At 36.7% G+C, this 144179-nt stretch overlaps 7 protein-coding genes across 11 annotated transcripts; 4 read left to right on the forward strand and 3 right to left on the reverse strand.

Annotated features, from left to right (window-relative positions):
* Positions 1–5092: 5092 nt before the first annotated feature.
* Positions 5093–21473, reverse strand: pdcd6 (programmed cell death 6). 2 transcript variants are annotated; one of them, XM_081351995.1, is made up of 6 exons: positions 21199–21473; positions 18341–18402; positions 11639–11683; positions 9529–9687; positions 9184–9293; positions 5093–7766 (listed from the first exon to the last, which is right to left on the reverse strand). In XM_081351995.1, the coding sequence occupies exons 1-6, from the start codon at positions 21279–21281 to the stop codon at positions 7668–7670; spliced, it is 558 nt and encodes a 185-aa protein (XP_081208121.1). In that variant the 5' UTR covers positions 21282–21473; the 3' UTR covers positions 5093–7667. The 2 variants fall into 2 exon arrangements, with proteins under 2 accessions (XP_081208121.1, XP_081208122.1); XM_081351996.1 differs by lacking the exon at positions 18341–18402 and having other exon boundaries at positions 6286–7766; positions 21199–21417.
* A 452-nt stretch (positions 21474–21925) lies between these two features.
* Positions 21926–38929, forward strand: rec8b (REC8 meiotic recombination protein b). The gene is made up of 18 exons (XM_081352475.1): positions 21926–22234; positions 22572–22640; positions 22780–22922; positions 27363–27438; positions 27578–27698; positions 27926–27983; positions 28076–28143; positions 28446–28527; positions 32084–32165; positions 32813–32969; positions 33136–33276; positions 33912–33984; positions 35014–35171; positions 37068–37116; positions 37478–37553; positions 37739–37855; positions 37938–38044; positions 38124–38929. The coding sequence occupies exons 1-18, from the start codon at positions 22179–22181 to the stop codon at positions 38198–38200; spliced, it is 1710 nt and encodes a 569-aa protein (XP_081208601.1). The 5' UTR covers positions 21926–22178; the 3' UTR covers positions 38201–38929.
* A 10906-nt stretch (positions 38930–49835) lies between these two features.
* On the forward strand, positions 49836–52576 carry LOC308682822 (uncharacterized protein; the record flags this gene model as incomplete). Its single annotated transcript, XM_081352765.1, has 3 exons — positions 49836–50131; positions 50220–50452; positions 52221–52576. The coding sequence occupies 3 exons, from the start codon at positions 49836–49838 to the stop codon at positions 52331–52333; spliced, it is 642 nt and encodes a 213-aa protein (XP_081208891.1). The 3' UTR covers positions 52334–52576.
* Positions 52577–52986: 410 nt separating this feature from the next.
* ipo4 (importin 4) lies at positions 52987–71222 on the reverse strand. Its single transcript, XM_081353171.1, has 30 exons — positions 70872–71222; positions 70554–70640; positions 70385–70464; positions 70253–70294; positions 69923–70052; positions 67838–68017; positions 67667–67732; positions 67351–67452; positions 67191–67274; positions 66862–67011; positions 65765–65818; positions 65545–65654; positions 65321–65429; positions 65085–65214; positions 64771–64884; positions 64577–64690; positions 64343–64466; positions 63683–63794; positions 63487–63608; positions 63327–63404; positions 60342–60399; positions 60140–60245; positions 58761–58954; positions 56734–56784; positions 56493–56618; positions 55035–55261; positions 54820–54952; positions 53966–54070; positions 53799–53868; positions 52987–53700 (listed from the first exon to the last, which is right to left on the reverse strand). Exons 1-30 carry the CDS (start codon positions 70938–70940, stop codon positions 53570–53572), a joined length of 3258 nt encoding a protein of 1085 aa, XP_081209297.1. The 5' UTR covers positions 70941–71222; the 3' UTR covers positions 52987–53569.
* Positions 71223–73187: 1965 nt separating this feature from the next.
* Positions 73188–76657, forward strand: nanog (nanog homeobox). Of its 2 annotated transcripts, XM_081352444.1 has the most exons (5): positions 73330–73850; positions 74251–74612; positions 74712–74831; positions 75528–75578; positions 75660–76519. In XM_081352444.1, the coding sequence occupies exons 1-5, from the start codon at positions 73493–73495 to the stop codon at positions 75843–75845; spliced, it is 1077 nt and encodes a 358-aa protein (XP_081208570.1). In that variant the 5' UTR covers positions 73330–73492; the 3' UTR covers positions 75846–76519. The 2 variants fall into 2 exon arrangements, with proteins under 2 accessions (XP_081208569.1, XP_081208570.1); XM_081352443.1 differs by having other exon boundaries at positions 73188–73850; positions 75528–76657.
* Positions 76658–77566: 909 nt separating this feature from the next.
* tm9sf1 (transmembrane 9 superfamily member 1) lies at positions 77567–90134 on the reverse strand. Of its 3 annotated transcripts, XM_081352505.1 has the most exons (10): positions 90011–90134; positions 89657–89852; positions 88071–88291; positions 87812–87943; positions 86414–86536; positions 85312–85664; positions 82717–82871; positions 80212–80397; positions 79634–79907; positions 77567–78726 (listed from the first exon to the last, which is right to left on the reverse strand). In XM_081352505.1, exons 3-10 carry the CDS (start codon positions 88281–88283, stop codon positions 78333–78335), a joined length of 1830 nt encoding a protein of 609 aa, XP_081208631.1. In that variant the 5' UTR covers positions 88284–88291; positions 89657–89852; positions 90011–90134; the 3' UTR covers positions 77567–78332. The 3 variants fall into 3 exon arrangements, with proteins under 3 accessions (XP_081208631.1, XP_081208632.1, XP_081208630.1); XM_081352506.1 differs by lacking the exon at positions 89657–89852 and having other exon boundaries at positions 90011–90128; XM_081352504.1 differs by having other exon boundaries at positions 89657–90060.
* On the forward strand, positions 89937–103209 carry fen1 (flap structure-specific endonuclease 1). The gene is made up of 12 exons (XM_081352508.1): positions 89937–90268; positions 90513–90622; positions 90717–90819; positions 92847–92949; positions 93450–93513; positions 93592–93701; positions 93816–93952; positions 94051–94117; positions 94207–94338; positions 96032–96183; positions 102345–102459; positions 102647–103209. Exons 2-12 carry the CDS (start codon positions 90541–90543, stop codon positions 102719–102721), a joined length of 1140 nt encoding a protein of 379 aa, XP_081208634.1. The 5' UTR covers positions 89937–90268; positions 90513–90540; the 3' UTR covers positions 102722–103209.
* The last annotated feature ends 40970 nt before the right edge of the window (positions 103210–144179 follow it).

The following is a 144179-nucleotide window of genomic DNA, read 5'->3' on the forward strand; positions in this document are numbered from 1 at the left end:
GATGCTTTAGAAATATGGTATAAGTGTACATGAAAATACTGTTTGGAGAAATGTGTAATTATCCTTACACAATTTCTATTGTGATTGTGAAAATGGTCATGCCTTTCAGGGCTTGATTAGTTATAGTTAACTTAACTGTCTAAATAGGCCCATTTAAAATAATTATGTATCCTATATTCTGAAAATGCATTGTTCAACATGTATTTTCACATTAAAAACGGCTTTTTACAACCTTAATCTAATTAGGTTCTGTGTGTTTGAGCAAGAGCACCAAACCAGTAGGTGGTGCTAATGTCTAATAATTTACGTGTTAACACGCAAATTACGCGTAAACACGTCATTTACGCGTTAACACGTAATGACGTGTTAACACGTAAATTGCGTGTTTACGCTATGGAACGCCGTTGGGGACAATACTTATTATATACTTCCATAGTAATTTGCGTGTTAACACGTAATTACGTGTTTACACGACAGTTTCACACGTTTTGGCCCTTTTGGCCTTCCATAGTGGCGGGCCGTGTGGGCTGTGCTTGCGCGCCGATAGCTAACAACACACAGACATTTGAAGCAGACAAGCAGTTTTACTCACCGCCCGGTTCCAACGCACGACCGTGAACCTTTATCATTGGGACTGCTCCATCCTTAAGTATTAGACGATCTGCAAATCCGGCGTCGAACTGGGCTTTGTTTATAAAACAATCATCGTCGAAATGCAGGGAACAAACAGTCTTGCACAACTCCGTTGATGCTCTGGAAAAACAAACTCCATCCACTGGTCCCTTAACGCCGGGTTCTTTGGGAATCTGTGCAGGGATGTCTTGCCCTGGCAACTAAAAACCCACTTCTTTGGTGACACTGACTTCCCTAAAGCCGAGCACAGCGCTGTGATGATGGGCGAACTGCTTTCCGCTCTCTTGCTCTGGTCTACGGTTGCGCGCGCGCCCGCGCTCTTCCAATAGAAGTGCCCTTAGGACCCATATAAGGAAATTCCGCTACATCTGACGTCACACATGCCCATACTCGAAAAAAACTTTCCGAAACTTGTGACAAACCGGAAGGAGCACTTTTGGCGCAGAAATACTCCTTCAAACTTACAATTTAATTTTTGAAACTTTGTCCATGTTTAGCATGGGAATCCAACTCTTTAACAGTGTAAAAAACTCAGTATGCATGAAATAGCATTTCACCCCCCCTTTAAGTAAATAAACTGGACAAAGTTGTCAAGTTCACATAGCTTTTTTTTTTTTTTTCAATTAAGCATTAGCCTAAGTTTATTACTTAATAATTTTAAGTTAAGTCAACTGATCACTTTTTACATTGAAGTTTTTTTAATTTGCCTTTTCTTGTGTAATTGAAGCCAAAGGCAAGAATAATGTCCTTGAGCAATGCAGTAAACAGAAAAATTAAGAGGGTGTGTCTAGCATTAATTGGACATGGTGCATTTTGAATATTAGGACTGGCAGTTGACTGGCCACCCTGCTAATGCGAGGCAGCAGCTCAATCAGAGATCTTCTCCTTGGTCTGTTCTCTATTGAGACAACCATTGTGTTATTGGTGAATGTGTGTGTGCACATTTAATACTCTTCATTATGTCTGTAATCGCTTTAACGGTGTGACCAAACGATGATGAATCCATTCATCTGCCTGTCCACTTGAGGTCATTTTAACTCTCCATTCTGCCACCTGTCAATCACCAGTGACATTTTTTGAGAGATGCTAAAGATTCCATAACTTAAAGATTTTCAACAACATTGTCTGCTCTTATAAAGCCATTATTATTGAATTTAAATGTGTTTTAGGAGTTTTAGAATGAAATGGCATATCATGCACAATAAAAAGAATGCAGATCTTAATTTTATCCATTTTGGATTGTGAAAAGTCAGCATTGCATGCAGGAATGGTGATGGATCTGAATGTGATTTACTTAACTGCAGCACAGCCTTGAATATGTCATTATGCCATATTGAATTTTATGCAGACGAAAATGAGGCTGTGAGGGATAGACAGATTTACAATGCTATGCACTGTATAATGATCACGTCATTTTCAAAACTCAAATTTTCAAAACTGTTTTATGAATGTTTTCTTTTGAAAGTATTTTGGAAAGCTGTTTTGTCAGCTGAACAGTTGTCACTAGTTTCATGTTATGCCAGCTTTAAAAACTTTATTACTATTATTCTGATATTTCATATATTCAAACATATTAGTGTTAACAATAATTTTCAATGGTAACATTTTATTTTGATGGTCCACTTTAGACCTTTTACAAACTATAAGTAACTTTGCAACTATGTCAACTAACTCTTATTAGAGTATTAGTAGACTGTCTGCTTAATATCTGCTAACTCTTTATTTTGATGCTCCCCAACAGACATTCAACTGACTATAAGTACCTATGCAACTACTTGTTTTGACTTTCAATTTGATAGACGCTTTTGCATTTGTAACATAGTCAAACTAGACATAGAACATTTGATTTCAGGTTGTTTGCCACTTCACTTAGGCTTTTCTGAATAGCAGTGCTGGTGAACTTTGACCCAGAAGGCCATCTCAATAACAAAGCAAAATCTTAAATGTCAGACTTTCAAAATTCAGGAGGAAAAGAAACAAAGTAACACAACTTGGATTTACAGTTGTGAGAAATCATTCAAGACAAAAAGTGGCCAAGGTGAAAACTGAAAACAATGCCATCTAGTGGGCATTAGGTTTCAACTCAACAACAATGGTCTCCCTTTAAAACATTAGTAAACGCCATAAATGGATCTTAACCTGTTTATGGTAACAGCAATTTTCATAATGTATTCAGCTACTATGTTTACTTAGATGTAAATTTGTACAACAACAGTAATACTATAAACCACACTAAATGAAGATGTAATAACAAAAAAGTTTCTATAGCACATTTAAAAAAAACAGAAGTTGACCAAAGTGCTTCACACAAAAAAAATACAAAATTACACACACATACATAAAAAACAAAACACATCACTATTCAAAAATGCATCTACACTCTCAGAAAAAAAGGTACAAAAGCTGTCACTGGGGCAGTATCTTTTTTAAAATGTACACTTTTGTTTCATTTAGGTATTGACATGTTACTAATCTTTAATGTACTAATATGCACCCTTTAGGCACGGAAGTGAACCTTTTGAAAAGGTACCACCCAAGTAACAGCTTTTGTACCTTTTTTTCTATGAGTGTAAGGACAGTTGAATGCAACAGAGTAGAGATATGTCTTCAACATGTTTTAACTCCATTGAGAATTTGAGACCATCTTGGGTCTAGCAGTATGAAGATGCTGTAACAGGCCAGAATACTCTGGATCAAGTCTATGTAATCTTATTATAATTTGATAATTTGATGTATGAGTGCATAATCACATTATATATCTTAACTGTAAATTCTCAGGCAGATTATGAGGCTCCATGAGTTATGTCAGTGTATCTATGGCTGCCTAAATTCTAGTACTGAAATGGAACATAACCTTTTTTTCATAATTCACAGAATCGTATGTTTACATTGATCTATCAGAGTGTAATCTTCCAGTCAGTCCCTTATTTTCTTCCTGAGCTCTTCTCTTAAGATCCTCAAGTTTGTGAACTTCCTTCGCTTTCTCAATCATAAAGTTCAGATAAAAAATGCGGTAGCCTACTCTGGGTTCGGGCCAAATTTCGAGCTCTAAGCCCTCCCCTCGGACTCTAATTATATGTACTGTACGTGTGAACTAGTGAAAGGTTTTTTGGGTTCATCCCATTCAGGTAATCAAAGAACTGCTCAAAGCTTATTACTCCACGATCCCAAGATGCTTTGTACTCTCTCTGCCTTCCTCATCGAAGCTCTCACTCTGACAGTTGTTACATTTGAAATAAACAGGCTGATCATCCATTTATTTTGCACATGCAATTTTGGATGTTTTGATCGGGAGCATGTCTATGTTCCCACAGCCCTATGTTCCCACAAATGGCCTATCCCTGACCCCACCCCTAAACCTACCCGTAACTGGGGTTTAGACAATATTCCCACAAATGGCCTACCCCTGACCCCACCCCTAAACCTACCCGTAACTGGGGTTTAGACAATTCCCACAAATGGCCTACCCCTGACCCCACCCCTAAACCTACCCGTAACTGGGGTTTAGACAATTCCCACAAATGGCCTACCCCTGACCCCACCCCTAAACCTACCCGTAACTGGTGTTTAGACAATGTTCCCACAAATGGCCTACCCCTGACCCCACCCCTAAACCTACCCGTACCTGGGGTTTAGACAAATCGTAAAAAAAAAAAAATTCTTAGAAATGTGGGAACATAGGGCCGTGGGAACATAGGGCTGTGGGAACATAGGGCTGACCCCATTTTGGGAAAATTAAGGGCTACCACAATGTTGTTTTCTATATCCTTTCCAAATAATTAAAGAATTTCATCCTTAATATACAGCTGTCTGTCATGGAGATGTTTTTCAGTTGCCTTCAGCATTAGCTAACTGCTGTAGAGTTTCCAGAATGAGGTTGTCTTTATCCAGGTGTTTCAATAACACTGAGAAAGAATGGACAATGCACCCTAAACCTCAGTGCACACCTCATAAACAGTCACTTTTTCTGTGTGTATGTGTGTGGTAACAATGCTTTGGCTTTGTGTACATGACAACCTGTTTTTATTAAAGTCTGCGTGAACCGGAAGTTGCAAACGACTTTTCTCCAGTGTTGTGACGCATTTCCCAGTGAAACGGAATATTGAACAGAGGGCAGGGTTTTACTCTAGCGCTCCTCCTCTCCATCTCTGCTCATAACAGACTAACGGTTTGAGGGGAGTGGTTAAGCGTTGCCCAAACCAATTCCTCAAACCTACGTCATCAGGGAAGGTCCTCCAATGCAGAGGGGAGGGGCATTTTCAGATTTTGATTAAAGATTACGAAGACAAAAAATGTTTTTGTGTGGATTGACTTGCATGGATGAATTGTTCACCACAAAACGCTCAATTTAGGCAAACAAAGTAAATAAGGTCAATTTTGATTTCATGTGGACTTTAAATCCAATTTGGATACATTATTATGAGAGCACGGGCAACAATAACATAGCATACAGCATAAGGAGTGAGAATCCAAACGCAGTTTATAATCCAAGGTCATGGTCCATACCAGGCAGAGGGTCAATTTAATCAGTGCAAACACACAAAGTACAACCCATGAAGGGCAGACAGGAACAAAGAATCCAAGAGTCTGGCAGAGATAAAACATAAGGAACACAAGAACTGCTTGAGAATGTGAATCAAAGCAAACAAGACTTCATAATGAATGCAGGGCAAAAGGCATTTAAATAAACAGGGTAATGAACTAAGAAAACAAGACAGCTGAAACAGGTTAACTAATAATGAGCAGAGGGTTCTGGGAAATGAAGTCCGGGAATAACAGAGTCTTTGGAAACAGTGAGGAACGAGGCTTCCATCTGCTGGTACTTAAGGGTACCGCAACCGACAGATTTAGGCTTTGTTCCTTCATCTCTTAAATCTTCTATCATTTCTCTCATACTTAAGAACACAGGGGCTGATTCATCCAATTTTGATAACTTTTGTCCAATTTCAAATTTCCCATTTATTTAATTTAAACAATTTCAACCGGGCTTCCGTCCCCAGCATAGCACAGAGACTGTTCTGGTTAAAATCACTAACAGCCTGTTACTGGCAGCTGACACTGAATCCTTCGATTTCGTCTTGCACAAGATACTCCTTGACAGGTTAGCTTCTTTTGGGATTACTAACACCCAAGTCTTGTTTTAGATCATTTCTCTCTGGTCGCACTCAGTACGTCCAACTTAAATATTTCAAAATCATCCAGTGATTACCTCTGGTGTTCCTCAGGGTTCTGTTTTGGGCCCTCTTTTATTCATTATCTACTTACTTTCTCTCAGTCATATTTTTTGGAAATATGGTATCCATTTTCATTGTTGCGCTGATGACGACCAGCTCTATCTGTCTTGCAAGGGTTCCTCTCCTTCACCAATCTCTGTCCAGTTGTTTGGCTGAAATTAAAGATTGGCTTTCAGCTACATTTCTAAAACTCAATAGCGGTAAAACTGAAGTCCTCCTTCCCAGCCAACATGTGTATATGGGACCCATATGGGTATGAAATGAGAACCATCTCGGTCCCAGCTTTTGTAAGCACAAAATCTATTCTGAAAAAATCTGCTTGTTTTTCTGTAGCAAAGAGGAGAAATGTGAAGCGTATCTTATATGTATATATAAAAAAAAACACTAACATTTGTTCTTGTTAACTTTCTTTTTATTTCAGCTGAAGAGTTGCTCAACTCCTTTTACGCCTATTTTAAGGTTTTAGGCGTCATGGAAACAAAGTTGTAAAACTGGATATAACTTGCTTCTGGATATACCTGGACATAACTTGCATTTTTGCGTACTGTATTCCTGTCACATAAGGGTTCAGTCACTTTCACTGAGTTATGGCAAATGTAGATGGCTGCCCCTGGAGTGCATGCAGGCCTTATGGGCCCAGAACTGACTCTTCACACTTCTTCCAGCCATGTGTTTCCAGTGTTCCACGCACACAATGCAGAGACATTTTAATGAACTGTTACAACCATCCCCCCACTAAGCAGCCATAACACAACTGTTTTAGCTTGTGTGGGTTTTAAGTTAGCATGACAAACACTTACACCGTGTTACACTCCCCGGTCTCCCCTACGATTAAAGTGGTGCACACACATAAGTAAAGAGGAGGCGGAAATCCTCAATAAATGAATATTCGTTGCTGTTTAGGGGCAGGCAATTATTTTACTGTTTTAATGGATTATTATTATAATTGCTAAGCCAGAAATATATTTAGCATGCCCAAGCATGTATTAAACAAAATTATACACTAGGGGGTAGAATTGTGCTTTATATAAAGAGAACCATCCAATCTAACCTAAAAAAAAATATTTATTGATCATATTTGACAGTAATGACACTCATTTTTATCTTTTGTGTGCTGTCAGACTCTTGGTAAATAATGTAAAATTGCTTAAATAGCTCATGAGTAACATTCATGAAAAGATGCACATACAAATGAAAGACTTATTTTCAAACATGTTCCAGTTTTTAATAAAACAGTTTTTTTTTGTTTTGTTATTTTAACAGTTGTAAGGCATCATGCATGAAAAAGGCATACAAAAGCATATGTACCTCCTTCCTAAAATAAAAGGTTGAATTACATTATTGTGCAGATTAAAAATATAATTCTTTACAAATATATGGAAGAGCTGACAGTCAATCCAAATAAAAGGATCTTTTCATGGCAAACACAACCTGCACTCACAGTATTTCATTGTAAACATGAATTCAGCCAAAGAAAGAAACATTAATTCATGCTTTGACATTAAGAAGGTTTATCAGAAAGCATGCAACTGAGTCTTAATATGATTTTCACAATGTCAACATTCATTAAACACAGAGAGAGAGAGTGATATTCCATAATTCTTTCAATAATAATGGTTAAGAAATATGGCGATATGGCTACTAACAGACGAACAAACAGACAGACGGAATGAAGAGTCATAAAAATCCCGTCCCCGTGTCGTCCGGTAGAGGGTAGTATTGGCTAGTCTCTGTCTCAGACCGCATGGGGAGGGACATTTGGCGTTTGGCACAGGAGAGTGCAGGCGTGCTCGTGTTGTGCTATACCACGTTGAAGACCATTGACAGATACTGCTCGTACGACACCTGGATCCAGCCGTCCTGATCTGTGTCATATCGCCGGAACACGTCAGTTAACCTCTGTTGAAATAAAAAAACACCCAATCAGTTTTAGGTGTATATCACTGCATTATGGCGAACCGTCCCAAACCCGTTTGACTTTTGTTCTTCTGCTGAACACAAAACAAGACTGTGCTTTTCTATATAATTATAATGAATAGGGACTCAATTGTTCAAGCTTCAAAAAGGACACAAAAGCACGTTTTATAAAAGTGGTCTATATAAGTCAAGAGCTATGAATTGAAAGTCTTCTGAAGTTAAACGATAGCTTTATGTTAGGATTAGGAACAGACCAAAATGTAAGTTTAATCACTGATAATCTTCTCCTCCCATACACTGAACCACTGGAATACTGAATCAGTGCATTGAACTCAAGAACCAGATCAGACTGATTCATTAATAAATGTGACCAAATATCTGAGTTAGTTTGACACCAAAACACTTTTTGAGTTAAAGGGGCTATATATAAAATTTAGAAACCCTTGTCATTAGCGACACCGATGGAAGATGGAAACACTTTTGCAGCGATTTACTGTTAACGAACATCCCGACGGCCGTTCACGTAGCAGAAAGAGCAGCGGAAGAGAGGCTCTCGGGAGTGTGCGTAAACGTCACATCCTTTTGATTTTTACAGCAAAAACAACCCGAGTCCTTCACATAAAAATCAGTCTACACTACAGGCTTTCATAGGCAACCTAGCTGTTCATAAATTGGCAATAAAAAAGCAATTAATAAATGAAAATTCTTAAGCCCATTTAAGATAAAAAAAAAAAAAATCCAGTTTGCAGTAGAACTATACTACTACTAATAATAATACTATCAAAACCTCACAACACCCGCCCCTGTCGGTGATTGGCTGGAACACTATTTATTTTGGTTTTGAGTGATGTTGATACCAACTGTTTTTGAGTGCAGATCTCAGAGCCTAGGCTGCCTAGAGAGACGCGTTTTTTTGACAGCATGCTTATGGGGCGGGCAGCTAGCGGATCGTTAGGAAATATTAGATGAATGTGATCATTTATGTTTGGGCCTGAAATCGCTGATACAACCTTTAAGAAAAATTAATTCACGAAACAAATATTCATCTATCATGAACTCTTCATTGATAGATGATTCAATGGCAAATGTCAAGAATGTCCGCAAATAACAAAAATTCAGTTTTTTGCTCACACAAAGCTATCAAATGATAGCTTGCATGAATTACTTTTATATGTTTAAGGTTCTTTTGCCATTTTGGAGCTTGACAGTCCAAGTACCCATTTACTTTCATTATTTGAAAAAGAATGGACAGGATATTCTTCAAACATTCCCCTTTTGTGTTCCACAGAAGAAAGAAAACAACATGAGGGTGTTAAAAAACTGACAGCATTTTCATTTATGGATGAATTATCCTTATAAAGTGCAAATTGCAAATGTTGCATACAACACAGATCATTACCTGTAGTACAATACAGCACTGAATGAAGTCATCAAAAGCCACTTGTCCCCTCTTCTGACGGTCAAATTTCTCTATCAGTGTGTTGTAGAACTGATCTGAGAGACGATAACCTGTGTAAAAAGAGAAGTATTTGAAATTAGTTCAGAATTGGCGTTGACAGGTTGACATTAATCATTTTTCATCAGTTGTTCCATCAGTTTATTTGTCCTTCCTTTTATTGGTCTTGTGAATCAATGCCCTTGCCTCTCATTCCTACAGGATTTTCTTTTAAACACCTCACTGAATGCATCCATCACCTCCGACTTTCCATTAATAGCAGTCAATAAGTAAGCATTACGAACTCACCAAAGCCGGTGAGAGCCTGTTTGAGCTCGGTCTTGTCGATAAACCCTGAGTTGTCCCTGTCGTAGGTGCGGAAGATGTTCTGCCAGTCTGTGATGTACTTCCAAACGCCGGCAAACTCATTGAAATTGACCCCGCCTTTGTTCTCCCGGTCAAACATAGCTAAAAAAAGAGAAAAGAAAGCATTTAAGGAATGTTTGGTCACATTTAATCCTCAAATTTGATGATTTATTGCATTACTTCACTTTTGAGGTAACATGACTGGTGATTTTCTGTCAAAACCATTTACTATGTTTACAAAGTATGGCCATAGGATGCGTTCATAACATTTTGCCTACCATTACTAGACAAAACTGTCTGAGATGGATGAAACAGATGGAAATGTATCCGTGAAAGATCATAACTGAGCTGTTACGATGCCCATGTGTATTAACTTTAAAGGAACACGCCGACTTTTTTGGGACTTTAGCTTATTCACTGCATCCCCCAGAGTTAGATAAGTCCATACATACCCTTTTCATCTCCGTGCGTGCCGTAACTCTGTCCGACGCACCTACCGCTAGCCTAGCTTAGCACAAAGACTGGAGGTAAATGGCTCCAGCTAGCATACTGTTCCCATTAAGTGACAAAATAACGCCAACATTTTCCTATTTACATGTTGTGATTTGTATAGTCACAGAGTATACAAATAACATGGCGAAGCACTGCTACTTCTGCGGAGTGATTTACTCCAACTCTGAGCGAACTCTCTGCTCTCCACCACGGGGCTTCTCAAGTGCTGCGAGCAAATCACTCCGCCCAAGTAGCAGTGCTTCGCCTTCTGAGAATATAGTTCCCAGTATGTATACGGTTAGAAGATGGCTGTGTCTCATGTGACCTTGTTATTTGTAAACGCTGTGACTATACAAATCACATTTGTGATTATTTTGTCACTTATTGGGAGCAGTATGCTAGCTGGAGCCGTTTACCTCCAGTCTTTGTGCTAAGCTAGGCTAGCGGTGGATGCGTCAGACAGCACGCACGGAGATGAAAAAGGTATGTATGGACTTATCTAACTCTGGGGGATACGGTGAATAAGCTAAAGTCCCAAAAAGTTGGCGTGTTCCTTTAAATGAGCTGAAAGAGATCAACTTGTCCTGGAGTGAAGAGTCATTAAACACAGTCAATTATTATTGACTAACTTTCTCAAAAGAAGCTCTGCAGATTTCTGTTGCTTAAGACAAAATATTTCCATTTTCTGAGTAACTTTCAAGGCATATGACAGCTACATGCTTTCAGTTTGAGCTGAAACAACTCAACCTTTATAAGCTAAATGTGCTAATAGGAAACAACCTAGGTTGTCATGGAGCTCACAAACAAACAGAGGATTATGGGACAAAGAAGAAAAAGACAGAATGACTGTTTCTAAATTCTCGTGGAGACCGGTCTTGCTAGGCTACTTTAAAAGAACAAACTCAGAAGGACACGAGGACACAGAACACATCCATGTGAGAATTGATATGTTGCTCAACTGACCGTTCAGCACATACTGTATTAGGCAGTGGGACAGCAGCAATCAATGCACAATAAATAAAACATAACATCACAGATGTCATAACCTATTAAAATACTGACTTACATTATTGTTATTATTGATATCTTTTTATTTTACATGAATATCTATATTTATTATTTAACGTTTACTTGTATATGTAATGCTTTGTCAACTTTAGGATTCTTTTAAAGGCATTCTTCAGGTATTAACTTCATTACAATTATGCCAAACAAACAACAAATGTTTACTTTCGCAAACCATCAAGTACTTGTGAGCTTTCAGCGGGAATCTCTTGAGTGAGAACAGAGAAGTTTAAAGCTTAGTATGTCGTCCGCCTGATATGACTTCTGGGATTTTTTACGTTTTGATCCTCTCAAGTCTGCACTCAATGCATCCTCGATATCAAGAACACATCCGGGTATTTTCATGCATTATCTGTACTTGCGTTCTGGAGTATTGGAACTGAACTTTGGCGGTTGATGATGACGTTGTAAGAGAACACAAGATCACTAAAGAACGCATATCGAGAAACGGCCAATGTATATGGCTTTGTGAATACAAGACAGTGATAATACTCACATATAATTGATCTGACGGTCACAGGGTTGAACGGTGTCCATGTGCCTGCAGATGAAACAAAACAAATAATCAGATTCCATTTAAAACGAAATTATTAAAGCAACAAAAGGAAGCTTGAATCAATATGCCAGTCATTCCTGTAAGCAAAATGTTGATAAATGTTGTCGTGCACTGTTTTTATCATATTTAAGTAGAATATAAATAGAATATTCAGATAAATATTATTTTTTTAATGTTTGAATCATTAAAAGTAAATATTCTGCTTATATTTCATTATATTGAGTAGATGGTTTGCCAATGCCCGATTATTTTCTGGAAGGCTCTTAAACCTGTAAAACAGACATTTCTGCACATTCTGAGGGAATGACATATTAATAAAAGTCAAGATTATGAAAACAAACTTTTTTTCAACCTTACACACAGATAGTAAAACCAGGAACACTTATTCAATAGATTTCATATCATTTTTAAGACAGCCAGCGGTCACAACACAGCTGTATAGTTTCTATTTTAAACTGATTTGTAATGCCAATGGTGAGATCACTAGGGAGTGGCATTTTGGTCATAACATGAATGTGGAGAAAAAAAAAACATTTCAGGTACGGTTCAGTAGGCAGCCTTTACTGACCTTGAGGAACACATTTTATAGTCTATATAGGTCAGTCCCTGATCCCAGCTCAGTGAACTCTCCCTTTCTGCTTTGGCTGAAATAACACTATCATTTGTTTGAGCGTGCTTATCTTAGCACACCTACAGCACACAGTGGGCGGCGTGCTCCGCGTAACAACGCCAGAAGACACAGGAATGAAACGTACAGCTGTAAAATAAAGCCATTCTTCTTCGCAATGCTGAGTCATGGCCTCACGCACACTGAAAGAGCCTCTACGAGAGAGAGGAAGGACTTGCACTGGGTGAACAATCAGGGAATAATCAGGATGCTCCTCTAGTTAGTGGGATGGGAACAGATGTGAATAGCCCCGGGACACAGGAAGAACAGAACGGAAAAAATAACCTTTGTAATGAAAGGCCAAGCAAAAGAAAAACATTTTTATATATATGTATATATATTTTTTTTTTTTGAGCCACCAAGGTCACCCTGGCCATATTAGGTAGGCTGTTAGAAATAGTGTGAATAGCGTGGTGCCATCTCAGAGGGAGAATGGCTGCTAGTGGCAAGGACTGGAGAGGAGGCGGGTCTGAATTGAGGCACAAAGACGCCCCTATGTGCTGCACACTGGCTCCAGTCACAGCAATGCCCACTCCGGGAGGAATCATGGAAAAACAGCAACATTCACATCACTCACTAGACAAGCACACAGCCTTCAGCCGCATACAACAACACTGCATATGCTAAAACAAGGACTTCTTTTTAAATCATATTCAAGAGACAAACACAGCTGATAAAACACATTTTAGAGACTGGGCTTAGAAATGGATGGTATACTAACATAAAGGGTCAAAGAATTGCTTTTTACTACACCTTTCAGAGGTGAGTGAATTAAGACATTTACTGGATGTACATATTCATCTTTTTATAGAACTTTTTTATTATTAAAAAACAAAATATATTTTTGTCCTTATGACGATAGAATTATGGCTTTTTTTTTCCTCTTGAGTATTTGTGAAACGGTGCACGCAGGCATATACAAACCTGTCTATGCAATTAAAATTGACCAAACGCGACAGTGAAGATTTTTACATGATTACAGACTAATATTTCAAACAAATGTTGTTCTTTTGAACTTTCTATTCAAAAAAGAATCCTGAAAAAAAAAGTATCATGGTTTTCACAAAAAATATTAAGCAGCACAACTGTTTTCAAAATGAATAATAAGAAATATTTCTTGAGCACCAAATCATCATATTAGAAGGATTTCTGAAGGATCATGTGACACTGAAGACTAGAGTAAAAGAAAATAGCTTTGCCATCACAAGAATAAAAAAAATGTTTTTACTGTATTTTTAATCAAGTCTGGTTTTACATCTCTGAATCTGACCACACCACAAGCAAACAACCCTAAAAACTCAACAACAAAAAAAGAGATAAATGAGAGCCAGGCAGTCAGTCACTATAGGCCTATAAAACAGTCAACCACAGCTAAACAGTCCTAACGGCAGATTTGAATGTTTTCATTTCCATTTAGACTTTGTGAGTAAAATTCATTATGCTCTGGTCACAGGAGTGAAATTATAAAGCAACACGGCTGGAGTCAGTGAACTGGACGGTTGTGACATAGTAAATCACAGCTGCCCACTGCCACGGCTTCACTTCCCTTACAGCAATGACTTCTGATATAAATCTACATGAACAGCAGCACTACAGCAAACGCCTAGAGCAGCATTGGAGAAATTCAGGAGTGTTTAAATGTGTTGAGCCAGCTAAACGACAGAGCTGAGAGGAAACAACTTTTAATGTAAGATAATAAAATAATTCAGACACCCTGAAAAACAACAGATGAAAGAGGGGTAGGGAACAATAGAATTTTTTGAATAACAGTGACAATACAGAAGTGTTAGTTCAACATAATGGTAAAGATAAAGCTATTTCAGAGGAAATTCATTAATATCAGAATATAAAGCTGGAAAATATTCTCTTAAAAATAAAGAAAGGAGGTTTAGGCAGCGATTTAGAACCCCCCCCCCCCCCCCCCCAAAAAAAAAATTAACGTTTTAAAGTCCCCCTGTAGTTAATAATTTTATCCTTTAAAACTCATCTTTGATCACCAAAATTACATATTTAAAAGTTTTTTCATTGAAAACAATTCTTCATGCCTTAAAATAGCTTGAATGTAACACGACACCCTTTCCTCATTTAGTATACCGGTACGCGGTTCTATGAATATGCAAATTAGCCCCGCCTCCACTCACTCACACCAGCTCAGAGATCCACTTGTTGACGATCACACGTTGACCTGATTGGTTACAAGGTAATTTATGACGTCAGAAACACCAGCGATTTCAAACCGTGATTTTTGAGACTGTCTTTGGTTCACTGCAGTTTTAAAGAGAAAATACTCAGCAATGCTGTTGACTTATGAATTTGTACATGGTTAGTCTTAAAGCATATTAAAAACACCACATAGACAAATAAACAACATTAAAAGTTTGATTTTCACCACAAGGGGACTCAAAAATAACTATTTTTTCCTATTGTAAAGCACACTTAAGTCATTTGTTTCCCCTAAAGACCATTTTGTGCAATGAAAAGGTTCCATGGATGTTAAAGTTCTTCATGAAGCCATCGATATCTATAAAGAACCTTTATTTTTAAGAGTGTATACTGCAGAGTGCAGACATATATAGACATTTTCAGCATCAAGTGTTGAGGTTAGACCCCTGGTGCGACTGCTGTGTCCCTGAGGTGCTTTCAGAGACTCAGAGAACAGAGTAATGGACTTTAGCAGTGCTGAAAGGCTTGACCTGACCACAAAAACACTAATCTATGAACAGGAACGCAGGAAGGCTCCAGCCATACACTACATAACACGTGGCATGTGATGACCTTTACAAAAGCACACTATGGCATACCTCTTCATAATATCGCAGGGTTACTACAATGTTACACAATTCTATCCTTCATGACGAACTCAGTGTTGCTGAAATGTATAGAGTGTGACAATGGGCTATGTGCTATAACAACACACTGCAGCAGTGCTGACAGGAACCAGCGCTGGGATCATTGAACCGTTCAGCTTAAACTCACACAGCCAACTCTCAAGAATGATAACAGAGTTTCCTGCTAATTCTGCACCTCGTTGAGACGAGCACTTCATCAACCTTTACTGCTCAGAGCAGATAACAGCTTCTGGCAGGAGGGAAAGAACTCTGACCCACTTTGGCAGCAAAGCCATATGCTCATGAAGCAGAATAGGGTAAGGAGATATTTCAGATATAAGGCGCAATCCATGAGTAAGGTAAACTTTGGTGTCCTATAACTTTTTTTAAACATTAGAGCTGGGGTGTAACAATATATCGTGTCACAATATATCGCAATACAAAAATGTATCATGGATAGTGACAATATGTATTGTGGATAGTTCACCCAAAATAAAAATTACTGTGTGAGAAAAATTTCAAGTTTACAGAGTTTTAGTGTCAGTCTTACATTAAACCACTATATGTAATGTTAAATATAATGTATAATAATGCAATTGGGGAATATTTGTGGGTCCTGATAATGCCAAATGTCTTATGTTACCAGTAAAAAGTGGCCGACAATATTTTAAATATATCTAGCCAGTGACAGAGTGAAAGCATATTCATCTGAAATAATTCTGCATTTTCAGCTTCAGAATCATGAATATTTTTATTCTGGTGTCACCATTGTCCTGTGCATTTGGACAAGTCCAAGCCTATTTATTTACACCCACAATGTAACACCAAATTTAGCATTTTAATCAACAGTACATTTTTTGTTAGCCTTTTATCATGCGTCTTGGAGAATCACAATAATATCGTATCGTGAGTTCAGTATCACGATATGTATCGAATCGTGACATTAGGGTATCGTTACACCCCTAATTAGAGCACAAAAACTATGGAAGCCTTGTTTCTGCCACATAATAAAACGTGATTGCGACTTTATGTTAGGGCTGCAACAAACAATTATTTTAATAATCTATTAATCTAATAATGACTATTGGAATGATTAATCGACTAATCGATTATTTCACTGATTAATCAGTAGGCTTTGATGAATTATTTTAGCTTTTGAAATTAGTTAAAATATTGAGTTATACCAACTCTAACTGATAAATAAGACAAGGAAATCAGCCTACTGAATAGATCAATCTCCTACAGGTTTTCTGTCCTCCTTAAGCGTGGTTTATACTCGCCGTATCAGCATGAGCGCAAAGGTGCGTGCGGTAAAAAAGACGTCATCGTGGTGTGAGCGGTTGTGCTCGTTGAGTGCACAAGACCTTGTTTGTTTTTTCTTACACTTCACCGAACCCACGATACAAAAGAACCAAAGAATCGTGTAAAATACAGTAAACCTTGAGATTATTACTTGTGACATTAGATCAAAATATATGGATATGAGAACTTATGTATAAAACTAAATTAAACAACAATCTCTTAAATATTTTTTAATTTCATGAACATTTTCAGTAAAACATGGACCTTTATTTTCATTAAAAAGGCTTATATATGCAGATATGTAGGCACATTTCATAAATGTAAGCAAATAATTTAGACAAGTGCATACTGGGTGGCTCACATGGTACAGGCGTACCAGAATTGCCTCGAAGTCGTGTATCTTAGGAAGCGGAGCCACACACAAAGTTAGAAAAAATAACAAGGCTTCAGAAGTCACCAACAGTGACTGGTACTGTGTTTTTATGAGGCTGGAAATCGACACAAATTGCGCATTTGATTTTTATTCATAAGCTTGCGATTCTATTCAGATTTAGATTCAACTCGATTCATTTGGATATGAATCAGGTACAGTACATGAAGAGTTCAGATGCAAAAGCCTCTAGTCTGAAATTTTCTTCTAGATGATTTTTATCAAACTCGTATATTTAAATTGGCAATGAAAATTACCTATTAATTGTCATTTAAGTGAAATTACTGAACTTAAATAGATGAGCTTGATAAAAATGATAATTCTAGAAGAAAAATTCAGATGGCACTTAGAGGCTTTTGCATCTGAACTCTTCACATGTTCATTTTTCTCAAGTAAAAAAAATAATTCACAAAAAAATGCTGTAAAATATACAAGTAACCCAGTCAGCTGGTGCATTGATATAATATTAAAGGTTAAAATTAACTAATTTGTAATTGCATATAATGCAGTTCTTATAAAAATAACAATATATGTTTTTAATAAGAGTAAAAATATCGTGGTATATATGGCAATTTTTCTTAAAAAACAAATAATTTTTCTAGCTAACTATCAAATTTATGGTCTATCAAATTACTTTCTTCTGCTGAACACAAAAGAAGCTATTTTGAAGAATGTTGGTAACCAGACAGGACATAGAGACAAATACTATGGAAGTCAATGTGGCCCATCAACTGTTTGGTTACCAACATTCTTCAAAATACATTCTTTTGTGTTCAACAGAAGAAAGAAATTCATACAGGTTTGGAATAACTTGAGGGTGAGTAAACGATGACAGATTTTTCATTTTCAACCCTCTTATGCAAGTTATTATAAGAAAAAAAAAATTCAACAAATATTTCTGAGAAATATAAAAGCTTACCAATAACAACAAACACATGGTATTTAGTTTGACCAGATGCGGTCAATCAACATTTTCTGAACATTTCCTTTCACTGGTCATTTGTTGAGAAAAGGACCCATTGTGTACCCTATTCATAGGAAGCGCACAGAATCTCCAAAAGTTGCCCTCAAACTTGGTATAATAGTTAATGCATAAACAAGAACTTAATTTAGCAACCAAAGTTACTGTGGACATCTTCATTTAGCAAAGAATATTTCCATATGGAAATATCAGCGTTGACAAAACAATCAGAAGAGTGTTGTCATAAAGCATTTACTGTGTACAAGAAACACTTTTCTGATGTAAAGGAAAACCTGGTTCCTTTTATTAACAGTGATATTCTCTGAAATAAAAGCTAGTGAATGGAAAACTCACAGCAAATGTACACTTGAGGGCCTTTGCTGAATATGTATCTTTTAATCTTTCAACTAAAAAGTAAGAAAAAAGGAAAAAAAATGGGAAAAAATAAACATACCATTTGATAATGCCTGCTGAAGCTCTGTGTCTGATATTGCCCCGCTCCTGTCTTTATCTACCCTGGAGGAAACAGAAACATTTTTGATCATTGGCTAGCCAAAAATAAAGGAATTCATGTTAAAAACTTCCCTTACAGTGAACAGCTTGAAATACAGTGAGTTCTAGAACTGTAATGGGACAAATAGGAAACAACTCAGGATGTGAGCCAGCTCAAATGAAACTGAAAGTAAAAGCTTACGTGGAGAACGATTCAGAGTGAAAATCATTTTATTTCCAATCATTTACATCTAAAAACACTTTCATTTCCTTTGAGTTTACATATGGGACATTTTAGAAAAGTGTGTCTTGGGAAGCCAGTTGATATGATCATTGCTCAACATTCTTTCATTGATGTTGTGAAGGCGCAGCCACATGCTGATCTTTTTAAGATTAATTTCAGTCAAGGCATGTCAGCAATGACTGTAAAGGAGGGAAAGTCTGTCTCACGCAGAGCGGTTCGACTATTTCTGCTGTTGGGAGTGTCTTTTCCATTACACATATGCCATAAATCGTAAAAAGGACACGTTTCCATTACAAGCCTTCTGAGCTGAATTTAAGGGAATGGTGCTCCATCCATGTGGAAATTACATGTATTAGCCTATTTGGTCTGTTTTGTAATAAAGAGCTTACAGAAAAGGATTGGGTTTCACAAAATCCTGTGCTACAGTATTATGAAATATACACCATAGCCTTAGCACACCAACAAAACCCCAGTATTTAGACAGCTGAGGAAAAAAAAACATAGAAAAACAGAAGAGACGGACTAGAGAGAGGCCTCCTAAATAATTCGGAAAGCTAAAACCTTGAAAGAGAGTTCAGTCTGCGCCGTAACCACAGTAAACCGTGAAAGGAATGTCTTGTTGGCTTGTTTATCCTGCCCAACCAGGCAATATTTGAACTCGTGACTCTAATTCACACAAGGAATTCAGAAACAACTATCAACTTCAGTCACTCTTTATGTACCAGTCAATTCTGATAAGAAGTGGTTTGGGAATCACTAGGTTTCATTACTAACTGGTCTGACTAAATGAGAACTTCCATTCAAGGAAAGTATGAACAGGGACATCTGGATCATTACTTGCTTTTACCTAAATGGAAAGTGGAAAAAACTCGAACTACGTCGACAGCTTAGTGAGTGAGGGGATTTGGTTTTCCCGGTGTTTCAGTAGGCTTTCCAACTGAACTTTTTCCACTCACTTCCCAATAACATCACAGCGACCATCCTCACTATAAGTCCAGGGGCTTTAAAACTGGGGTCCAGGGACCCCCGGGAGCAACAAAAGGAAAATCGGGTTTAGAGTCGATGTAAAAATAAGATTAATGTGATAACATTTTTATTTTAATAAATAAATAAATACATCTAACATACTCTAAAAAAATGCTGGGTTGTTTCAACCAAAGTGTGGGTCAAATATGTACAAACCCAACCTTTAGTTTACATTTTTTAATGACATTTTTAACCCAACGGTTGGGTTTGTCCATATTTGACCCACACTTTGGTTGAAACAACCCAGCATTTTTTATATTTTTAACATAATAGCAACTAAATATTTTCCAAATAACATTTTACACATATATATATAATTTGGGCATTTATATCTGTCTTTTACATATTTTCCTTCACACGAGGATGATAATAATTGTGGGTGTGTGGCTTCTCAAAGATTGAAAACCCGTGCAACCACATACACAACCAGGTCATATACATCTAAAGCGATCATAATCCAACCATAATATGACACAATTCACCTCGCAGCTCAATATAGTCATGGAAACTCATTTGACTCATATGTAAGATAAACACTGGTGACTCACAACACCTTTAGACATTCCCGAGTCATATGACCAGGGAACAATCATTTTGTTTTCATGTGATATTATATTAGTTCATCATGAATGTTGCTAGGTTACATCGACTGAGTTGCGTCTGTTCCAGCGTTTTGGCGGCAGGGAAATGTTCTAAAGGAACGTTTATATGCGTTCTTGAGTTCAAAACGAAAGTTGAAGTACTTTTAACTTGGCAAGGCATCGCAACGGTTGACAACATACAGACTCGAAGGCCAGATACGTGTGTACATAAACCACTGATCTATATAAATAATGTATAGAGATTAGTGACATAAACTAACAATATAAAATAGCGCAACTGGAACGAAAGAAGAACGCGTCCCGTGTGAACGGCCCTTTAGACTCAATCCTCTGCAGCATTACATAACGTTAATTCAGTACTATAGAGACGAGCAACTTTGTTTAAACAAAAACAACTCAAACTCCACTCACTTATATGCGTGTGTATTTGAGTAAAATGACACACATACACACATACACACACACACACACACACACACACACACACACACATCTCTCTCTCTCTCTCTCTCTCTCTCTCTCTCTCTCTCTCTCTCTCTCTCTCTCTCTCTATATATATATATATATATATATATATATATACATATACACACGCGCGCGCAATCTTATGGTATTCAAAACTGCTAAAAGCTACGCAAAAGGCGTAACGTTAACGTTATTCGATTATTCTCGGTTGCAATAGAAACTGAGTAACTGTGTTGAATGGTTTGATAATGAAAGTCAGACGAAAAGAGTCTGCTATCCGCTGAAAAGCAATCGAAATGCGGCGGAAGTAACTACAAAAAATGACAGACATTTGCTTTTGCGAGCTATACAACCCTCTCTACTAGTTGCCTATTGCATTTCGTATCTTCTTGTACGTGACTTGCAAGAACATGCTCTTTCCTGCTGCGCTTGTCAAATCGACAGGCGTTCAAATGCGGAATCGCTGCTCGTGTTTTCACTCACCTCTGAAATATATTCCATAAAAAGCTCTGGTCCGGCGGCGCGTTGTTATATTGAGGTGGTCTATACTGGTTCTGGTAGGCCATGTCCACGGCTTGCCCCGCTAGACGATCAAATGTGCTCTATGAGCAGCTAGATTCAACTTGCTTAAATCTGACTAAAGAATTCTTCACGCAGAGGCGTGGCGTGAAACTCCCCACTTCCCATTAAAAATTAGCTGACGTCACACGGGACAGCCCCCTTCGAATTCTGCCGGGGCTTTCTGCTGTTCTGATTGGATCTTCACATGTCAGCGTGGAGTGTTTGCGCTAAATGGGCGGGGCAAACAGTCTGACTAATGGAAAATATGAACTGTTCCTAAATGAAATATTCCTGTTTACTTCAGACTGACAGATTTCGACAGGATAAAGATATTTTTTTCCACAAAATCCAAGTGTACACAAGGCCATAGTGATAAATGTGTTATTGTTTTTAGGGTAGCATAATTTATTAGACAATCTTACAGTGAATAAATTGTCACATAAATAAATAATTTGTCACTGCTGTCACCTTTTTAAACTATACGTTTAGAAAATGTAAATTTTATCAGAGTGTTATAGTCATTTTTATGTCATTAATGCAACATAAATATTAAAAATGTTGAAAATTATTAACAATCCCTCAGACCATCGGATGTGTGTCAAAAGCTAGCGGGCTGCCTACATAGACAGCATTTTGAGCCTCGAACAGAGACGAGATGGTGTCTACGTAGGCAGCTCACTATGCTTTGAGACGCAGCCTTCGTCGCAGCTGTCAATCAATCCTCACAGAACTAACTGAAGAAAAAACATCTCTGTATTGATTTAGCGCGTATCTGAGGAAATTCACATTATCTCCGCGTGTTTTGGCTGAAGTAAAGTGTGACCAAAGGTTATCAGATTAGATTTTTAAATTAGATATCGATTGTGTTCAGATTTGTGAACTGAACCGAACTCTGAGGTAAAATGTTTTATTATCCAAACGTGCTTCAGCGTCACACTGGCTGCTTCTCTACTATCTGGTATGTACACTTCATTATAAACACGATTACGAATTTAATAAATAATAATAACAATACCAACATTCATTTATTGGCTGTTAGTTTCAAAAGGTAACTTACGCTGAGGTAACGTTAGCGTTTAGAAACTTTTTAAAACTTTTTAGAAACTCGCTAACCTCACAAAATATGTACTCAAAATATGTACAGTTGAACCTACAGAGACACTATAATTTGAGTCAACAGGACGTTTATGAACAGAGGAATATGTCAAAACATTGAATGAAGTTTTGTTTGTTGAAATTAAGAACAGTGGACTATGTCAAAACATTGAATAAAGGTTTGTTTGTTTTGTTTTCAGGCTGGCAGCCACTAAAGGCATCAGGATTTCCAGAAGAGAGTACCTCAAGGTCAATGTCATGCGCACTTGGTTAGAGAAATCTTTGTTTCTTCTTCAAAATATCACCATATTAATGTGAGGTGAAAATGTATCATGCTCTTTCTTTCAGGTTAATTTGTCATATTTTTTAAATGTTAATCAGTACGTTGTGTTTGTGTCTATATTATAGTGAGGACATTGTGGATTACGTGATGGTCCAGGTTCCTCCAAGCCATCCTAGTCTTCCCCGGCCCCGTTTCTCTCTTTACCTGTCCTCTCAGCTTCAGTATGGCGTAGTCATCGTCTACCATCGCCAGTGTGCTCTTCTGCTGGGTGAGATAGTCCTCATCTACTGTAGAAGCATTGACTGCTAGTGTAGATTGTACCGTTTTGCTTAACATTTATTCTACAAAACACCATTAAAAGACTGCAGTCCTACCAAAACTGATCAAAGCAACACACACCAACAGTATACTATCCCTTGAGAAAAAGAAGTACACGTTAGTATACTTTTAAAAGGTAGGGTACAACGGGGCTAAAGGCACAGTGGCACACCATAAGAAAAATTAAATCATAAAAGTGTTTTTTTTGTTTAAAAATCTTATGAATGAATAAGGTGGCAAGGTGGGTCTTTTAACCAACACACAGGGTAAAAGGCACAGAGTATTTACACAAATACTTTAGCAATAGTAATATGTTTTTAATATTGTCTAAGTTAATAATTGTTCAAAACAATCACTTAAGCAAAGTTTGGACTATTTTCTGTTTATTTTGATCAATGAAAGAATTGATTTTTGTTCAATAAATATTCATTAAATTAGTTAATTAATAATTCATTAAAATATGTTCATTTTAAAAATACAGAAACAAAATTATTTAAAGCATTGAATGAGATCCCATAATAATTCAATATAGATTTACAGTTGTAACAATAAATATGATATTTTATTATATGATATGATAAAATTATTTTTTTTTTAAATATGATGGTTTCATCATAAATATGATGATTATCTCTAAGCTGGACACCCAACTTAATATATGATATTTACCATCTGAATCTAACCATGTCATGTCAACAAATGGAAGTCAGACAGATATTTATTATCATGTTAATTATTGTGCCTTTCGCCCCAACAGCATTTTACCCCAAATACCATACTTATACATATTCTTCCGTTATTGAAAATCTGTTGCTTTAATTACCTTGAACAAAACTGAAAAACATTAGCAGGACATTTATCTCAAAATACAGTCAAAAATTTTATGGATTCTCATTTGCTACATTTGAAAATCATATTTCATATGTTACAAGAACAGCCTTTTTCCACCTTAGAAACATTGCTAAGTTACGTAATATGCTATCAGTTTCTGATGCAGAAAAGTTAGTTCATGCATTCATGACCTCGAGACTAGATTACTGTAATGCGTTATTAGCCGGTTGTCCTGCATCCTCAATAAACAAGCTACAGTTAGTCCAAAATGCCGCCGCTAGAGTTCTTACTAGATCAAGAAAGTTTGACCATATAACACCAATTTTATCATCACTACATTGGTTACCTATAAAGTTCCGTATTATTTACAAGGTATTGCTACTGACTTATAAAGCCCTAAACGGCTTAGCTCCAGTTTATTTAACGGATCTTCTATCGCCCTATAATCCATCGCGCTCTTTAAGATCACTAAATTCGAGGCGTTTGGTCATACCTAGGATATCCAGATCCACCAAAGGAGGGAGAGCATTTTCACATTTAGCTCCAAAACTCTGGAATAGCCTTCCTGATACTGTTCGTTGCTCAGACTCGCTCTCCCAGTTTAAAACCAGATTAAAGACGCATCTCTTCAGCCAGGCATTTATATAATACTTTTAATCTTACAGTTTAATCCGGTCTCTACTTCATAAACGCCAGAGGAGAACTGGCCCCCGACTGAGCCTGGGTTCTCCCAAGGTTTTTTTTTTTTCTCCATTAGGTCACCTGATGGAGTTTTTCGGTTCCTTGCCACTGTTGCCTTTGGCTTGCTCAGTTGGGGATACTTAATTTGATTAATCGATTCAACAGTGCTATTGATCAGCATTACCAAACGTGGATGTTTTACACCAGAAACACACACTGATGTACTATTTTATTTAATACTGTGAAGCTGCTTTGATACAATCTGTATTGTGAAAAGCGCTATATAAATAAAGTTGACTTGACTTGACTTGACTACATAAATCTACATTTTAAAAAACATTAAATATTAGATCAAATTAGCGCAGAATCAACTTTGCGTTGCTATCCGCAATCGCGTCAAGGATCAGACAAATTTCCAAGTGCACCATCAAAAGCGGTTGTTAAAGAGGTCCTATTGTGCAATTTTATGAAGTCTTCAATTTTTTTGCAGTGTACTAAAATGTTTTCATGCTTCACGCATTATTTTTCCACATACTTAACATTATTATAGCACCTCTTTCCCCAGTTTGGCTCAAACATGCCGATTTCGATAAAGCCCCTCCTTCCAAAATACAAAATGTGCTGTGATTGGCTAGCTGGCCCAGTTCGTTGTGATTGGAAGAAAACACTGTCTTTCTCGAATGCAGCTCAGCCGGGCCTCGCCAACTTTCTTGCGAATTCCTTGGGCGGGGATTATTTAAATGAGTAACATTGTGACTTCACAAGATATGGAAAAATCGCGTTGTAGTCCAAAAGTGCTGCTGAATGTAATCAGTTCATCACATTTAATTGCATGTTATTTGCAATTAAATAAAAAGGTACGGTTTGAATTTTGTATAGATGCAGTTTAGCTGAATTCTTTTTTGACCCACCCAAGTAAGACCTAAGTAAATTTTTATGTAAATTCATATTTACTTATATTGTCTTTTGTCTATTTCACACAGCAATCCCGGTAAATTATCGTAAAATTGCCAGAACGACTTTACCGGTAAATTAAAAAATGTGCTGTTCACACAAGCAACAGTGTTCTGGCTTTTTACCGGTGACAGACCATTCACACATCAGTTCCAAAATACCGGTAAACTCTGTGATGATGTCATTAACCGGATGTGACCTCTAAAGTTGTTAACAAATCTCTTCATCCGCCCAGACTAGGAGAAGCGCTTTCGTTTCCGTATCACTTCAATTTGAAGACATTTGTAAACAGTGCTGAGTAAACGCGTCATCTGCGTCATAATTTTATGAATGGCCTAGAGCCGTTTCTCTTTCAACGGCTTCTGATTGGCCCAAATCACTTCTTACGTCAGCGCGTTCTGACCCCGTGCGTACAAAATAACGGTAATCTTCATTCCGCGTTCACACAGCGCATATACCGGTAATTTACTGGGAATGTTACAACTTCCCTTACTGGTAAATTGCCAGAACCAATTTAAACTTCAGTTTATTTGTATTTTTTTTCACTTTTTAAAAGTGTACGTCAGCATGTTAAAGGGATAGAAACATAGTCATGAAAGTGTACTCTCTTTAAGTACACTTAAGTGGCCTTTTATTTCATATTTATTTTTGTGTCATTTTTAAAAATGATACTTTTAAGATTTGAAGTACGCCATAGGTGCACATTCAATACAATAAAGCACACTTCTTTTTCCACAAAGGATGTGCAATACAGGACCAACAAAACATACATGCAAGTACTTGATGTGACTCTTGTGCTCTCAGCTGGTCCAAATGAGTCTGAGATCTGTCTTCACGTGACCATGTGAGGGAAGCCCATATGGTCAAATAGCACACAACATTATCTTGTATTGATCAGCTGAATCAGCAGAATAGAGATTTGGCTGCTTCAGTTATTAAAATTTAAAACACTGTTTGCCCTCATGAACAGATGAATGCTGTTGTGAGATCTTCTGTCTGTAGTATAACTATAAAACACTGTCATGTATTGAGTGCGTTTAGAGATTTGAACGGAACCGATAAGCAAGGGAACAATTCAAATAAGCTGAGATTGAAGTCATTCATCAAAATGACACAGAGATTTCAGAGAATAGCAGACGCGCGTACGTAAAGATGTGCAAACAGATGCACTCGCTTAAATATGGAAGTGTCTCAAAGTGGACAACCTGAACAAACAGCTTAATAATCTATGGAGGTATTGAATTTATGAGCAGGAGAAAATCAAACAGAATTAATTTGAATATCAAATGACCTTAAAGTGATGTATGGAAGATTATATTTCCCACTATCTAGACAAACTTCAGCTCCCTTATCAGTCAAACCCAAATCATTTATAAAAAATAAAAGCTGCAAAAACAGACAAGAAATCATCAGGGTTATGATATCAAAACAAGTGCATTTACAAATCATCGCCTATTTAATATTCTGTTAAGTATACCACCTTGATAATAATAATAAATATGCCAGTACACATAGGTTACCTAATCATTACAGAGGACATCTAGATTCAGTATAAAAGTCTTAAAGGTACAGTAGCAAAACCAGCTAGGTTTATTTTGAATTTATTTGTATTTGTTGTTCATTTATAGTCATTTTTTTATTTTAATATTTTTTATTTTATTCAAGGATCAGAGAGTTAAATAACTATTGTAAATAGTTATTTAAAATAAAATTACAACTAAATAAAAAAATGTTGGTGCAAGAAACCTTGACACATTATAAAAAGACATTTAAATTAAAACATTAAATGTTTTAAAGAATATAGTGAATGCATTTTCCTTTTGTAACAAATGAATGCAGGCATAGTATTCCATTACATTGTCTGGCAATGTGTTTTTATTATATTGAAATGGAGTGAATGGTTTTCTGTTTGATTTCCCCACAGAGGAGGTCCAGCAGACCATCGAGCGCTTGCTTCGCTCAAAGAGACACTTGAACATTGACATGCCGGACACTGACAGGTCAGATTCAGGGTTGTCACTGTCATGTTGTCTCACTAATGTTATTCATTCTGACACAGACGTCATATTATTCTTGATACACCCGTGACAGCTGTTTATATCACTACTGTTGCTGTTCTGGGATTGTGTTTCCCTCTAGGTTGGTGCTGAATGTCCCTGACTCTCTGTTCCAGCTAGAGGAGGCTGAATGGGCACTGGAACCGTTTTTTGGAGTGATGGGGATTGATTGTGATCTGCCTAGATCTTCCTTGTCATCTCAGGTGATAAACTGAAGCATATACATACGGTTTGCATGAATTATTCATTGGAGCTATATCTAGTAGAGACCAGAATATCGTAGAGAATTGGATCCACTAGCAATATTCAAAAAACCTCACTTCCAAACTGAAGAGTTCATTAAAGTGAATTTAACGCAAACACATCACATTAGTCTAATCTCGACCTTTTCTAGGCAGTTCAGCCAATAATTTATTGTTTATTGTCACAGGAATTTATGGAGGCCTCACCTTCTCTGGTGGTCAGAAAGGAAATTACATTACCTAAAGGTGAGATTTTGAAATATCGCAAAAACTGATGTGGGTCAAAGAGTTTATCTTTATGGTTTTCACCTAATCTTTCCTTCTCTTTCCCTTTCAAGACCTCAATGCTTCTCCTGAATCAATCACCATCAAAGATGCAGAGCTGGTGCCTGTGCTCGGCACGGAGGTGATTTTCACTCTACATGCATCTCACTCCTCCATACTGGCAATAAAAAACACACAGAGATCTATATTTGAGTCTGTGTCCGCAGCCTTTGCTCAAACCAAATGCATGACGGCACTTCTGTACCATTTGCCCCCACAAAATTCATACGGCTCTTTGTGAAGTTTTAGATGAGATCATCTACCCACATGAGGCTTAGTCACGAATAACACCAGATGATATTATTCATTCCTTTTTATCTTCGTTTATTGTACCACACACTTCATATGCTGTTTCCCAATCTCATGTTTCTGATCATTTTCCAGTTTGGTGGGGCAGAGTTACCTGAAGCCACGGCTCATGAGATTGACATGCTCATGGAACAGCAAGATCTTTTCCATCTTGGTGGTGAGATTGATAGATACATGGATGCACTGAATGATTGACACATATAAATACTAATCTCAATTAACATTTGTCATTATTAGCCATTCACAGGCCCACAGAGAATCTTTGCCCACTAGAAATGCGTGGATCAGCTCTAACTTCAACCGAATCCATTTTTTTAAAATAAATAACCCACCCGCAACCCACCCAAACTATGATTTTCTCTGATTTTGATATTCGCACCCGATCCGCACTTTATCGTCACATTACAATTACTCAGATTCTCAGTGTTAAAGGTGCTCTAGGCGATGTCACATGTTTTTTAGGCTGAAACATTTTTTTGTCACATACAGCAAACATCTCCTCACTATCCGCTAGCTGCCTGTCCCCTGAACACACTGTAAAAAAACGTGGTCTCTGTAGACAGCCCAGGCTCCACAAATGGCAACAAAAACAAACTGGCCCAGCCTGGACCACGAAACATAACAAACAGTGTTCCAGCCAATAACCGACAAGAATGATTTGGGGGTGGGGGTTGGGGGGTTAGTGCACGTGCACATGAAGGGGGGTGTGGGGAGTGGAGGAGAGAGAAGCATGAAGAGGGAAGTTAGAGGAGAGATGTCCTAGACAACGGCTAACGTTAGAATTAAATTTTGACATGGCCAACACACAACCAAAGAGACGACGTTCCGATGAACAAATAGCAAAGAAGAGGGAAAAGGAGAAGGAATGCGTGAAGTCCCGAATTTACATCGGAAAAGCCTTTGAAAGGTGGCGAGAATTCCACCGGCAGAAGGGCTTCCAATCCGACATTCAGGTGGCTCTGTTTTTGCTGGACAGGTGGGTAAATCCAGTCTGGCGTTCATGACTGTTTCAGGAAGCACGGAAGGGAGGGGACGGGATGAGGAGGAGGGAGGGTCGAGCTAGCCTCTGTTTTGTTTGACAATACTTCGAAAGTCAACAAGAAGTGACGTCACCCAACATCGCTTAGAGCACCTTTAAACGTGATGATATGGTATTCTATTACACTGAAGTAGGCTGCTTTTAAATGAATGTTTGTTTAAAGTAAAAGTTCTTCTTTGGCAAAATTACATTTCCTTAATAGCCTAAACACAGGCTTTACTCCCTTCAAATATAAATTGTCACTGTTTCTGTCACTGAAACTTCCCAGAACACACACACACACAAGAAAATAAATATCAGCCCAAGCAAAGGTTGGAACCATTTGCAGTAGCGAACCGTGACTCTTGAACCTTTGCCCTCTCACCCCCCCTTCCCTTATTGGGTAAAGAGTAAACTGAGCCTAAAATTAGCCTAGCTTACCGTGTCCTCTTCTATATAATACTGCATAAGTTGCCTTTGACAAGAAATGTAACAAGCAATCAGCACAGTGAGTTTGAGAGTCATCACAACAAAATGTAAGAAATCCTCATTATCCTCAAATCAACTGGCCGGGTTGCAAAACGCATGACACGCAAAACCAATAAAGTTTTATGTAAGCTGACACAGAATGACAGCACCAAGATCAAAGCTAATTAGCGACAGATACTTCTGCATCATAGACAGTGAACAGCGATCCTGGCATTTTCAGAGCACCTTATTAAATGAATTACAGCAAATGTGCATAATGGTCGCTGAGTTGGTAAATTTACAGATTGATCAGTAATTCTGCAAAATGACTGTTTTCTCAAATAAAGCTTAACGTATATAAAACGGTGGCAGCGACGGCCAGAATAAAATCTGTTGGCACGTGACTTATTACATTTTAAATAACTTACCCAAACAGCAAACAATTCAAGCGGTAAAGCTTTAGCTTGTTGGTTGATGCTGTCATCCAGAGGTATCGCTTATAATTACTGGGTTTGAAATGTTTTCAAAAGCTTTGGCTTTCTGCACCAAATTAAGCTCTGGTGTCGGTCTTCCTTTGCCAATTAATTACAGCTTTTCTTTTAAAGTTAATCTTAAAAACAGTGTGGATAATAAATTAGAAACAATGTCCTCCTCACTAACATTACTTGCGTTTACCATAGCGAATACCGCTAGCTATTTTATCAGCGTTTTCCCCCATGTTTATTGTCATATACATACAGCGCTTCACAGCCATTACATATCACATACCCAGCACTTGATTCGTCCTGGTTAACTATTTCAGTAAAATGCTCCCACACTGATCCGTTTTGCTTCCATTGCTCATTAAACCCTGCAACTGCGTAGTCTGCAAATTAGTGCCTGACGAAAAAAAAAAAACATTTTAACACGTGATATGTTTTAAAACTTTTTTAATAATGATTTCCATCATTATGTTGAAAAACACTCATTATTTTTTTCTTTTGTGTTTTATATAGTGAGCACTACGAATTGCTCTAGGCATATGATTGTATTTCCCTGAAGAGATATTTGTTGTTTTTGAAAACAAAAGTAAAGGAGTGATACACGTTCGTTGCATTTTACCGTAAAAAGAGAGTTCCATTTATCTCTCATCAACCCGCATTTAATTTGAATGTTATTTTTTATTACTTGGCCCGCTTGACCCTCGGATTATACGTAGCATCCATCGCGATCCGCGGATCATTACTGCCCACTGAAGTCTGCAGAACGCTTTGAACGAACTAACTGTGGTACTGACGAACTAACACGTCCCCTGTACATTTGTTTATTAAATATTACACATTTTACCTTTACCATCCATTGCAATATTGGGAAATATGAAAATATATTATCAATATAAATTGCAACGTATGTTTATGTAACATTTGACTTATTTCTTATCTTTTTTTATCTATATATATTCCTAACCCAAAATATACAATTTTCTTGCTCCTTGGTGTACATTTTGTAATATATTAAGGCATTTGGAAGTTTAAATGAAATTTATTTTGAATTTAAAATACATGTTTATTAAAGCAAGTTAAGTTATAACATATATTTAGCATATTAACTATCATTCAAAAGTTTAGGGTCTGTAAGATTTTGCTTTTGAAAGAAATTTGATCAAAAACACAGTAAACCAATAATATTGTGAAATATTATTAGATTTTAAAATAACTGTTTTCTACGGAGCCCCTAAAGGGACCTTTGCAAAAATAAAAATATACAGGCTTTCACGTGCTCACGAGAAATCACGATAGTTTTCTCGTGTGCACGCAAAAGTTTCTCGTGACGTGAGCATAGAAAGTCTGTATATTTTTATGTTTGCAAAGGTCCCTTTAGGGGCTCCGTAGTTTTCCATTTTAATATATTTTAAAATGTAATATATTCCTGTGATGCAAAGCTGAATCAGCAGCCATTACTCAAGTTGTGCTGCTTAATATTTTTGCGGAGATTTACTTTTGATCAATTTAATGCATCCTTGCTGAATAAAAGTAAAAATTTCTTTAAAAAGAAAATCCTTTTTACCCAAAAGATTTGAATGGTAGTGTATTAGAAATATATTGGTTCTGCAGATTTACCCTAAAACTCAGCACAGAAAATGCCAAAAAGATACGGATTACTTAGGTGACTGTAATTGCCAGCAACAAACACGTTTTTATAAAGATATGATTCTAAAAGTCACATGTTTTCCTCTATGCTCCTTCAGATGAGGAAGATAAGGAGAGAGAGAGGGTGACAGAAGGGGAGAAATCAGGATATATGGATCCAGCTATGGTCTCTATAGAACAGTGAGTAGCATAAAGATGAGATAAAGGACATAAAGATGAAATGGATGAAGGAAGTACTGCTGTTGATTCAAATTTGGTTAGTCACACTGCACCCAATTCAGATTTTCTTGTCTTTAGGACTGACTGTCTGCACTGAAATTAAGCAAGACCTGCTTGTTCAGACAATGTAGTCAATATTTTTAAGCTTCAGCACAATGGCAAGAGTTTCTACAACAACTGAGAGTGTCATTGTGGAAATGACAACATAAGCTTGGAGGCATTACTGTAGTTTATAGATGAATGCACAAGTTGTGTCTGAAACCATGCACTTATTCACTTATTAAAATCATCGATTTGAAACCACATGTGAATGTGGTTTTCGTTGTGCTTCATCAAAAATATATTTACATGTGTTTCATGTTTTTCTTTCACCAAAAATCTGTTCTTCGCTGCCTGTCTGAACAAAGCTGTTGGGTTTTTTCTATATAAACATCAGTTTAGACAGACAATGATAGTTGTTGGGCCAAATGTCCTTGACCTAGATAAAAAGAAATAAAGAATCCCTTGACTGCACAGTTTAATGGAGCCCATAATGTTTGCCCGAACTGGCCACTAGAGTTGAATGGCGTTCTCCTTGTGTTGAACCATGACTGAATGTGTGTTTGCAGACTGAAGAACAGTGAGTGCATCGTGGATGAGAGGAATGGGCGTCTTACGGAGGTCACCTTAGATCGGGTCGCTCTGGAGATGACCCCTCCCCCCATCACCATGCCACCAACCACTGAGGCCAGTGAGAGAGACGTCGAGATGGAGCGCTCCAGTGAGGTTTGTGTGTGAAGCCATGTCCACATTACCTTGCCCATTATGCTCTGGTGTTACATAATCCATATGTGTTCTGAAGCGTGAACGCCTTTGTAGCAAAGACAGTTACATAGTCCACTACAATGTGTTTAAAAACCTCTCACTCTTCCATTTTGTCCCTCTTTTTCAGAAACTCTTAGTTGAGAAATCTGTGCATCCAAAGAGGCGAGGTCGCAACCGGCAACTGATCTTCGCCGACCAAAACACACAGATTACCCAGGATGCAATGCGACAACAAATCAACAACCCTCTGATTGAAACCCAATCTCTGGTGGGAACTTTGTGAAAGATAACTAATCTAATCAGTAGTGCTAGAAATCTTTAGGCAAGTCAGGATTTAATTTGATGGAGTTTGAGGAAGCAGTGGTGTAATTACAGGAACGATTCTTGATGCATCTAAATTTTTCAGTAACAGCATATGAGTGCAAATCTTTAAAGTGGCTCTCTTGCTTCCTTATAAAAGCCATACTAAAACATGTTCTTACTGCAAATAGAAATTATATTTTGGCAACCTTTGGTAATATACCTTTTTTTATAAAATTGTCTGAAAACAGTATAAAGGATATTTTCATGATCCTTCAGAAATCATTGTAATATGCTGATTTCTTATTATGATCAATGTAGCTTAATAATGGCTTAATGCCTTAATAATGCATCCTTGCTGAATAAAACTATATATATTTTTTAAATCTTACTGACCCCAAACTTTTAAACGGTAGTGAATGTAATATTTTAATCATATTTAATATTTAAATCTTTTGAAAAAAATTGCATCTATGTTTGCAGTGCATCTACTTTGGTGGTGAATCTATTTTTTTCCCCCAACCCTGTTAATCATAAATGATTTGCTAATGTGATTCTCTTTCTGTCCATCTGTCTCCATTTTTCTTTCTCTTTTTTCCATAGTCTGATGCACTCCTAAGTATTTCTTCCTCTCGGAAAGCATCAGCCTCAGTTCTGCTCAGCACACCGTGTAACAGTACGTTATAACACCAGCACCTCTCATAAATTATATGCTTGCTCATATATAAACTTGTTTTAATATCATCATGCATAAAGTCATCAACAGCTCTAGAAAGCACTTTTTTTTTATTCCAACACTTAAACAGCACAAATACTTCTCAACTAAACAGAGAAACTACTGCATCAGCTCCTTTATCACACACTGGACAGTTTAATAGATCTTAATAATGAAACCATTGGACCATCAAAAGGCTCAGCAGTTTTATCAGGAGTCAGGAAGCACCTTAAGGCCCGATCACATCAAGGACGATGAGTGTAACGATAAAGATATAGTTCGAATAACTATATCTAACTATCTAGTCCACAACACAACCTCACTGATAACGGCACAGAGAAGCGACATCGTTGGAATCACTTTCAGGATTTTTTTCAGCTGATGAGCGATAAAAACATTGACAGCCAATCAGAATCCATCCTGTTTTAAAAAGCTGGAGCATTTAAAGTGGCATGCGACATAACCGCAGCGCATGCTTAGAATAAACAGAATGATATGTGACCCTGGACCACAAAACCAGTCGCTTGTGTCCATTTTTTTTAAATTTTGATTTATACATCACCTGAAAGCTGAATAAATAAGATTTCCATTGATGTATGGTTTGTTAGGGTATGACCATATTTGATACAACTATTTGAAAATCTGGAATCTGAGGGTGAAAAAAAAATCGAAACATTGAGAAAATCGCCTTTAAAGTTGTCATTTATGTGCGCGATTGTGCTGCATTCACTCACAAAAATAAATGTTTTATATATTTATGATAGGAAATTTACTAAATATCTTCATGGACCATGATCTTTACTTAATACCCCAATGATTTTTGGCATAAAAGAAAAATCTATAATGTTGACCCATACAATGTATTGTCGGCTATTGCCACAAATATACCCGTGTGACTTGTGACTGGTGTTGTGATCCAGGGTCACATATTGTGAGTTGATGTGGACACTAATACACTCCACTCTTATAACGATTGACCTTTCATTGCAGTGCTCATCCACCCTGATCTCCAGAAGCTATGGAAATCCTCCAGCGTTTCTTCCACCCTCCCCCGTCCCTCCAGGAAACGGCGGACGCAGGAGGAGGGTGAGCAGTTGGACATGGAGAGAGTAAGAGGAACGGAGAGGAGTCGGGAGTCTAGCAGAGAGGTGAAGAAGTCATAGGTTGCTTATCTGGTCATGTCAGAGACTTGATTTATTAATCTTTCAGAGTTCAAGGTTATTTTCAGGCACACACATTTTATAAGCATGTTCACTATTGATGTTTAAAGGGTTAGTTCAAACAAAAATGAGAATCTCACTATCTTCTCATGTGATAAATGAAAATGTATGATAGAACGATAAAAGATGACAGAACCTTCATTTTTGGGTGAACTATCCTTTTAAACACTACGTTAACCGGAAGTTGAATGAGAAAAAATAGAGGACGTGGCTTGTTTTCTGCTGGGAAATGATTGGATCTAGAAAAGTAGGCTACCCAAGCCGTCAAACTGACGTCATCAGAGACGGACGGCCATTCCTGATGGGAAGTACATTTTCAGATTTTGGTTAAAGATGACGAAGACAAAAAAAAATTGTGGATTAACTTGCACAGATTAATTGTTACTTAGTAACTAATAGTTACTTACTTTGCGCTAACAAAGTAAATAGGGTCCATTGAGTTTGTGCTAGCCACTTCAAAAAAAGGAGTGCACTTAATTTTATTGAATGTGCTTTTCAACTCTTAAAAGTATATATTTTTAAAACTGTTCAGATATTATATTAATAAAAATAAAATGCCACTTAAGTGTACTAAAAGACAGAACACTTTCATGACTGTTTCTTAACACACTGAAGTACACTTTTAAAAAGAGCACTTTGTAATAATGTCTAATTAAAAGTTTCACTTTAAAATATATTTTAAAACATTGTTTTAATAATCTTTTGTCGCACTTTGAAGAAGTTCACTGAAAGCACATGTAAAGTACTTGATTTGTTATAATATTAACTGTGTTATTCAATATTACATTTAAAGTTAATATATTTGAAATGTACTGAATTGCAACATCATCATAACAAATGTGTAATTACAAATGTATGACATACAAGTTTACATAGTTTACCAAAAATGCTTCTCAGTACATTCGGCAGTGCACTTTACCATATTTCAAAGTAGAAATATTTATAAAATTACATAAGATAACATTACGCAAGTCCTACTTGTGTGGGTAACAAAATCTGAGGTTCAGCTAACTGCATTTAATTTAAGTGTCAAAAAACATTACATTGTCTGCACTTAAAGGGTTAGTTCACCCAAAAATGAAAATTCTGTCAGTAATTTCTCACCCTCATGTTGTTCCAACCCCGTAAGACTTTCGTTCATCTTCGGAACACAAATTAAGATATTTTTGATTAAATCTGAGAGCTGGCTCACTCCTCCATAGGCTTCTAAGGCATTATAACTTGCTGGCCCAGAAAAGTTATTAAAGACATCGTTAATATAGTCCAAGTGACTCCAGTGGCTCAATCTTAAGTTTATAAAGTAGGCCAATAGTGAGCCAACGTGGTGACGTGCAACACAGACGCGCTACGCTTAAACACTACGTGAAAAGACTCGAGGCCCAGAGAGACGGAAATGAAAAGTGGAATAAAGTCGTTATTTTTGTTTGTTTTTGCGCACAAAAAGTATTCTCGTCGCTTTATAAACTTAAGATTGAGCCACTGGAGTCACTTGGACTATATTAACGATCTCTTTAATAACTTTTCTGGGCCAGCAAGTTATAGTGTCGTAGAAGTCTATGGAGGAGTGAAACAGCGCTCAGATTTAATCAAAAATATCTTAATTTGTGTTCCCAAGATGAACGAAAGTCTTACGGGGTTGGAACAACATGAGGGTGAGTAATTACTGACAGAATTTTCATTTTTGGGTGAACTAACCCTTTAAGAATACTTTTTTAAAGTACATTATTTCCGTAATAAATGCTGTATTTAAAAGTATGCTTAAGAGTACTTTTTCACAAGATTGTCTCTAACTCGCTTTCCTTTCTGTGTTTTGTGAATGTTTAGGTGGTCAGGGAGTCTGATGAGGCGGCTCTGCTTCTGTCTGAACTCTCAGGTGACAAACATAATAAAATCAATGTGATTTCAGTGTGATGTATAAGACACACTGTCTTAGCACTTTTAGCCTCTATGCTCAAAATGTCAATCAAACTACAGGTCAGGTATCAAATATCCCCACAAGGAAAGTAAAATATGTTTTTTTTTACCTTTTTTTTTTTGGTCCCCATGAAGAAAACAGCTTATAAATCAGACTAAATTATGTTTGTTTGTTTATTGAAAATGTAAAATGCAGAGAGTTTTCTGTGGGGGTTGTGTTTAGGGATAGGGTTAGGGTTGGTGGAGAGAATATACAGTTTATACAGTATAAAAATCAGTGTCTATGGACAGACATTAAAATCCAGTGTGTTTTTGTCCAGCTGGTTCTGACGTGCTGCTGGATGTGTCTAAAGGAGACAAGTCTCAGAGTGACCACATCACTCCCACCAACAGATGGTGAGAAATTGCTAAAGGAAAAACAAAATGCATCAAAATAGACACAGTTAATAAACACTAAATGTCAGAACATGCATCATGTTCAGGACTGCAGTTGTACGTCATGTGGTCTTATGGCACATGCACACATTGTGAAAAGAACTGTTGGTGCATGAAATCCTGTGAAATAAACATTATGTGTGCAGGTCTCCTATAGAAGAGGCTCCTGTGTCCATGGAGGTGATATTAGAGGAACATGTTGAACTGCCACAGGGAGAGACGGAGCCCGGGATGAGTGACATCACCACCGCTGACCTGCTCAGGTTCGAAGAGGCACTTAGTAGCTGAACATGTCTTTGTGTGTGTATGATTAGATTTTTTTTCAGTCGTTCTTTCTGTCTTCAGATTGATCATTGGCTACATCAAGCGCTTTGAGAAGGTCTCCTTCCACTCACTGCTGCCCCCAGAGGCCGAGCGCAGCACTACAGCTCATCTGTTCTACAAAATACTGGGTAAGACATGAGACAGGTTGGTGTTTGCTTTATACTGTCTCTCAGTATGTATGTGACATGTGATCTGTTTGTTCTACAGAGGTGCTCGGTGCTCTGAAGTTAAGTGTGTGTCAGACTGAACCGTTTGGAGTCATCACCATTACCATGAACCGTTGAACACACACACCATGTGCAAACATACATGCTCTCAAGAACTTTGAAGCTGTTAGATTGGTTTAACTGAGCACGATGTTATGCTGAAATATATTAAGCCAGTTCAGAGGCTAGTTTTTATATTCATAACTGAGCAGTACAGAAAAACTTGTACATAATATTTGATGATTATGAATAATTGGTTACTGCAATTATTATTTTAATGTAAATAATCTCGCATAGCAGTTGCATGGTCTTAGAGCGATAAAGAGTGTTCTTTTTAAATGGTTTTTTATATTTTTTTAAATGGTTTTTTATATTTTTTAAAATTTATATTGTACATTTTTTTATGAATTTTTATGATGTTTTTAACTTTATGAAGTTTAATCTTTTCATTTGTGTGTATATATATATATGAACTTGTTATAACTTTTAATCTTTTTAATCACTTAAGAAATGGTTTGTAATAGGCTTCTGAAGTTTTTAGCTGTTCTCAAGTTATGGAAGATATGTTGAATGATTTTTATAGAATTTGTCTCAATGCTAATTTTAATATAATAAATTTATATTTAAAAAACTGACAAAAGTTATTTTTGAATATTTGCTGTTAAAAAAATAAGCATTTGTTGTCAGCTGTTGAAATTATGCTCTACATTGATTCATCTGTCACATACAAATTATTGTTCTTAAAGCCCTATTAATATAGTCAAGTCACCTTTATATACACTGCTCAAAAAAATAAAGGGAACACTTAAACAACACAATGTAACTCCAAGTCAATCACACTTCTGTGAAATCAAACTGTCCACTTAGGAAGCAACACTGATTGACAATCAATTTCAAATGCTGTTGTGCAATTGGGAATAGACAACAGGTTGAAATTATAGGCAATTAGCAAGACACCCCCAATAAAGGAGTGGTTCTGCAGGTGGTGACCACAGACCACTTCTCGGTTCCTATGATTCCTGGCTGATGTTTTGGTCACTTTTGAATGCTGGCGGTGCTTTCACTCTAGTGGTAGCATGAGACGGAGTCTACAACCCACACAAGTGGCTCAGGTAGTGCAGCTCATCCAGGATGGCACATCAATGCGAGCTGTGGCAAGAAGGTTTGCTGTGTCTGTCAGCGTAGTGTCCAGAGCATGGAGGCGCTACCAGGAGACAGGCCAGTATATCAGGAGACGTGGAGGAGGCCGTAGGAGGGCAACAACTCAGCAGCAGGACCGCTACCTCCGCCTTTGTGCAAGGAGGAGCAGGAGGAGCACTGCCAGAGCCCTGCAAAATGACCTCCAGCAGGCCAAAAATGTGCATGTGTCTGCTCAAACGGTCAGAAACAGACTCCATGAGGGTGGTATGAGGGCCCGACGTCCACAGGTGGGGGTTGTGCTTACAGCCCAACACCGTGCAGGACGTTTGGCATTTGCCAGAGAACACCAAGATTGGCAAAATCGCCACTGGCGCCCTGTGCTCTTCACAGATGTTGCAGGCAGCAGAACGTTCTCCATGGCATCTCCAGACTCTGTCACATGTGATCAGTGTGAACCTGCTTTCATCTGTGAAGAGCACAGGGCGTCGCGTCTGAGCGCGTTGTTGTCTTTGGAGCTCCATCGATTGATTTATAATTCTTGATTTCTCTTTAAACTCACTTACAACGAACATTTTCTACTTTTCCTCACCTCATAGCTATAACGCGGATTGTTGAGCAGACGCGTCTCAAGCCTTGTGATCCAACGCTGGATACTCTTATAGGTTACGTCCGTGGATCACGGCTGAACGCGTCTTCTCCGCACTCATTTAAGTTACAAACAAACAATTTTCACCTATCGTGCGTCTACTCTACACCCGTACCACTGAAAAGACGGATTATATCCAAGACTTAAGCCATAAATTAGTATTAATATTGATAGCACCACTGGTAGCGTCGTTGCTAACTTAACTTACTGTCCATCTGTTAAAATGGCGAATATATCAAATGTAAGTAGTCTACCTTTTGGTGCAGGTGAGGACACATTTGAGCTGCACGCGGTGCAGTCTGAGCTGGAAGCTGTTGAGAAACAGATCCACGACCTTTTAGTAAGAAAAGCCGAGCTGATAGACCGGCGTTTGGCTCTCGAAACATCGCGCGCCGAGGCACACAAATCAGAGATTAATGTTACTAACCCGCTGACTCCGACCTCGTCTACTCCGTGCGTTCCTCAACATCGGTCCCGAACGTCGAGGTCGCGATCAGCCATGGTCTCGTTCACTCCGGCTCCAACATGCCATCACGAAGCCTGGATTTTTCCGCAGCGGAAGTCGCGAGTCAGGTCTAGACCAAGAAAACTCTCTCCGACCCTCCCGGTTTTCGAGATATCCACACAAAACCGCTTCTCCCCTCTTCGCGAAACAGAACGCGATGCTGTGATCATCGGCGATTCCATCGTTCGACACGTACACGTTACGTTAAATAAAAGTAAGGTGCATAGTCACTGCTTTCCTGGTGCTCGTGTTTCTGAAATCGCTGCTCACGTTCCCGAGATTCTGAACGAGCGCGTCGGAACCGTTGTCCTGCACGCGGGAGGGGCCGACATCAGACTGCGCCAGACGGAAGTTTTGAAGAAAGACTTCAGGAATCTGATCGATACGGTACGCAGCACATCGCCTGATATAACGATTATTGTGTCAGGACCGCTTCCCACGTACCGACTAGGTCATGAAAAGTTTAGTAGATTATTTGCGCTTAATGAATGGTTAATGTCATGGTGCAATGAGCAGAAACTTCTCTTTGTAAATAATTGGAATCTGTTTTGGGAGCGTCCTAGGCTTTACCGTGCTGATGGCTTACACCCAAACAGATTCGGATCGGATCTTCTGTCAGATAACATCTCCAAAATGTTAAATACCTTTTGACTAGTAAACAAAAGTCCAAATCATAGTCTCTGCTGCACCAATTTAACTGATATAAATAGTGTAGAACATTGCATAGAAACTGTGTCTATTCCTCGTTTAGTGAGATCAAATCATAAATCTACTGCAGGATCTAGAAAAAATCTAATTGTTATTAAACCAGAAAATGTTGCTATTGGTAATCAAAAACAATTTTTAAAGCTAGGTCTTCTAAACATTAGATCACTCACACCTAAGGCAGTTATTGTAAATGAAATAGTCACAGATAATAGCTTCGATGTACTTTGCCTTACTGAAACCTGGCTTAAACCAAATGATTATTTTGGTTTAAATGATACCCCTTTTCCACCAACAAGAACCGGGTGCTGGTTCAGAGCCAGAGCCACAGCTGGTTCAGAGTTGGTTCGACTGACGAGCTTACTAGAACCGGTTTGCCTTTCCACCGGCTAGAGAGCCACAACAGAGCCAGATCTTACGTCACTGTATACGTCTCATGTTGCCCAGCAACCGCTAGTGCGGTAGCGCCAAACACAAACACGCCAGGCTTGTTCGAGATGCATCGGCTTCTCGCAGATCGATCGCCGCGTGACATCAAAGCACTGCGATAGCGATCTAAAAGCACAAGGAGTCGTGTGCTCTTCAAACACCCTGCAACTCCGATCGGTCCCTGCCGCTCCGATGCATCTCGAACAAGCCATCAACAATAACGGACGTTGTAATACTATGGATGCTCATGGATTTGCAAAAATACATCGGAATCCAACGCGTTCGTGCAGCTCGCCGTAACTTACATAGACGGATATTATAATCGAGCTGCTATTAGCTCGACTAGCTGCTATTTAAAAATGGCGGTCACAAGTTTCTATTCGTCTTGTTGGTCACGGTAACCCCGCCCCCAGCCCCTGACGCAAGCGGTTCTTTCTTGGCTCCGTTTTAGACCCTGCAATGATTTGGTGCTACTTAAGAACCAGTTTTACTGGTTCGGAGCTGGTGCTTTGGCGGTGGAAAAACAAAGAACCGATTTGAAACTAGGCTCTGGCTCCGAACCAGCACCAGCTCTGCCTTGGTGGAAAAGGGGTATGAGTCTACTCCTCCTGGATACTTCTATAAGCATGAGCCCCGTCTGAATGGTCGTGGCGGCGGTGTTGCAACAATCTATAGAGATTTTCTCAATGTTACTCAGAAAACGGGTTATAAGTTTATTTCATTTGAAGTACTTGTACTAAATGTTACGCTCTTAGATGATAGAAAAACATCCCTATTATCTCTAGCCTTGGCTACCGTATATAGACCGCCTGGGCCTTACGCTGATTTCCTAAAAGAGTTTGCAGATTTTCTCTCAGACCTATTAGTTAACTTCGATAAAGCATTAATTGTTGGAGACTTTAATATCCATGTAGATAATCAAAATGATGCGTTAGGGGCTGCGTTTACTGATTTATTAAACTCCTTTGGGGTCAAGCAAAACATTACCGGACCGACTCATCGATTTAATCATACACTCGATTTAATTATATCACATGGAACCGATCCAACCGATATAGATATCATTCCACAAAGTGACGATGTCACTGACCATTACATGGTAACTTGCATATTACGTACTCCTGTAATATATCATGCTGCGCCGCGTTATCGATTAGGCAGAACAATCCTTCCATCCACCATAGATAATTTTTCAAACAGCTTATCGGATCTGTCTCAGCTGCTCAGTGAACCCAAACAAACAGATGAACTTGAGGAATTAACTAGCACTATGAGCACCATTCTCTCTGGATCATTGGATATTGTTGCGCCCATTAGATTAAAAAAGGTCAGAGAGAAAAGTAAAGCACCATGGTACAACAGTACTACGCGTGTTCTAAAGAGAGAAACCCGTAATTTAGAGCGTAAATGGAAACAAACCAACTTAGAGGTCTTTAGAATCGCATGGAAAGACAGTATGTCACGTTATAAAAAGGCCCTAAAAGCGGCCAGGGCTGAGCATCTACGCAAACTAATAGAAAACAACCATAACAATCCTAAGTTCTTATTTAACACCGTGGCGAGACTAACAAATAAACAGATGTCTCCTGAACAAAGTATTCCATTACAGTTTAGTAGTAATGATTTCATGAACTTCTTCACTGAGAAAATAGAAAACATCAGAACCACAATTGTAAACGTTCAATCCTCAATCGCGCCTTATAATTCAGCCTCAATTATCACGCCGCAAGAACAATTACAGTGCTTTTCAACTATAGAACAAAAAGAGTTAAATAAATTTATCATTTCCTCTAAAACAACAACATGTTTATTAGATCCCATACCAACTAAACTATTGAAAGAAGTGTTACCTGTAGTGGAAGAGCCTCTCCTCAATATTATTAACTCGTCTTTATCTTTAGGTCATGTTCCAAGAACATTTAAATTGGCAGTTATAAAACCTCTCATTAAGAAACCACAATTAGATCCGAATAATCTAATAAATTATAGACCCATTTCAAATCTACCTTTTATGTCTAAAATACTAGAAAAAGTTGTGTCCGCTCAACTGGGCTCTTTCTTACAAGAAAATGACACCTATGAAAAGTTTCAGTCTGGGTTCAGGCCGCAAATAAAATCACAAATGATTTACTTTTAGCTTCTGACCAAGGCTGTATCTCAATATTAGTTTTACTTGATCTTAGTGCTGCGTTCGATACTATAGATCATACAATACTCTTAGATCGACTACAAAATTATACTGGTGTTCAAGGACAAGCATTAAGCTGGTTTAGATCGTATTTATCTGACCGCTACCATTTTGTTTATTTAAATGGAGAAAAATCTATCATAACTCCAGTAAACTATGGAGTGCCGCAGGGATCTGTGTTAGGCCCTCTATTATTCTCAATATATATGCTGCCACTTGGAAATATTATAAGGAAACATGGAATTAGTTTCCATTGTTATGCTGATGACACTCAAATCTATATTTCATCACGGCCAGATGAAAACGCTAAATTATCCAAATTGACAGAGTGTGTTAAAGATATAAAAGATTGGATGACGCATAATTTTCTTTTATTAAATCCAGACAAGACAGAGGTACTACTTATCGGTTCAAAAAACCACCCACAAAACCTCTCACAATACAACTTTAACATAGTAGGATGTCCTGTTACTTCATCCTCTACAGTAAAAGACCTGGGTGTTATATTAGACTGCAACCTGTCTTTTGAAAATCATATTTCATATGTTACAAGAACAGCCTTTTTCCACCTTAGAAACATTGCTAAGCTAAGTAATATGCTATCAGTTTCTGACGCAGAAAAGTTAGTTCATGCATTCATGACCTCGAGACTAGATTACTGTAATGCGTTATTAGCCGGTTGTCCTGCATCCTTAATAAACAAGCTACAGTTAGTCCAAAATGCCGCCGCTAGAGTTCTAACTAGATCAAGAAAATATGATCATATAACACCGATTTTATCATCACTACATTGGTTACCTATAAAGTCCCGTATTAATTACAAGGTATTGCTACTGACTTATAAAGCCCTAAACGGCTTAGCTCCAGTCTATTTAACCGATCTTCTATCGCCCTATAATCCATCGCGCTCTTTAAGATCACTAAATTCGAGGCTTTTGGTCATACCTAGGATATCCAGATCCACCAAAGGAGGGAGAGCATTTTCACATTTAGCACCAAAACTCTGGAATAGTCTTCCGGATACTGTTCGTTGCTCAGACTCACTCTCCCAGTTTAAAACTAGATTAAAGACGCATCTCTTCAGCCAGGCATTCATATAATACTTTTAATCCTACAGTTAAATCCGACCTCTAGTTCATAAACGCCAGAGGAGAACTGGCCCCCGACTGAGCCCGGGTTCTCCCAAGGTTTTTTTTTTCTCCATTAGGTCACCTGATGGAGTTTTTCGGTTCCTTGCCACTGTTGCCTTTGGCTTGCTCAGTTGGGGATATTTGGGGATATTTAATTGAATTAATCAATCAACGATACTATTGATCAGCATTACCGAACGTAGACGTTCCACTAGAAACAAACATTGATGTATTGTTCTAATTTATTACTGTGAAGCTGCTTTGATACAACCTGTGTTGTGAAAAGCGCTATATAAATAAACTTGACTTGACTTGACTTGACAGGGCCCCAGTGGCGAATTTGCCAATCTTGGTGTTCTCTGGCAAATGCCAAACGTCCTGCACGGTGTTGGGCTGTAAGCACAACCCCCACCTGTGGACGTCGGGCCCTCATACCACCCTCATGGAGTCTGTTTCTGACCGTTTGAGCAGACACATGCACATTTTTGGCCTGCTGGAGGTCATTTTGCAGGGCTCTGGCAGTGCTCCTCCTGCTCCTCCTTGCACAAAGGCGGAGGTAGCGGTCCTGCTGCTGGGTTGTTGCCCTCCTACGGCCTCCTCCACGTCTCCTGATATACTGGCCTGTCTCCTGGTAGCGCCTCCATGCTCTGGACACTACGCTGACAGACACAGCAAACCTTCTTGCCACAGCTCGCATTGATGTGCCATCCTGGATGAGCTGCACTACCTGAGCCACTTGTGTGGGTTGTAGACTCCGTCTCATGCTACCACTAGAGTGAAAGCACCGCCAGCATTCAAAAGTGACCAAAACATCAGCCAGGAAGCATAGGAACCGAGAAGTGGTCTGTGGTCACCACCTGCAGAACCACTCCTTTATTGGGGGTGTCTTGCTAATTGCCTATAATTTCAACCTGTTGTCTATTCCCATTTGCACAACAGCATGTGAAATTGATTGTCAATCAGTGTTGCTTCCTATATAGCACTCGAGGCAAATTTATGGTGAAATGATTGTCTTTCCACTTCCGTATTATGGCCCCAAAAGTGCTCACTGGACCATTCAGAAGCTTAGAATGGAGCCTATAACCAATGCCATCATGTTTTGCAACAATTAGGTTGCGAAGGTCTTGAGACAGCTCTTTGCTTTTACCCATCATCATGAGATGTGTCTTGTGTGACACCTTGGCAATGAGACCTTTTTGTAGGCCATCATTTGGGACTGAAATAGCTGTTATTAATTTCCACTGACAGGGGGCTGGATTGCTTTTTAATTACTGTAAGTTTTCAGCAGTTGTCTTGGCTTTCCATGCCTTTTTGCGCCTCCCTTTCTTCATGTGTTCAATACTTTTCCCTGTGTCATTTCACATTATTACACACAACTTAATTTCTGAACTTATTTTTGTTTGTTTCTTTGTATGTATGGCTTACTTGGGTTGTTACCAACATCTGGTGAAAATTTCATGTCAATAGCACCTTTGGAAATATATTTACTGAGAAAAATGATGACACGTTCAATACTTATTTCCCCCGCTGTACATATGGTTGAATAACACGCATTTGCAAAATAGGGTGAATTTCCATTACATGATGACGACTTTAAAGTGTTGGGGAAGTGAAATTCAATTACCCCTTAGTCCACAGGGGGCAGTGCAGGACCAGTGTATCCATTAACCCTCCCAGCAGAAATCCCTTTGTTGACAGTGATCTCAGAGTTCATGATCTCATGCCTGCCTGACCTCACACTGTTAAACTAGAGTCATGAAGCAGTTCTCACAAATGTAACACCAGCCAGAAACAACGACAGACAGAATAAATAAATAACAATAAAACCCATGCCAACCTTTCTGTTGCGCTGATTATGAAATGCGTAGATTGACGTATGCAGAACAGACATATATGGTAAAGCAGTAGTTAGCATACAGATGAAGAGTCAAGGAAAAACTATGAACGGTAAACAACGACTTCACACTGTCCTCAGGCAACCGCTATCCCACCCCATAGCACAGATGCTCTGAATTTCAAAAGGGCTGAGGGGAAATATTTCATATCTGGCCCGCTCATGCTCAAGGGAACTCCAATCAGATGTTTACATTAACAAGTGACTATATAGACATTAAGAATATGACATCACAAGTAAGAACATAATCATAATGTACGTAAAAGGGTGTAAAATTCTCATTGCCTAGACAATGAAGTTAAATTTAGGGCAGTATATACTATTGTAGCACAGCATACTGGAATGTTGATTATCCTGATCAGCTTGTATAGGTATATTACTGGGGGAAAAAAGGACAGAAGTTCATAGGCCAAGCTGAAGGATCCTGCATTACTGCGACGCGTGCCACACGATCATGAACATGCAGAGTTATGAGGTGACATGTTTTCTCAAGGCATTAAAATGTGGCACTTTGCTGTAAGGACACAGTAAATCGCTCAGTTCTAGTAATCACCTGTCAGACAGGAATACAAAACTGCACTGCATGCTTAGAATGTAGTTGTGTTATAGGATCACTTATGTTATGTTAATTACTTTTTCAATTCCATAAGATAGCCTTCCATAAGATCAACTTAAAAGAATGATTCTCCAGCAGCATTAAGTACCTGTACCTGAAAACATTGACATCTTTACACATTGCTGTGCCATTAAACAAGCTTTCTAACATATCTGTGACTTAATTTAGTTCATTTGTAATGGTGCAAATTATAATGCAGTGAGTTTGGTTGGTTAGTTTTAGTGTTTAGTCTAAATTGTCGTAAAGCAAAGGCTCCACTAAGATAGGTTGGTTAGTTTTTGTGAGTTTAAATAAAGTTAATCCCCACTAATTTAGTTATCTAACTAACCAACCAACTATTAATATTTGGTGAAAGAGCGAGTAAGTGAATTAGTCTGTTGGTAGGTTATATTTAGTGCACATGTTAATATAGAGAACCCCCAGTGTGTTGTTAAGTAGTTAGTTACTTAGTTTTAGTTAGTTAGATTTGGTGAAAAATTTAATGGGAAACCCCACAAATTTAGTTGGTTTGTTCACAATATAATCTATATAATATACCTATCAACAACCTACACATCCCAGCATAAATGCTTGTGTTATTAATATATATGAAGCCCCAATGTGTTATCAAGCTAGTTTTAGTTAGTTTGTTACTTTGTTGGAAGTTATCATTAATATCAATGATGTTTTTAAAATTAATATTGGATAGGCAACAACATTGAATGGGAAACCCCAAAAATGTAGTTGTTCAAATATAATAAAGTGAAGCCCCAATTGTGTCAAACTGCTCTGAAACACAAAGATTGAGGAATCAGTTTATTTGAGTAATCCAGAATCGTAATCAAACACAGGCAAAGGGTCAGGCACAGGATGGCAGTGCAAACAAACAAACAAACAAACAAACAAACAAACAAACAAACAAACAAGGGTCAGAGGCAAAAAGGAATCCAAGAAACAAGAGACAATGAAACCAGGGAGAATGCTCAGAAATGTATAAACACTAAACAAGACTTTGCAGGGAATGAATGAGTGTACGTGGTTTAAATAGGCTGAGACTGACAAGGTAATGAGACACAGGTGGATGCAATCAGGGATGATGAGACCGGGCAGTGAGTTATGGGAAATGTAGTTTATGAGGGAATGACAATAGTCTGTAGTGCAATAGTGCCCTCTGGTGGCTCAAGGGCACTCCAGCTGGTGGCCATTACACCAATGTGTTACCAAGCTAGTTTTTGTTAGTTACTTATGGCGCTTTTCCACTGCATGATGCGGTACGGCTCTGTTTAAATGGTACCACCTCTGTTGAGGTTCCAAACGTACCATATACTGATCCTAAAATGTGACGTGAAAACACTGCAGATCACTGATTGGTCAGATAGAATCGTCACTGCCAGCGTCATTGTATTTGCGACATGAGACACCAAACCCGCTAGATTTAAATAGCCAGTAACAGCCACCGCTGTAGCACCTGTTTTTAAACTACTTGCTTGACTTCCTAAAAAATAAAAAAAACGTTAAAAAAAGATTTTCGTTCTTGTCGTTGGTTGCCGCAACTATAACGATCAGTCTATAATCCCACCCACTTTGAAGTGGTACTAACTGCAGTGGAAAAACAAACCGAGCTAAAGTGAACCGAGCCAAGCCAAGTTGTACCACGCAGTGGAAAAGCGAAGCGAGCCGAACCGTGCCGCGCCAAACCGTACTATGCAGTTGAAAAGCGCCATTAGTTAGATAATATCATTAGTATCAATGTTCTTTTTTAAAATTAATATTTGTTGCAACACTGAATGGGAAGCCAATTTATATTGAGCACAATCACCAAATATGTTTATCAGTTTATGACGCGAGTATTCGCGAGCGATTAGAATTCAGTCAGAATTCAGATTAAATCACTAATTTATTACTAATCAGGCCATTAGCCATTGCATTCATAAGCTCAATTGAGTCGTGTGTGATGCGCAACGCTAAAAAACGTGTATAAAGTATGATGCAACATGAGCAGATTTTAATTTAATGCCGCAATTGACACTTTTCGTTTAATTTTAATTTTCACTTTATTACTAGATTTAGTTTAAATGTGCAGGTGCATTTTTGGCCAAAGCCCCCATTTCACACGCTCCACCTATGCAGAGCTAGTTAGATGCTAGTTAGTTTGTTCACAGATTACTTGCACACTGGGAAGGGGAAAGATGATTTAATAATATAAACAACTCTCCATACTGTAATTCGTCAGCCTATGACAGACTAATAAAGCTCACAAGTCAGCGCCACATTACACACATTCGCACAGACCGTTTAAATCTCCACTGGACTTCAGTGTTCTCAGAGTGTCACGCATTCTCAACCCAACAGCAGAGAGAGAAGCACCTGGGAAGACTTGTCTACATCAGGCTTTATTGGATCTCAAATTTGGAAAATCAGCTGATTTGAGGAGATCAGGGTTATCATTTCAATCACAGAGGAATCAAAGGAATCAACTCAATGATTATCATAGACGAAAGGAAAGAAAACAAAGAGGAGCAACAGCTTCCAGTTAAAGACACCAGTGTCAAGCTGGCAGGCCAAGAAAAAAATCCAGAGGTTCAGAATGGGGTCCAGCACCGGGAGAAGCAGGTGAATGGTGACGGCCCCTTAGACTCCCCCACCAATGACAAAACGGTGCGAGCCGAGCTGGACTGGACGGTGCCCATGTGTGTGCACCTGCCCATTGAAATTCTGAACCCTGACCAGCTATTTCCATTCCTGAACACTACACTGGCTGACCTGGGCATTGAAGAGTGAGTCTAAATTTACAGATGCAGTTGTATCTATTTCGTTTTGGGTGAAATGTTCTGTTGATATCTTGATTTCTCTATGTGTACCCAGATCAGCGGTGAAGGAGCGTGTGGTGTGGGTGGACACTAAGCGCACACGGGTGAAGGGGAAGTCAGGGAAGCTGAAGAAGGAGAAGGAAGTGACCGTTCTGGAGGTTCGTGTGAAAGCGCAGCATCCTGGAGAGCGTCAGAGTCAGGAGGTTCTCTACAGCACCGAGTCCCACACCGACCGCTCCTTCTGCAGAAGCGGGGTGGACATCCTCCCGTGGAGACACACACAACCAGGTGAGACATGGAGGAGCTAAACCAGTTTTAACTGGCAAACCACATTTCATTTGACACTTTTGTTGGATCAAAGGAGAGGATCAAGTTAATATTCCCAGGCAGGGTAATTATAATTAACTAAAACTAAGGGTACATTTACAAGACAACGGTGTATTAAAAGCGGAAATGTTTTTTCTTCACGATTTTCGTGTACAGACGACAGCGTTGTCAAAATGATCCCCATTCAAATGGATTCTCGAAAATGTCTAAAAACACTGTATTCTGCTGCCAGGCCAGTAGTTGGCGATGTCACTTTGTAAAGAAACGCTATGCGCCTATAGACAACAAGTAGCATGCATGCACATGATGTCACTGTTTTCACAAACTAGCGTTTTTGTAGTTTACATGGAGAAGATAATGCTATCGTTTTCAAGAACTTGCACTTTGTTTTCAAAAGTTTGCATTTCCAGGCCCCCAAAACACTGTTGCCATTAACATTACATTAGCACAGCAGGAACAATTTAAACAACTATAGCCGCGTTTCCAACGAAATTACACGGAACAATTTTCCTCCAGACATGTTGCGTTCTGCGCTTCCACCGCGGTTTGGAAAGATTAGGCAAATTAGTCCGGTGACGTAGGACTGCACGCAACGCAACAGATTTGTAAAAATGGTTTTAAAAAAAGTTTTAAAAAAATGCTGCTTAACATGTTCTGAATCGATTTCTAAAGTTCATTGAACTTCATATTCAGTAAAGCAATGGTGTTACAGTTACCTAAAATTAAACAATTGAAAATAATTTTTATTCATTGAAATAAAGCTGAAATATAAAAATTAAACAAAAACAAAATAAATATGAAATAAAGAAATCCTTGGGGAAAAAAACACATGAAAATCAGAAATGTCACATTGACAACTAACTAAAATAGGTTAGATAAAAATAAAAATAAAAAAAGACAAAAGCACCTAACAAAAAAAAAAGAAGAAAAAAAAAAACTAAAATTAAAATAAACACTGAAAATATATAAAAAATAAAGGCTAATACAAATTATAGTATAATAATATACACTATAATAGTATAAAATGCTAAAAAACCTTCAGTAAGGTTGCTGTATTTTACTGCAGTGTTTCAGTTGAAATCTCATTAAGATGATGATTTTTCCAATGGCATTTGGCTGCACAGATTGATTTGTTCTGGCAAGTGGGTAATAGTTTCATTAAGTAAATTCTTCTAAGAAATTACTTTAAGTAATAGGCTTCAGGCACACATGAAACACCAACATGCACCCAAAAATCAATATTAACACTGCATAGTCAAAGAGGAGCCATGTTAAATGCAACCAAACAGATTGCATTGTATTGTGTTATTGCCGACTTCTATTGCACAAAAATCTCCACACTTAATTACAACTAGTATTACTACAATCCAGCTGAAGTGAATTTCGTCAGCATTTTTTCAGTCTGTCGGTTTCCATTAGGCTGCAGTGTCAGGGCTTGCAGTAATATAACGCTTCATTCCTGAACGTTAGCTAACAGATGACATCTGCAGATCAGTGAGGTGAGCTAACATAACGCTCGTGGCTGCTGAGTAAGTGTGTTTGGTATTCGCACGCTCAGCACACTCTCCTGCGTGTTTGTTGAACCATTGATATTCGCTTTCTCCCTCGACATACCTATTTCCCAACCTCAAAGTCTTCTGGGTTTGTGTGTAGAATTTGTCTGACGCACATTAAAATAACCTACTGTATAAACATGGCAATGAATATTCTTGTGTCTCCCCCCTACCAGCGGAAAATGATCTCCAGCCGGTGGAAATGACTCTGGCCTTGGACACAGTGTCACAGTCCAAGTCCAAATGGCAGAAGACAGAAGAAAAACGAGACTTGCCAAGCGAGGAGTGATTGGAAGACATTTGACAGCTAGGCTAAAGCAATCTAACCCCTTACACGATACAGAAGACTATTTCCATTTCAGGTTCTGGACGTTTTAAACTTGTGCAAGACAGTCTAAATTGTATGTGCTTTGCTGCAAGTGAAGGATTCTTCATTTTATTTTTATTAGGTGGCAGTATAACTAAAGTTTTGTGGGTAATATTCTACAAAAAAAGGTTTCAATCTCTTCCTATTTTTGTATTTTAGAATAATCAGCAGAAGAAGAAATGTATACTTTTAAGCAGCAAAGAATAATTAAATTAATCAAAAGATAATGTAACAAAAGATGTATATTTTAACAAATGCTGTTCTTTTAAACGTTCTATATAAAGAATTTTGAAAAAAAAAAAATGTATCATGGTTTCTATAAAAATATTAAGCAGTACAACTGTTTCAACATTAATAATAATAAATGATTATTGAGCAGCAAATCAGCATATTAGAATGAATTTTGAAGGATCATGACACTGAAAATTCAGCTTTACCATGACATGAATAAATTACATTTAAAATGTATTAAAATAGAAACAGTTATTTTAAATTCTAATAATATTTCACAATTTTTTATCAAATAAATGCAGCCTTTAAAACCATTTTAAAAATTGTACCGACCCCAAACTTTTAAATGGTAGTGTATCTGTGTTGGTTTAATTTGCTGATGCATAAAAGGATATTACTGATGCAATAGAGTTAAAATGATACAGAATAATCGATAATCTAATTCTGGATAACAAGTTCAACATATTCATGGAATATTCCCAGGACACGCATACCAGAAATAAAGAAACTACAGTGAACAATTCATAGAAATATATTTCTTTCACTGCAAGGGCAATTCAAAGCTTCACACTCAAATAAGCCAGAATTTCATGGAATATTCAATATAGATGGGAAAGCAGCAGATTCATTGAGACAGAGAAAAATAATAAATGAAACACCAACAACAACTCTTAGTAAAACTAAATAAAAGTGACAAGAAGTGAACTTTGACATAAGTGAACTTTGAAATAAATTAAGAGGAAATAGTCTCAATGCCTCTGCTGCAATACAGAAAGCAGAGTACGCCAGTGAGCGCATGTTCTGCTAACTGTCTCAGCCCATTTCTAATGTAATAGAAAAAATCTATTTTCAGTTTGGCTGGCTTTCACAAGAGTGGAAGGCCTTCTGGAAGGGGAGGGGATAGATACTTTGAATATGGGACAGGTGTTATGATTGAGTGACAGCAATGGTCATTTTGTTTCTCTGTTCATCAGGAAGTGACATTACCGCACTTTCAAATTCCTGAGTGTGTTGCTGGGCTAGACCTCGGAGCAGCATGAGCAGGCTGTTTTGTGTTTCTAAAAGAATAAATATGAGTTAAAATAAAAATGATGAATTCTGAATGTCATTCATAATATAAAATTTTAATATTCCAATTGTATAAACAATTTCTTACCATTATCAACATCCTTCATGCCCAACAGATGAGCGGCAGCAGATATTATTGGCCTGAGCTGACTAACAACCTGGAGTGAGAAATAAAATACAATCAGTCCATTGACAGGACAAGATTCAATAAGGAGCTGTGAGCCGAGCATGCTGGGAGTGAAAATGAGATTTTACCAGCACAGGGTTGTGAGAGTAGAGGAAGGTCAGGCAGCTGTAGATGGTCTTGTTCTCCTCCATGTCCTCTTTCAGAGGGAGACGAGCCACCAGAGCAGGAAAGACCTGCGAGAAAAGGGTAAAATGGGTATTATAATCATAGATATTTTTGTTGCATCACGCAAAACTCCGACCAGGGCTCGACATAGCCTTTTCATGTGCTTAAGTAAATTGGTCATTCACTTGTTCGAGTAAAAAAATTGCTTGTCCAGGAAAAAATATGATTTTTTGTGTGTGTTGTAATTATAATTTATTCTGAAGCAATATTCTCATCAGTTTTCAGCCAGCTTTGACATATTAAACTCTGCCTATTTATATGATATTTTAACCTTCATAAACACAACCTTTTTTTAAACACAAAACTAAACCAGCAGTAGGTGGCGGCAGGTGACCATCTTAATGAGTGAGTCATTGAGTTATTTGTTCAAATGGCTGATTCGTTCAGGAATGAGGCAGTTGTTTATGAATGGTCATTGAATCCTTGACTCAACTGATTCGTTTAAAACGCGGAATCATTCAGTAATGAAAACGCGGTTAAGTCTTCCTGTGAGCTGCATTATGGTTCTGCATAAACCATGAGAGTAAACCTCATTGGTTCTTGCTGAAGCTCAAACGTGCTGCGTAACACGAGAATGAACCTCATTGGTTCTCCTGCATCACGCGAACATGCTTGAGCTTCTGTTTATCTTCATTTGTGTTTCGAAGATGAACCAAAGTGTAAGGAACAACATGGAAGGGAGTAAGTGAATTAAAATTTTTATGCTAACTAACTATCCCTTTAATAATATAGATACTAAAATGAAGACAGAAGTGACCTGCTCGAGTGGGACCCCCTCCACGTGGCTCATGATCATCCTGCACAGGGCAGCACACAGGTTGTCAATCACTCTCAGGTCAGACTCTTTACAGAGTAGGTTGGAGAAGAGGGAGAGCATCATGGGGTAATCACTGAAGCACCGGGGTTAAGGTTAACAGAGCCATGGAGATCTGAGAACGGGTACACATGCACAAAGGGATCTGCGAAGGATACGAAGCAACGATGGGTCCGGCGGCCTGTGCGAGAGCTCCCAGTGCATACACACTGTTGTTGCGCACTTCTGCATCACTGTCCCTCACTCCAGCCACAAGCAACGGCAGCAGCCGATTGGACAGCCGGCCAGCAACCGCCCTGCCTCCAGCCACACCCGCCAATGAGTGCAGGGTTTCTCCAATCGTACCAACAGAGAAGGAACGGTCTGCCTCCGTGCATGAGGATTTCTATAAAAAAAAGCAACAACAAAAAACAGCACAGAGTAAAAAAGGGTGATGCTAGAAAAGCTCAAGAAATCGGCGCATTTAAGGATTTAATTAACCATTTAATTTTGTTAAATAAATTACTTTAACAATGAATTAATAATGTTAGATTAATAAAATAAATTATGTTCTTTTGAACTTTCTATTAATCAAAGAATCAATGAAAAAGGTATCACAGATTCCACAAAAATATTAAGCAGCACAAATGTTTTTAACATTGATAATAACAAGAAACGTTTCTTAAGAAGCAAATTAGCATATTAGAATGATTTCTGAAGGATCATGTGACACTGATCACTGGTAATGACTGCTGAAAATTTAGCTTTTCTGCCACAGGAATAAATTACATTTAAAGAAAATGGTCCCCCTGTGGTGAAAATCAAGCTTTTAATGTTGTTTATATGTCTATGTTGTGTTTTTAATATGCTTTAAAACAAACCATGTGCAAAATCATAAATCTACAGCATTGCTGAGTATTTTCTCCTTCAAACCGCAGTGAACCAATGACAGTCAAAACGCGGTTTGAAATCGCTGGTGTTTTTGACGTCACAAACTACCATGTAACCAATCACGTCAATTTGTGATTGTCAATGAGTGGATCTCTGCGTTGGTGTGGAGGCGGGGCTAATTTGCATATTCATAGAACCTCGTATACTAAAAGTCAAGAGTGTATAGTTACATTCAAGCTATTTTAAGGCATGAAGAATTTTTTTTCGAGGAAAAACTGTTTAAATATATAATTTTGGTGAACAAATATGAGTTTTAAGGGATACAATTATTGAATACAGGGGGACTCATGCATTTAATAATATTTCACCAAATAAATGCAGCTTTGGTGAGCATAAAATACCCAAAACTTCTGAATGCAAATATATATTTCACATATTTTGGTAGTTTTGTTTATTATATATATATATATATATATATATATATATATATATATATATATATATATATATATATATATATATACCTTAATTTAATTCAGTCATTCATTCCAGGAGAGCAACAACATATCTGGTACATTTCTGCAATGCATTGCATTGCTTTAAAGTAAAACATTTAATTCATTCTCAAATGCAAGTCGCATCACGCTCCATCTAAGAGACTGCCAACTGATGATGCTCTTGATTTGAATAGGCCTTAAAATATGACCTTCATCTGTGAATGCAGAATGAGAGAATTAGAGACTCACTGCTTTGCTCATGATGAGGGGCAGCAGGTCATTGAGGTGAGGGTAGAACGTCTCAGCCGGTACAGCCGAGGCTAAAACAGGAATCCCTTCACCGGCAAACTCCTGCAGCATGGCATCATACTCCGCCTGAGACACAAACACTCAATTATTCCACTCTGTCACAGTCCTTTTAGGTTAATTGTATCATTGCTGACAGTGAACTGTGACTAAATGATAAAAACTGAAATGCTCAAATAAACACCTGCTGCTCGTCATCATCTGCTTCATCCCCACCTACATCCTGACACACGGTCTGAGCAAGACAGAAAGAGAAAATGAGATCACAAGCATAAGAAATAACCAGCCACCCCCTTATGACTGCAGACTTATGTAACACCTTGAAGAAGTGAGAATAAGCTGCTGTTTGAAGCCAGTTTGTGTCAGTGCTATAATTCATTTAATTATTCGAATCCAATTTTTTTGACAGTATAAGCCTTTTTCTTGGCTTAAAATAATTACAGAGGATGAGTATATACAGTTTTTCTACTGCCTCATACACATTCCTTTTTGGTTCTCACAACACACAAGCTACGCTCAGACTGCAGGTAAATATGGCCCAAATCCGATTTTTTGCTCATATGTGACTCAGATCTGTTTTTTGTCATGACAGTGTGAACAGCACAAACCATATGGAATCTGATCTTTCAATTCTGATTTGTGCCACTTCCATATGTGGTACTAAATCTGATACAGGTCAGATGTATTGCAATGCTTCTAAAAGTCTAAACAGTCAATCATAACGGAATTCATGCGACTTTTACGTCACTAGATCAACATTCATCACAATTCTGCACTCATGGGAGTCACTTCAAAGATTTTACATATCCAAAGTTATCAAGACAGTTGCGAAAGGTTTCAGAACCAATAAGTATTTCAGTGACAACTCTATTCACCTTATTTTCGAACAAGAAGTAAACATGGGTCCAGTTTCCGGTTTTTGTGCGGCACTTCCGTTTCCTCGCTTCTCTGGGCTAACTAACGATATCGATTGCGAAGGATTATGCAGAGTTGACTGAAAAATGTTACACATGGCTTAGCAGATGAATACAACAAAGAACTAAAGCCCCGCCGCACACAGTTCGGGTACCGGACCTAGTTGAAAACACGCATGCATCTAGCTGGCAGATTGCCAAAACTTCGCAGGCGCGAGCCAATGCTGGACTAATATATCTATGGAGGTAGGCTATTTTGTCATGTCAAATGTATTAATAATGCCATCAGAATGCAACCAAAGCCCATGATAGCAATAAGTAGACGGCTATAAATAATTATAAATCATACAAAATAAATGCCATGATCATGCCATGATGACTAGATTTTATACAGTGGTTACTATATTGATTTTGTTTCTCCTTGGAATTTTTATTCAGACTTCGTAGCCCAGCCACTTTTCTGGTATCGGGTGGTCTTCTGAAGGCCTTGTGTTCACGAAATGAAAAGAACAAACATAGGCTACGGTCGTTTCTTCATTAAGAATAGGCCTTCCAAAACTCTCTCCCCAAATGTCGAATATACCACCAATGAGGCTTATCATGTCACCTAGCAGCAGCAACGAATCGAAACGAGTCAGACACGCTTCTGGTGTGCAAAGACATAGAAAACGCCACGCAGCCAGTGTGTCGCCGGTCGTAGGGCGCCTGATTATTAAAATGTCAATGATTTCGATTATTAAAACACTACTGCTCCAAGTAAATCTTTTTTTTTTGTGCCAGTTATTATGACAGCCTCTAACTGCACAAACAATCCCGGTCTTCCTCGAAGCCATAACGATGAGTTAGTTGTTACGAACAACGCTCGCCAGTGACCGGAAGTGCCTGACCGGAAGTCTTGCACAAAAAAACGTCAACTGGCTGCATCCGTATTTCCGTTAAAAATAAGGTGAATATAAAAGCAAAACTCTTTTTTCGTAAATAAAAAATACGTATCTGAGCAGTAAGGCTTGTTGTTTAATATGTCTGCCCCCATATGTTATTTGTCAAATTAATGCTAATCATGTTGTTATGCATCTACATGAAAAAAAATTATCCCAATGTCACAATTACTTGCTAAATCATGTTTACATCTTAATGTCGAGAAAACAGTTTGTATGTTCTTTACCAAAAGGGCATATCCTGATGTTAAAGCTGAAGAGTTTTTCCAGGGACAGAATTTATCACATTATATCTGATCAGATAACAGCATTCATTTCAGGGCTTGATACCCAAAGAGGTCTTAAAATTAAATCCTGACCTTTTTCTTCAGTACGTCTTTGATTGCGTTACTTATTTCAGCCAGTCTCCCTGGAGCCTGCAGTGCCTCCCCCTGGCAGGATTTAATCACAGCATTCATGGACTCCAGTACAGCCATCACCACCTGTCTCTCTCTATCTTGTCTCACCGCCTCCAGAAAACAAGGCAACACCACCTGCAACAGCTTATGCAGAGCTGGAGAGATATAAAGAGAGATATGCAAGAGTTGATCAAAGGATTCAGGGTAATTGAAAACTACATTGACTGCAGCTCATTTAATGAAGAAGTGGGTGGAAAAGAAACGATAAGAAGTGAATGAATGGTCAGAGTAAAAAGTTAATCCTCTTGACAAGTGGCACTCCTAATTCTTTCTGAGACATAATTAATGAGACAGACACAGAACAGATGAAAGGAAGCAGAGAGAGCATGATGTGAATATAAAAGAGTGCAAATGAAAAATCAGAGACATGTAGATGTGAGTACCGGAGGTGGGAGGTTTGAGCTAAATCTTCTAATGGTAACAGTATACATCAAAAAAAGTATTTTTTTTTTTCTGGAAATTCAACTCGAAAATGTTTCATTCATAAAAATAATGAATGATGACGCTTTGGATAAAAGCGTTAGCTAAATGAATAAATGTAAATAAGCATTACTATATAGTTACGTAAATAATCTAGTAAATCCATCTTATTTTATCAAGTTATTTAACTTGATTGACAGAAACCAAAGGATATTACTTCATTCAAATGATAGTCAAACATAATTTATTACATACTTCAAGATAAATGAATTGGTATTTACTGAAGAAATGGCAATAACTGTATTCTTTATTTATTAACAGTAAGATTTAATTATACTAGACAACCTAAATTTACCAGAATATAGTAGAAACATTTTTTATATATATATGTGTGTGTGTGTGTGTGTGTGTGTGTGTGTGTGTGTGTGTGTGTAGAGTTCAGATGCAAAAGCCTCTAAGTGCCATCTAAAATGTAATCGTTTTTATCAAATTTTTATATTTAAATTCAGTAATTTCACTTAAATGGAAATGAAAATAACCTATTAATTGTCATTTAAGTGAAATTACTGAACTTAGATATACGAGCTTGATAAAAATGATCATTCTAGAAGAAAATTTCAGATGGCACTTAGAGGCTTTTGCATCTGAACTCTTCTTATATATATATATATATATATATATATATATATATAGACACACACACACACACACACACACACATTTTAATATTACAAATAAAACATTACCATACAGAAGGTTGTGGTAAGATTTTTTTTTTACCAACTGACACACTGCTACCATCCCACACTAAATGTGGCCATACTGCCCAGACCTATTGTGTACAGTTGGTTTTAACATACCCTGGTGGTTAGCCTCCGTTGGGTTTTCCTTCCACACTTTGTGCTGAGCTCGGCAGAACTGGCCCATGGCACCAAAGGCAGCTCTCCTCACATCCTCATGTGGGAACTAATGGATGCACAAGCACAAAAGAGCACAAACATCAGTAACTCAGCATTATGTGCAAGCACTCATGAAACCACAAGCACGGCACCAGTCACTCACATCACTGAGCTCAAAGACCTGCTGGAAGCTGGACTCCAGGAAGGGCTGGAACGCCACTCTGAGAGACAGAAAAATATGCCAAATATTGTTTTGTACCAAAACGAAACATTTAGTATACTAACCAAAGCCACAAATTTGAGGGAGATTAGTATCAAGAACTACTTTCGTGATACAATAAAGCCCAGCCCAACATTATATCCTGCTCAGAAATACACTACTGTGGAAGTGTAGTTTGTTGTGAATGCCAGATCCAGGAGAAATTGAGCATTACATACAATTCAAACGTTCAGTGGCAGTTTTAATGTATTTGAAACAATTCTCTTATGCTCACTAAAGCTGCATTTATTTGATTGATGCAATTTAAAATAACTTTCTATTTATATATATATTTTAAAATGTAATTTATTCCTGTGGAGTAATGATGCCGAAAATTCAGGTTTGCCATCAGTCTTCAGTGTAGGGGTTGCACGACTACTGATTTCAGCTAGTCGATTTCTTATCAAAACAATACTCGAGTTACTCGACTACTCGTGTTTCATGCTACTGTAAATGAAAAGACATGAAATAGCTAGATCTTATCAATAAACATTATTAATTCATAGCCTAATGCAACAATTACATAAGTAAACTCTCAAAACATTATAATTATGACATTTCATTTTAAAATTTTCATGTAACAGTCTAAAGCCAAATAAATAGCCGTTCTTGCCTTTCATTTCAGACGGGGCCGTTCACATATCGCGTCTTTTCCACGCTCAAGGTCGACATTTCAAATGTAGGCGCGCAGCGAGCGCGCTCATAATGGAAGCAACGTGGTGCGCTAGTTTTTCCAGGCGGGTTTTTCCTTCTCATCTCCAGAAATATATCTAGTAGTAAAGCTAATGCAAGGGCTAGAAATCAATTAATCCTTTGCTGATACTTCTTCGTCGTCATCATGGAGAGCGCAGTTCATGGTTGATTGCATAGCAACGTCAGACGCAATGGGAGCGCAAGCGCTTGTAGGAGACAGCGGCAGGGCCGCGCTTTCCGCACGTTTTTAGACGCAATATGTGAACGGCCTCTTGCAGAGTTGGCCAATTACTATATTTTTGTCATGCTTGATGAAATACTTCCACACATCTGACGTGTGGTGTCTGTTGGTGATGTTCGCCATTTTTAATTCATTTATGGTTAATGGACGCTCGAGTAGTCGATTGTTTCCGACAGCGTCGACTAGTGGTTGAAGTAGTCGATCTATCGACTACTCGACTAGTCTATGCAAGCCCTACTTCAGTGTCACATGATCCTTCAGAAATCATTCAAATATGCTGATTTGCAGCTCAAGAAACATTTTGATCAATCGAATCAATGTTGAAAACAGTTGTGCTGCTTAACTCTTCGGAGTCTTGGGCTATTTTGGCCGTTTTTGAGTACTTTTTATTTTTTTTATTTTGCGACATAAACAAATGTTTACCATACCAATGTTTGGTATTGTTTTTTTCAGCACAACATCACCTATATGAACAGACAATTATTTTTTCACTTTTATGTACTGTATCAACATACTGGACCCAAAATCACACAAAAAACACAAAATCCGAATAGAAAAATTCTAGTTTTTTTACTACAAAAAACACAAACATGCTCAATGAAGCATTTTAAAAGGTTTAAAATGTAAACACAAGTTGTAAATGTCAACATATACAGGTAAAATTCAGATATAATCAAGCTATATACAAAAAAAATATGATTTACAAAAAAAAAAGCGAGTGTAGCCATAGGCTTTTTTTCTCTTTTTAGCTTTGCCACTTTTTAAAAGTTTATGCACACAATTATTCAGAGAGCTATATTTAAGGCCTTGCATTCCCAGAGTATGAGGGTTCCCAAATAGTGCAAATACAACATAAAAAAGGTAAAATTGAGATAAAATCTAACTATATACAGCAAAAAGCAGGTGTGGCAATAGGCGTTTTTTTCTTTTCTTTTTTGCTTAGAAACTCTACAAAACACTTCATGTACAATTACTTACTCCTTGAGTAAGAGGGGTTCCTAAAAAGTGCAAATATACTATACAAAAGGTAAAATGAACACAAAATCAAACTATATATACAACTATTTACAACGAATATCAGGTGAGTTTTTATTTATTTATCTGTGCCACTCCTCAAAACAGTTTCTGTCAACAATGAGACCAAAGACATTCGCTTCATTTTCCTTCCACAAAAAACTACCTAAACTACCTAAACTATCTACACTACTCCTAAACTACTCTCAAAATCAATTCAAACTTTTCCAAAAACTAGCAATAATATATCTCTCTCTCTCTCTTTCTATATATATGTCTCTCTGTCTACTCCGTCAATCTCCCGACTCCCGCGGGCGCCTTTCAATTTCACTTCTTTGCTCAGTTGGCTCCTCCTCCACTCCCTAAAATGTGCAGCCTGAAGAGCAGAGTCAGCAGATTCACACATTTTTCTCCGTTTTGTTTTATGACAAAAACCGACGAAGTTATGAGAATAAATGCAACGCCTGTCGCATCCCATCTTGCGTTCCTTTACGAACGCGTCAATATTTTCAATTTTTTTTTATATAAAGTTTAAATTATCATATCTCCGTTTTTACTTGGTCTATCAACACAAAACAAAAAGTAAAATAGAGTTTCAAGCCAGCACTTTCGACAGAAGTGGACAGCAGCGCTCAACGTGACTTTGTTTTTATGCTTCGACGTCTTAATCTGGTCATGTGATTTGATCACGCCGGCGTGATCGGCGACTCGGAAGAGTTAATATGCGTAACTGGAGAACAGCATTTATTTGAAATAGAAACCTTTTTTGATCAATTTAATGCATCCTTGCTAAATAAAAGTATTAATTTGTTCCAAAGATAAATTCTTAATGGCCCCAGACTTTTGAATGGTAGTGCATATGCACCAAATATAAGCCTCTTGTTTGTTAATGCAAATGCATGACATTTTTTATGTGCATTATGTAAAACATGCCTCATTACCCTGTGTTGAAGGCGATTTCACCCAAAGCATCACAAGCATCTTCTTTCTCATCTATGTAAGCATTTTCCACGCTGAATCTGTGAGAACGGAGGGAATCCTGATTAATGCTCTTACATAAGAGAACACTAAAGAGACAGAATGAGAGAGACAGAGACATACCCTGCAACATCACTGTCATCAATCTCAGTTTCTTCCTCTTCATCTAAAATGACATCACCCTCTTCACCTTCATCATCGTCATCATCCAGGAGCACAAACTGTTTGTCTTCCTCCAAATGAGTCTGTGAAGTGGATAGGAATATTATAATACTTATAATGTACAGAAGATGATCTGAGAAAAAAGTCCAACACTGACCGTCACACCCTCTGTGGATCTGAGTGACAGCAGCATCACCGTGGTGATGGAAGTTAGATGAGGGGTTAGACAGTCAGGACTCATTTCAGATACAGCAGAGAATAAGCTATACCTGGAGAGAAAGGCAGAGAGGGAGAGAGGGAGGGAGGGAGGGAGGGAGGGAGAGAGAGATTCTGAATGTAATCTGCTTAAAATTCAGCCTCAATCTTCCAAAAACTGACAACAACGTTATCAATTTAAACTCAAATCATGCTTTGAAAAATAAAACAAAACGTATATAAAACCTAAATAAAAACAGAACAATAAATAAATAAACCGAACATAAATAACAAATCTGACAACAATTGTCTCAGTTTAAATGAACCATGCTTTAAAAAATTAAAAATAAAAAAAATAAATATAAAAAAAAATACCTATAACAAATAAATATAAATAAAACAAACAAATAAAACAGATAAATAAATATTTATTTAAGTTGGTCCAAACAAACAAGTAAAGTTGGAGTAAACAAACTGGTGACACCCCTTCGAAAAAAAAAGGCTTTTTTAAAATGAAATGTGGAACAGGATTTTTCCATTACTTTTCCTATGAATCTTCCCTTTATAGTGTCTATAAATACACATAATTTTCAGAGCAGACAGAGGATTCCAGAAGTCATACGTGCAACGGCGCAGGTCTGGATCATCCACTGCGTCTGTGAGGTTCAGACCTAACTGCACACACTCCGCTGCCAATGGACTAAACGCATCCTTACCAACAGTGCGGGCCAACACGGAAAGTGTGTCTATGAAAGATATACAGAGAAAAAGGAGTTATGAAAGATTAGGCTAGGCTGCGTGCCTCCTTATGCATGATGCTTATGAAATATGGAAGGTGTTGGATCATTGTTTTTACCTAGTGCCTGTGTCTGCAGAGCCCTCATCTCCTCTCTTGTGTCCGTCAGAAATCCCTTCAGACTCTCAATAATTGGAGGAAAGTAAGGCAATAGCATCTCCTTGGCTGCGTTAGCTGAGAAAGCAAGAGATCTCATAAGTCTGGACATTACTATAACAGCATAAAATTATGTGATAATGGAAGGATGAAGTTACCGATTGCTCCGATTGCACTGACAGCTAGCTCTTTCAGTTTAAAGTTTTCTGCATTGTTAAGGGCTGACAACATGGTTTCCATTAGAGTGGGCAGATAGGGCTGAATTTCTTGACCTGATCATGAGAGAAATGAAAAGGAATAAGAGAGAAGGGTAGGCAAGGGTGAAGGGCAAGAAAGAAAGAAACAAGATCATTTAATACAATATTAAATCAAACAAATAAATAAAGTATATTATTTTGATAAAGAATTCATAATTATACAAATCTACAAAAAAATTTGAAAGGTACATATTTAATTGTGTCTGCATTCTAACCTAAGTTCTCTAAGAAGTTTTCTAAGGCATAGAAGGCCTTCGTCATGTGTCCGATTTTGGTCTGATTCACCGCCGACAAGTATCCATGCAACAACGGCATCAGTTCAGCATGGAATTTACTCACATCTGGCTGTGAAAGACAAATTAACTCTCTTTAAACTCAAACCAAGCAAATGAATAAACATAAAAGGCATAACGTATTGATAAAAAAAAATGTCTTGACGTTTCAGTCTGACCTGCAAGTGTTCAGAAAACTGGCCAAGGGCAAAGAGCGCTGCACTGCGGACCACCTGGTTATTGTCCGATAGACTGCTACACACTGTTTGAAGCATGGATGACAACATCCTAACACATACACAAAGAAAAAAATACATTAAGCTGACTGCTTTTTTGTGCATTTGGAAATTCTGTGCTGTGAATTTGGGTAGAAATCTATGTATAATTGTAAAGTACAGCCTACTTGGTGCGGATGTGATCTGCACAGCCCTCGGCCAGCACAGCCATACACATGAGACCCCCCTTACGCTCATACGGGTTCTCACTTGACAAGCAAGCCTGAGTGAAAGGCATCTGCAGGACACAAAAAACACAAATACAATTTAATAAAATCACTGGAAGGTATTGAGTCTACTTTTTTCTATTATGGCCAATCTTTACAATAAGTGTTTTTGTTTACTAACCAGCTGGTTGAAGAGTTTTTCTGGTGGCATGTGAAGAGCCATTGTGTCAATAACCTTCAGGGGAACACATATGCAAGATAGTCATTTGAACACATGCGAGAGAGTGACATAGATACAGTATATAGGGCAGTGTTTCTCAACCGGTGTGTAGTAAAACAAACAACAACAACAAAAAAAATCATTCTCATCTTTTACTGATGTAAGACTTTTATTTTGAAAGACGAGTTTGAAAGCTGTTCACTTTTCTGTCAGACGCAGTTTAAGTACAGTGCCTGAGAAAATGGAGTTGCCCTGATTCAGTATCTGGGGCCCGTTTCAATAAGGAGGTTCAACCAACTCTGAGTTAAAACTTGAACTCTGAGTTGACTTACCCTGAGATGGTAAACTTTCGGTTTCAGAACAGCTGAATTAAGTAAGTTCAATTAACTCTGTGCAGGTCGACTCTGAGTTAAGCGCACGCACCATGACTAAGAAAAGCCATGATCAATGGAGCTCTGAAAGTACGATTTACCATGTCAACAGCACACGACAAAAAGCTCAGCATACTTCCGAGTCAATATTTACGTTTAATTCTTAATCACGGTTATAATATCAGAGGTGAAAACTTACTAACTGTAATTTATTAACAAAAACTAGTTTGGGACTGCTATTTAACAGCCTTACCTTATACTGTTTATTCATCAGTGTCCTGATGGTTGAGCACTTTAAAGATGGACGGTACTTGTGTGTGTCAACCATTTTTGAGAAATAAATACTTGATTCATGCCTGGTTTCACAGACAAGGCTTAAGCCTAGTCAGAGTAAAATGCATGTTTAATCTGTCTTAACTGAAAGCAGCTTACACTGGCATATCTTAAAATATATCAGCGCCATTGTTTTGTCTCAAGATACACACCAGTGATGTCTTTTAACTAAGACACATTTATAAAAGCCACTTAAATGTCCTAATTGAACGAAGGCCTAATCCTGGCTTAATCTTGGCTTAATCTAAACCCTTTCTGTGAAACCAGGTCTCAAATTCCTAAAAAAATGGGTTGTGGCTTAATGACAATGGGAAAATATTGAGTAAGAGAGATAAAGCATGTGAAGACACCCACCTGAACAGCAAAGTGTTTGGGATTCTCACTGTCGCCCTCAGTATCACTTTCCTCATCCTCTGGGTCCTCTTCTCCAGGAGGCGGCGCTGCACTCAAGATTGGAAACACTACTTGCAGGATTGGCTGCAAGAGTTTATGTTTTAATACAGCCTAGAGAACAGATAAAAAAATCAGAAGAGCTTATTACAAGTAATAATTTAAATTACTCATCCATTCGTGCTTGAGTATACTTTGAAAGCTGTGTGGACACGACTGTGTTTGAGACAGCGGAAAATTAAGTATACCCCGGGCCCTTAGTAGGAAAAGCAAAGGCAAGAAGTGAGAGTTACCTTGTTTTTAAGTCTGATGAGACCAGCGATACACGACAGGGCTTTTACACGCAAAGAATCACTAAGGGAGACGTCTGCACTGATCTAGAAGAAAGAACATAAACTTTCTTACCCAATGGCTCCAAATCAACATAATCCCTTTGAAGAAGTGTGGACAAACCTCAAGGCAAAACTGGACAATTTCAGCAATGTGTGGGACAATGATGGAAACCTCGCTTTCCATCAGCTCATCTAAAACTTCCATTGCTTCGCTGGCCTGGTCCTTAAAAGAACAAAAAAACAAACTTATGAGAAAAAAATTTAAGTCTTAAGGATGCTCAAAGCCATTGGGCCACTTAAAGGCTCATAAAGGCAAACTGATCAATCAAGTGGCGCAACTCACACGGTGTTTAGCACATCATTGAGTAACATAATGAAAACAGTGATTGGAGCATTACCATACGAACACAGCAAGAGTGTTATCAAAGTGTCCTCACCTGGTCTGCTTGAATGAGGTGTTTAAGAGCAATGAGCAGTTTGGGGATCAGAGATCGCACCAGGTTCTGAAAGAGAGAAAAACAACATGCTTGAACATGCTGAATGTAGTATTAAACACTAATTCTTATATCCAAGGGCAAATTACGGCAGTCAAAGGAAGCAGAACAGACCATCTCCTCTGTGCCGGTGTAGGTTGTGATGGAGGTAAGGGTGAGAATGCAGTAGTAGAGAGCTGTGGGATTGTTCAGGTCTTGGAGAATAGTCCCAAACAGCTGGAGAAGTTCCTTGTAGTGGGGTTTAAAGGGCTCTGGGTTTGATCCCACCACCTTACTGAACAATAAAAGACCCACCTGAACAGAACAATGAATTTATTCAAAGTCTCTTTTTGGTGTTTTGTATGACAGGAATGGTACATCAGTGAAAAATAAAGGGAATTTTTTTTATGAATCTCCAATTCCAACTAACTCAAATGGACAGAGAATCAAGCAAACAAAAGATAAATAAATAATTTTAAAAATACAGCATATTGCTTTAAAGGATAGCTTAAAAATGTAAATGATGACAGAATTTTTTGGTGAACTATCCCTTTCACACAAATTCAATTCATCTCCATCATGTGCTGATGACAAAATGACTAATATAATACAAATATAATAATAACAAGTTTATTTTAATAATAATAAAGTCATATTCATTAATAAATATATAAATGTAATAGCCTATATTACGATATATATATATATATATATATATATATATATATATATATATATATATATATATATATATATATATATATATATATATATATATATATATAGGGCTGTCAAAAGATTAATTGCGATTACATACCAAAAATAACATCCAAAATAAAAGTTTGTGTTTAAATAATATATGTGTGTGTGTACTGTACATAATTAATTTTGTATATATAAATACACACACATGCTTGTATATATTTAAGAAAAATTTGTAATTTATATATAAAAAGTTTATATTTATATATAATATAAATTATATATAAATATATACAGTATATGTATGCAAATATTTCTGAAATATATACATGCATGTGTGTGTATTTATATACACAAAATAATTACACACAGTACACACACATATATTATGTAAACGCAAACTTTTATTTTTGATGCGATTAATCGCAATTAATATTTTGACAGCCCTAATATATATATATATATATATATATATATATATATATATATATATATATATATATATATATATATATATACACAAATATATATATATATATATACACAAATATATATATATATATATATATACACAAATATATATATATATATATACACAAATATATATATATATATATATATATATATATATATATATATATATATATATATATATATATATATATATACACATACATATACACACAGTACTGTGCTAAATCCAGAAGAACTGTAGGAACGTCTCCAAGATGCTTGAAGAAACCTTCCTGCAAACTACAGTACTGTGAAAAGTACTGGCACTTGTGTTAAAATGCTGTAAAGTGAGAATGCTTTCAAAAAATAAAATCACATTCACAAATTGAATTTATTTATGATTTAACTTCTATTAACTAATTCAAATCAATATATGGTGTAACGACCCTTTGCGTTTAAAACCGCTTTTGTCCAGGTACACTTGTGCATAGTTTTTCAGGTAGCTTTGCAGGAAGGTTTCTTCAAGCATCTTGGAGACGTTCCCGCAGTTCTTCTGGATTTAGTCTGTCTCAGTTTTTTCTGTTTCTTCATGTAATCACCGACGGACTCGATGATGGTGAGATCAGATCACTGTCAGACTCCTTGTGCATACACAAATCTCACTGGATTATTACAATTAATGGCAAAAAGAATGTTTGGAAATGTAAACTGATATTTCCTTGATATTTTTTTTTGGGGGGGGGGGGATTAACATGCCTAAGACTTTTGCACAGTACTGTAAAATATATATATGTACACACACACACACATATATAAAACAAATGTATTTCTTCTTCGATCTTAATAAAAACATTGTGATTTACAATTGAAATAATTATTAAAAATTAATACATATTATTAGAGTCTTTGCAGTCGAGAATTTACTAAAAAGTACCACGTTTTTGAACATTGTACTTCAAATAATACCATGAAAAACCATAGTATATGAATTTGATAAAGATCTAATATCATAATGTACCATGGTAGTGGCACAGTACTTTTTTTTAACAAGTTAAATGGGGCTACCTGTCTATCCTGTGGGTTATTGCTTTTAGTAGACTGGTTTAATAGGGTGAGGAGAGCGGGCCAGCGGTCTGGGGTCTCGTGTTTCACCAGGACAGCGCTCAGCTGAGAGAGAGAGTGACGAACTGTGTGTCTGTGGAATGGAAATAATAAAAGAAAAATTAACACCTGCATGAAAAATGAAGCAAAATGTATTCACCCTGGTTTATTAGTAATAGATGTTCCTTAAAGCTGACTATGTTAATACCATACTATACTACATAGTACAGTGTTAACTTAGTTATCGTTAACAATCTAGTTTACATTATTACATCATGGCACCACCAGACTCACTCTGTTTCTTGCTGTAAAGCCTGCAGCACCACTGCCTTCAGACTGAGGGAGCAGGATGAAAACATGAATCACAAATCAGAAAACATCCATCAAAATAGATGAAATTATAGAAGTGAAAATTATATCCAAAACCTTTCTCTATGGTCTGGACTGATTTTCTTCCAATGTTTTCTAACTCTCATCCTGAGCATCACTGCAGCCGACTGACGGACCTGAAGCAAGAATGATAGCATTAAAGCAAGTCTTCGAGTAGGACTATGAAAACTTGACATAAAGAATTAAATGAATAACAGTAACTTACCTGTGGGTTCTGAGATCCAGTCATGACAGCACACAAAGCAGGAATGATAGCTGGGTCTTTAAATGCCTGTTTCAACTCAGCTGTGGCCTGATAAAGAAAATTACTCTCCTTTAACATCATCATATTATGGGCTTAACTTAGAAAGTCCATGTAGAACAGTTAGTAAACCCCACAGAACATTAAAAGACAAGTATTAATTGCACTATTCTTTACAATTACACGCTGAAACTACCATTAATTCATTATAATCAATATTAAATTAATAAAATATACCATAAGGGGTATTTTGGCACAGTATGACAGTTTCATAATATTTACCTGCTGAATAACAGCGTTGTCCGGTTCTGTCAGCCGCACCAGGACGCGCTCGAGCTCTTCTGACATCATTTCACCGTTTAACGTTCAACCGTTATTTATTCAAAATTACCAAATAATCTACACCGACCACCAGACCAAATCAGATGACAATATGACAATATTCACACAATATTTGGGTCAGATGACACTCGTAAGAATATTAGATACCTATGTTAGTATCACATAAATAAACTGTCATGTGGAAATATTATTTAACTGCACGAGCGCTTATGTACGGAGTTCCCAAAGTTACCACGCTGGACAGAAGGAGAAAACGCCGCATGAGTTGGACGTTAAAGGGGCCACAGCCCTGAAAACCATGTGATTCAGACAGACATTTGACGGCAATATAACAACAGCGCCTGCTGTAGTAATGGAGGTCGAAATTCACCGTGCAAAGAAATCACTTTCTGAAAGAAAGATAAAAACTGTGGTTGAACCATATGAAACTGTTGTGTGTGTGTGTATGTCATTCATGCAACAAAGTCTCTAAAGTTCTTCATATTTTGCTTCTGTTTGTTTTTAAGTGGATTATGTTTAGGCGGCGGAAGCTTGCTAGAGATGGTGAAGCGCTAATGGGTTATTTGCATTTGAATCTCCGTCAGAAAGAGCAGCAATGAACAGATGACAAACAACGATTATCATCACTGAGAAAACTGCAGTACAGAAAACAAGTCGAAAAATCTGAAACCAATAAACAGTACAAATCAGTGAGGAGGATTGCATTAAATTGATAAATGTATACAAACAAAGCCACAAAATAAATAATTAAATAAATACACGAATGGTATATTCGCAATAATAATACTAATCTGACAACAATGGTATCAATTTAAACTCAAATCTTGATATATATATATATATATAGATAGATAGATAGATAGATAGATAGATAGATAGATAGATAGATAGATAGATAGATAGATAGATAGATAGATAGATAGATAGATAGATAGATAGATAGATAGATAGATAGATAAAACAAATACATACAACATAACTACAACAAATAATCAAATAAATCATCTGACAACAATATATCATAATTTAAACTCCAATCATTTTCTAAAACAACAACAACAACAAACGTTTAAAAACCCAAATAGAACATAAATAAATAAACAGAACATAAATAAAATGGTCTCATAATTTAAACAAATCATGCTTAAAAAAAAACAGAAAAAAGCAAATAAATAAATAAATGTCATTGAAGTTTAACTCAAACACCACATACACATCTAGAATATGTAAACATTGACCGTACTTGTTTAAAATGTCTAAATTATTTTGTCTGATTTGCTGAATTGGTAAACAAGTGCAAAAGGCAATGCATTGCTGCCACTGTTACACCTCCCCACCCTTTCACACCTCTTTTACCATAAACAGATCTGTGGTCTCTCTAATCACCCCATGATTAGCTCATATTTTCACCTCATACAGAAATATTTCCATTCTAATGCAGTAGCCTAGAAATGGGTGGACTACAAACACACCTATTCAGGTGGTAATTTTAATGCAAACCTGCTTAAGGCATTCAAAAAATCCAGACAGTACATTCCATAGTACACACATTTTCAAAGTTAAATAGCTCTAGATTGGTGCACTTTTAGGGTAACTTGTTCACATGAGGCTTTGTAATGTTTTATAGGATTAATCATGCTAATCTGAAGAAATTATTGGTAGGATTTACTCTGAAAGTAACTGTGGTAAACATGTTAAAACAGACAATAGATTAGAGATTAGAGGGATGAGAGGGAACTGCACTAATTAAATGTGAAAATGTAGGTTTAATTTTTTTTTTTTCATTTTTAGGTTTAAAATACTGATAATCCTTCTATAATCATGTAGGCCTACATGACAAAATCATGGGTGTTGCATACATCACAAGTAGCCTAATAATTTTATTTAGGCTTATTAAATATTTCTCACTTTTTTAATGTGTGTTAAAAATAGTAATAATAGTTTTTAAATGCATTTTTTTAATGATGCATTTTTAAAATTAATAGTTCTCTGTTTTAATAGTTTTATGGAGTTAAATAAATAAATAAATAAATAAATAAATAAATAAATAAATAAATAAATAAATAAATAAATAAATAAATAAATAAATAAATCGAAGTTTCAAAATAATTTGAGTCAAACGTTTTTAATTTCAATTTCGTTTTCAGTGTAATTTTTATAAAAAGCCTACTTGTGTAATTTAAAAATGTAAATCCTAAAACGCTAAATGAAAATATGCAAATATATCATGTAAATGTGAGCGTACCTGGCTCAGCTGATGTGGGATGAGGGTGTGGTTTCCAGCTCTCAGAAGCTGCACCTGATTGGTCCGCGCATCTCTTCGCAAATCCGCCCCGCCCACATCCACTCACCTGGCCTTATAAATCACCTTCTCCACGCGTTTTTTTTTTATCAGGTCATGTCAAGGGTTCTTTTTGCGTGACTATGAGGAGGAGAGCTATTATCGGCATCTGTTTTCAAGGGTAGTCGAACCCTTTGGATTTTTGTAGTCACAGGTTCAATTAGTAGGCCCATCTCTCTCTGCACATTTGTTTTTTTCTCTGCGTTCATCCGACGAGGGAATGGCGGATTGGAAGATACCAGTGAGTTACAACTTCAACCCATCTTATCATGCGTATGCGTACGGGCTCATGTACCCGCAGGTGTCTGAGCACGGCCACCCGAATCTGAACTGGGCCGAGGCCGCGTACGCTCAGTCCGGCGGGGTCACCGCGAGCTATTATTCCGCTCAAACCACACAGCAGTCGCCACCCTGGAGCCCGGAGAACGGCAATGCGAGCAACTACGGCAACTACCCGAGCCACACGCAGAACGGACGGCTCTTCATCTCATATAATAAGACCGAGCCCGATCCAAAGGCCAAAGATGCAGAGCAGGCCAGCAGCGATACACCCAGTGACTCAGAGGCTCATACTCCAGGTAACCCTCCTCTGATCAAGCCTCACGAAATGGTTGCAAAACCAATGTAATCCTAATTCCTTAATGAAGTAATAACTTACCGTTTCAACGTAACGTTGTAAATTGTAAATAATTCAAAGGTTATTGGAGTACATTTTAGAATATGTCTCAACGTTTTACTCTAATTTATGGCAACTTAAATTATTTCAGTTCAAGGCAACATCTTAATATGTTTGGTTTTCCATCTAATTTATGTTTTACGTGTTGTGTGTTTTTTTTTTTAAGAACACTGCTATGTATAAACCATGCTTTCAGGAAATGCAAGCAAATTTATAAACTCATTTTAAAGGTTTATCAAATTCTATGTACCAAATGGAATATTCCATGAAGTAAAGTTTTTATTTTCCCCCCGTCTGTATAGATTCCTGGAGCTCAGGGAGCAGTCGTGAGGGGGGTGCTCTGACCGACCTCAATCACCCGTCCTGGAAAGATCGGGACTATGAAACGGATAGTGGCAGTCCTGACAGCGGAGAACCGATCTCAAACTCCGTCTCTGCTGAGGGAGAGGAGCCGGTGAGTCAGAATTTGGGGGTGGATGCCTTGCCGCCTCTGCCCACGCTGACCACATCTCCAGCCCGGCGTCCAGCCCAGCCTCGCAAGACCCGTGCTGCGTTTTCTGAGGAGCAGATGAACGCTCTTATCCACCGGTTTAATGTCCAGAGATACCTCACGCCTGCAGAGATGAAGACACTGGCTGGAGGGACGGGACTAACGTACAAACAGGTTAGTGATCTAAAGAGACTGAAGACCATTGAAAGAACTAAAGCTTTAATGGACTGCCGTCAGTGTCATGATGATGAATAACGCTTTTTCTTTCCAAAGGTGAAAACGTGGTTTCAAAACCGTAGGATGAAACTCAAGAGGCATCAAAGAGATAGTAGTTGGATGACCGAGAGATACGTCGTTAATGCCGTACCAAACACATCAGCTGCTCATTCTCAGGTGAGCGCGGTTTCATGCCAAACCATGTCATTCCAAACATGCATCTTTCTTCCTGAGGAACACAAAAGATATTAATGGTTGAACCATTTTTGTCCATGCAATTTAAGTTTAAGTCCAAAAGATCCCACTTTTTTTGTTTTTTTCTCCCAAAGAAAGTGACACAAAGTTTCTCTGTTGTGGTGTTGTTGGTAGAGGAACTGTAGATCATTACATCAGTGTAGATGGAGCAAATTATCATTCACGAAGGCATTTCAATAGTTTTGATTGTGTCTTAAAGGCACAATGATACAAATTACCCATAAGCTTAAATGAATAAATAAACAAATAATTATAGTTGGTTTTCTGTGGAACACAAAAGCAGATATATTGAAGAATGTTCAAAGTGATTATCCATGCAATGAAAGTCAATGGGGTCCAAAACAACATGGGATCCCATTGACTTTCATTGTATGGGGATATTTTTTTCAAAATCATCTTTGTTCCACAGAATAAAGTCATACTGGTTTAAAATGACGTCTACACTGTTGCTTGTTCTGTCTTGTTGGTAGCAGAACTGATCAGTGTGGACGTAGAGAAAGTTATCATCTACAAAGGAGGCATTTCAGTAGTTTGGATAATGTCTTAAAGGCACGATGATACAAATGACCCATTATTAGTTTTAATTTACTAAAAATGTGCTTTTTTTTTTTGTTTAAGTTTCAGACTGAAACCGCTCGAGCGAACCAAGATCACTACAGTAACCCTCAGGTGAGAGAGCCTCTGTTCAAGAGGAGTCCTCAACAAACGCCCTTCTACCCCAGCTACCCACAGCCACGCTCTCCTTCTCAGGCCACTGCGAGACCCCCGGGAAACTGGCCTCTTCCCCCAGCTGTGACGCACTACGACTTCCCCAACCCTACTAGCTACATGCAAGCCCGTGCTGGTGGCAATGCAGTGAACAAAGGAAGTAGCCCTACTCAAATGGCATCCATGCCTAATGCCCAGTGGTCAACAAAAGGAATGACTTTGCTGTGAGTGCGGCTGCTTGTTGTATATATCCATTGCTTTCAGCCCCGCAGCCTCGGGTGCTCCCCGTATCTGTAAATAGAATTTTTTTTGGCAACAAACTGTTGGATATTTTTAGGCGCTGATGTCATGGGTTGCCAATTGGGGCCAAGTGAGACATGTCTCAAGATTTTTTTGAATCTGTAAAGTTTGCTTTTTTTAAACTCAGCGCGTTTTATACCGAGATCTATTTTTATAACTTCATTGTACCTTTTCAGAGTATTTAATATCTTGATCCCTCTGCTCTTCCCAGGTGCTCCGTTTTCCTTTTTAGATTTAGCCCGGACAAGTCGATTTTCTTAAATGAGTTCAATGAATTTGAATGCAAGGCACTGCTCTACATCTGTGTACAAGAAAAGGTGGTCTGCACTGTTTTTGTTCTGTGTATCAATTGCCCTGCGTTTTACTGCATCTGTATGTGATCTGTTACATTTGTGCATTTATGAAATTCTTGCTCGCCTGTATCTGGTCTTTTGTAATTGACACTTAAGCTTTGTGCTTGCAAAGTACTCCTGCCCACACAAAAACAGTTTGACTTTGACCCAGTTGAGCAATAAATGTTTTATCTGTTCCTAAATTTGTGGCTTTTTTTCCCCAGCATGTAGTTCTGTATTCAAGTGTTATTTGCCATTATATGCCTGCTCAATACTTAAACTGCTTTTAATGTATCCTTTTATACAAGTAACTGTTTCATCAGGAACTGGTCATAACTGCAGCTTGGTAGCGGTGTCTTGTGAGGGTGCGTTTACATGACAACGATGTACAAAACTTCACATTTATGCATTTGGCAGACGCTTTTATCCAAAGCAACTTACATTGCATTTCAAGCAAAACATTTACCTTCTTATCAGTTCTTGCTTTCCCTGGGAATAAAACCCATGACCATGGCGTTGCAAGTGCCAACGCTCTACTGTTTGAGCTATAGAAAGGCTACTTGAGCAGATGACAATATTGCTCACACAGATCCTTGAAAATGACAAAACACTGTTTTATACATGCCATAATGCACGCATTCCTATAGACTGAACATGCATGATGTCCCCGTTTTTGTAGTTTACACAGACTGTTAGTTTTCAAAAACTTGCACTTTTGAAACCTGGTTTTATTTAAGTCTGCGTTTCAGACCCTTAAAAGATGTCATTTAAAAGATGTCATGTAAATGAATGGCCAAAACAAAGTTTTTAGTTGAAAATAGTGTCATGTAAATGTCCCCAAAGGGTATGTTTACACAATGTACTAAAAATGTAAGTTTTACATGTACAGACAGCGTTGTCAAAATGATCCCGTTCACAAGGATCTGTGAAAACGACTAAGGCGGCTGCCAGGCTAGTAGTTGGCAATGTTACTATGTAAAGAACTACACGCCTATAGACTGAACAAGTAATATGCATGTGATCACCTTACCTTTTTCACATTTTTTTTTTTTGTTTTGTTTACAGGGGGATTACTAAGTTCTTCCACAAAATACATGCATTAACTGCAAAGGGCTAAAAGTTTTTACAATATTACCTTTTTTTTTTTTTAAATCAAATGCAGCATTGGTTATTTTAAGAGACTTTTTTTCTAAAAATCTTACTGACCCCAAACTTTTGAGAGTTAGAAAAGATCATAAGGGCAAACCATATCTGACGGTGAGCTTTAAATCCTTTCATCTTTTCAATTTACATTTTATATGATAGACACCACAATCATTGCGTTTCACCCACATTTATTTCTCTGTAATAAAACTGACTTTATTGAAAACACCATATATTTACATTTCAGCAGATCACAGTTGATGGCGACTTCAGACAATGGTATTGCTTCCATAATCTATTTCTTCAGCTTGCTTGTTAAACCTTCCTTACAAAACTCAAAATGCGCATATTGCACCATGTACACAATATGGCACGCCTCTTTTCCTCAAAGATGATAATATCCTTCCATATAACCACACATCCACCTTTAATCTTTAAGTAAACTCACCTACAATACATATAAGTGCTTTTTCTTCTCAATGGTCTTCTGAAACAAAGTATAAAGGCCTCTTATTCTTGTCCCCTTATGTCTTGAAACTGACATTTAATCATTGTAGTCATATTCACTACATTAACAAAATCCAAAACAGACTTTCAACTTTCAAGTCTTGGATACATGGTAAGCAACATTTTGAAGTATGAAAATCTGACCCATTCAGCAGCACAAACAATCCAGCTGACTCTCAAATACTTCAGTATTTGATGTGCAGATAATCTAGCAACTATATATCTATGTGAATTTTAAGTATCAGGGTGTTGGTGAGCAAAATGGAATATTAAATTAGTCTTTAGTCGCTTTGTCTGTTCCCTATTCCTTTTTAGATTGGCATTGATAGTTTAATATACTTCAGCAACACAAAACCTGCTCATGCAGGGATCCATGAGGAACTGGTCCATGAGTCTCTTTCCCCGTTTGAGGGGGGGAAGGGGGAAAGGCCCATCAGTCCATCTTAAGGCTACGGTAGATGTAACGAATAAAAGCCAGAGAAGCCCAGAAGGAGACTGTTCCCAGCATGAGCGAGAAAACAAACGCAGTGAGCAAAGAATATCCGAAGAATTCCACGCTCTGTACAAGGCCGCTCATGTTGGAGCGATTGTGGTAGTAGAAGAGAGAGTAAAGAAATATAAAGATGCCAGTGGAGCCGGTGCTAAGAACACTTCTCCACCACCAGCGGTAGTCCTCGCCTGAGAGCAGGAAGTAGGTGAGGGCCACAGAGATGCAGGCGCCCACCGAGAGCAGGATAGCAAACACACACAACAGGATGCCGTAGAGTGTGTAGTGTTCACGACCCCAAGCAGTGGCAAAGATGTAGTACAGTTCTACTGAGATGGCACTGCAAAGTCAAGAGGAGAAAAACAGATGTAGAAGGAGATAAAGATATAGAGTGAGATATAATATTAAAACATGCATATAAAAATATAAAAGTAATTTAATTATATTATCTTATGTTAAAATGTTTTCTATATGATTAAAAAAAACAATAATAATAAATTATTTTTTCATTATTTCTTTGAATATATTATATTAGCAAGATTTCATAAATACTTTTTTCCCCCTTTTAATAACATTTTCAAATATTATATTAAAATTATGTCTTATTTATACAACACTATTTTTTTAAATGTTTTTAAATACTATATTTTATCATATATAAAATGCTTTTTAAATATTATGTTAACATATTTTTAAATAAAAATTATATATTTTTAACATATATATATATATATATATATATATAATAACGTTTTCTTATATAATATATATTATATATTATGTTTTCTAATGGGATACTATGTTACATATATATATATATATATATATATATATATATATATATATATATATATATATATTATATTATGCAAGAAAATATTAATATTAATAGAAATATTAGTAGTTAATAATTAATATTAATAGAAAATAATATTATGTATTATATATAAAATATTTATAAATATTGTATTATATTCAAAATGCTACCTTATATACAGTAGTGGTCAAAAGTAAAATTTGTATTCAAATATTTCCATTAAAATATTATAAAAAAATTGTCAAAATTTTGTAGGCATATTGCGTGGTTGTTCTTGGAGTTTATCTGTGATAATAATGAAATGAAACATGCCAAATTGTGTGGACATCATTTTTGGCCAGGCTGTAATACAATTTTAAAATGTTTTCTTAAAGTTTTCTTTTTTTCTTCCACTGTCTGGAAATGATCTGCTAAGACTCACTGCTCTTACCTGAAAGGCAGGAAGCCACCGATGGCCATGTGCACAGCCGTGTGTTTGTACCAGGGCTGCTGGGGGATCTGGCGAGGTATGTTACGAGTGCGACACGGGGCCTGGAAGTTGCCAGCTCTGTTCTTTCCAACGATCCCACCAATGACCGTGAGGGGGAAGCCCACCAGCACCCAGGCGCCAAGCAGTAGAAGCACGGTGGTGGCTGGCAGGGCCTGGGTCGATCCGCTCCACCAGTGAACGGAGTTCACCACACTCCAGGTGAAGAAGAGGGGGGCTGAACGAATCAGAGTGATAGAGAATAACAAAGAGAGCAACGGTGAGTGGGCGAAGTTTCAGTTACATTTGCTGATGAAGACACTGTAATTATGACAGACTATATTTGGAATGGAATACTAGCATACTGCACAATATGTATGTTGATTCAGGTAATATGCATGTTGAGATTAACATCTAAAATAAAACTGGACATGGAAAATCATGTTGAGCACATTGCATTGTGGGAAACAATACTCCACACAGTGTGATCCTGTTGTATAAACCATCTATGCGTATAAATTCAGAAGATTGTTGTGTCTCACCAGAGAAGAGCGCAGAGGTGAGGATAATGTTCCAGACCCAGCGCTGGCCCTGGATCTGTGTGTAGAAGCTGCAGGAACAGTAACCTGACACACAGCTGGTCAGAGCGTACAGTACAATCGCTGCCGAGTTTATGGCACCATGACGATGGACATTAAACATCCCCAGCAGTGCCATGACAATGATTCCTAAAGAAATCGGGAAAGAGGGTTATGTTCTTCCTATCAGCAACTCTCTTCTCATATTCATCCCAATTTTATCCCAAGTACACGACTGTTTTACACAGAATTTTGCCAAATCATCAATGCAAATTAGTGACAAACAAATTGAGGTGCCAGAAATGGTTATAACATAAAATAAATAGGGCTGTCGAAGTTGATGCATTAGCATGATTAATAAAAAGTTGAACCATGTTATTTTTTGTTTTATACCATAAATACATTTATACCATTATTCAGTTATTAGAACTGAACAGATTGAGGCTTAAAGGGATACTCCACTTTTTTTGGAAATAGGCTCATTTTACACCTCCCCCAGAGTTAAACAGTTGAGTTTTACTGTTTTCGAATCCATTCAGCCGATCTCCGTTTCTGGCGGTACCACTTTTAGCATAGCTTAGCATAGATCATTGAATCGGACAGGACCATTAGCATCTCTCTCAAAAAAATGACCAAAGAGTTTCAATATTTTTCCTATTTAAAACTCTTCTGTAGTTACATCGTGCACTAAGACCGACGGAAAATGTAAAGTTGCGATTTTCTAGGCTGATATGGCTAGGAACTATACTCTCATTCCTGCGTAATAATCAAGAAACTTTTCTGCCGTACCATGAGTCCAGCAGGCGTAATGATATGACGCAGCGCCTGAAAATAGTCCCCAGCTCGGTAACTTCCAACGTGACTGGGACTAAGTTTGTCTAACCTATTAGGCCTATTTTCAGGCGCTGCGTCACATCATTACGCCTGCTGGACCCATATACGGCAGCAAAGTTTTCTTGATTATTTCGCAGGAATGAGAGTATAGTTCCTAGTCATATCAGCCTAGAAAATCGCAACTTTACATTTTCTGTCAGTCTTAGTACACAATGTAACTACAGAAGAGTCAAGTTTTAAATAGGAAAAATATTGAAACTCTTTGGTCATTTTTTTTGAGAGAGATGCTAATGGTCCTGTCCGATTCAATGATCTATGCTAAGCTATGCTAAAAGTGGTACCGCCAGACCTGGAGATCGGCTGAATGGATTCGAAAACGGTAAAACTCAACTGTTTAAAATGAGCCTATTTCCAAAAAAAGTGGAGTATCCCTTTAACATTATTAGATATTAATATTTTTAGAATGGAGATGCCATCCTCAAACAAGGCTGTAACCGTGTCTTGAACTAGGTGGGGACTAAAGTTTTTAATTAAATTTTTGTTGCAGAAATGTAAAATATATAGTTAAATAAATAAATATAATAATAGGAAAATAAATAAAGGAATAAATAACTTGATTAAATTATTTGAATTTTTGGTCATTTTATTTTTAAAGGAAATAATTAAAGGATTAATAGGGATTTAAGGGAATAAGGTAAAAGTAAATTTGCAAATAATATTTTATTTTAAAATATGCACACACTTACTCTTATTTTTTATGTCTAGTGTGTTGAAAACGTTACCGAATAAAGCGGAGTAGTCTGCAGCCGGATATACAGTCAGTCGTTTAACATTTCTATCGTGAAACAGTTGTCAAACATTTAACGTTTAGCTACTTAAAGGGGTTGGACAATGAAACTAATACGCTACCTGGTTTTAGACCACAATAATTTATTAGTATTGTGTAGGACCTCCTTTTGCGGCCAATACAGCATCAGTTTGTCTTGTGAATGACAGATACAAGTTCTTGACAGTGGCCAGAGGGATTTTGAGCCATTCCTCTTCCAGAACAGTGACCAGGTCACAATGTGATGCTGGTGGAGGAAAACGTTTCCTGACTTGCTCAACAACTCTTTCAACAACTTTCCAGTTTCAATTTTCAATCTGATCAAGTATTTATATGTCCTATATCGGACAGATAAGAAATGTCTAAAGCACCCGTTACGATCAAAATGAAATTTCAGTCAGATTTGGTTACTTCATTTCCATTGACGTGGTTACATGTGACTTTTATTCAGTCTGAGCTACTAGTCCGATTACAAATGTATTATTAGGGTCCATGTAAACCCAGCTATTGACAAGTGCTGTTAGACCGCTGAAGCAGAGCAGCCTAAAATTTTTATTGAATTGTTGTCATCCTAACAACAAACAGAGCAGTGCGTTATGGAGAGGGGCAGAGCAGCATTATAAATGTTAAATATTGGGGGGGGCAATTTGGGTATTTCTAATTATTGGGGGGACTTATCTCCCTCAATGTCTATGGTGGTTACGGCCCTGTCCTCAAATAATCTACATGCATGCTCACACTAGCTCATTTGAAAACAGGCATTCATTTTTTAATCATTTGATATATTTCTATACTGCAGCATGTCATACCTGTGGCCAGAGTCAGAAACTGCGCCCCGACCCCTAATACAGCACACATGAGGCTCTTATACGGTGGGAAGCGAAAGACATCTGTGTGGATGATTTTCCATCCGTTATCCCCCTGATCCAGATCATCACAACCACCATCTTCCTCCACATTATACCTGTAGACACAGTGACACAGCGTTCCATCAGTTCATTAATGATCCCTCCCCTTCCTCTATATAGATAATTTACTTATTATAAATACTGGCTATTTCATTGCTTTCACCTGACTTAAGATGATAATATTAATAATCAGACAAATAAATATGAGCAGTTTTGTGGGCAAAATTGGACAATAGAAGATTGGAAAAACGTTGCCTGGTCTGATGAGTCTCGATTTCTGATGCAACATTCAGATGGTAGGGTCAGAATTTGTTGTAAACAACATGAAAGCATGGGCCCATCCTGCCTTGTGTATCAATGGTTCAGGCTGGTGCTGGTGGTGTAATGGCATGAGGGATATTTTCTTGCCACAAATGGGCCCCTTAGTTCCAATTGAGCATCATTTAAACGCCACATCCTACATGAGTATTGATGCTCCAACCCGGTACTAGGAAGGTGTACCTAATAAAGTGGCCAGTGAGTATATACTGTATATCAGGGGTCACCAAACTAAGGCCCGCGGGCCGACTCAGGCCCGCCACCCCCCTTTGACTGGCCCCCCAGCCCCTCTGCCCAACACTACTTGAACCGGCCCTATGAGGCAATCCCCAAAAGTCGTCATGGACGGTACGTCATGGTACGGCCGTCACAGTTTGGTGCATACATTTACACGGAGAATACACGGTATAAAAATAAATAAAACTAGCGTGCAATTTAATTAATGTAATGCGGAACTACTGTTAGATACGCGGATTCTTAGGGACACCTAATCTGTAGCTCCGCCTTAGCTCTGAAGCTGCGGTGTGAAGATTGCAATGCTGGAATATGTTGAAAGAGAGGTGTGGGCGCGATCGAAAAGTCGTAAAGTGTTTACTTATATTTATTTGTGTGTGTGTGTGTGTGTGTGTGTGTGTGTGTGTGTGTGGCGCGGCCGCGATCGAACAGTGGAAACATAAAAACATACTCCGTCCTTTAGTTTATGCAGGACATCATTCAAACTGCAAAGTGTTTAAGTTACTGTTAATTACATTTTTAAGGAAAACAAATATATTAATCTGAAATGTAGCAGATTAATTTTCAATTAATTCAGGTACAATTACCAAACATATCAAGGTATTTTTATTAATTGAATTAATGAACTAATTATATAAAACTATTGTCAGTGCACTACAAATAAACTGGTTCTATCCCTTTACTTTATTAATAAAACTTATTTTAAAAAAAATACAAGGCTTAAGACATTTATTTTTCTTTTGGTGGTCCAGCCTGAGACATGCACAAGCCTTCTGCATTTTTGTTTTGCTTTTCCCTTCACTGTACCCAACCGTGATGTCTGAACCGAGGTATGAACCGAACCGTGACTTCTGTGTACCGTTCCACCCCTAAAAGAGAGTGCAGAGTTTTCAAAGAACAGTGGACCAACGAATATTTGTGAAGAATAACTTTAAATAAAACAAAGTGTGAAGACTCGATTACAACTTTTGCAAACCACTAGTAAAGATAAACAAATATGTGCCAGGAATCAAGTGTTGATATAGTAGTGTGAATATAGTAGTGGGGATGGCTGTGCCAGGCTAGTAATCTCTACTACACAATGAGGCCTGCTGGTGGTCATTTTGGTCTGGGTCATACAATTCTATGTTATATAGCTGACCCGGCCCCGGCCCCGGCCCCCCATCACAGTCAGGAACGATAATGTGGCCCCCAGAGAAAAAAGTTTGGTGACCCCTGCTGTATATAGCCTAACTGTAGGCTGTTTTTGGTTGCCGAGTTACATTGCAATTTGTCATAATAGAAAAAGGTGTGTTTTACAGCATTAACACTTTCAAATGCAGCTTATAAAATCTGAATTTAAAGGTGGTATTAGCGATTTCAGGCCCAAACATAAATGATCACATTCATCTAATATTTCGCTAGCTGCACGCCCCATAAGCATGCTGTCAAAAAACCGCGTCTCTCTAGGTAGCCTAGGCTCTGAGATCTGCACACAAAAACAGCTGTTTTCAGTCTGTTTGGCCAAAAAATCAAAACCCAAACAAATAGTGTTCCAACCAATCACCGACAGGGGCGGGTGTTGTGAGGTTTTCGCATGCAGCCGTCATAGGCAGCCGTGCACGAGCGCAAAACCTCACAACAACCGCCCCTGTCGATGATTGGTTGGAACACTATTTATTTTGGTTTTGGGTGATGTTGATACCAGCTGTTTTTGTGTGCAGATCTCAGAGCCTAGGCTACCTAGAGAGACGCGTTTTTTTGACAGCATGCTTATGGGGCGTGCAGCTAGCGAAATATTGGATGAATGTGATCATTTATGTTTGGGCCTGAAATCGCTGATACCACCTTTAAAGTCCATAAGTAAGGGCTGAAAACTTTAAACAAGAAAAATTGTTCATTATTAATTAATTATGTAATCAACCAAAGTTGCATATGTGAATGTGACTTCAGATCCCTCCTCACCTGGCAAAGTCATTCTTCAGCACTCTCATGAGGATGATGATGACGAAGCCCAGCAGTAGCACCACCAGCACTAGTGAGTTGATAATGGACAGCCAGTGGATTTCCAGAGTCTTGGGAAAAAAGGAATAGTCTCTGAGGCGCTCCGCTCTGCGTGAATGGGGCAACGTACTCTCAAACCAGCGAACGCTGTAGGTGTGTGTGATGGACAGACCACCACTGCCGACACCAGCACCATGGCCTGCCCCTCCTTCCTCTAACGGCTCCGGCTTCACGTCCTTCACAGACACATTGGCGAAGATCACAGAGTCGCCGTTGTACTCTATATTGAAGTCCAAGTGTGTCCACAACCCCACCTGATGTACAAAAAAAAGGAATGAAGAGAGACATGATGCTTTATTCACTGAATTGGCATATATCAAAACAGTCAAATAGCACACAGCAGCCTCAAAAAGATTTGGACACTTAATGTACATATTTAATATTTTATAAATGTCTAATATAAATTACCATTCCAAAGTTTAGGGTTGGTAAGATTTTTTATGTTTTCACTCTCTTATGCTCACCAAGGTTGCATTTAAAGATACAGTGAAACATTAATATTGTGAAATATTATTACAATTTAAAATGACTTCTATTTTAATATACTGCTAAATGTACTTTGTAACTGTGATGGCAAAGCTGAAATATCTGCATCATTACTCCAGTCTTCAGAATCACATGATCCTTCAGAAATCATTCTAATATGATGATTTGGTGCTCAATAAATATTTCTATTTATTATCAATATGGAAAATATTTTTTGGAAACTGATACTTTTTGGAAAGATTCTTTGATTAATAAAAAGTTCAGAAATATTTTTGAGCCAATTTAAAGCATAAATTGCATAACACGTATTTGATAACATGACAAATTGGCAGTTTATTTAGCAACTGTATAAGGCCATTTCACGATTTCAATCATCATACAGTACCCAACCGATGTATTTGGATATATTCTCATCTTATGCAAAGAAATGCATACATTTATAATTGCAGCATCCAAACACTTTTTGGGGCCACTGAATGTGATTCAGTGAGTGAGTGATGGAGACATAGAGAAAGACCTTGTGGCTGTGAGGCAGGAATCCACTCTCTTCCATGTATCCCACGAAACCCCAGATGGGAATGTCGTCAAGGACAAACTCAAAGTAATACAGCTCTTCAACAGCTTCCCGCAACTGATCCACCTGTAGTTTCAAAAATGCATAAAATATAAGACATCTGAAGCCATTTCTATACATCTCTGCCGTTTCCTCTTCTTTGACATTAAAATGTGTTAAATCCTGTTCCAGGAGATCTGGCTTCCTGCACAGTTTAGTTCCAACCCTCCACCACACCCATCACTCTCAAATGAACCTGAAAACCCTGACTAGCTGGTTCAATCATGTTTGATCATAGCCTGAGCAGGACAGAGAAGTCCTGCCATACAGGCAGGGCGGGATTAAGAACTCAGAGGCCCCTGGGCACATTGTCTTGCCAAACAATTATCACAATAATATAATAATGATATATATAATTATTCCTATGATGTAAAATCCATATAGCCTATGTACTGTATAAATGAAAATTAATGTTTCAAAAGTATATTTTACATCACACTATAGGAAAATGACAATACTTTTGTCCTAATTTCTTCACTTGCAAGAAATAAACCCTTGAGCTTTTATTTAGGAGAAAACACCAGATCGCCATGCTGATCAGGTGAGCAAAGTGCACACTTTTCTTTAAATCACGCAGCACTAACTGAATGCCTATATAGGCTACTTAATTAAAGTCTTGTGCTGTTTGATAAAGGCACAAAGCAATATCACGGTTTCGATTTTAGTTTGTTGGCAAAATATAGGGCTAGAGACCTTTATGTTAGGCTATAAATTTGGCATCTCATATGTGTTGGGAAAAGGGAGAAGAGCGAGTTCGGCAAAAGGCGGATTCGAACTTGGGTCAAATGCGTCAAAAGCTACTTTCAAGCACCTCACGCCCTACGCCACTGAAGATATTAGTAGCGGGCGTCTTTTTGCCAAAAAGACAGGCACTTAGTGCAAATATACGCTCCGTTATCGGAAATGTAAAAAAAAAAAGGATTTTTTTTTCTTCCACTCGCTTGGGCCCCATAATGCCCATTGGATAATCCGACCCTGGGTGCCCTCCTATTGGCTAGTGCCCCAGGGCACTAGCCCAATCCCATCTATGGATAATCCGGCCCTACATACAGGGAAATGGTTCGTTTTGCTTATAATTATATCAGTCTATCAGTGTTCAGTGTTTCATCGCCATTTAATAGTCTGTCAGCAGAATACAGCGTTTTTAGCCGTTTTTGAGGATCCTTGTGACCAGGGATCGTTTGGACAATCTGCATGCGGAAAACTCAAAGGAAAAGCTTCTCAGTTTTAAGCATATTGTTGTCGTGTAAACCTACGCTAAGATTGCATTTAAAAAAATGTTCTGAATGACTGCATTGCTACCTCTTTCTCAGAGAGAGTGAGCTTGCATAGCGCCTGTCGTTCTGTGTTTTCCTTGAAGCGGATGTTGTAAAGAGACTCAGCCATACGGTCACCATCCAACACCTCTCCCAGACTCAAGGCTTTATGATGGACCTGCAAACAAATCAATCATCCACAAGGTGATAGAGCTGCACTAATAGTAAATCTTATTGACATGTATTGCACCATAAGGTCATAAAGCAAGCACACTAATATATAACACAGATTAGTGCACACTCACCTCTTTAGGTCTGCAGACTGGCAGAGTGTAATAGTGATAGGTTTCCTGTGGGTTGTGATACGGACCGACTTTGTTAACGTACAGGGTCACCGGATCGCCTTGCTTGTAACTGACTGCCCAGCCAAAGTGAGGCAGCAGGCACAGGACCAGCACACAGAGCCTCATGGATCGACCAGCGACACACAGGCCTGAATGTTCCAGTCTTGCTGTCATGACAACACCTGTTGGTGAGCAAATCAAGACTGTAAAAGCGGTCAACGAAAGACAACTTTTTTTTTTTTTTTCATGGTTGACAGGTCCTGCATTTTGACATGCTAGACTCCATCTAGAACCTTTTTAAACAGCAGATTCTTTTATAATTATTATACATTTTTATACACACATTTTCATGTGACAACATGTAATAAAGTACTAAAAATTCAAACGGGTTTGGAAAACACAAGAGAGGTTCAAGCGATAATACAAAAAAAAAACAAAAAAATTTAATGTTAAGTAATCAAATAGCTGACAGCACCCATGGAAGTCAACAGGAGCCATCAACTGTTTGGTTAACAACATTCTTTAGATTAGAATATCTTCTTTTGTGTTCAACAGAAGAAAGAAACTCAAACAGGTTTGGAAGAACATGAGCGCGAGTAAATAATGACAAAAATTCCTTTCTTTTTTTAAATCATGATTTCATTTTGGGGTGAAATATACACAGTACAGTACAGAGAAATGGTCACAGTACAAAAAATACACCTTTTCAGTTAATCATTAATGTAAATTTAATGATTTAGATTTTAATAATTCATATAAATTTGAATCTTGGTGCATAATATGCCCATTAACTTTTTGTATCAATTACATGCAAGACTTGCAAAACTAAGATTTGTGTAAAATTTCGAGTTACGACTTTACATAAATGTAGTGGCTGCTTGAAATGATACTTAAAAAAACCAAACATATTGTAAAACGCGAGTAAATGATGACATCATTTTCATTTTTTTATTTATATTAATTTAACGATTAAAATTAATAATTAATATAAATTTGAATACTGATAACAAGTTTAAGGATATATTATGCATCAACTACATGTAAAACTTCACTCGAATGACATAATTGTTGAATATGGAATGTAATGTAAAAAAAAATATATGGTGTGAAGTCACTTTATTTTAAGGTTTCCTTACATATTACAGTGTAATTACACAAATAAGTACTTAGTAAAATGAATTTACAACATACAGCTTACTTATTATGGAGCTGGTGTTTGGTTCAGTTGCTTGTAAAATTATACACAATTTACTGTTATTACTATAGTAAGTACATATAATATGTGTAACGACACTGTAAAGTGTTACAGAAATCAGTTCTTGTGGAGTCTCCTAATGGAAGAATTGGACCATTTTTCCAACGTCCTCCGCTAGATTCATTAAAAATAGTTTTAATAGGTTAAATAAACAGATGTAGCTAGCATCCTTCAGACATAAACAAATGAGAAACAAATCGAGCAGTCTCTGCACTTTGATTTAAGAGCACTATAAAACCTTTCGCCAACCAAGATGCTTAACATACTTCCGCATCCGAGAAAAGCACCAAACCTGTTTCAGATGCTTCCTCTGATTCCTCAGAATCGCTTCTTTCTTCTCAAAATCCAGTCAACAGCACTCGCGTATGTGTACTGTCATATCTGACCATTGCTGGTGCTTGAAGATATCCAGTCTTTGCTTTTACTGTACGCGATGAAACAGCCAAAAAGGTCTCGAGCAGCAGCGGCGCACAGCGAATCCACGTCACCTTAAAAAATAAAAACACCCTTTTTGGGATCTTCCGGGGTGGGCGTGGCTACAGCGCAACACCTGCACCTACTTCAAAAACTCTCGTATTCTTTAAATCACAACTTTAAGTGAGGGTTCAAACGTTTTCCGTGCATTTTAATAGGATATAACCATTACCAGGAACATTGGTGTCATTTCTTCCCTCTCGTTGATGTTCCGCCAGTCCTGACTAATCGCTCGAGATGCACGTTCCGTTGATCTTCCTTGCGAAGGCTGAACTAGACAAATTTGATTCATCGATTCCATCGATTTCACACGAATTCGATTATTTACGCCTTTATTTGGAATTCGCGCGAAATTGACGACGCGTTTCCTCGTGGTGTCGTTTGTCTGTGTATGCCTGCAAAGCGAGAAACTAAAATAAACATTTCATTGGTAAGTTGACTATTTTTTTCTGCGTTTTGCAGTGTGCAAAGTGTTGTTACATAAATGCGGTGCGTGCATAAGCCGCTTTGTGACATTTGCGGGATTTTAAGCTTTGTTTTGCTTGCAGAGACCTGCAACTCATCAGTGTGGATACTAATTTAGTAACGCTATCCATTCTGATTTATGAACTGCTCTGTGTTGGTCTTTATTTTGGATCTAATATTTTCGCCTTTATGGATTTTAATCACTTCAGATATCTAAACATAACATAGTTCATCACTATGGGAATTCACGGTCTTGCAAAGCTCATTGCAGATCACGCGCCTTCAGCCATCAAGGAGCAAGACATAAAAAACTACTTTGGTAAGGTCCCCTTATCATTTAAATGAGATTATGATAATTATTCCAAGTAAAACGTGTGTGTGTATTTATATTTTTGTATTATATTCGCATGTAGGAAGGAAGATTGCTATTGATGCATCCATGTGCATCTACCAGTTTTTGATCGCTGTCAGACAGGACGGAAATGTTTTGCAAAATGAAGATGGAGAGACCACTAGGTATGTAACTTATTGTTGTCTACTATCATTTGTCCACGACTGAAATTAAAAAGGAGAATCTGATTGAGTTCAAAGCGTAGATCAGTGGTAACTTAACTTATTCATTTAAAGTTCCAAGAGGTCCGGACAATTGTTTTGTAATGTGCAGCTGGGAAGCAGTAGTACTTTGTAAAATGCTTGTAAAAATCCTAAATGGTCATCTAAAATGAGTATATTGGGCCCTCAGAGCCAAAGCAGTGGTTTCTGAGAGTAAAAAAAAAAATTCCGTTTAGCTCAATTGGATATGAATATTAAATGGTAAGATCAGATGTTTAATCAATCTATTATTAATTTTACATTTAGATACCCATGTATGGTAGAGGTCCATCATGTGCCAAAGATACAGTGTTGGGGTTCAGGGTTTTCCTCTTGAAGTCTGGACCATTTTATATATTTTTTTAAAAATAAGTATCTACTAAAAACAAACAAACAACATAATAATCATAACTCCCTCATCATGAGCAGAAAACATAGCTAACTACTCATTTCAAAGTGAGTTACCTTTTCTTGCCATCTACAAAAAAAAAATCCCTATTATAACATTGTTTGTTATGAAATGCTCTTAACATGCTGATTATTAATGCTAAATGTAGATGTAAAAAATCGTCTGGTCAAAAAACTTGTTTATTTGAATGATCAGAGTCATATATACAGTATCAGTCAAAAGTTTGGAAACATTACTATTTTTAATGTTTTTGAAAGAAGTCTCTTATGCTCATCAAGCCTGCAGTAAAAAACAAACAAAAAAAACAGTAATATTCTGAAATATTATTACAATTTAAAATAATGGTTCTCTTTTTTAATATACTTTAAAATGTAATTTATTTTTGTGATGCAAAGCTGAATTTTCATCAACAAGTACTCCAGTCTTTGGTGTCTTATGATCCTTCAGAAATCATTCTAATATGCTGATTTATGATCAATGTTGGAAACAGTTGTGCTGCTTAATATTTTTTTTATAACCTGAGATACTTTTTTCAGGATTATTTGATGAATAAAAAGTTAAAAAGAACTGTATTTATTTAGAATAGAAATCTTTTGCAACAATATACACTACCGTTCAAAAGTTTGGGAACAATAACTATTTTTTTTTTAAGAAATTAGTACTTTAATTCAACAAGGATGCGTTAAATTGATAAAAGGTGATGGTAACGATTTATATTGTTAGAAATGTTTTTATTTTGAATAAATGCTGTTTTTATGAATAAATGCTGTTAACGTTTTACTCATCAATGAATCCTGAAAAAAGTATTCCAAAAAAATATATTAAACAGCACAACTGTTTCCATCATTGATAATAACTGAGTATCAAATCATCATATTAGAATGATTTCTGAAGGATCATAAGACACCAAAGACTGGAGTAAGTTTGCTGATAAAAATTCAGCTTTGCATCACAAAAATAAATTACATTTTAAAATATATTAAAAAAGAGAACCATTATGTTAAATTGTAATAATATTTCATAATATTACTGTTTTTTTTTTTTTTTGTTTTTTAACTGCAGGCTTGATGAGCATAAGAGACTTCTTTCAAAAACATTAAAAATAGTAATGTTTCCAAACTTTTGACTGGTACTGTATGACAGATACAAATAATTGTATGCTGGATTCTCATTTTCTGAGGTGTTTTAGTCAAGTTTGATCAATCTGTTTTGCTGCTTACCGTGTTTCTGCTACTGTTGTCAAAACCGCGTCATGTGGCGCAGAGAGAGAAGCAACGCCCACAAAATGGAAAGGACTTGAATGAGGCACGTTTGGCTGTAGATAAAAAATATTAGGATATATCGCTGCAATAAAAAGCTCACTTTAAACAGTAGAAAAGGTCAAATGGTGCTACTGTCGTCATGTCTCACGGTCTGGTTGGAACCAAGCCAGGGACCGTGATCCGCTATTTGAGGAATCCTGAGTGTAGTTTCTGAGTATATAACCATGTGCCACTTTATCTTTGCATGATCGTAACATTCATACATGTCATTGTCTCCGCAGTCACCTCATGGGCATGTTCTACAGGACCATCCGAATGCTGGAGAACGGCATCAAGCCAGTTTATGTGTTTGATGGGAAGCCCCCTCAGATGAAATCAGGAGAGGTGCGTCAAATACTCAATATTTACTCATACTTGTGTCATTACAAACCTTTTTTTTTTCATCCATAACATACTGAATTATAACTTGCTGAAGGGAATACGTACAATAAACAAATCAATAAAGCTAAACAAAAAACAATATTACCAAAACAATAAAAACTGGAAGCTGCGGTTGCCAGAAATTCACCGTAAAAATGCTGTGACACTGTTTTAGGTATTACGAGATGGCATATTTGTGCCTGTACATTTCACAACTTATAACCTTAGTTCACCCAAAAATTTCAATTCTTTCATTAATTACTCAAAAAAGTTTGAGCACCACTGGCGCATAGTAATGAAGCAGGGGTGTAATTACATTTAAGCTGTTTTAAGGCATGAAGAAGTTATTTTCACCCAATTTTTTTTTTTTTTTTTTTGTCATTTCGATTGTCAAAGATGAGTTATAAGGTATACAATTATTGACTGCAGGGGGACTTTTAACATATTTATTTTAATTCTTGCAGCTGGAGAAGAGAGGCGAGAGACGAGCAGAGGCTGAGAAACTTCTAGCTCAGGCACAGGAAGCAGGTACAGACACTTTCAAAACAGTATGTTTTCTTGAAAATAATTCTTTAAAATGGATCCTAATTCCAAAAATTCTCACAGGTGAACAGGAGAACATTGACAAGTTCAGTAAGCGACTAGTGAAAGTCACCAAACAACACAATGAGGAATGCAAGAAGTTACTTACTCTGATGGGAGTCCCATACATTGAGGTACAGCCCCAGTCACTGACTGCCAACTATAGAGAATATCATTATTATATTAATATTATTATGCGGATAATTATTTTGTGGATTTAAGCAAAATTGTATACATTTCATGTTAAGGCTCCATGTGAGGCTGAGGCGAGCTGTGCTGCTCTGGTGAAATCAGGGAAGGTTTATGCCACCGCAACAGAAGATATGGACGGTTTGACATTCGGAACAACAGTCCTGTTGAGGCATCTAACAGCCAGTGAAGCAAAGTACGCTTCATATCTGAAATAGTTTTTGTATTTGTTATGGAGATGGAGAATGTTTGGGCATGCACAAATAAGCGGTTTTCTCTTTTTTTACGTTTTAGAAAGCTCCCTGTCCAAGAGTTTCATTTCAATCGTATTCTACAGGATATGGGCCTGACACATCAACAGGTGAGACCTTTGCTTTCTGTACATCCTCTTTTGTACATATGTAGAAGTGTCCGTTCTTTCTAATTGCTGTGTTTGAATGTCTTCCTCAGTTCATTGACCTGTGTATTCTTCTGGGCTGTGACTACTGTGGCACTATAAGAGGAATCGGACCCAAGAGAGCCATCGACCTCATTAAACAGCACGGCTCTATTGAAGAGATCCTTGACAATATTGACCCAAATGTAAGTTTATTTACACTGTTTAAAGCCATTTACTTATTATTGAATTGTAGGGGAATTTATAGTTAAAACCAGAGGACCAGATATGATGAATGTAGACCAGGAGTCAGAGATGGGGACGTTCCAGTTGAGAAGACATGTAGTTCTACAACTACTTGTATCTCATAAGCTTGAAGAAGTCATTTAATATTTAGAAAGATAAATATTGATTAATAACTTGATTACATACCACTCAAAAAGGATATAAATTGAAGCGGTAGTGGATTAAATAGTCCACCCCTATAGAATTTCACATTGCAGGTCGGTACATCTTCAAGATGGCATTTATATAGTGATGCAGCCTTTTAAATCACACATCCAGGATCAAGTACTTGATGAAGTGTGCCCTCTAGTGGTCAGTGCATTGCTTCGTTTGAAAATAACTTTTTGCAACATGGCAACTTTACTATTTTTCCATCATTTTATTTATTTATTTATTATGCATTTAATTATTTTTACTGCCCATTGCGTAATGAAAAATTAGATTATTATTTTTTTTTTTTGTGAAGACCCATAGTGATTTTGTTCCTCATTTTTTGTGAGGGGAAAAAACGTATACAAATATATACTCAGCATCCTCTTTATTATCTACACCCATAGACTAAGGGTACACCTGTTCCACTGCTCGTTAATGGTGCATTCACGCCATGTTGTTATTACTGTAATTACGAGATTTCAACTTGTAAAAAGTGTTCACGTCCTGGTAGAGCTCGTAATTACAGCTGGGAATTGTCTGAGAGCTCCTACTTGTACCACCTGACTGCTGTACCTCTAAAGAAGAAAGAGGGTATTATTCCTCTCAGAAAATGTAAATTTAGTCAGTCTGTATTTTCAGTTAAAGCCACAAGGGAATGGAACTCCATCCCATCAACAATTAGAAGACTGGATACATGTGGTTATGTTTTGTCTTAAAAACGGTTACTTGCTACTCAGCACTGTCAACATTAGTATCTTATTCTGATTGTAGCCTCTTTGTAATAATTGTTACTGGTTATTTGCTTACCTCTTATGTAGCACAATATTATGTTTAGATAAAATTGTCTGTTAATGTATTTTAGCACGATTTCTGCGTGGAATCATATACTTATTTGTTTATTCGATAATGTAAAAATAAATCTCTTTTGTGTGTGCATAAATATAAGATGCTTTGTTTTTTGTTTTTAGAGTGACTTTTTAACCTTCTGTCAAGGGTCTACAGATGAAAAATAGCCTTTTTGCTAATTCTGGCACATTTACAGCCATGTTTATTGTTGCGTACTGCTCCTGTAAGCTAACTATTTAATTACATTTTAGCATAAACATGCATTGCTAGGCAGGTAATGAACAAACTAGCTAACATTTATAGTTTATTTACGACTGAAATGTTGCACATATATTTAACATGCAAAGTATTTATAATGTATGTCGTGAGCTTAAATGTTCAATTCTCTATACCTATATGAGCTTTATTTTAACTAACTTCACAACTTTTACTTGCACTGACACATTGTAAATTTGCTTAGATTTTTCAATCTCGTAATATTCTGCAGAAGAGAATCGCACTACTTCTCTCATGAAAAGTGAATTGCAGTTTCATTGTTGCTTAAAAAACCACAACATCCAGCCTTCATCTTTTAAGTAGGCTTACAATATATTGTTTGTTTGTTTTGTGCTGCAGAAGCACCCAGCTCCAGAAGACTGGCTGTATAAAGAGGCTCGGGGTCTGTTCTTGGAGCCCGAGGTCGTGGACGGCCCATCTGTCGATCTGAAGTGGAATGAACCTGACGAGGAGAAACTAATTCAGTTCATGTGTGCTGAGAAACAGTTCAGGTACAAACCAACTTAAATCTCTACAAATACTGCTTTCTGCCCAAACCTGGAACTACTAACATCACAAAAGTCAGTTTAAAATAAAATTATTTAAATTACAAATACTAGTTACACTTTATTTGGTAACACTTTATTTTACAGTGTCCTTGTTACACGCTACATGTAGGTAGTATAGTAATTACTATAAATTGTGCATGATTACATGCAACTAACCCAAAAGTACACCCTAATCCAAACCCTATAGTAAGTACATGTAGTTCATTAGTATTACTCAGTACTTAAAGGGGTGGTTGATTTGTGATTTCACTTTTTTCATTTTAAATAGTGTGTAATGTTGCTGTTGGTGCATGAACATTATCTGCAAAGTTGCTGCGCTGAAAGTTCAATGTAAGCAGAGATATCGACTTTTAAAAATCAGGAAGTTTAATGCCTACAAAAACGACTCGAATGGGACTACAACGAGGTACTTCCCGGGTTTTATACGTAACTAACCCATGCAAAAAAGGGGGCATGGCCATATTTCTGCGGCTTTGTCGAAGAGGAGGAGTTATAGTGGAGAGCTGTAGCCATGCTGTCGAAAGTGTTATTTTCACCCAGCTGCCAGGTCTTCTGTGTTCGGGCTTCATACGGACGCTGTAGTTCGTCAACAATGGCTAAAATTTATGTTTGATTATGTTCCTGAAAATTTCAATCGTAATAGCTCTCTGTGCTGCGCATTTTACGGAAGACAGCTTCCAGAATCTCCACGAATTCAATGCCGGATTCAACAAGAAACTGTTACTAAAACATGAAGCAGTTACAACTTTAAAACCAGAGACAGCAGTTGTTGGGCCACAACCTGTAAGTAAGACTTAATAATTTGAAATGTATTTGCATGTATAATTTCAGACGTAATGTTTTAGTTTTATCAAGGACGTAAACAAATGCCAGCGCTGGCTTTAGTAGCCACTTACACGTACAAACGCGTACAAACATTTTGAACCTGAATTTGTAATTATGCACTAATTTTGTAAATGTATTTTCCATGTATATTTTATGACGATCGATTTGATCAAGAACGTAAACCAATGCCAACGCTGTTTGTTTATAGCCAGTTAGTTCGATGCTATTTTGTGTGTATAAGACAAACGTGTTTAAAGTTAAAAAAAAATATATGTAGCCTAATCGCAACAGCAAACTTCAAACTGCTGAAGTTAAAACAATAACTCAGTCATTTATTCAGTTATATTAAAGCTGCAGTCGGCAAGTCTGGCAGATTGAGTGGACTTAGCCAAAATTTTGAATGTTTACAACTCTCATGCCCCTCCCCCACTACCAACGAGCACCTGCCCATCGTCAGTGCGTGTGTACCTTATTTTCTGTGAACGCGCCCGTCTCTTCAGCATCGATCAACACCATGGACTCGGAGGTAGGCTGCCCTGGCTAATCTACCCATAGATAGCAATAACCGAGGAATTGGAAGCTTGTTAGTAGATTTTCTCTCCGCCATCACGCTTCGTACAATCTCAGGCGAACTTCAGGCGTGTCGTGTGCATGTGATATTGTAGCGTGCGCGTCTGCACGAGGGAGGGGGGATCTGTGGCATGTGCACGAACTGTGATTGACAGTCAGATCTCACACCCCCCTGCGCTGATTGGACCCGATGAGACGGGAGCGGTGGATTTTTGCAAAACAAATAACACGCTCCAGGTGGAGTTAGAAGCTCGGGTTTTTTTCTAAAACCACCTTATTTATGTTGTTCTGTCGGATTATAGTGTCAATTTCACTGAATTTGATCAAAAGCATGTTGCCGACGGCAGCTTTAAATGTTTAATCAGGAGAAAAATGTATCTCAAAAGCTAACAAGCAGCAGTAGCATTTTCAAGTAACAGCATATCGAAATACATATATAATAATAGTAGATTAGAATAGAATAATAATAATAATAAAAAATGTACCATTCAGAAACGTTTTGTAAGAGCCGTGTTTGCGGAGGTTGCTTAACTCTCTTCATTGCCGCTTTCTGGGTCTGATATTTACATCTGACCGGAGCACATGCAGCTTTCGCCCGTAAAGGCAATGGGCATGAAGTTTCCGGACAACATGCACTACGCAGTTTAGCCAATTACAACACACCGGCCCAACTAACCAATCTGAGCCCATTGCCTGTTTCTGAGGGAGTGTTTTCATAGAATCAGGAAGTCAACCGGTCGTTCAAATGACAAAGGAGAAAGCGGCTTACAATAAAGGTGAAATTTATTAAAAAAAGACTTAAACAAAAAAAAAAGAAAAACAGAAGACATGTTATATTGCACCCCATAAACACAATCATGCAAAGAAAAAAAGCAGTAAACCACCCCTTTAAAGGTGCATTGCGCAAGTCTCTGAGTTTTTGCAGAACTTTTCCCCCTTCTGGCGACACGCGAAACTGCAACCAGAGTTGTGCACGCGGTTACGTGGAGTTTGCGTTGAGGTTTGGGATGAACTAGAAGCCGGTCTCTTTGAATCCATCTTCTACTTTTGCCAAAGTCGCTTGAGTTGTCTTCGCTGATGCGGATAATGGCGGCGAATACACAAACCTGCCAGACATAGCCAGGTGAGCGTGAACGCGCATGACGTCACGCCCAGTCGATTCCGTCCCGAATCCCTCTTATTTATTTTACTGTACAGGATTATAGAGGCAATCGCAGAGATCATAGAAGGGCTCATTCAGCCCATCAGGCAATTGTTTAAGCATGTATGGGTTAGAAAAACGGGTATTTTTAACATGAAAAGTTGCTTAATGCACCTTTAAATGTATAATTACACTGTGACACGGACACCTTAAAATAGGTGTCTTTTAAGGTGTCATTGTTACAGTGTAATTACACTCAGTACTGTGTAATATTAGTTAGCATGTACTTCCTATAGAATTAGGGTTTGATTTAGAGTTTACGGTCATATAACAAGGTCACTGTAAAGTGTTAATTTCATGTGTGTAAATAAACAGCTATTACTTTATTCATAATATATCTAAATGACTACAAACCATTGCAAAAGCAGCTTGTGATGCCACATTAATGGATTTGGATATGAAATGGCTTGTACACAAAGGTTGTGATTAGGGCTGCAACTAACGATTATTTTGATAATCGATTAATCTGTCAAATGTTTTGATTAGTCGGATGAAAAATCTAAAAATGATCATACATTTAATAATTATTTTTTAATGAAAAAAAATATTTTAATCTATTTTAAACACTGTTATTCCACATCCTGCCCAATGCTGTCCTCTAAACAATGTGTAATATAAAGCCTATGAAAACAGTAAATATACCTATATGTAGGCTATCCTGTACATTATAAACAAAAAAGGGTTAAAATAAAAACATTACATTCTAAACTTAAAAACAACCGATTGTTTTCTATTTAAAGCAGAAATTAAAATAACAATTAAAATGACAATAAAAACAAAAGCACAAAATATTCACTTGTGTGAGGTATGAAGAAACACATTCACTATAAATTAGGGTTGTCACGATACCAAAAGTCAATTTTACAGTTATCGGTACCAATTTCGGTACCACAGCAAAATCTGTTGGAACTATTTATTTTAACTATTTGAAAAAAATATTAAATTAAATTCAATGAGTTTATTTATGTTTATTAATGATATATAATATGTTGTTTATTAATGATGGTAATCATTATTAGTAAATAAATACATATAAACAGGGATGGGTATCGTTAAGGTTTTAACGGTATTACTACTCTTGCCGATACTCCTTATCGATCCGGTACTTATCGGTTCTTTGTTATATTTAAAAAAAGGAAGAAAAAAAATTTGAACATAATTAATATTGCTTTATATTTTTAAATGTAAAATAAATATCTATAGCAAAAGAAAAAGCAATGCTTTAACAAAAAAAAAAAAAAACGTATGTTATGCAGACGGGTGCAGGCTTTTGTGTTTTATATACAGAAGACATAGGACACCAAAAACAAAGTACAAACACATGGTCAAACAAAAAAAAAAGTATACAATAAAACAAATATACAAATTATATACCCAGTGCTTTAATTTCAGTAATGTCTACTGACATTACTGTTCAGGAGTAATATGGGCTAAAAAGACATCTAATATAAAGTCAGATGTAAAATAACACGGCATAGTTTATCATAGATAGATTAAAGCTTATAAAAGCCAAAATGATTCATTCAAGAGCTGCAACTGATTTTGTCTTTGCCTTTTGTTGTTTGGTTCACATTAATGGAGCAATCGTCTGCAGGTTTATTAGACTGCTGCCTCTTTAAGACCAAATGCAGATCTAATCATTATTACGCATCATATTTTCTCCCAACTATTTACGCCCATTTAAGACATAAACTGTATTTAAGTGAATAAACTGTTTAAGTGAATCTCCAAGATGGCCATTTTGACATATTTGTGTATATTTGATCGTTTAGATGCGCACACAAAGCCCAAAATCTACGTTGCTTGTCTCGTTGCGGTGTGTTTCGGAGCGCGCGCCGCATTTGAAACAGCGTCTATTGCACCGCTGTGAAGGGAAGGAAGTTGCGCTAGACAGAATGCGGCTTTAGTTTTTAATGGTTATACCTCAAATATCTTCTTTTTTTTATAATCATTGGAAGCCTAAATCTAAAGTAAAATTAGTTTAATATCAAAGATCTTAAGTGTAACCATTTGAATGTTTAGTTCTGTCCTCATCGTCACTCATTAAGCAGGGCTGTTGTGTTGTGCGCGCCGTGGCTTCGTGTGAAAGATGGCTCTCTCTCTCTCTCTCTCTCTCTCTCTCTCTCGCTCTCTCTCTCTCGCTCTCTCTCTCTCTCTCGCTCTCGCTCTCTCTCTCTCTCTCTCTCTCTCTCTCGCTCTCTCTCTCTCGCTCTCTCTCTCTCGCTCTCTCTCTCTCTCTCTCTCGCTCTCTCTCTCTCTCTCTCTCTCTCTCTCTCTCTCTCTCTCTCCTCACACTCACACTCACACTCCAGTACCGACAGCAGAACCGATAATGTCCAAGCTTATCGATTCAGCGGTCTTTCATAATTCAGCACCGGGGCCCGTTTAATACCGGGTTTCGGTACCCATCCCTATGCCACATGCTGTTTAAAAGTAAACTGTTTATAAAAAATAGATCAAGTAAAACATAAGCAACCCTCTACACACACCTAGTAATAATAATAATTATTATTATTAGTGTTAGTATTATTATTACATTGAGACATAGCTAAATTTACTGTACAACAGTAGCCCAATATATTTGTCAATTTCTTCAAGTTAAACCAAACTTTTATTTTGACGGGTTGCCGTGAAGACCTTGAGTTTCAGTGGGTGTATGATATGATGACAGTTTTTTTTTCTTAAATGAAACTGTAAAATGCTCATGAAGTGATTCAGACCCAGAGCGGCCCTGGAGACGAAGTTAGTTCATGCTTTCATGTCCTCATATAGTGAGGTGGAAGAGGCTGATAACACAGCGAACGTCACACATGCTTCAGTGTGTGTGTGAGTGTGTGTGTGGTAATTGAAACAGTTACTGTAATTCACACAGAGATGCGCAGAACATCCAGGAATCATATTTCAATAGTCTTTTTGTGGTCAGTTAGGCTGGAGCTCTGCGCTTAGATAAACACGGAAACGACTGAAAGCAACCAAATATATCTGGTCCTCTGTACTCACTGTAAAGCTGCTTTCAAACAATCTGTATTGTAGAAAGCACTATATAAATGAGGGTGACTTAACTTCACTACAGAAATGCTGGCATCGTCATATTTTCAAGATTTCAGTACCGACTTGGTACCGAAGTACCAGTACTTTTGACAACCCTACTATAAATTATACACATTATAAAAATAATTATATTACATTAATGGGCTATACCAACAATAGTGCCTTTACTGTTAATGCTCTCATAAATATGATTACTTGTTAAATGTAAAATTTTAAACCTACACTTAATTTCTAACCAAACATATTTTAGCTAAATGTGTATTGTAGACAGAAATATTGCACTCCTATTCTACTACGCTCTGTCTGTTTGATGTTCTTCTTCCACCAGCGCTTGTTCATTGAACACTGAAGTTTAACAAGACTCACTTGTCAGAATATGCAAACACTCACACTGAGGCCTGTTGTGCTGTGAGGTTTGAGATGAAACAAAGATAAAATTATTCTTTTGTGTTGTTAGTGAGGATCGTATCCGCAACGGCTGTAAGAAGATCATGAAGAGTAGACAAGTGAGCACCCAGGGCCGGCTGGACACGTTCTTTACTGTAACCGGATCAATCTCTTCTAAGCGTAAGGTAGGATGTAATGACTGGAACTAACTTGTAATAGCTATGTTGAGATAATAAAATACTCTGAAAAATGGTAATACTTTCATGATTGAGTTTATGGTAATTGTGTGGATTTCTTCATGGTTATTTATTTTATTTTTTTAATTGCTTCATTGTAAAGTGATTTGTAAAATGCTGTGTTTTTATTACTCAGGAGCCTGAAATAAAAGGATCTGCCAAGAAGAAACAGAAAACAAGCGCTACGGGCAAATTTAAGAAGGGTAAATGAAAGCGATTTCAGACAGAAGAGTTCAGAGCTCTTCATGCCCTTAACAGTTATTTCATTTCATATTGACAAACAAAACATGAGAACATAAGTATTTTAATCAACTTGGGGGAAATAAGTTTTAAATGCCCTGTTTTTCTGTACTGTCTTGAATAAAGATAACTATTTAAAACTATATTATGTTTTGTGAGGTTTGTTTTGATAATTCTGTCTGGTTTTAAGATATTTAAACAACAGGCTGATTACATGAATATATTTGTTCCCATCCCTACTGTAGGTTAAACCTATAAACATTTGGTTCTTATCCAGATCTCTAACCTATGGAAGCTTGTTTCCGCCATTGAATTAAAAAATATGTAATTGTTACTTTTTATCTCTCAATTCTGACTTTTATTTTGCTTGCAATTGCAATTTTACAGTGGTGGTCAGAATTAATGGCACCCCTGGTAAATATGATCAAAAATGGCTGTAAAAAATAAATCTGTGTTGTTATCCTTTTGATCTTTTCATTCAAAAAAATTGCAAAAATCTAGCCTTTTGTTGAAGTAAAAGAATTGAAAGTGGGTGGTAAATCACATTATAAAATAAATGCTTTTCTCCAAAACACGCTGGCCATAATGATTGGCTCCCTGTTATTAAATATTTTTTGCAACCTCCTTTTGCCAAGATATCAGCTCTGAGTCTTCTTCTATAATGCCTGATGAGTTTGGAGAACACCTGACAAGAGATCAGAGACCATTCCTCCATACAGAATCTCTCCAGATCCTTCAGATTCACAAGTTCATGTTGGTGCTGCTTCTGTTTAGTTCACCCCACTCATTTTCTATAGGGTTCAGTTTAGGGGACTGGGATGGTCATCATTTTGTGCTCAGTGACACATTTTTGTGTTGATTTTGATGTTTGTTTTGGACCGTTGTCCTGATGGAAGATCCAGCCACGGCCCATTATAAGGTTTATAGCATAAGCAGTCAGGTTTTGATTTTTTATCTGTTGGTATTTGCTAGAATCCATAATACCATGTATCTGAACAAGATGTCCAGGACCTCCAGCAAACAAAATAGGTCAACAACATTAAAGATCCAGCAGTATATTTAACCGTAGGCATGGGGTACTTTTTATCCCTGTTTGCACCAAACACATCTGCTGGGTTTGCTGCCAAAAAGCCCTTTTTTTGGTTCATCTGACCACAGAATCCGGTCCCTTTTGAAGTTCAGTCGTGTCTGACAACTGAATAATGCTGGAGTTTATTTTTGGAGGAGCGAGGAGGATTTTTCTTGAAACCCTCCCAAACAACATGTTTCAACAAACTTTCCTCCTCACCATGCTTTAAGACAACATAGACACACGTCCTCTTCCTGGCAGATTCGTAACATCTTTAGTTGATTAATTCTTAATTATAGCCCTGATGGTCAAAATTGGGATTTAGCTATTTTCTTACAGCCACTTTCTATTTTGTGATGCTGAACAATCTTTTGATGCACATCAGAACTATATTCTTTGGTTTTACTCTGTGATGGATGATTAAAGAAATTTGACCTTTGTGTATTCGTCATATTTAAACTCCTGTGAAACAAGAAGTCATAGCTGGACAATTTCATGTTCCTAGTCACCCTGGTGTGCTAAATAAAGGTAGATATTAATGGGGAATAGACTTCAGAGATATTTTACTGGTAAAAAATTCTAGGGGTGCCAATAATTGTGGCCAACGTGTTTTGGAGAAAAACATTTATTACATAGTGTGATTTCCTCCCCACTTTCAATTATTTTACTTCAATGAAAAGTTAGATTTTTGCTAATTTGTTTGAATTATTTTTTTACAGCCATTTTTGATCATATTTACCAGGGGTGCCATTAATTCTGACCACCACTGTATATCTCGTTATTCTTTTCAGAATTACATATGAAGTCACAATTGCGTGTTATAAAGTCAGAATTGCGAGAAAGGTTTATATCTTCATAGTTTATATCTATATTTCAAGCTTCCATACTAACCACTATGATAAAATGCTCTTATTTCAGAACAGTAATCATTAACTCTGTAAAGCTTCTCTGTTCTTTGCTGATGGGTTGATAAACACGTTTGCATGAGGAAGTACAATATACTGTTGTTTAATCCAGACAAAAAAAACTGTTATATGATATTCTAGTGAAAAAGTACAGAAAGTATTTAAATGTAAAAGGTCATTTGATAGTCTATTTGCATGTTTTACAGACTTGGACATTCGGTTTATTTTATTCTGGTAATATTAAATGCTTCACCTGTTGAAAGTACACATTGGGGACTCCTGGAAATAGTTAACCTCTGCATCATTACTCCTGTCTGAAAACTAGTAGTCATATCACAGAAATCCTGTGAGGAAATCGTGCTGGACTTCTGTTTTACTCTGAATGAATGACGGACTGTACTGCTGGAGGTGAGGCTTCTCTATCATTTTGTTGTCTCTCTTTAAGCACATTTCAGACTATCCAATTAAAATATGTCTTTTTAAGTGTCAAAAGAAAAAGTGATCTCTGTGTGAAGCATTTTTGTAGATTGGAAACTCATGTTTCGTGTTTGTACCTACAGCACTTGAGATGTCTGTCTTTCCTTTCATGGTTTTTCTGTTCTTCACCAATGAACTTGTACTGGTATCTTCAGGTGAGACAGCTATTGCTGTACAACTAAAATGAAAATAATCAAAAACATTTTGTATTACAGTAATTATGTGAAACAGTATTTTTAAGTGTCTTTGAATGTTTGTTACTTTCTTTTCAGAAATTGTATATTTTGTAAGAAAATTAATTTTGCTTTAATTTTGTACCCTGTATTACACTCATTTTGCAAAACGATATTTTAAGGTGTTTGTATGTTTATATTGCTGTTCTGTTTTCAGAAACTCCAGTATATAATGCAAAATTACCAGGAAGAATAACAGCACTGAGCGGCTCTTGTGTGCAGATACCTTGTACATTTGAGGTGCCAGAGAACGTACTGAAGAATGCAGAAAGCATATTTGGCATCTGGATAAAGCATGATCATGCTTTTCTCAGCTCAGAGAGTTTGGTAGTTTATAATGGAAGTACAAACATCAGCAAAGGATTCAGTCGTATAGAGATAACTGGAAATCTTAGTCAGCGTGAATGTACCACAGTTTTCTATGATGTCATGAACAATCATTCAGACAATTACTACTTCAGGGTGGAAATAAAGCCACAGGATTGGAAATACACATATAAGAACACACCCGTCACAATTTCTGTCTCAGGTAAGTAGGGCTCCACTATAAACTATATTAATCTGTTGTGACATTTTAAAATTACTTCCTGATTATGATTCATGATTGTGAAGGCTCTGAGTATTTTTTTTTTAATTAAAAATAAATTAAATAATGGTGTCCTCATCAGAGAAGAGAAGACCCTTTCAAGGATAGTCTGTTCAATCAATGGCTGTATTTGAAACGCCGCCGGACAATTATTTTGAGCATCCAAGACCAAATCCTATCTATTTGAATGGGAGAATCCTGAAATCTCAAAAACGGTTTGCTGAACAAACAATTGCATATTTCAAATCCGCAACAAAATCCGTTGTTTCTTATGCACAAATAGCATTAAAAAGCGTATTTTTTAGGCTAGACCAGCCACAGCACATGTGCAGTCTTAAGCGAGTCACTAGTTTTCTAGTGAAGCAATGACTTTACCGATCAGCGATTGGCTCTTTTATTTAGAAGGCGGGACGTATTCCGCCATATAGAGCTGGTAAGTCCCGCCCATCCGTAAAACCCCAAGTGGACCTCTAGGTTGAAAAATCGTCAATGCAAGTGAATGGGAGAAAATAATTATTTTCTGGTCCCGTTTGAATTGTGCCATGAATGTGAACATATGTTGTCTGTGAATTTTTTATATGGTTTTATATGGTTTTTTATATTTTTATATAAATTTTTTATAACGATGTACTAAAAATGGAAACGTTTTTTCTTTGTGCAGATGAAAAAATTATCAAAATCATCCCCATTCACACGGATTCATGAAAACAAGTAAAAATGCTGTATTATGCTGCCAGGTCAGTAGTAGGCAATGTCACTTTGTAAAGAGAGACTAAGCACCTGCGCACATTTACGCATTCTTCTACAGAGCATTCGCGCCAATCGTGCACGTCTATAGACCACATGGAGGGTTTAGTTACCTATGATCACGCGCGTGAACTCGACAATCGACTACTTTGGACTTCAACCGAAAATAGGATGTAAACACAGGTATTTGCGCTGACTTAAATAACATCATTTTTATACATATCTTTCACATCTACTGCAGTCAGATTCACTCGTGTTCACTCAGAAGGAATCACTCACATTTTCTGTGCACTTGTAATGACACATCAAGGATGTTAAGAGGCTAAAAGCAGGTTTAGTACTTGCCCCATTGAAGTCAACAGGGTGCAAATTTTAAAAATAGAATAACTCTGTGTAGGCAACACCGATTTTTGTCGTTGTTCTCTGTATTGACAGCACTCCAAATGTACAAAAAAAATTAGCTCAATGTTAAAATTGACCGGAGTTCTCCTTTAATACCATTTTCACAGATTCGCGTTTTTGAAGTTAACACGGAGATCATAAACGGTAGGCCTATTGTTTTCAAAAACTTGAACTTTGAAACCCGTTTTCAAAAGTTTGCATTTCCAGGCCCAAAATGTTGTTGTCGTGTAAATGAATGGCCAAAACGCATACAAAATTTAGTTAGTTTTCCCCCTTAAGTTACATGTGTCCTTTGTTCTAGTTTCCCATCAGTCATTAGTTGTCATGGACATTCATTAACAAGCTCAACTGTCTGCATTTAGTGCATTATCATTGTGAATTCAAGTTCCTCTTTGTTCTCTGTTTCTTTGTCGGTTCTTGTCAACATGTAAGTGAAGTTTGGTTAATTAAATCTTCTGCCTGTTTCTGTATTCTTGAGTTATTTGAGTTTGTAAATAAATACTGTTTGAATTTATCATCTTCGTCATGCCTACTAACCAGCACCTCCCAACCCATGACACAATGACTGCTATCTTGTTCTATTCCTGACTCTGTTATGATGTAAAGCACACGAATTTGAGGAAACAATTCCATCAACTCCTATGGTGAGAGTCAGAGTCGACTCCAAAAAACCTGGAATCAAGTACCCCTATGAGCAAGATGGCGGAATAAGTCCTGCTTTCTAAATTAAAGAGCCAATCGGCAATTGGTGAAGTCATCGCGTCATTACAGCTGTCGTTAGAAGCTGTGGTTGCCAAGAAATTCTCAGGACTGCACATGCGCATTGGCTGGTCTATTTTTTAACACTGAGCATAAGAAACCACATTCATGGGACGGTTGCTGCTGGTTTGTAATATGTTATTTAAAGGATTAGTTCACCTCAAAATGAAAATTTCCTGATAATTTACTCACCCCAATGCTATCCAAGATGTTCATGTCTTTCTTTCTTTCTTCCGTGTAAAAGAAATTAATTTTTTTGAGGAAAACATTTCAGGATTTTTCTCCACACAATGGACTTCAACGGTAACCAAATTGTTGAAGTCCAAATCAATGCAGTTTCAAAGGGCTTTGACCGATCGTTTTGCTAGATAAGACCCTATTCCTCAGCTGGGATCGTGCAGAGCCATTTGAAACACTTCAAAGCCCTTTGAAACTGCATTGATTTTGACTTCAACAATTTGGTTACCGTTGAAGTAGGTAAACTAATCCTTTAAATGTGACTGTGGCAAACAGTTTTTGAAATTTTCAGGATTTCCCCATTCATGTAGACAGGATTTGGTTTTAAATGCCCACAAAGTCGTTGCAGTATGGCCGCAGAGTGAACGGACTTTCCATGAAAATATACTCACAAATCCAAAATGATAGATGAACTCATGACCATTTGCAATTCCAGATTCAATATTAAACTCATAAAATGTAAACATTCAAAACTTTTTGTTCACAGTTGTACATCTGTGAATTGTGTTTTGGATTTGTGAAATGTATTTTATAAATACATAATTTGATCGTGTGCACATACTGTAACTTGATTTTTGTGAAAATATAATATTTTTGTGCATGTGAATTAGGTTTGTATTTTGCCTGTGCATCACATCTTTTTTTAAAAAATATGGTTTTCTCAAGGGTTATTTAAAAAAACTGATTTTATTCTCTTTATGTTTATTGTGTTTTTTTAGCATGTTGTTGTATGTTTCCTTAAATTTAACAGCAATTTATACCGTGTTCATTTTGCCCTGTAGATTCACCACAACCTCTCATCCTTAAACCCACTGATCTGAAAGCAGTGATGGAGAACACAACAGTCAGTCTGAGCTGCTCTGCTGAAGCCCCCTGCCCCAAACAACCTCCTACAATATCCTGGTCCAACATCCCTGAATCTGCTCACATTACAACACAGTTACAGGAGAAACCTGATAAAACCCAGTCAGTGTTTTCACACATGACCTTCAAAGCTTCATTCATGGATCACAGAAAGAACATCTCCTGCAATGTTACATATCCAAGAAAAACATCTAATGACTCAACTGTGGAGACCACTGTGATGCTACAAGTCCTGTGTACGAGATTTAGAGTAGTTTTGTTCTTAATTAGCATTATTATGTTCAGATGTGTACTATTATAACATCTAGTTTATCTAAAGAAGTTTCTGTTTTGCCCTCAAGTTCCTCCAAAAGATACTCACATCACCATCAATCCATCTGCTTCAGTCTCTGTTGGCACTAATGTGACTTTGACCTGCAAAAGTAAAGCCAATCCATCAAATAACATAACCTTCTCCTGGCACAAACGTGGACAGGACAATCAGCTGGATTTAGGAGAACAACTGATCTTTACTGTAAATAGGAGCAGTGGAGGCTGGTACTCTTGCATAGCAAAGAATGAACATGGTATTCAGAGGTCAGAAGATAAACAGCTGATTGTGGAAGGTGAGTTTATTTCTATGTACATAAACTAAACATTATCTGATGATCATTATACAGTAGGTAGCTCCAGTTTTATGATTGAATTTCATTTTTAAATGATCTGCACTTCCTGTTGACCGACTAATTTTGCTTTATTTTTTCGATCAGGCTCAGTGTCTTCATTAGATCAGTCTTTGATCATTGGCTGTGTAGTGGGAGTTTCAGCAATTCTGTTGACATTTCTTCTGATAACACTTTTCCTAAGGTAAGCACAGTTAGATGGTGAATTGTATGGACCAGAGCAACCAGACTTAAGAATAAATGAATTCAGACCTGCCATTTCTCTTTAAAACATATAATCTGGTGTTCACAATATGGTGGTACGTTGTGTATTTTACGATTTCTTCATTTCCTATCAATACAGAGCTCAAAGAGTAAAGGCATCCACTATTATGGAAACCGACGTCTCAGATCAGGTATATTTTACACTCTTTTAGCAGATCACGTTACTGCCATTTCAAATAGGAAGTGCCATAATAAGCAGATATCAATACCATGCGTTTACAATAATGGTTTATTATGTACATAAACCAAAAACCGAGGACAGTGGATCCACATAAACAGTCATTTATTATGTTTGCTCTTTCAGGGTCAGGAAAAACAAGAGCAGGCCATGTATGCTAATGGTGGTTTTGTGTCGGGCGAAGAGCTAGAGATGCCAAAGGATGAGAATGACATACACTATGGAGAGATTGACTTCTCCACTCCCCAAACCAAAATCACCACAGTACAGGGCTCAGGACAGGAGACGGTATATGCCGAGGTCAGAGGCCCAGGGAAGGAGATGAACCAGGATTAGTTTACATTAGAATAAATGGCTTGAGTCAACTGTGTTATGTAGTAAGCTTTATTGGCTTGGCTAAATGGAAACATTTAAACAATTTTATTTTTTAATTTACATATATTACTGTACATCACATTCATTGTTTTGTTTTTTCTCTTAGTGATTCCAATGTCTTCCAGTCAGGTGTTTAAATGCCACAACATACGTTTTCTTTAATTATAAACTATTTGTTTGTTTTTTCCTGTTACTTCTCAGTTCCAGTTTTTCTTCATTCATTCCTCCCTAAATATATCTAATTATCATCCTAAACCTATGTCAGTACATGCTTATGTTTTAGTCAGATGAGCAAATATCAAACTGTTTTTTGGTAAAAGGGTGACAGAGCAAATGTATTTATAGGATTTTATTGTTTAGAGCATTACACACAGTTATTAATTATAAAAACTTTTAAAATTAATTTCCAATGTTGTTTTCAGGTACATTTTGTGTATATTTGATCATTACAACTATAGTTTACTTAAATGAAAGTGATTTCAGCCAGATTAGTTCAGAGATGATCTTAAACACCTTTTACAGTCAGGTTATTTCATATTGAGAAACAACAACAACAAAATATTTATAAAAATTAAAAAAAAACATTATAGGAAATTTTTAAGAACTTCCTGTGAAGTTTTAAATGCTCAAAAGGTTTTTGAATAAAGACAATTATTTAATAAATAATGGTAGTAGAGTGTGTTTTATTTGGTCTGTTTTGTGGAAGTGAACAGACTTTATATTAATGCTTCTGTATTTTATATGTAACACCAAACAATGAACTGAATGAATACAGGACTTAAATACAGGAATACAGAAGCTAATGAGTTATTTAATATAGGACAACAGATGAACGGAATCATGAACCAAGGGAACAAACTGACAAGGTCAACTTAATCTGACAAGAAACAGGAACAGAATCAAACCAAAACAAAACATAATCCTGACACCTTATATAATCAATAATTACTGAATAAGATTAGCATCGTTAAGATCTAACTAACTATGACAAATAATAAAGAATTACTAATTAATTACTAATCACAACATTAACATGTCCGAAACTTGGTCATAACTTCATAATAACTCAAGTGTTACATTATCACTCTGCAGGAACAACTAGTGATCTGGGGCCGTAGTCACAAAATATTTTATCTTACCACTAAGATTTCTCCTAAACAGCAGTAAAAGTTCTTAGTTAAGAGTTTCCTCTTAAAACCTATTCACAAAGCTGCTGACCAACTTTTACTAGGGAATAGAGAGAAGTCTTTAGCTAAGAGAAAGGGTGGGGTTAACCTTGCTATGGATGATGTCATCACGCTAACTATCTTTCAGTGATTTAATCATAGAAATATGATACAAGGTATCATGTTGCCATATTCAAATAAAAGTTTTAAAATAAAAATGCTGCCAAATACAAATAACGATTTTAAAATGTAGAATAAGTGTCACTAATAAAACAAGTATGTTCAGCCAATTGTCAGCCTCTAACATGTCTGCATCTTGAGAGATTATGTGTCCAATCACATTGAGAGGATCAAGGCATACAGCCGACTCACATCCCTCCTCCACCTCAACTCCTCACTCTCGGTCGGTTCCTTTTCCCAGCCGGGGATACGGGGGAGAATACCATGGGGTTGGGCTAAATTCCGAGCTTGGAGCCCTCGATCCCCTCGGACAGCACACAAAATAGGCTCTTTTTACCCGTTTACTCTATTCGATCAATTGTAAGTGTAAACTTTTGAAACAACTGCCACAGGTAGGGCATTATTTTCTATTTTATTTATTTATTTATTTATTTATTTTAGAAGATTTATTTTGGGCGTTTTGTCTTTTTATCACGATAGGACAGTAGACAGGAAGTAAAGTGGGAGAGAGAAAGGGGGGGACGGGATCGGGAAAGGTCCACGAACCGGAACTCAAACACGGGTCACTCAAGCTGCCCACAAGGCTTTCGGCCTAGACGACATTATTTTCAAATTCAATGCAATGTTTTATTTCACAATGTGTTCAATGTATGTATTGTATTTATTTATTAGTTTCAATGTATTTTGCCTGTACATAAATTAATCAAAATATTTATTGCATTTATGAAGAAAAGGCTCAGCACCCAAAGCTCTATCGCCTGTTGCCTCCTCAATGGTGTACAGTGTCTTTGGGTGGATTGTTGAGGCGGATCACCAGCAACAGCCATTTTAGGACTGTTTGTGATTTGATCTTAGTGACTTAGGACTAATGGTAGTAGCTAAAGTGCTGATGTAGAACTACGCATTACGTCCTGCATGTTACCTTTTAATGTCGGACCATTATTCTAACGTGTTACCAAGATCTGTTTCGTAATATCAACTAATTAGTCATTCAGATGGTGTTTTGGAAATGACCTTATAACAGAGACAGTGTGAAGCTGCTTTTGAGGTAAAGTGTCTTGCTGAAGGGCATAAAGCTAACAGTTCATGAATAGTACCTTTGTGGAGATTAACCTTATGGTTATGAGTCAGACTTGAACTAGAACAAATGATGAGCATAGTGGTTTTTAAAAAAAACAAAACAAGTCTCATGAGGAAGTACAACAGTCAACATACAATCTTTAAAATTGTATTGTCACCTGTTATATTAAAATGCTTAATACAGTACAGAAATTATAAAAAAATTAATATTAAATGTAAAGTATAGTATATTTTGGACAATGATGTTGTGTTTGTTTTTTATTTGGTTATGGTAACATCTAACTGTAAAAACAGCGGAACTTTGTCTAAAAATATTTGCATAGTAATTGTATGTGAAGAGAACAAAATTATTCACTTCTGTTTTTCCTTGAATTACAGATTGTACTGCTCTAGGTAAGGATGTTCTATCAATATTTAAGACTATCACATTTCACAAAAAAATGATTTAAAAAAGGTAGCACTTTATTTTACAGTGTCCTTGTTACATGTGCATCTAGTTATAGTAATTACTATAAATTGTGCATAATTGCAAACTATAACCACACCCTTAATTAGTATTACTTAATGCTCAGTACTATTAATTAGTTTTACTCTGTACAATTTGTACATGTAACACATATTACAAAACAATTAATTATTGATACATATTCATGTAAGACAAAATATTAACATGAAAATACGAATTATAATAAAATCGTAATGAGGAGACATACAGAAAATATAATTCTTAAAGATTTGGGAGTGTCTTTAAACTTTAACTGTAAATTGTCTTCATAGTGTCTTTGTGTGTGTTTGTATCTGCAGAACTCAACATGTATATCATTCCGTTCATGACTTTTCTTTTCATAACGGATGAACTTGTACTGGTATCTTCACGTGAGTTCCTTGTGCAACTGAAATAAAATCATCAGAAAGCTTTAGACCAGTTGTAAGAAAATTAATTTAGCTTTAATTTAGCTCATTTTGCAAAACAAGATATTTTAAGGTGTTTGTATGTTTATATTGCTGTTCTGTTTTCAGAAACTCCAGTATATAATGCAACATTACCAGGAAGAATAACAGCACTGAGCGGCTCTTGTGTGCAGATACCTTGTACATTTGAAGCGCCAGAGAACGAACTGAAGAATGCAGAAAGCATATTTGGCTTCTGGATAAAGCATGATCATGCTCTTCTCAGCTCAGGGGGTTTAGTATATAATGGAAGTACAAACATCAGCAAAGGATTCAGTCATATAGAGATAACTGGAAATCTTAGTCAGCGTGAATGTACCACAGTTTTCTATGATGTCATGAACAATCATTCAGACAGTTATTTCTTCAGGGTGGAAACAAAGCCACAGGATTGGAAATACTCATATGTGAATCCCATCAACATTTCTGTCTCAGGTAAGTGGGGCTTCACTACAAACTATATTAATCTGTTGTGACATTTTAAAATTACTTCCTGATTATGATTCATGTTTGTGAAGGCTCTGAGTATTTTTTTAATTAAAAATAAATGTAATAATGGTGTCCTCCTCATCAGAGAAGAGAAGACCCTTTCAAGGAAAGTCTGTTCATTCGGCGGCCGTATTTGCAATGCCTCCGGACAATTATTTTGTGCATTCAAGACAAAATCCTATCTATTTGAATGGGGGAATCCTGAAATCTCAAAAACGGTTTGTCGAACAAACAATTGGGTAGGAGACATGACATGCAATTCTACCCGTCCATGATGTCATAACCTAATAAAAATGGGTATTTTTTAAAAATATAAATCTTCATGTTGTTCCTCAGACAAGATATTATTACAGCATACCATAGCTGTAGTTGGTGTATAAAGACCTCTACTTCAAATTTTTATCTAAACATCAAAATTGTCATGTGGTGTGACTGTCCGGGATATGTGTGACCAGGCCCGGAGTGGGTAATCGGGAGAATCGGGAGTATTCCCGGTGGGCCGCTTCACTTTTGGGCCGGTCGCGGATTTTTTTTTTTTTACATTTCAATGTCACATTAGTTACATTAGGATACACACGTTCCGCATTCTGCCACCACAGCGCGCAACTCAGCATGGGTTGTACCATGTGAGGGAGTTCTCCCCTCCCCTCCTATAGAAATGGTTGGGTCCATAGCCCGTCTTTTCAAAACGTTTTCTTACTGATAGCTGGGCCGGCCGTAACGGTACGCGTCAGGGAGGATGGATGGGAGGAAGAGGCCAGGAGGTAGGCTATGGAAAGCTTTGTTTCCACCACAGAATAAAACATTTTAAAAGATAATTGCGACTTTTTATCTCGAGTTTACATCTCGCAATTCTGACTTTTTTTCTCAGAATTGCGAGATATAAAGTCAGAATTGCCTGAAATAAAGTCAGAATTGCGTGTTAAAAAGTCAGAATTGTGAGATATAAAGTCAGAATTGCCTGAAATAAAGTTGCAATTGCGTGTTATAAAGAATTGTGAGATAAAGAGTCAGAATTGCGTGATATAAAGTCGCAATTGCTTCTTATAAAGTCAGAATTGCAAGATATAAAATCAGAACTGCCTGAAATAAAGTCGCAATTGCTTATAAAGTCAGAACTGCAAGATATAGAGTCAGAATTGTGTGATATAAAGTCATAAAACGTGTTATAAAGTCACAATTGCGAAATATAAAGTCAGAATTGTGTGATATAAAGTCGCAATTGCTTATAAAGTCAGAACTGCCAGATATCGAGTCAGAATTGTGTGATATAAAATCATAAAACGTGTTATAAAGTCAGAATTGCAAATTATAAAGTCAGAATTGTGTGATGTAAAGTCGCAATTGCTTATAAAGTCAGAACTGCCAGATATAGAGTCAGAATTGTGTGATATAAAATCATAAAACGTGTTATAAAGTCAGAATTGCAAATTATAAAGTCAGAATTGTGTGAAATAAAGTCGCAATTGCTTATAAAGTCAGAACTGCAAGATATAAAGTCAGAATTGCGTGTTATAAAGTCAGAATTGCGAAATATAAAGTCAGAATTGCGAAATATAAAGTCAGAATTGCGAAATATAACGTCAGAATTGTGTGAAAAAGTTGCAATTGCTTCTTTTGCTTCTTATAAAGTCTAAGTGAATTATTATTTAACCTTTACATTATTTGTTAACCCATGGTATTAATACTAACTACACAATAGTACGAGCTGAACTGTTGCTTCATTTATACAATTTTAAAAAAGGGCTAATTTGGAATTCCACCATGGAAAAAGTGGGCCGGTCTTGGGCCTGAAACTCCCGGGCTGAAAAGTGGCCCCACTCCGGCCCTGTGTGTGACCTTACTAATATGACAATATATATCAGCAAAGTATAAATAATTGATAGATTTACAGTTTAAGTAACAGAATTAGGCCATTTCAACAGACACAGAAAGTGTTGATGTCTGTGTATGATTTTAAAGCAAGTTCTGGCCAAATACATTTTGTCCGTAAAATGGGCTTCATATGATGAGACACTGCAATCTATATTTTGAACGGGTAATAATTTGGATATCATTGTGATGAAGAGGTCCACACTCAACCAGGAAGTTGCAGTTTCATCTCTGGAGTGGTTTGCAAGGTCAAGAGTTGAGTTCTGGCTTTTTAATTTTTAATTAAAAAGCTCTGTATCTGACATTCTCACTAGTGGTCAATGTTTTGTGTCTTATGGTGTGACATTATTTACATAAAAATGAAACACTTTTATACGAATTTTACTTATTAATTCTTAAAAATCATTCCTGCCATGTGGCAATTTACATGCTAAGTATAAGTTAGCTGTTTTTAGTTAACCAAAAGATTAGCCTAACTGAGCAAAACGTCATATGGTGTGACACTGTATCATATGGTTTGACTGTTTTTCTAAGTCACACCATATGATATTTTTGTCACACAATATTACATAAACCTTTTTTAATGATAAATAAATAACTATTCAAAACATATTCAATGATAATAGTGAATGTTTAATAGTGATCATTAAATTACCTATACAATGAATGTATTTCTTTTCAATTTTATACTTAATTTAATGTTCTTGAAGTGAGATGGTGTTTGATTTACTCATATTTATGAGTTTCTTATAATTTTAAAAGTTTTAAAACAATGTTAGTATGTTTTTTGATTAATGTTAACTGAATTGAATTAATTGAATGTTGAATGCAAATAAAATACATTTTTTTGCATTGACAAATTGTGGAGTGGTGCAGTTCATCATATAGCGTGACACTATATAATTTGGTGTGACATTCAGAATTGTGCCAGTAAAAATACTTTCTTAATTATAAATCATAAAAAGGTCAACAGAACACAAGAGAAATAGTATCAGCAAGAGTCACAAGCATTTTCGTAGATTTATAACTGGGTTTAACATAATTAATCTAAAATATCTGGAAAGGCTGAGGAGAGATGACTTACTTTGCATGATGGTTTAGAAAAAGAATACAAAATCTAATGAATCTGCACAAAAGAAATGTTAAATCTTAAGAGAGTAATGAAAACTATTTATGTTGAAGTTAGTTAATTAGGGAGAGTATATACCATTTTCATTTTATATAGAATAACTTTTATGTCACACCATATGACAATTTTAGGCACGAATGCAACAAATTGGTGAATAAATCCAATTACAAATACAAAATCTAAAAGACCACATATATTGTGGGAAAAGCAAGAGTCAGTACAACACAACTCAATATTTTTTATGCCTAATATTTGAAGTAAAAAATAAAAACTTTTTTCAGGCTTATATGTCTCCCACCCAATTGCATATTTCAAATTCGCAACAAAATCCCATAAATCTTGTTTCTTATGCTCAAATGGCAATAAAAAGCCTATTTTTTAGGCTAGACCAGCCACAGCACATGTGCAGTCCTAAGTGAGTCATAGGTTTCTATGGGAACCGGAGCTTCAGTGACACAATGACTTTACCGATCAGTGATTGGCTCTTTTATTTAGAAGGTGGGACGTATTCCGCCATATTGTGTATTGGAGTAGAAGTGCACCTTATTTTTATATATCTGTATTACTTGATGTTGCTGCAAGAGGCAGTGGAAATTATTTTGAATAAAGATTATGAGGGGGTGATTAAAAAAATTATATACATGGATAAATCAATCATATAAATACTGCAATATTCAATAAAAAATAAAATTGTACATTTTGATTTCATGATGAATTTAATGATTCATGCAAAATATATGATGCACACATTGCGTAGGCAAATTCACAATTCACATGTACAAAAAAACAAGTAATGTGCATGAAAAATTATATAAAATGATATATTATAACAATTAATGTGCATTATATATTGAAAAAATATATATATTGACCAAAATTTTTTATATTCATTAAATACGTTTTACAAATGCAAAAAACATTCCACTGATGTCCAACTGCTCAAAAAGTTTTGAATGTTTATTACTGAATCTGAAATTGGAAATTGTCATCAGTGTGTGAATCGCCATGAATTTCTGTGTGTATTTTGAGACTTTCCTGACAGCTCTCTACTCCCACATGTGTCCATCGTACTTTTCAGCCAGGACTCAAGGAGAACGGTTTTGCACAACTTTTGCACAATATGATTTGATCAGAAAGTAAATTAAATATTTACATCAAACATGGCGGAAAGAGACAGGGATGCGAATTTAAGTAAAGTAAAATGTTTTTGGATAGTAGTTTGTTGCGTAACACTTTAGAATAATGGTCCGTCCATATTAGTTAATAGTATAGCTGAAGTGTTAATGTAGTTTTGTACTCCTTTACTTCCTGCATAGTTACATATTAATGAGGGACCATTATTCTAAAGTGTTATTGGTTATTGTGACTAAAAACACATTATGAGGACAGTGTTGATAATGAAGCATGCAATTTGCTGAGGTTAGCACATTGTTTAGCGTAGCTAGGGGAAATATTTTTTCCATGATTTTGCTTGTGCATTTGTTGTTACTATTGTAGTAAACTCAGAAGCGAAGAACATGAGAACTGAGAACACGAGCTGTCGGTAGCTGCAGTCATCAAGTCTGACTAGAGAACTTTACATTTTAGTTTATATACCTTTTAAGGGGGAGGGATTTACATAGAGGTGGAGACACTCTGAACAAAGCATGTAAATTAAGTACATGAGTCAGCTCTTTACCGAAATTTCCACAACCCTGATCTAATTTGGATAGTCATGCTAAAAGTGTGTTATTTTAATAAAGGGAAATTAGGGCTTCATCCCTGGTTGTGTTTAGTTTCATTTTCATGGACGTTTAGGGTACATTTACATGAGAACGATGTACTAAAAATGGAAACGTTTTTTCTTTGTGCAGATAAAAGGAGAACTCTGGTCAATTTTAACATTGAGCTCATTTTTTTGTACATTTGGAGTGCTGTCAATACAGAGAACAACGACAAAAATCGGTGTTGCCTACACCGAGTTATTCTATTTTTAAAATTTGCACCCTGTTGACTTCAATGGGGCAAGTACTAAACCTGCTTTTTAGCCTCTTAACATCCTTGATGTGTCATTACAAGTGCACAGAAAATGTGAGTGATTCCTTCAGAGTGAACACGAGTGAATCTGACTGCAGTAGATGCGAAAGATATGTATAAAAATGATGTTATTTAAGCCAGCGCAAATACCTGTGTTTACATCCTGTTTTCAGTTGAAGTCCAAAGTAGTCGATTGCCGAGTTCACGCGCATAGGTTTAGTTACCTATGATCACGCGCGTCAACTCGGCAATCGACTACTTTGGACTTCAACCGAAAACAGGATGTAAACACAGGTATTTGCGCTGGCTTAAATAACATAATTTTTATACATATCTTTCGCATCTACTGCAGTCAGATTCACTCGTGTTCACTCTGAAGGAATCACTCACATTAGCTGTGCACTTGTAATGACACATCAAGGATGTGAAGAGGCTAAAAGCAGGTTTAGTACTTGCCCCATTGAAGTCAACAGGGTGCAAATTTTAAAAATAGAATAACTCGGTGTAGGCAACACCGATTTTTGTCGTTGTTCTCTGTAGCCTACTGACAGCACTCCAAATGTACAAAAAAATGAGCTCAATGTTAAAATTGACCGGAGTTGTCCTTTAAAAAAATTATCAAAATGATCTCACTTTGTAAAGAGAGACTACGCCTGCGCATACACATTCTTCTACAGTGCACGTCTATAGACTGAACACATAATGCGCATATTATACAAAATTATGTTGTGTAAATGGCCCCTTAGTTTTCCCCCTTAAGTTACATGTGTCCTTTGTTCTAGTTTCCCACCAGTCATTTGTTGTCATGGACATTCAACCCTAAGCGTCCCGCCGGCGGGACGCGGACGCCACCCCATGAAAAAAATTCATAATCAAATTACTAAGCAACCACTGAATGATATGATACAAAATAGGTATCATTTTAAAGCTTAGAATCTCAGCTTTTCGATGCACCTATACATTTTATTCAACTCCTAAAAGGTACTGAGTTATTCCTTTAGAACGGATTATACCGCCGGAGGGCGCCACCTAGCTATGGAAAAAATTAATTGTCATATTTTTCAAAACTACTGCATTGATCAACACAAAATAGGCATCATTTGAAAGCTTAGAGTCTAAACTTTACGATGAATGTAGCCATTATGATTATCTCCAAAGTAGTGCTGAGTTATTTGCTGATAAAATGATTTTTTTTATATATATAATTTATGAGGAAGGGGAAATTATTATGTACTGCAATGTGTCAAAAACATCATACTGCTCAGATAGTCATGTGTCATATGTCATTTGAAAGGTCTCAATGAGTAGAATACAACAAGCATAATTGACTTGACTTAATAAACTTGAGCAAGGTTTTTGTAAAATAAGCCCCTCAAGAGACCCATGGGTAAACCATATATGGATGCTGAATTTTAGACACATTTCCGCTTGTAACTTCATGAAACATGCTCCGATTGTGGAAAATGACACACCATTATTTACAGCAGATGCTTACAATTAAAATGAGTCCAAACTCAACGTAATCCATCACTCAGAACTAAAGATACTCCTCATGGAGTTCTAATACACAAAAAATACACAAACGCACGTAGCCAAGCGAGGTAGCTTAGACTTGGCCTTTTTACTCATATCTTCATGAAACATACATCGATCATGAAAAATGACACATCGTTATTTACAGCAGGAGCTCACGATTAAGAAGAGCCCAAACTCATCAATCACATCTAAAGATATTCTTCATGGCGTTCTAACACAGAAAATACCAAAGACGCACCTAGCCAAATATATACTCATGAAGCACTCGCGTTTGGTTTTCACTTATAACTTCATGAAGCATGCACATATCGTAGAAAAATGCAAATCATTATTTTCAGCAGACTCTCACGATTAAAAAGAGCCCAAACTCAGCATAATCCATCACTCATATCTAAAGTTATTCCTCGTGGAGTTGTAACACACGAAGCCAAAAATGCGCACATAGATCTTTATTATAGATGTAGCACTTATGTCGCGTTCTAACTCATAACTCAATGAAGCATGCATCAATTGTGGAAAATGGCACATCATTATTTACAGCAGATTGTTAAGATTAAAAAGAGCCCAAACACACCATAATCCATCACTCAGATCTAAAGATATTCCTTATGGCGTTCTGACACAAAAAAATACCAGAGGCGCACCTATGAAGTAGCAATAGCAGTGATGCTATGTTGTTTTGATGTGACGTTTCAGCTCATAACTCAATAAAACATGCATGGATTGTGAAAAATCGAACATATTTATTGACAGCAGATTCTCACGATTACAAAGAGCCCAAACACAACATAATTCATTGCTTTGATCACGAGATATTCCTCACGAATTGATGCATACTTGGCTACAAAACAAGTCTCTCATCCTTCTGGGGAGCAAAGTGTTTTCCAATTTTCCCGGAACCGCGCTCGTTTTCAAATGTGGAATAACACAAAATATGTATCATTTTAAAGCTTAGAAACTCAGTTTTTTAAAGAATCCAACCACTTCAATCAACACTGAACGAGTGCTGACTAGTCTCTCTAAACCGGAGTGTACCCAATATTATCTGCCTGCGTGCGCCACCCATGGCGCCACCTAGCTGCGAAAATATTCATTATCATATTTTTCAAAAATATTGCCTTGATTCAAACAAAATTGGTGTCATTTGAAACCTTAGAGTCTGAACTTTAAAGTGAATGTAGCCAATTTAAAAAAACTCCTAAGTATTGTTGAGTTATTTGCTGATAAATATATAAAAAAAATCATAATCTATAAAATACTTTTTTGTTTTATGTACTGCAATTTGTCAAAAACATCATACATCTCATGAAACATTAAAAAAAATCGTTGAAAATGGCACTTCATTTTTTACAGCATATTAATACAATTAAAATGAGCCCAAAATTAACTTTATCTATTGCTTTTATGATAAGATATTCTTCATGGTGAAACACTATCAAAAATGCCCATGAGGGGGCGTCAAGGTCTCAACAAAAAGGCTATCTTTTTTTTCTTGCTGTAACTTTTGATTACTTTATCCAATCACCACAAAATTTTATCCAGATGCAGCTCATATGTAGAGGGACTTACCCAAAAAAGAATTTTCCTCCTACCTTATTTCCTTCCTGAGTTATACCATGTCAAATAAGAAAGATATGCATTATCATTATAAAAAATATATATATATATTTTGTCTTTTATCAGCAGTTTCTCGGCAGCAGAATGTGCAAATGTAATGCAATTTATATTTTCAAAAAATTTGAAAAGTGTTCTTTCAAACGATACCTACCTTTTGACTCTCCTTGCTATAGTTTTGAAGTTATGAGTCTGTAGTTTTGTGTATGTCACTCAGAAAACTCATTTTTTTTATTGCTTTCCAAATGTGCGAGGACTAAACAAAAAGGCTACCTTTGTTCCAAATGCTGTAACGTTTGAGTACTTTATGCGATCACCACAAAATTTGATTCAGATGCAGCTCACATTTAGGGGTACTTCCCCAAAAAAGAATTTTTCTGCTACCATATTTCCTTCCCAAGTTATTGCATGTCAAACAAGAGAGATATGCAAAGTCATAATAAAAATTATGTTTTTTTTTTTTTGTATTTATCAGCAGTTTCTCGGCAGGAGAATATCAAAATGTAATGTAATTTATATTTTCAAAAAAATTGAAAAGAGTTCTATCAAACGATACCTACCTTTTGACTCTCCTTGTTATAGTTTTGAAGTTATGAGTCTTAACTTTTTTGTGTGTCACTCAGACAAAACAACTCCAAAAATGGCCTCAGGGTTTAAGGGGTTAACAAGCTCACTTGTCTGCATTTAGTTCATTATCTCTATTTATTTGTCGGTTCTTGTCAAAGTGTAAGTGAAGTTTGGTTAATTAAATCTTCTGCCTGTTTCTGTATTCTTGAGTTATTTGAGTTTGTAAATAAAGACTGTTTGAATTTATCATCTTCGTCATGCCTACTAGCCAGCACCTCCCAACCCATGACACAATGACTGCTATCTTGTTCTATTCCTGACTCTGTTATGATGTAAAGCACACGAATTTGAGGAAACAATTCCATCAACTCCTATGGTGAGAGTCAGAGTCGACTCCAAAATCCTGGAATCAAGTTCCACTATGAGCAAGATGGCGGAATAAGTCCTGCATTCGAAATTAAAGAGCCAATCGACAATTGGTGAAGTCATCGCGTCATTACAGCTGTCGTTAGAAGCTGTGGTTGCCAAAGAAACTCTCAGGACTGCACATGCGCATTGGCTGGTCTATTTTTTAACACTGAGCATAAGAAACCACATTCATGGGACGGTTGCTGCTGGTTTGTAATATGTTATTTAAATGTGAGTGTGGCAAACAGTTTTTGAAATTTTCAGGATTTCCCCATTCATGTAGATATAATTTGGTTTTAAATGCCCAAAAAATCTACATAAAGTCGTTGCAGTATGGCCGCAGAGTGAATGGACTTTCTGTGAAAATATACTCACAAATCCAAAATGATACATAAACTCATGACGATTTGCAATTCCAGATTCAATATTAAACTCATAAAAAGTAAACATTTAAAACGTTTTGTACACAGTTGTACATCTGTGAATTGTGTTTTGGATTTGTGAAATGTATTTTATGAATATATAATTGTATTGTGTGCACAATTTTATTTTTGTGAAAATATAATATTTTTGTGCATGTGAATTAGGTTTGTATTTTGCCTGTGCATCACATCTTTTTTAGAAAAATATGGTCTTCTCAAGGGTTATTTAAAAAACTGATTATATCCTCTATGTTTATTGTGTTTTTGTAGCATGTTGTTGTATGTTTTCCTTAAATTTAACAGCAATTTATATTGTGTTCATTTTGCTCTGTAGATTCACCACAACCTCCTGAACTTAAACCCACTGATCTGAAAGTGATGGAGAACACACCAGTCAGTCTGAGCTGCTCTGCTGAAGCCCCCTGCCCCAAACAACCTCCTACAATATCCTGGTCCAACATCCCTGAATCTGCCCACATTACAACACAGTTACAGGAGAAACCTGATAAAACCCAGTCAGTGTTTTCACACATGACCTTCAAAGCTTCATTCATGGATCACAGAAAGAACATCTCCTGCACTGCTACATATCCAAGAAAAACATCTAATGACTCAACTGTTGAGACCACCGTGATGCTACAAGTCCTGTGTAAGAGATTTTGAGTAGTTTTGTTCTTTCATTAGCATTATAATGTTCAGATGTGTACTATTATAACATCTAGTTTATCTAAAGAAGTTTCTATTTTGCCCTCAAGTTCCTCCAAAAGAAACTCACATCACCATCAATCCATCTGCTTCAGTCTCTGTTGGCACTAATGTGACTTTGACCTGCAAGAGCAAAGCCAATCCATCAAATAACATGACCTTCTCCTGGCACAAACGTGGACAGGACAATCAGCTGAATTTAGGAGAACAACTGATCTTTACTGTAAATAGGAGCAGTGGAGGCTGGTACTTTTGCATAGCAAAGAATGAACAAGGTACTCAGATGTCAGAAGAGAAACAGCTTATTGTGGAAGGTGAGTTTATTTCTATGTAGAAATACTAAACATGATCTGATGATCATCATAGGTAGCTCCAGATTTATGATTGAATTTTATTTTTAAATGATCTGCACAGCCTGTTGACCAACTCATTTTGCTTTATTTTTTCAATCAGGCTCAGTGTCTTCATTAGATCAGTCTTTGATCATTGGCTGTGTAGTGGGAATTTCAGCGATTCTGTTGACATTTCTTCTGATAACACTTTTCCTAAGGTAAGATGGTGAATTGTATGGACCAGAGCAACCAGACTTAAGAATAAATTAATACTGACCTGCCATTTCTCTTTGAAACATATATCTGGTGTTCACAATATGGTGGTACGTTGTGTATTTTATGAATTTCTTCATTTCCTATCAATACAGAGCTCAAAGAGTAAAGTCATCAACTATTATGGAAACCGACGTCTCAGATCAGGTATGTTTTACACTCTTTTAGCAGATCACGTTACTGCCATTTCAAATAGGAAGTGCCATAATAAGCAGATATCAATACCATGCGTTTACAATAATGGTTTATTATGTACATAAACCAAAAACCGAGGACAGTGGATCCACATAAACAGTCATTTATTATGTTTGCTCTTTCAGGGTCAGGAAAAACAAATGCAGACCATGTATGCTAATGGTGGTTTTGTGTCGGGCGAAGAGCTAGAGATGCCAAAGGATGAGAATGACATAGTCCACTATGGAGAGATTGACTTCTCCACTCCCCAAACCAAAATCACCACAGTACAGGGCTCAGGACAGGAGACGGTATATGCCGAGGTCAGAGGCCCAGGGAAGGAGATGAACCAGGATTAGTTTACATTAGAATAAATGGCTTGAGTCAACTGTGTTATGTAGTAAGCTTTATTGGCTTGGCTTATGGAAATAAAACATTTAACAACTGTACATCACATTCGTTGTTTTTTTCTCCTAGTGATTCCAATGTCTTCCAGTCAGGTGTTTAAATGCCACATCATACGTTTTCTTTAATTATAAACTGGATTTGTTTGTTTTTTCCTGTTACTTCTCAGTTCCAGTTTTTCTTCATTTATTCCTCCCTAAATATATCTAATTATCATCCTAAACCTATGTCAGTACATGCTTATGTTTTAGTCAGATGAGCAAATATCAAACTGTTTTTTGGTAAAATTGTGACAGAGCAAATGTATTTATAGGATTTTATAGTTTAGAGCATTACACACAGTTAATTATAAAAACTTTTTTCATTAATTTCCAATGTTGTTTTCAGGTAAATTTTGTGTATATTTGTTCATTACAATTATAGTTTACTTAAATGAATGCGATTTCAGTCAGATTAGTTCAGAGCTGATCTTAAACACCTTTTACAGTCAGGTTATTTCATACTGAGAAACAACAACAACAAAAAAACATTTATAAAAATAAAAAATTAATTATAACCATGGAAATTTTGAAGAACTTCCTGTGAAGTTTTAAGAAAAATTCAAAGGTTAAAAAAATCTAAGGTTTTTGAATAAAGACAATTATTTAAAGGGCACCTATTATGACTCTTTTCACAAGATTTAAAATAAGTCTCTGATGTCCCCAGAGTGTGTATGCGAAGTTTTAGCTCAAAATACCCAACAGATCATTTTTTGCAGCATGTTTAAATTGTCATTTTTTGGGGCTCAGAAAAACGTGCTGTTTTAGTGTGTATCCCTTTAAATGCAAATGAACTGCTGCTGTCCACACAGGGGCTGGAGCCTCACAAGCTCGCGCTCAGAGCCAGGACAATCTCATCTGAATATCAGAACAGAAACTCTCAGTTGCAGTGTTCATTTCATTCGGAGTCGGACAATAATGCCCACAGAGCCAGAGAATATATGCTGTATGGAGATAGAACAGGTATAGTTTAGTTTAATTATTGTTATAACTTATTTGTCATCTGCTTTTATCCACTATTAAAGGTGGTATCAGTGATTTCAGGCCCCTCACAACCTCACAACACCCTCCCCCTGTCAGTGATTGGTTGGAAAACTATTTGTTTTGGTTTTGAGTGGTTGGTGAAACCAGTTGTTTTTGTGTGCAGATCTCAGAGCCTAGGCTGCCTACAGAGACACGTTTTTTTTGATGGCATGCTTATGGGGCGGGCAGCTAGCGGATCGTTAGGAAAGATTAGATGAATGTGATAAAAAAAAAATCGGGCCTGAAATCACTGATACTATACCTTTAATACAAACCTGCTTTGGCAGACCCTGTCCGAATGATGACCAAAATATACTGATGATGAGTTCAGTGAAGTTTATTGTACATCACACAAAAGATGAAGCCTTAGTTTTACACCAGAGAATCACAGTAAGAGCTGAATAAACACAGTATAAGAAGTGCGCATTAAAGTCTTATCCATAAACTCTCTCCCTTTCATTATCATCAACATACACAGCGAAGTACACAAAACACTCGTTACAACTAACAGTAAACAAATATATACACACCTTTTCAGTGGGTGCTTATTAAACTGGTAAACCTTATATCGGTAAAATGACTCGATGAGCTGTCATAAAGTGCGCGCTCTCACTTTCATTTCTGCCGTGGTCAGTAACGTTAGGCCTGTCGCTCCGGAGACTGTAAGCTGGATCACAAACAGTACAGATCCATCCTCGAGTAACAACGAGAGTAAATGAAGACGGCTATGTTCATTCTTACATCCAACAACAAAACACCTCAATCGCTTAGGAGACATTCTTGTCTACAGCGGCTCAAGCCAGGGTCGAAACAATGTGTCCAGCTAACTCAGGGCGGGTCTATGCTCAAACTGCAGTGTCAATCAACAGTCATGGGAGGGGCCTGTGCAATTCTACACTGCATAGAATCTGAGAACAGCTCATTCTGAGACAGTGCTTATGATTTATTGAGATTGTAAAAAAAACACTGGGTGGATTTTTATCATTCTAGGGTGGTTTTGCTCACACACTTCCAACAAACATTTATGTTCAAACACCATGTAAAAGTGAATTTTGCATAATAGGTGCCCTTTAATAAATAATGGTAGTAGAGTGTGTTTTATTTGGTCTGTTTTGTGGAAGTGAACAGACTTTATATTAATGCTTCTGTATTTTAAATGTAACACCGAACAATGAACTGAATGATAACTGAATTATCAATTTGTAGCAGTAAATGAAGAGATGTCTCATCGATCACAAGTTCAGTATGGCGTACCACAAGGCTCAGTACTAGGACCGTTGCTGTTCACTCTGTACATGCTACCATTAGGAGATATCATTAGGAAACATGGCATTAGCTTTCACTGTTATGCCGACGATACTCAGCTGTATATTTCTTCAAAACCTAACGAAACTTACCAATTCACTAAATTAACAGAATGCATAGCTGATATAAAAAATTGGATGACTCGTAATTTCCTACTTCTAAGTTCTGAAAAAACAGAGATTCTAATTATTGGACAAAAAACTTCCTCACGTAATAACCTAGAATACTGTCTAACACTTGATGGCTGCTCTGTTAAGTCTTCGTCGTCGGTTAGGAACCTGGGTGTGCTCTTTGATACCAATCTTTCATTTGAAAGTCACGTGTCTAGTATCTGTAAAACCGCATTTTTCCATCTTAAAAATATATCTAAATTACGTCATATGCTCTCATTGACAAATGCGGAACAATTAGTTCATGCTTTCATGACCTCAAGGTTAGATTATTGTAATGCTCTACTAGGTGGTTGCCCTGCACGCTTAACCCTTAATCGCTGTTAAAAAAGGACAACATTTAAGCTGTTTGGGGTCATTTTGACCCCAAACTTTTAAAGAGCAATTGCATAAGGAAATATACATTTTTTATATGGAAAACTATATATCATTTTTTTTATTTACTTCTCAACTATACATTTATGCTGTGTTTTTGTGGAAATTTTGAAGTTTTTTACCTATTTACTGCACAATTACATAACTAGGCCATAAATTGGCTCATGAAAAATGATTTTTTAAAGAAAAAATCACTTAAATGATGATCTTAATTAAATCTAAATAGTTTTTGGACATTGCTCTATGTGTTAGAGATAGAATACTGACATCTGCTAGTTTGTGGAAAAATTTTAGAAATTATAATTAAAGAAAGAAAGTGCAATGACCACATATATCCAATAGAGGGCCATAGAGACTCATTCATTTTCACTTTATTGTTTGTGATGCTTCAACTTCTCCTCACAACTTTGATATATATATTTTGTGAATATTTATTTAAACATTTTGAAATACATAAAAAAATCTGTATTTTTGTCAGAGTTAGAATTTGTTGTTGTTTTCTGATATATTTTGAATTATCTGCTTTTGCAAATTATTATACATACATTTGCAGAACCATTACAAGTCACCACTATGACATGACTGTGGTGTGTGTGTGTGTGTGTGTGTGTGTGTGTGTGTGTGTGTGTGTGTGTGTGTGTGTGTGTGTGTGTGTGTGTGAACAAGCTTGTTCCATGTTGCATATGTGACATTTTTCAGATTTATGCCAGTTTAGTTGATTTTATTTGCCAATTTCTATAAAAATGCTCTCTGTTGCAGTGACATAGATGTGTGTGTTTGTGTGTGTGTGTGTGTATGAGATAGAAAGTTCGTTCCACTTTGGGTTTATGCTCTAGGACCAGACCTTGATTTAAATGTAATTTTTTTTTAGATTTATGCCAGTTTTGTTTATTTTATTTGCCAATTTCTATAAAAATGCACTCTGTTGCAGGGACATACACGTGTGTGTTTGTGTGTGTTTGTGTGTGTGTGTGTGTGTGTGTGTATGAGATAGAAAGTTTGTTCCACTTTGGGTTTATGCTCTAGGACCAGACCTTGATTTAAATGTAATTTTTTTTTTAGATTTATGCCAGTTTTATTTATTTTATTTGCCAATTTCTATAAAAATGCTCTCTGTTGCAGTGACATACATGTGTGTTTGTGTGTGTTTGTGTGTGTTTGTGTGTGTGTGTGTATGAGATAGAAAGTTCGTTCCACTTTGGGTTTATGCGCTAGGACCAGACCTTGATTTAAATGTAAATTTTTTTAGATTTATGCCAGTTTTGTTTATTTTATTTACCAATTTCTGTAAAAATGCTCTCTGTTGCAAACACATACATTTGTGTGTTTGTTTATGTGTTTGTGTGTGTCTGTGTGTGTGTGTGTATGAGATAGAAAGTTCGTTCTACTTTTTATTTATGCTCTAGGACCAGACCTTGGTTTATATGTATAAATTTTCAGATTTATAATGGATTTAATTTTATTTTTTTGACAAACAAAATAAAAAAAAGTCATTTTTTTCATTTTCCCATTCATTTTCAATGTGGGGTCATTTTGACCCCAAACAGCTTAAACGGTAAATTTTTTTTTACACACCTTTAGAACAACCAAATCAAGCCCAGTTTTTTTGTGCATGTTTAGATAGGTTATTTAGGAAAAGTCCCAGAGTTTCATGCCTCTGATATGAAGGTAACATTTTTAAAAAATGAAAGAAAAGTCCAGTGGGGTCATAATGACCCCAAACAGCGATTAAGGGTTAATAAACAAACTACAGCTGGTTCAAAACGCAGCAGCTCGAGTTCTTACCAGAACCAGGAAGTATGACCATATTAGCCCAGTTCTGTCAAAACTGCACTGGCTCCCTATTAAACATCGCATCAATTTTAAAATATTGCTGATCACGTACAAAGCACTAAATGGTTTAGCTCCGCAGTACTTGAGTGAGCTCTTAACGCATTATAGTCCTTCACGTCTATTGCGATCTCAAAATTCCGGCCAGTTGATAATACCTAGAATATCAAAATCGACTGCTGGCGGTAGATCCTTTTCCTATTTAGCACCAAAACTTTGGAACAGTCTTCCTAACATTGTCTGGGAAGCAGACACACTCTGTCAGTTCAAAGCTAGACTAAAGACACATCTCTTTGACCTAGCATACACATAATACATTATAGACTTCTAAAATTCAATATTAGGCTGCATAGATTAGGTCAGCTGGAACCGGGAACACTTCCCATAAATCCTGATGTACTTGTTACATCATAAGAAGAATGGCATCTACGCTAATTTTAGTGTATTTGTTTATCCCGAGGTCTTCCCGCAGCCGGCCGTATCCAGGCCATATCCAGATCTGACGACGGACCTTCGCCTGGACCCGATGTCAATGCAGTGCTGAAGTGCCAACTAGTCTCTCCCTATGGAGGACCCCTTTACCACTCTACAGATAAAGCGTTGTCGGGAAACTCAATTCGCGTATCTACCCCGAATTGATAAAATAAAATAAAATTCTGTATCAAAAATTATAAGGAAACACCAGTAATTTGTTTAGGCTTAGTTTGTAGGGAATTTCCAAACCTGCGCACAAATATTCAAACGCACATAACTAAAGAACCAATTCTTAATGCGCATGTGAACGCCATCAGTGTTTCTCACAGGATCGCGTTTAAAGTCTGTGTAGAGAGAATGGTGTCGTATTGGCGGCCCCTAATTTAATAACAAATGATCGTTGCGACGGAAGCGAATCAGTCAAAACTAACTTTAGCTGTAAAATAACTTTATTAAAGAACCGCTAAAGCCAAAACAATCTTACCTTAAATTATACGTTTATCTCTGTAAAGCTGTTTTGAGACAATCTACATTGTTAAAAGCGCTATATAAATGAAGATGACTTGACTTGACTTGAATGAATACAGGACTTAAATACAGGAATACAGGAGCTAATGAGTTATTTAATATAGGAAAACAGTTGAATGGAATCATGAACTAAGGGAACAAACTGAGACATGGAAATCGGTCAACTTAATCTGACAAGAAACAGGAACAGAACCAAACCAGATCAAAACATAATCCTGACACCTTATATAATCAATAATTACTGAATAAGATTAGCCTCAAGATCTACTAACTAACTATGACAAATGATAAAGAATTACTAATTAATTACTAATCACAACATTAACATACCTGAGACATAAGCAAATTGTCTTTTTTTTACCCTGAACATGGTCATAACTTGCATCATAATAACTCAAGTGTTACCTTATCACTCTGCAGGAACTACTACAATCTGATCTGGGGCCGTTTCACTAAATATTTTGTCTTACCACTAAGATTTCTCCTAAACAGCAGTAAAAGTTCTTAGTTAAGAGTTTCCTCTTAAAACCTATTCACAAGCTGCTGAGACCAACTTTTACTAGGGAATAGAGAGAAGTCTTTAGCTAAGAGAAAGGGTGGGGTTAACCTTGCTATGGATGATGTCATCTTGCTAACTATCTATGCACACAGTGATGAGGGAGGGGTCTCTTTCAGTGATTTAATCATAGAAATATGATATAATGTTAAAGGATAAAATAAGGATCAAAGTTTTAAAATAAAAATGTTGCCAAATACAAATAAAGATTTTAAAATGTAGGATAAGTGTCACTAATGAAACAAGTATGTTCAGCTAATTGTCAGCCTCTAACATGTCTGCATCTTGAGAGATTATGAGGCCCTATCTTGCACCCAGCGCAATTGACTTTGTACATGGACGCATGCATCATTCCTATTTTGCACCCGTGCACAGTGGAAGTCAATGGTGCTTTGCGCATGTTATTCATATGCTATTTTAAGGGCGGATGCTTGGCCATAATCAATGTAGCGTGTGCACAACGCGCATACACTTTGATTCTCTCATCTACACAGAAGCAGCAGTTTTAATTTTTGCAAATCATACATTATTACAAGGAAAAATATTAGGTCTTCTAGGTCTTGATAAGCCTAGGGCTTCTACCTATCCCTTTTCGAACAGTTTGATTATTATGCTATTATTTTTTCTTGTTTTTGTTTTATTTTTATTGATGGCTATTTCATGTGTTGCTGTCTTTGGTTTAATTGATTTTTTTAATTGTTCGAAATAAAGATTTCATTCATTCATTCATATTAACACACGAGGTAAATCATTGTTGTGTTCATGAAGATGTGAAAAAATAGGCATAAATCTAGCTTACACATTTACCCAAATTATCATACGCCTGTTTAAGCTAAGCTAATTTGGGTGGGTTTCTCCCATCCCCATGCAATGTCACTTCTCTGTCTTTTACGGCCCTGCCCCTGACGAGAACGTCGGTCTCCTCGGCTGTGAACCGCTCCTGGCGTGAGTCTGGCAAATCCGACGTTATAATAGCAATCTGCCAAGGAACAAGCCGCCTGCTCTTAAAGGGAATGTGAGATGTAGTTCTGATTGGTTTATTTCACGTTACGCCCAAACCACACGTTACGCCCAAACCACACGTTACGCCCAAACCACATAATGAAGCTACTTCAGACCAACCCATTTTAGATTTGCGTCGGGCGCAAGAGTCATTTATCCCGCCGGTATAATAGCAACAGCGCCCAAGACCTGCCCACAAAGTTACTTGCGTTTCACGCTTGATACTTGCGTTTCAGACCGTTAAAATAGGGCCCTATGTGTCCAATCACATTGAGAGGATCGGGAAAGGTCCACTAACCGGAACTCAAACTCGGGTCACTCAAGCTGCCCACAAGGCTTTCGGCCCAGACGATGGGACATTTTTTTCAACTTGACTGCAATGTTTTATTCCACAATGCATTTTGTGGTACTAAAATTGAGTTTCTCCTAAATCGGCAAGTTAGGAGCTACTTTTAGCCTTAAGATGTTTTGTGAATATGGCCCCAGATCACTTGTGGTTCTTGAAGAGTGACAACTTAACACTTGATGCTTTATGACCATGTTCAGAGTAAAAATCTTATAAGAATCTTCAAGAACTACCTCAGTCCTAAATTTGCTGTTTAGTTAATCTTGTTTCCATATTAGTTAATGGTAGTAGCTAAAGTACTAACGTAGAACTACGCATTGCGTCCTGCATGTTACCTTTTAATGTCGGACCATTATTCTAACATGTTACCAAGATCTGTTTCGTAATATCAACTAATTAGTCATTTAGATGATGTTTTGGAAATTATTCTTATAACAGAGACAGTGTGAAGCTGCTTTTAAGGTAAAGTGTCTTGCTAAAGGGCATAAAGCTGACAGTTCATGAATAGTACCTTTGTGGAGATTAACCTTATGGTTATGAGTCAGATTTGAGTCAGAACAAATGTTGAGCATAGTGGTTTTAAAAAAACAGGTCTGCACATGAGGAAGTACAACAGTCAACATACTATATTAAAAAAGTGTCACCTGTTATTTTAAAATGCTGAAGTTCAGAAATCATAGAAATGTCTTATATTAAAGTTAAAGTGTAGTGTGTATGTATTACAGTATACTTGGAACTTTTTGGACAAGAGTCTTGTGTTTGTTTTTTATTTGGTTATGGTAACATCTAACTGTAAAAACAGCGGAACTTTGTCTAAAAATATTTGCATAGTAATTGTATGTGAAGAGAACAAAATCATTCACTTCTGTTTTTCCTTGAATTACAGATTGTACTGCTCTTGGTAAGGATGTTATATAAAGTTTTGAGATTATTACATTTTTTTTAATTATTTAAAAAAGGTAGTACTTTATTTTACAGTGTCCTTGTTACATGTGCAAGTAATTAAATTGTGCATAATTGCATGCAGCTATAACCCTAACCCTATAAGTACATTTGGTTAATTAGTATTACTCAGTACTTAAATGTATAATTTGTACATGTAACACGGATACCTAAAAATAAAGGTTAACCAAAACAATTCATTATTTATATATTCGTTTAAGATAAAATATTAAAGTGAAAATACAAATCCTAATAAAATCCTAATGAGGAGACATACAGAAAATATAATGCTTAAAGATTTGGGAGTGTCTTTCAAGACTAAATTGTCTTCATAGTGTCTTTGTGTGTGTTTGTATCTGCAGAACTCAACATGTTTATCATTCCGTTCATGACTTTTCTGTTCATAACGGATGAACTTGTACTGGTATCTTCACGTGAGTTCCTTGTGCTGTCTAACTGAAAATAAAATCATCAGAAAGCTTTAGACCAGTTGTAAGAAAATTAATTTAGTTTTAATTTTGTACCCTGTATTACACTCGTTTTGCAAAAGAATATATTTTAAGGTGTTTATATGTTTATATTGCTGTTCTGTTTTCAGAAACTCCAGTATATAATGCAACATTACCAGGCAGTATAACAGCACTGAGCGGCTCTTGTGTGCAGATACCTTGTACATTTGAAGCGCCAGAGAACGAACTGAAGAATGCAGAAAGTATATTTGGCTTCTGGATAAAGACTGATTATGCTTATCTCCAACCATGGGCTTTGGTAGTTTATAATGGAAGTACAAACATCAGCAAAGGATTCAGTCGTATAGAGATAACTGGAAATCTTAGTCAGCGTGAATGTACCACAGTTTTTTATGATGTGATGAACAATCATTCAGACAATTACTACTTCAGGGTGGAAATAAAGCCACAGAACTGGAAATACACATATCCGAATCCCATCAACATTTCTGTCTCAGGTAAGTGGGCCTACACTAAAACTATATTAATCTGTTGTGACATTTTTAAATTACTCACTGATTATGATTCATGATTAATTCCCTGAATATTTTTTATAACTAAAATTAATTTATGGTGTCCTCCATGGTTAAACAAAATGTTACAATTGATACTTCCCTAAGCTTTGCCTATATAGAGCCAGATTAGTCTTATTAAAGTCAGCATGAAATACAAGTTGTGATAGTCTTTTCTATGTGGCGTATATCGTCACTGTTGAGCGGAAGCCTTGTATCTCCACATTTGTTCATTTTTATTTGAATCATTACTATTGATCACCCTGTACGTCTGTCTGTGGGATTTGCAAATATCTGACCAATGAAAAGTATTAAAAAGAGCTTGTGACTAAACCTCGTAACTCCACTGGATCCTCAATCTGTTGGTAAAACCTCATCCGTCTATTGTGAATAAAGTGCAGTGTGGAGGCAGTATTTTTTTATTTATTTTTTAGCAGTGCAAGGGTAAATAAAGAACTGTTAGTCTGTAGAACTATATAAAGGTATTTGAATTTGAGGAACAGAGAAGAGTGTCTTAGTCTAGCCTAGCCATAATGACATGAAATTTTGGCCAAATGACAGAAAAACTGAGCGCCCACATAGCTACAGTAAACTTTATAACCTGTAAGTTAATGAAAACGTAATGTGATGTACTTACTCTCTCAAATGCGGCTGTTCTAATGACGACAAAACAGGTATGTCCAAACATCTCTGAAATTCTCTGGTAAAAAACCTAATCATTCAATTTTAGCTTGACTTTGGTAGAATGTTAATAATATATTGACACATGCAAGTGTCTGACCATATAAAGCCACAATATCAACTTTGACAACACAGTTTTTAATCATTTTTAAAATACAGTGTTTTTCCTGAAAAGTAGCGTTTTTGGAGATCTGCTATTTCTGCAACAAAGTGATGATATCTGAGTAATATGGTTTCTTAAACAAGAAAAAAATTAGGGTGGGATTTGATTTTGTCAATGGAGAATTGATTTGAAGGTTGTGGTTTGTTAATGATTTGATGTCACGTCATCAGAGAAGAGAAGAGATGTCGCTGCAAGAGGGAGGGGAAGTTATTTTGATTAAAAATTATGAGGACACTGTGGGCACATGCTTAAAAAACAACAATAATGAAATGCACACATAAATCAATTATAATAAATTCTAAAATATTCAATAAAAAATAAAAAATGTCAAATTTGATTCCATTTTGACTTAATTCACACAAAAGATATGATGCACACATGCATAGGCAAATTCACATAAAACTTATTTCACATGCTCAAAAAACAATTCATGTGCATGAAAATTTGCAAAACATATTTATAAAATACATTACACAAACACAAAACACAATCTGGATTTACAGTCTGGACGAGTCAACATATTGAAAATCGAGTAGTGTATGATGGTCACACACTCGGATTCCATCCAGTCAAAGGATGTCAAACATATTTGATATGTTTCACTATTTTTTTTTTTTTAATTCATGTGCCCTCAAAATCTTAATAAAAAAAAACTCTCCCTCCATCTTGCAACAACATGCCTTCTCTTCTCTGATGGTGTTTTTCGGCATGAGGGCGGGATAACCTGCCACTCACATGAGATCACAGCAGTAGCAAACCACAACCAACCAATCAATTCATCAATCAGACAAAATCAAGTATCTGGGTACACTCAAAAAAATAATCTGTTGAACGAACTTAATTAAATTAAGGAAAGGTTTTCCACGAAATTGAATTACATTTTTCCAACAAAATCTAAATAGTTTGATATAATTTGTTGTAATCTTGTTGTATGAATTTAAATTAATTTAGTCATTCCTGCTAGATAAAGTTATGTCAGGTTAACTACATTTAGTTTTTGTCCTGCCTTAAATAACCAACATTATAATTTTAATTAATTAGACTCTATGGTCACTTCTAATGATAGACACTACTGAATTATTAAATTGAATTATTACTTGTGCAGGTCTGTGAGTGAGGTTTACGCAGTGTATACTGAGTGCCCACAGCCTGAACATGAGGTTTAATGCACATATAGCATAATACTGAGCCCACAGCCTAAACACAGTCGCCACTCTTCTGCATAATGGTAACCACAAAATTCAAAAACATTACAGAAAGTCCTCTAAGTTTATAACATAACTGAACATTAAACACTAACATTAACTAACAACATCTTTCCATTTACTGAAAAACACATAAAATAACACTTTTTCCCTAAATTGACCCTCTTAATGCAGTCCCTTGCAAAGCATGCTGGGAACTACAGATCCACTGCCCAGTTAGATGTCTACAACAATGATTCATGTAGTTTTCACTCAAATGAATTAGGTTGATTGAACACAATTAAATTAAGTTGTGACAATATTAAACAATCGTGTTACTTTTGCTTATTGTAATTAATTATTTTAACAAGAGGCCAAAATTCTTTTTTTGAGTGACATCCGGTTAAGACGAACGAAAAATATTCATGTTGACTCAATTAAAAAAAATTTGGTAAACCAAATTTTTTAAAAATTACATTGATTACATTTAATGAAATTAAGCTGGAATCATTTCTATGAAGGGTTGTGTTGTATATGCTCATTTTAATTAATGAAATTGAACAAAGAGCTAAAATCATTTTTTTGAGTGTATGCGTATTGATTTTTGAAGTAGGTTTGTAGTTGTTGTATGTTTTCCTTAAATGTAACAGTATTTTATAACATGTAAACTTTGCCCTGTAGATTCACCACAACCTCTCATCTTTAAACCCACTGATCTGAAAGCAGTGATGGAGGAAACAACAGTCAGTCTGAGCTGCTCTGCTGAAGCCCCCTACCCCAAACAACCTCCTACAATATCCTGGTCCAACATCCCTGAATCTGCTCACATTACAACACAGTTACAGGAGAAACCTGATAAAACCCAGTCAGTGTTTTCACACATGACCTTCAAAGCTTCATTCATGGATCACAGAAAGAACATCTCCTGCAATGTTACATATCCAAGAAAAACATCTAATGACTCAACTGTGGAGACCACTGTGATGCTACAAGTCCTGTGTAAGAGATTTTGAGTAGTTTTGGTCTTTCATTAGCATTATTTTGTTCAGATGTGTAATATTAAAACATCTAGTTTATCTAAAGAAGTTTCTGTTTTGCCCTCAAGTTCCTCCAAAAGAAACTCGAATCAAGATTGATCCATCTGCTTCAGTCTCTGTTGGCACTAATGTGACTTTGACCTGCAAGAGCAAAGCCAATCCATCAAATAACATGATTTTCTACTGGCACAAACGTGGACAGGACAATCAGCTGGATTTAGGAGAACAACTGATCTTTACTGTAAATAGGAGCAGTGGAGGCTGGTACTTTTGCATAGCAAAGAATGAACATGGTATTCAGATGTCAGAAGAGATCCAGCTGATTGTGCCAGGTGAGCTTAATTTATAAATTTGACAAGCTAATTCTAATCAAATGTTTTATGGCTTGACTTTGTCTCATTTTGTGTATAATCTACTGAACACCAACATCTGTTTATTTCTGTTTTTATCTGCCACCCATTAGAATTATCTGTGCGTTTGATCGCCGGCTGTGTAGGAGGAATTTTAGCTTTACTCTTATTTCTTCTGGCCACACTTTTAAACAGGTATGCAAAGACTAAATATGATGTTCCACAAATGTTCATGTTTGTGATTTATGTATTTCCTGTTGATACAGGGCACAAACGGCAAGAGCATCCAGTGAATCCATTGTTAGGGAAACTGATCAGGTAAGTTCTACACTTTTTAAGAGGACTGCATTATTGCCATCACTAATGAGAAACATCATAATAGACATTCTCATAAAATGTAAATAATGACTTTTTTTGCTTTGTCAGGATCGTGAACAGATCGATTGCATTTATGTAAATGATTTCATAAAAAGAGTGAAATAACAGATGCTGTAACATAAATCACATGATCCATAATGAGATATGGACTTTTCCTCAAACTGCTGCTTGTTCTAAATGCTTAATTAAAATGAGCTCAAGCAACACAATTGCTGTACATTTTGTCCCAACTTAATTTGGTTGTGTTCAATCTGCTTAAATATATGTAAAATTTAAGTTTACTTAATCCAATTGTGTTGGATTACAACATGAATGATTTGTGTTGCATTAACTGAAACTGGGCGGTGCTTGTTAGTTCCCAGCATGCTTTGCATATGATTGAATTAATGTTAAAATTAAGTGTTATTTTATGTTTTTTTTTTGTTTTGTTTTTTTGAGAAAATGAGAAAAGACTTGATAGAGTGTAATTGTGTTTAATGTTCAATTAAATTGTAATTATTAGAACCATTTAAATTACTGTGGGTTACCACTGTGGCGAAGAGTGGAGCATTTTGAGGCTATGGACTGATTCAATTGCTTTGGTTGAAGGAACATGTAAATCTTAACATTTAAATTGCTAATATGTGCTACTACTAGAAAATTGTTAGGTATAGTCTATCAAATCAATTGTGTGTCGCTAAAACAAATGGATGAATGAATATATAAATATGAATACCTGAATCATGTCAGGGAGGGAGCCTTTAAAAGTTCACTTTGAGACTACTTAAATGGATTGTTTAAAATGACTTCATTCCATGATGCTGAAGTTACATGAACAAATTATGTTTGTTTAACGTAACCCAGTTATGTGGAACCTGTTAACATAAAAAAGTTAATTAAAGCCAACATATCTTTTTTTTTTTTTTTTTTTTTTGAGTAGGTCTTCTCAAAATCATAAACATATGATTTAACAGAAAATGTAGTCTGCTTGGATAATATACAAATGTGTTGTCAACAAAATAACAACTTTGTCTTTTGTCTCTGGTTAGGAAAAATATAACACTATACAATAAGGTCCAATAGGCTTTATGCCCAGCTCCACTACTTCCTGAACTTCAGCCAGCTCCTTTGTTTCCTGTCTGCCATTATTGGACAAACTGATTAATCCAGGTGTGCCTGAGTATTGTTACTGAGGTCAGGCACACCTGGATTAATCAGTTTGTCCAATAATTGCAGACAGGAAACAAAGGAGCTGGCTGAAGTTCAGGAAGTAGTGGAGCTGGGCATAAAGCCTATTTGCACATTACTTAATTAACAATGATCAAGATAGGCTATTTGTTACAGTATTTATTTATCTTCATTGTTTATTAATCTTCGTTGTTGTTAGATCATCTTATAGTTCAGGTCAATTAAATAATATTAACAGATACAACATTTGATTTTAATATTGTATTATTAAAAGTTGAAACGAACATTAAGATTAATTTAGAATTATTATCATGTTAGTTCACATTAACTAATGCAGTTAACTGATGTTACCAAAAGGAACCTTATTGTAAGTGTTACCAGATTACTTGAGTAATCTGTCATATGTTCAGTCATATGTTTAGATTACTCCTTCAGAAAGTTGGAACATTATGGTTTTGTGTCTTTTCTGTCTCTTCCCATTTTATTCTTAATTCATGTCTTCATGAATTCAGTGGTCATTCATTCCCAGTCTAACCATATGTTTTTAAAGTGCCACCTTATGCCACAAGCAGGGTCGGGAACATTTCTTGCAACATAATAAAGCAATGATTCACTCAAGGCTCTTTGTTGCAGCAAATTTACCATGAAGGAAGACGGACGATCATTTACAACATCAATGTTTGTGTAGATCATCTAAATTACATGATCAACATTTTAATAGTATAAACAAATGGCAGAGATACAGATAAAAAAATAACTTTCAGAAGTTGAAATGGAATTTAGGAAGGTTAAAGATAAACAGATAAACAGTTTGTTTTTCAATACAGTTTGCTGTTATTGTGTTGCATAACTAACAACACAAGCATAAAAATCCATTTCACACAAATATTGAGTAAAATTGAGAGATCAGACCATCAGAGAAGTACATTTTTTGATTAGTATTTTGATGAAGTATTTTACTTTTTACTTTTTAGTATTTTATTCACTTCTAGTTTTGTTTATTTCTGCTCAAAGACTCTTATTTAGATTTTCATTCCTGTGTTTAGTTCCTGTTTACATGGTTGTCATGGCTCCTAAATATGGACCAGTCCTAAAACACCCTTACAGTTTTTGCAGTTGACCATTTGTTTACTTATATGACTTATTTCCATAGTTTGGCCAAAGTGTTCAAGTGGGCATGAAGCCTGCAAATGTTTTAAGATTTTTGTTTACTCTATGGGACACACTTAATCACTGCATCATGATTGTGGTGCTTCATTTTCAGACGTTTTACAAATGACATCTAATCTCTGCAGTCTCTGCATCAATAAAATGTGCAACACTTTATGCTTTACAGACAAATTATATGTAACATCTGATCTAACTAATTTAATTTAAACTATAACGTTTTCCTAGACATGATCGGTGAAATGAAATCCGAGCACGCAAGATCCTGAATGTGATGAATGACAGGATACGCTTAGCCTCAAAGACCGATCCGAAGCGATATGAGAAATAGTGTGAATTTAGTGTGCATTAAGTGTAAACTGCGCTTTGGCATTTTTCAGACCTGAGAGAGACAGTCTTGCGACTGTACAGACCTGAGAGAGACAGTCTTGCACACTTCCTGTCACGTTCACATGCTCTCAAGTGGTCAAGACCGCAAGAAGTGGGTATTTGGACAGGCCCTTTATTCTCATTTGTTTCCTTGGTTACTGTTTATGTTGCTTTATGTAACCTGAGTTTTGTTTAGTTTATCATTGTCTTTTGCAGTTATATTCCTGAATTTTTCTGTTCATTATCGGTTTTTATTAAAACTGCTGCATGTTGATCCACATCTCAACTCTTTTCCTGCATGATGAACAAAACTGTACTACGGTGACCGGGAGGGGACATGTTCCCACGAGATATTATGATGTTCCCACGACTTAATATCACGTTCCCACGAGTTTATATGTCGTGGCCACGACAAAAATAAGTGAACCGAACATGTCCCCTCCCGGTCACCGTACTGTACTTTAATACTAACACTTTCTTTTTCTATTCTGTATCTGTATAGTGTTATACTAAACTGGGAAGGAGCATAACACATATTTTTGTCCTATTGTTAGTTTAACTGCTTCTATTGCTCTCCTCATTTGTAAGTCGCTTTGGATAAAAGCGTCTGCTAAATGATTAAATGTACATTTAAATAATGCACTGGGAATGTTGCCGTCAAAAACCACCCCCACCAGTCTGCTAAGTCATAATGGTGTTGACTTGTATTGTTGCAGGTGAAATAGTTCAAAGATTAAAAGTTTAGCAGAAGTGAATTTTCCAGTGAAGGATCCAGCGCATTGTGAGCAACGGCTAAAGGCTACAAAGTAAATACGGAGAGAATGCCAAGATGGAAAATCTGAAAACCTCTGTGTTTGTAGTCAACATTTCAAACGGGATGACTACGAACACAGTCTTTTATACCAAATAGGGGGAAAGAAACTGCCATTCTGTCAGTTCCGCCTGAAGCAAAATATTGTTGTTGCATAAGAAAGCTGTTGCCATAGTGTTCCATTTTTACCATAATGCTGTTTAAAGAGTTGACAAAGTGCAATACAATTTTCACGGATAAACCTACCTTTACAATAACTGTTCTGGTAATAACCACTGTTGATCCAACTCCAACAGAGGGGCAGAGATACAAAAATTCAGAAATGCAATCTGTAGTTTTCACGAAAGCCCTGGAGCGTTCAATAAACTGACAAATAAACGTGAATTTCATGGGCCAGGTAACACAGAGATCAATGAGAAAACATTGTTCATTTACCAACATTGTAACAATACAAAGCGGGTTAAAATTCGTCTAAATTACTGATTTAAGCAGGCATGGGTCACATAAACACATTGTTCATCCATTCACTGAATTATCAGATTTCTGCCAAATTTGATTGGATAAAAACTCAAGTCAAAGTCAAGGTCCATATAATGTTTCATTCGATGTTGACTGCATATTAAAGTTTGTGTTTAAAGGATAGTTTTATTGAACAGTAAAAAAAAAAAAAAAAAAAAAACATATTTAGTTAACATTAAAGTTATGGAATAGCATGCTGAATACTGCATTAAAGTCTCATCTGATAAACTATGGGGAAAGAAAAGGGATGCTTTAGATCATTTTTTAGAGCCACTTGAGGTGTAGTCAGTGTTACTTCATATCATGTTTATGAAATCCATGTTTAAAATGTGTTGTAATGGAAAGTATCTTTTGCTTTTGTGAATGACTACACTGTTATATGGTAAGAATTTATTTCTCTATTTTATCAAATTATAAGTTATCTGTAAAAAAAATATTAAACTTCTTTCATGCTATAGCCTACATTCTACAGTAATTCTACAATAAAAGATAATTTATTTATTGTAATGGCTTCACGGCCAGCTTTTTTCTCAGCTGAGGTTCTTTGCTTAAAACACTACTTTTTTGACACAACATTACTCAACATAAATTTTTCTGGTCAACTGCTCTTATTACAACTTTGCTGATATATTTTGTGAATATATATATTTAAACATTATAAAATACATTAAAATCAGTATTTTTGTGAAAGGTTGGATTTTTTGTTGTAGCTGTTTGAATAGTTTTGAAGGGTCTGTTTTTGCTATAATGCCACATATATTTGCAAATATATAACTAAAGTGCGTCTAAAAAATAAGTTAGATTGTATTTACAAATGATTTATTTCTATAAACCAAATGTAAAAAATCAGAGTTGTGTGTGTGTGTGTGTGTGTGTGTGTGTGTGTGTGTGTGTGTGTGTGTGTGCGTGTGTGTGT

Source organism: Scardinius erythrophthalmus (genome assembly GCF_964197995.2).
Source record: "Scardinius erythrophthalmus genome assembly, chromosome: 22".
Classification (NCBI taxonomy): domain Eukaryota; kingdom Metazoa; phylum Chordata; class Actinopteri; order Cypriniformes; family Leuciscidae; genus Scardinius; species Scardinius erythrophthalmus.

What these genes read in the sequence shown, in the direction of transcription:
- pdcd6 (XM_081351995.1), bottom strand. Translation starts at nt 21,281, where the DNA reads ATGGCCTACCAGAACCAGTATAGACCACCTCAATATAACAACGCGCCG. An exon ending in TCAGCAGGCATTATCAAATG is followed by an intron (nt 11,684 to 18,340) that starts GTATGTTTATTT and finishes TTTCATCTGCAG; the next exon opens with GCACATGGACACCGTTCAAC. An exon ending in AGTGCTGTATTGTACTACAG is followed by an intron (nt 7,767 to 9,183) that starts GTAATGATCTGT and finishes TTATTTCAACAG; the next exon opens with AGGTTAACTGACGTGTTCCG.
- rec8b (XM_081352475.1), top strand. Translation starts at nt 22,179, where the DNA reads ATGTTTTATTATCCAAACGTGCTTCAGCGTCACACTGGCTGCTTCTCT. An exon ending in GCTTCTGTCTGAACTCTCAG is followed by an intron (nt 37,117 to 37,477) that starts GTGACAAACATA and finishes GTTTTTGTCCAG; the next exon opens with CTGGTTCTGACGTGCTGCTG. An exon ending in ATCACTCCCACCAACAGATG is followed by an intron (nt 37,554 to 37,738) that starts GTGAGAAATTGC and finishes TTATGTGTGCAG; the next exon opens with GTCTCCTATAGAAGAGGCTC.
- ipo4 (XM_081353171.1), bottom strand. Translation starts at nt 70,940, where the DNA reads ATGATGTCAGAAGAGCTCGAGCGCGTCCTGGTGCGGCTGACAGAACCG. An exon ending in AAGACGTACTGAAGAAAAAG is followed by an intron (nt 56,785 to 58,760) that starts GTCAGGATTTAA and finishes TGTCTTGCTCAG; the next exon opens with ACCGTGTGTCAGGATGTAGG. An exon ending in CATGAAGGATGTTGATAATG is followed by an intron (nt 53,701 to 53,798) that starts GTAAGAAATTGT and finishes TTATTCTTTTAG; the next exon opens with AAACACAAAACAGCCTGCTC.
- nanog (XM_081352443.1), top strand. Translation starts at nt 73,493, where the DNA reads ATGGCGGATTGGAAGATACCAGTGAGTTACAACTTCAACCCATCTTAT. An exon ending in CTCAGAGGCTCATACTCCAG is followed by an intron (nt 73,851 to 74,250) that starts GTAACCCTCCTC and finishes CCGTCTGTATAG; the next exon opens with ATTCCTGGAGCTCAGGGAGC. An exon ending in CATCAGCTGCTCATTCTCAG is followed by an intron (nt 74,832 to 75,527) that starts GTGAGCGCGGTT and finishes TTTTTGTTTAAG; the next exon opens with TTTCAGACTGAAACCGCTCG.
- tm9sf1 (XM_081352505.1), bottom strand. Translation starts at nt 88,283, where the DNA reads ATGACAGCAAGACTGGAACATTCAGGCCTGTGTGTCGCTGGTCGATCC. An exon ending in TCACTCTCTCTGAGAAAGAG is followed by an intron (nt 86,537 to 87,811) that starts GTAGCAATGCAG and finishes TTGAAACTACAG; the next exon opens with GTGGATCAGTTGCGGGAAGC. An exon ending in GGTGGCTTCCTGCCTTTCAG is followed by an intron (nt 78,727 to 79,633) that starts GTAAGAGCAGTG and finishes TTGACTTTGCAG; the next exon opens with TGCCATCTCAGTAGAACTGT.
- fen1 (XM_081352508.1), top strand. Translation starts at nt 90,541, where the DNA reads ATGGGAATTCACGGTCTTGCAAAGCTCATTGCAGATCACGCGCCTTCA. An exon ending in CTCAGATGAAATCAGGAGAG is followed by an intron (nt 92,950 to 93,449) that starts GTGCGTCAAATA and finishes TAATTCTTGCAG; the next exon opens with CTGGAGAAGAGAGGCGAGAG. An exon ending in TGTGCTGAGAAACAGTTCAG is followed by an intron (nt 96,184 to 102,344) that starts GTACAAACCAAC and finishes TTGTGTTGTTAG; the next exon opens with TGAGGATCGTATCCGCAACG.